Source organism: Haemaphysalis longicornis, unplaced genomic scaffold (genome assembly GCF_048455015.1).
Source record: "Haemaphysalis longicornis isolate Haplotype H1 unplaced genomic scaffold, Haemaphysalis longicornis Haplotype H1 scaffold_1, whole genome shotgun sequence".
Taxonomy (NCBI): domain Eukaryota; kingdom Metazoa; phylum Arthropoda; class Arachnida; order Ixodida; family Ixodidae; genus Haemaphysalis; species Haemaphysalis longicornis.
In genome coordinates, this window is record NW_027526203.1 from 298594752 (window position 1) to 298723293 (window position 128542).

Sequence of the window (128542 nt, forward strand, 5' to 3'; positions counted from 1 at the left end):
TTTCACTCAAAAACGTTAGTGCACTGCAAGCACAGAAGCCAACTTCATTAAGGCCACAGCCTTACATGGCCTGTTGTGTGAAAATCCAGCATCAGCATAGTTATGGCAGCACCAAAAGAAACTGACGAGTTCTCACGGCCATATATCAGGAAATGAACTGAGGGTGGCTAGCTCGCTCGCTTCTAATTTGAGCTATCTCGACCTAAAAAAACTAGATGCAGGTATTTAGCATAACTGTGTACACTTGTTTTGTAGCGCCAAAATATCAGCAAGTGCGTGTCTTATGGCGAAGTCCCTTATTCAGGTTTGCCATATGCCATATGCCTTGTTCAGGCTTTAGCGAAATGCACGTTTTGAACTGGACTATTCAAAACACTGAGGCAGTGGGAAAACAAGTTGATGTCCAGGCAGCAGAAAAGACGCAAGCAGTGCACACTTTTTGATGTGCCGCCTGCAACATAGTTTCGTACTAATATGTACTCGACGGAATCTTGTGCAAGTCTCTAGGCGAGCTGTGCTTCAGTGTACGTTACGTAATGTGCCGGGTAGGAGCCATAGAATTTCACGATAGGAACTACAGTGAATTAGAATGTTGGTTCACTACAGTAGGAATGTTCCACTTGTCCTTGGAATGGCTCATGCACAAGCTTAAAAGTTGCCTGTGATGGCAAAAAGTTGTTTAATTTATTAGAAAAATGGCGCTAAGCTTCATGCACGATGAACAAGAAAAAAAAAAATGCTGGTGATTTTGGCTTCAGGAGTGAAAAGAAGCCATGTGGCCAGCCATGCTAGGTAGGAGTGGAACACTGCTACGTGCTGTGGCCTCTTTTATAACAAACATCGGATGCAGAAGATAGTTGGTTATAAACGACAAGTTATCGTTGAATTGTTGTCAACAATCTCGCTCGTAATGGACATTTTAACTTTAGATGCAGTGCCACCAGTCACTAACTGCAGTTGCGTTCGGTGTGGAATCAAAGGGAATGACAGACGCCTGCAGTAGCTATAACTTCAGCAAACGCAGAGTGTGTTAGTCAGCTATGAAATGATGACAAAAAGCCCTGCCAATGGAAATTCAATACACAGAAGTGGTTACAGCTAACCACACAGGCTATCGTTGTGCACATATGTATTTGTAAAACTTTTCATATTGGTGCATGATGGTTTTTAAGCCCATGGCCCATGGGTCATGAAGTTGCAAGTCCCATAGGAATGTTTACAGGTGAGTCCCCCTTAAGGTGTCAAGGAGGTGCAGCAAGAATTCAGGATTGGTAAAATTTGGAACAACTGGAACCAGAAATGGCAAAAGTACATGCTGTTGCTAGGTGCATCTGGAGGCTCACCTGACAAAAGAGGTGCTCCCAGTGCATACCCACCCATGGACGTTCCCATGTAAGGGATTGGGCAAGGAATTCGCCACAGCCAATTGGTTGCTAGACATTTCAAAGGTCATCTGGTGTCAAGAACTGATTGAGTGCACATGGTGTGGGGAGAAAAAAAAAAGAGCTTTGAACCAACACATACCCATTTGTGAGATTGACGAGAGTAAAGACTCCTGGTGCCATGGTAGGAATGCTTGCTTGCTAGTGTGCTAGCTCAGTCAGACAGTTCATTTTTTTTTTATTTCGTACACTCGACAACTTTCTTGGGAAAAGGTCAGTTGTAATTTTTTTTTCATTTCCTGATGTTTTTTTTTTTTCACGATTGTGCCTTCCATTAAATGCAGACACTTCATTTTTTGCAAGCAGCTTAGTCTGCAACACGCACAGCTGTTGTCCCACAAGACCCAGGTTTTATTTTCACCCATCCTTATACTTTTACAGCAAAAATGTATACCTTAAGTGACCATATTCCAAACCCCAAAGCAGGATTGGGGGACTACACCTGCACCATGTGGCCTTCCTAATCCTCCAAGTTTTTTTTTTCCTTCTTGCTTGAACAAATTGCCCTAAACAGTTCTTCATTTTTTCTGATGTGTCAGCACTCGCACGTCGTGCGCAGATTCACCTTCATTGCTTTGAGTGCGGTCAAATGAAGGTGTGTCTTCTCTGCAGTCTACATCTTATTCATCAAAGAAAACACCCTTTCCACTGGAGCGTTTGTGCCTGGCAAGCAGATGGCATACTCGACGATTGTCTTGAAATTGTTGCAAGGCTCGAAGTGCTGAAGCACGTCCACCCACCGTTCCTAAGATGCAAAAGGGGTGCACTAAACGGATTGCTGGTGCACTGTAACTCCAAGAAAACCGCTCAAGCGGTGGGACTAAAGAAGAAACAAACAACATAGGTGCCGTGTTGTGTGTTTCTTGCTTAGTCCCGTTGTCTGCGCTGCTTTCTTTTAAGTTCCTCAAACAGTTTATTTTGGCTCTTTCATTCCTCCAGCTTTTCATTTGTGACACAGGGCTTGATACCCATCTTCATACTTTCGGCCAAAGGCGGGACAAAACATCATCCCACTAGCAGGTTGCTGAGACAGCGGGGCCACAGCCGCAAAACCAGGACATGTCCCGCCTAAATCAGGACGTCTGGTCAGTTTATGTGTATCTCTACCCTGCTACGGCTTCATCACCGTGGGCAAAAATGCCAAGGCGCCCAGGCCTAAGATGCCGAGCGCATGTGTCAAGCTAATCAGGAATCCAGCACACAGCGCAGAATTTGTCAACGGAAACCACAAAACACGCATCGAAACCGCATTAGGGATGATAAGGCGCCTGGAAACAATGGGACCCCCCGACCATGTGTTCCTGGTAAAGATTATGTTTACAGATTATCTTTGAAGGCTAGGCAGGACTAGGGTCACTAAATAGGGCAGTTCTTGCTGAAGACGCCGAGAGCATGCGCCAGGCTAGGCAGGACCCAGAATTTTCCACATCTTTGGACACACTTCTGCTGCTGAAATGCTGTTACTCACGTCATCTTTGATTCACATTCGAAACGACGCGAGTCGCACTCAGCTGCAGAGCAGGAAGGACAAACTAAGCCTACCAGAATTGACTGACTAAAACGCATAAACCGTCGCAGTGCAAACAAATGTCACATACTGTGAACTGATCAGTGATCATGTCGGCGGCATGGGACAAGAGGAGAAAAGAGTGCTGATACTCTGTACCCTTATCTAGTGACACTAACCGAGCGCAAACGAAAAGCCCGCCGAAACGACGAGAAACATTTCATACCCTCCTCCATCACCATTTGAAGTGGTTTACAGCAGCTTTGCTGGACATCCACTTTCACAGGGCGGGATGGCGACCAGTTTTTTTTCTTTCTGGATTCAATTAACATGCTGCAGGAAGATGAAGACCACCCTTAGATTTTTTTTTTTTCGTCTGGACATAAATACCGTGGGTACAGAACTCATTAGTTCCCCACACGTGTGTTTCCGCCACAGGCCCTAACTGACAAGTGTTCTTTTTTCTTTGTCTACATTGCATCGGCAAAGGCGACGTGGACCGATGGTTGGGCCCACAGCATAGGTGGCAGACTTCGCAAACGTCTCGCATGGGTACGTTCACGTCAATATGTAATCATATTCTTAATTAAGTGTGGCAACCAGAAAGCATGCATAGTTTGATTAGGGTACTTGTAACCAGAAACGGGGATAAAATAGAATGTCAGTTGACCTTTCCCTGAGAAAACTGTATAGTGCATGAAAAGCGAAGAAACATTGACTGTGCCAACCTGCAAACAAAGAAGCAAAACTGCTACCACACTTGTGAATGCAAGCAGCATTTTGCACTCTATTTAACGTGGTGTCTTGTGCACTAGTGAACTATAGTGCTGCACGGTCTCCACAAGCAGCATGCAATGCTTGAAGGGGCCATGCAGACAAAATACAAGTTTGTTTTATTTGAAAGATTTTGTTTTTAGTGTACTCTCCAGCCCCTGACAGGAAGCAAACTATGCTTTATTCACTGAGAAATTAATCAATTTAAGTTAAAATTTTGATTCTCCCACCAAATCGGGTGTTTTCGTGACGTCTGCAATGATGTCAGAAGAACAGGTCTTCAAGCAAAACCTAGTGTGCAATGAGGCTCTGCAGCCGACTGCGGAGCCTCGTTTACCGTCAGTCTCCCTAGATGGCGCTACCATACTGCACTGGGCTGTTTTCTGCCTTTGCTTTGTTTGTGACCATATTTTCACGTAGGCTTGTTTTTTGTTAAGGTAGAAAATAATCGTTTCGTGAAACATGGTGTTCACTCGACAAACCAATCAGCCAGTGTCATCTGAGACAGCCCCAAAGCGCCGCACTGCTGTGCAGCTAAAACAAGCATAGTGCACACAATACTAACAGCAGTATGCATTGGTACTTCTACGTTTATGTGTACTTTCATAACTCCCACTGTTTACCCCACCATTCTCACTGCTATAAAAAGAATGTGCCCTAAATTTGAGTGCAAACAGCTTGTTCAGCAAGCTTATAAGCCCTGCCTAAATTGCTTTGCTTTTGCCGGCCTCAGCCAGTCGCCCAGCTGGGCATATGACATGATAGGTGCTGTTGCGGGCAATAAGCTAGTGGGTCGCATGGCCATTCCCTTTTTTCCTAATTATAGAGCTTATTTCAGCAAAGTTTACAATAAAAGTGGTGTCAGTACGATTCTAACAAGGCAATCTATTGAATGAACCAAACTTGTGTTTTGTCTGCATGGCGCCCCAAAAAAACTGCCTGGTAATGCATCTCGCCGACCACAAGCAAGCACACGAGAAATTGGACACTGCAACGACATCACAAAAATTCACAAAGTTGATCAGATAATTGGCAAGTGTGGTGGGCTTCTCACAATGCTTGAAGCTTCAAGCAATTATACTAATAGGGAATCACTATGCACGTGCCTTTTAAATGCAGAGCATTTCTTTAACTCACGATGTCACCCGGCGTTGTCGGTGTGCCTCGGTGTCCGCAACAGCCGTTCCAGGTGCGCCCTCTCCCCCACTCCTCCTCTCCCGCATCACGCTACCCTCCTCGCTCTCAACAACAGGTCCGCACTCCTCCCCCTACACTATATAAAAAAATAATTCTTACCGGCACCTGGTTTCGATCCCACGACCCTGCGGGCGGAACGCAAGGTACATGGTGCTCTACCCACTGCGCCACAAAGCCGACACAGAATGGAAGGCTATGAACGCGCCTTATATCCTTGACTCATTCAAACTACGTCAAGAAGCTGCTGATACAACGCATTCACTACCTGTGGGCGGAACGCGAGGTACATGGTGCTCTTCCCACTGCGCCACAAAACCGACACAGAATGAAAGGCTACGAACGCACCTTATATCCTTGACTCATTCAAACTACGTCAAGAAGCTGCTGATACAACACATTCACTACCACCAACTCCCCAAACACTAAACGTTAACGCAATACACCCACCCCCTATGCGACGCATTTACTCGAGTCCCCCTCGCGGGGAGATGGGCCCTTTTTTTAATTCTATAACAATGCACTGCTGGGCATGCAGTGTTGCACATGCGTTCGTTTTTTTGCAAGACAAATTATTGTAGCAGAACTAAAGGCCCCACAAGGACACCTGCACTCAACAAACACACATTGCTCCACCAACCTTTTCACCATATGGCCAACCATTAACGACTATAGGGCTGGAAAGAATCAGTAAGTAGCATTTGCTGAAAGCACTGGCTGGCACAACAGTCTGTACATTTCAATCCCTTCTGTTTATGTGCATATTTTTTAATCGACGATTACATTTATAACCTAAACTGGAAGCAGTGTCAATCTTGGAATTGTTTGGCATGTTTTTTTAATCAGCAAATTTCAGTAAAAAGGTGGAAACTCTTACACCAAAAGTTGTTTTCTACAACGACCTCGACTTGTTCCGAGATCGCCTTTAGTTTATTTACACCCATGTCTGTAGTTAAAAAGGTGGAAACTCTTACACCAAAAGTTGTTTTCTACAACGACCTCGACTTGTTCCGAGATCGCCTTTAGTTTATTTACACCCATGTCTGTACACAATTTAGAAAAACCACAATCGCATTCAGTGACTGTGCCATTCAATTGTCCACATCTTCACTGTCTGTGTACAGAGACTGGTTTCTTCGTTTCATAGCTCTCCCAGAAGACGCCCTGGGCTTGGCCTCCTCCTCTTTTTTCTCCAGCAGTGCTGGGAAGAGCTCCTTGTCTCCCGTCGAGCTATCTGGGCCTCCGAATTCCTGAGTGTGCACCCTCTGCCTTTCCTCTGCGCTCATCTCGTGCAGGGGATCCTCGTCCACACCTAGATCCGTGCTTCTTTGGCTCTCACTCTGGTTCTGACTTTGGCTCTGACTCTCTGACTCACTGCAAGACGGTAGGGTTGAGCTAGTGACATCGTCCGTTCCCAGAAAGCTCGAAATATCCAATTTTGTCGAATCGTGTTGAGGGCAAAGTGCCTCGGCAAGCGGATCCCTAAGCCCAAACCGCTGGCAAAAGCTCCGAGTCTGAGGATTGATGTGGGGTCTAGCTCGGCCTGGGCTGCGCTCTGATCCTGGCACATACACGGGAGCTGTGCGCTGAAAATTGCAAGGCACAAGCAAATCACCCTTGAGGGTGTCTGCCAGCTTGTCCTTTTCTTCCTGCGTAGGTGTGAACTGCCACCTAGGAATAAAAAAATTATTTATAAATGGGTTGTCACAAAAAAGGTGAAAAACCGCTCAATAATGTTGTGTACAAAAAGCACTACCGTTCATTGCACCCGGGTCCTGGCATGTAGTGATTCTTGGAATCCAAGTGGAGCAAGTGATCCGTCAACTGTAGTACACATAGCCATTCGAGGTCATAGCTAAGCCTTGGAGGCCCTTCACTCGAGCTTGGAATGTCTAGTGTCTGTAATGGTGCCCACAAATATGAGATTTTAGCAAGTGTTGACCGACGCACTGGTTTCCAGAAGCCTTACTTGAAGAAAGTCCCGCCTGGGCAAACATTTGTCCAGTGCCAGAAACTTTGTACAAGTCCCGTCCTGGTGGAAGCGACACACAAAGCACGTTAACGCTGGAAGATGTAAAATGTGGGCCACTGTGAATGCTTGCCTGGTGGTCAACTTGTGCAGCAAACTTGCAATGCAGATGTGCAGCAAACCAGTACTTGGGCTTGAGTTGCTCTAGCAAGCTCTCTGTCGGACGACAACCAAGGGTATTATTGCGGACCTCCGTCACAAAGAACTTCTTCTGTTGCAACAGCTTCTCTGTGTTCCCGTAGTTATAGATCCCACGTGGCCAGTCATGGGAAATAACAATGTCAACAGGCTCTGCCAGCTGTAAAACAATTGCAAATAAACTTAATTGTATGTGCATACCACAAGAGAGTACAAGTGCTATGCCTGACAGTTGAGAAAGCTCAAGACACTCAGGCTAGATTACAAAACGCCTCCGTGCCAACACTGCAGACACTTTTTTTAAAGGAGTACTGACACAAAACTTCAAAGCTGAGATAACTATGTAAAAAGCTTCCTTCGTATGCGGGGATATCTCTTGGGAAGTTTCAACCATAACCATTCAGTATAACATATTTTAAATCAATTTTAGTGATTGCACACACGAGAAAGCTCAGAATGGATACCCTCTTGGCATCGGCGTGACGGGTTGAGCGCCGTGCCCCAAACTGCCGACGTCAGGGTTCCTGTGACGTAGCTAAGGTGTTAGCTGCTGTTGGCGTGTGTTCGCCTCGTGTGTCACATTGCAGTTTTGAAACTGACGTCATGCTGCCTAAGCACATGCAACCACTGCTCACTCTAGCACGCGTGCCCAGACTGGCTGTGGTGAACAAGAACAGTAACGTCAAATCATTTCGGTATCATTTCAGTATCATTTCAGTGCTGTGACATTCATACAATAAAGCATCGTCAATTCTGCCCCCGTTAATTTGGAAATTCGGATAATTCGGCGCTCCGACTCCCTCCCTTCAAAAATGTACATTGCCCTATGGCCACGAACCTTTGTTATTTTGGCACAAATTTACCCACCCACCGCTTAAATTCGGACCCCCACGCCTTCTTGAAACGCTCGCCACAATGTGCCATCCTTCGCACACCCAGTCTTTCCCTCTAGCTGTGGGGAGGATTTTGGCACAAATTTACCCACCCACCGCTTAAATTCGGACCCCCACGCCTTCTTGAAACGCTCGCCACAATGTGCCATCCTTCGCACACCCAGTCTTTCCCTCTAGCTGTGGGGAGGATGCGAGTGTACATCACGGCCAGTAAAGAGCTGGCGGCGCCCGGCCGTTTACTGGCTAGAACCTGCGGATGCTCTCGCTGTTTTGGAAGAATTCTGCTATGATGCCCCTTGCAATACTCTTTGTATACGGGGATTGCTGCACGTCCGAAAACTTGTTCTTTCCACCCAGCTGTCCACCAAAAGATGAACTAGCATCACTGAGTTCTTCACAAAGTATAGGTACTCATAAAAGAATTGTACATGTGCTGTTTTTCCATTCATTCGATAACTTGACATTCAGGTAATTTGTGTCTTTTTTACTCCCTTCAGATCCGAATTAACGAGCTTTCAGTGTATTTGGCGCCACTATGCCTTTACTCAACTTCGAACTACTTTGGTACGGCAGTGTGTATGTTACCCACTACTGTTCCTCGAAAAAAAAAAAAAAAAAAAAACTATGACACCCATGATTTCACCACACCAACCCCTGATTTCTGTGATAAGAACTCCACCTACAAAAAATAACACCTGGTCATCGGCTATCAGTTCAGATAAAGACAGCGCTATAGTGAACTAGAACGTATTCTAGTCCACTGTAACAGCACTTCAAATCAGTCTTACATGCCGTCAGCTGTTTGCTGTCCAGTTTCATTTTGGCAATAGGTGTTTTTAGAGGTACAGTGTGGTTCTGAGTAAAACTCAATTCTGACAATGTGTGCAACAGGTTTGGTATTGTTTCTTTTGGCTATTGTTTCTTGTATTTTTTATCCTTTTCACAGATGTCTGGGCAAAATTTTTTTACATTGCTAATGTTTTTGCTAGCATTACTTATGAAAACATTTTACAAACTGGTGCTGTTAGAAAGGCCATTCAATCATCTACATTTTACGCCACTGCAATATGTTTCGAATTAATATCTTGTGAAAAAAAAAAAAGCACACTCAAAATTGGTCAAAATAAACAGCTAAAGCACAGAAAAAAGTTGCTTTCTATCCATGGCATGAATACCAAGCGAGCTATATTCTGAAGCAAAAAATTTCAAAAAAAAAAAAAAAAAACTTGCGCAAAATTCATTCGCATACCATACACACAACGGATATTATCTGCGACCTGGATCGAACTTGTGATATGCATACAAACGTCCAGTAAGGGTGACGGAAACTACACACTCTTAACAAAAAAGCTCGTGGCTTGCACATGACACCGCACGCACGCATGCGAGATATTTCTGAAATTTCCCAACCAGCCACGCTAGAAAAAAAAGCTGTTCACCACCATCACTCTGTGAAGAGTTTACTGCAATAACTGCACTCCCTCTCACCTGCTTCAACCTAAAGATCTCGAGGCTTCGCAAATGGTAAGCGCTCCTTTTTGTAGAATCATTGTACGGCGGTACCTCAAAGTGACCTGAAATCAAAAAAGAAATCTATTATATGGAATTCAACAAACAAAATGAGTTGCAAATTTTTACCTTTGAGGTAATCATGACCTTTGTAGATTCCAGAGATCCCAGCTATCCTGATGCCGTTTACCTTGACTACACCTGCGTAGCCTAGACAATACCATGCAGCATATATTAGGGTGCTTTTCACAGGTCTTGTTGTCCCTGTGCCCATCCACCTGGACAGGCCTTTAGAGCAGGGGTCGGCAACCTTTTGAGGTGGAGGGCCAAGTTGCACGAAGCCGGCACGGCGGAGGGCCGGACGGCAAATCAGGTGGAGGGGGGGACTTTGCAGGCAAAGAGAACAAATTCAGCGAATTGACAATAATATCTGACAATAATTTACAATAATCTCGCTTCGCGTGAAGATGAGGACAATGCCAACTCGAAGCAATCAATTCGCTGCTCTTGTCTCCCGTCTAACCCCTTTTCAGGTCAAAACTGGCGTGCCAGCCTTCAGATAAGAAGTGACAGGGAAAGGGGTGGGGGTTCTGAAGACGCGCTGGGGGCCGCAGAATACTGCCCCGTGGGCTGCAGGTTGCCGACCCCTGCTCTAGAGCAAGTGTGGCGATGCCACTGCTTTAACACAATTGACACCGCGTCTTACGCTCGTCACGACACACATGACTGCATACTGCGAGTGTTTCACGCTGTTTTGCTGGTTCACATAAGAAGTAAAAAAGAAAGCAATTTTAAATGAGAGTGAGTTGCATGCTAGCGACTACTTTGTCTAACGCTTGGAAAAGATTTTGTACTTGCAAAGGGGTCCTCTCGCAACAACAAACAATATGTGACCCAAACGACAAGTGCAGACTTGAAACATGCATATGCATACTTAAAAAGAGGGGGGGGAAGGGGGTGGGGGGTGGGGGGCAAATCATGGAAAAAAAAAAAAAAGACAACAGGACGTAACATTGGTGTGTACATTTGTGCCTGTTCTCGCGCTTTTCCAAGCATGGACCAATTTCTTCAGCTGCCCGAATTTAGGAATGCACACTTGGCTCAGGCTGATCTCAGCAGACAGCATTTTGTTGTTAGATGCACACACGTAGCAAGAACCTCTGCTTTACTATTTCGATTGGCAGCGGACCAGGGCGTGTTGACACAGGGGTACATTTATCAATACGGATTCCTCCTCGCAAAGAAGCATCATGCGAAGCTGCAGCCACTCACCACAAAGCAAGCCCAAACCTACTCAGTGGTTGACAGGCAGTGCCACTTGCGCAGTTTGGAATGAACGCAAGGAGCAACTGAGACATGCTGCACTCATCAGGAGTAGAGTCTGATGCAAGCAAGTTGAACAATGCACACCTTGCATAGTAGGCCTGGTCATGAGCCTAGTGCATTTAGTGCAATTCTAGCAGTGAGAACTAAGCAGGGTCTGGGTACAGGGGTGGAATGGAAGTGGGCTTGAGCCTTTCAGAGCAGCTTAGGGAGTGTTTCAGAGCACTTTGGAGCATCAAACGACGAGTTCTGGAGCCGTGGAAGTCTGTTTGGCGGCAGATTTCTAGTCAAACATAATTTATTTGCATTTTTTATTTCTTATAAACACACACACACACACACACACACACACACACACACACACACACACACACACACACACACACACACACACACACACACACACACACACACACACACACACACACACACACACACACACACACACACACACACACACACACACACACACACACACACACACACACACACACACACACACACACACACACACACACACACACACACACACACACACACACACACACACACACACACACACACACACACACACACACACACACACACACACACACACACACACACACACACACACACACACACACACACACACACACACACACACACACACACACACACACACACACACACACACACACACACACACACACACACACACACACACACACACACACACACACACACACACACACACACACACACACACACACACACACACACACACACACACACACACACACACACACACACACACACACACACACACACACACACACACACACACACACACACACACACACACACACACACACACACACACACACACACACACACACACACACACACACACACACACACACACACACACACACACACACACACACACACACACACACACACACACACACACACACACACACACACACACACACACACACACACACACACACACACACACACACACACACACACACACACACACACGCACGCACGCACGCACGCACGCACGCACGCACGCACGCACGCACACACACACACACACACACGCACACACACAAATCAAATTGTTCTTACTCAACATTTGATCAATACTGAGCCAACCACTGTTCCAATGAGTTTTTCTTGGAAAATACATGTTCAGATAATTAAAACATGACACCTAACAGATCAACAACTAAGCCAAAACTACAGATAAGCAATGCTTTGAATAACATTTAACTATACTTCACACAAATAAAAAATAAATGTTTGTGATGTTACAACACCATCACAGTCATTAAAAACAAATCAGAAAAGGCCACAGATATGCAAAATGGACCCTTTAGCACCTAAGCTGTTAAGACTGCATTCTACACCAAACGTGACTCTAGACAAACAGGAGAAAAAGAAAAAACTGAGGGAAACTAAAAGAGAACGAAATTGAAAGAAAAAGAACCTAAGAAGAAACAAGATAATTTTATGCACCGAGTAACTAAACCTGACTAGACTCCAGAGAAATTAAAAACAGATGTTGATGTTCACAACACACAATAGAAAAAAAAAACCCGGTGTATTACACATCCTATTGACTACTTAATGCATGCTTCTATCTATGTAAAAAATACCGTGAAATTTGATTTGATTGATTGTGGGGTTTAACGTGCCGACGCAACGCAGGCGATGAGGCGCGCCGTAGTGGAGGGCTCCGGATTAATTTTGACCACCTGGGGATCTTTATCGTGCGCCGAAATCTCGTACACACGGGCGTTTTTGCTTTTCGCCTCCATCAGAAAAGCGGCCGCCGCGGCCGGGAATCGAACCCGCGACCTCGTGCTCAGCAGCGCAACGCCTTAGCCACTGAGCCACCGCGGCGGGTAATACCGTGAAATTTAGTTGTGTTTGTTCAAGTAACAGCCGTATCAGTGTTTATCAACTTTCTTTCTCGAGCATAAACAGCAGGCATACTGGAGAGACAGACAGGGGTGGAAGCGGACTTGAGCGATTCGGAGCAGCTCAGAAAGCAGGAAAAATGCTATTCTGGAGCAGCTTTGGAGCAGTAAAAGGTTAATTTTGGAGCAGCCTTAGATTACCAAAAGCCAAATTTCAGAGCAGTCCAAGTTGTTTGGGAGCAGGTTTATAGGGTCAAACATCATTTATATGTAATTTTTCATTTTTGGTAAACACAAAAAAAAATTCAAATGGCTTTTGCTCACCATTTGATCAATACTGAGACAACCATTTTATCATAAAGTTAGAAAAATATTAGTTCCGAGAATTAAACCATCACCGTTAACAGAGCAATAACTACGAAAAATCTAGAGATATAAGCGAACATGTGAAAAACAAAAAAATGTTCCCGTTATTACAACGCAATTACAGCCATGAGAAACAACCAAAAAATTACCACAGATAGGCAAAATGTCTCTTTTGAACCTAAGATTACCTTCATTCTACACGTAACAGGGCTCTAGACAAATAAAAAAACTAACAAACTAAAAAAGAAATTAAGAGGGAAAGAAATTACGAGGAAACTAGAGAAAATTGGAACTAAACTTGACTAGACTCCAGAGAAATTCAAAATAAATGCTCACGTTTACAAAACAAAAGAGGAAGAATATCTTAGTGTATACCCGCACTATTGACCCAAGTAATACATACTTCTATTGATGCAGAAAGTACCAGACAACTGTGGTCATGTTTATGCAAATAACGAACGTACCAGTGCTAAAATTGTAAAGCATAAACAGAAGGCTTACCGGAAGGAGAATGGGGAGGGGTACACTCATTTTCCTCCCTCCCCCCCCCTCCCCCCCCCCCCCCCCAAAAAAAAGCAGGGCGGTACGGCTAGACTATCGTGAACTAGGATGATCTAGTGGCGCTAACAGCAAGGAATGGGCGTGCTCTTTCGTGTAAAAAACACCAGCTGGCGCTACTGCGCCCTCTTCAAGAGGCACTGCCGTCGTTGCCGCCGTACTTTAGGCGGTTGGCAGTGGTTATCACTGTCGTTTCCATGTTGGGCAGTAATTAACCTTTATGAAAAGAAAGCTTCCCACCTCTGCCATCCTTGTACCTTGTTAGGTGCCTTTTGTCACTATTCCGGCCCGCTTGAGGTGTGCAGCAACGGCCATAAATCGGGTTGTTTAGTGTCGTCTGCTAAATGCACAGACGATACGAGCGTATAGGTACTTTCTATGTGTTGCCGGCAGCCAACTGCCATGTTTAATTGTTTACAAGTGGGTTTGCTTTTTTGTATTTACTGTGATTTAATAACCTGCGTGTGGCTTTGCCTTTATGGAAGTATTCAAGCATCAGTTAGCACCCGTGAGTGAACGATGGCCACAAGTTTTCGCATTTAGGATGCCTATTCTATTCACTATAGTACTTTGCACCCCAAATTTTCAACGACTCTCATTTGCAGTGCGTGCATTGCATTTCCAGGCCGATAAGTAATACAAGGAAGGTGAGCTTCTGTGTCAGTGGTATCAAGCTGTGCAATACACCACTAAACTCGCTAGCTGTAATAGGCCCTTTTCAGGCCGGACTGGCATCAGCCTCTTGCAGCACACTGTTTGATACAGCTATTGAATCTATAACAGAGCTCCAGCATAACACACAGCAAAAGAATATTTGCGCAGTCACTTTGTCTTAAGGGGGCACACTGGTCTTAAACCAAAAAAGTCTATTTCTGCAGTTATGATGATGAAAATTGGGGGAAGTATGTAGTTTCTCATTCTGACTATAGATATAAAATTTGTTTTTCTGTAAAACGACTATACTCAAATTTATAGCAATTTTTACATTTGATTTTTTGACAGCTTTTGTAAAAGAACTGCTGGAGGGATGCAGCTGAACAAGGTATCAGTGAACTGTGCACAAAACAAGGAGTGCAATAAGGCTAACATTATCATTCTATCTGGTCTTTAGCAAAAGCTTCAACCGTTTGAAGTTTGGGCCTGGAAGGTGGGAACCAGAAAAACCAGTTTTTCCTTCAAGGCCCAGATTTGAAACCGTCGTAACTTCTGCTACAGACCAGATAGAATGATGATGTTAGCCTTATTGCACTCCTTGATTTGTGCAGAGTTCAGTGGTACCTTGTTCAGCTGCATCCCTCCAGCAGTTTTTTTTTTACAAAAGCTGCCACAAAATCAAATCTAAAAATCCAAATAAATTCGAATATAGTCATTTTACACAAAAACATTTTATAGTATCTACAATCAAAATGAAAAACTACATATGTCCCCCAATCTTCATCATCATAACTGCAAAAATGAAGTTTTTGATCAAAGACCCACGTGCCCCTTTAATGTAGGCATAGCAGCACTGATATCTTGCAAAGAATTTTAAGCTTTGCCTCTCTTCGCATTGATCACGTGGTAGCGAAAAAACGCTTGAATCGTTGCCACTATTTATCCTGGCACTAGAGCTTCGAAGAAGGCTGTACTCATTGAAGGCTAATTTTGGAGAGTTCAAATTTCGTAGAACCTGCAACAATTCATTTGGCGAGTACTGCGGCAAGAAAGAAACCTATCGTAGTGTTGCTGGCGCGCCTCATATATCCTACTCGGCAGTTCTGCTTTGCCGTGGCTTCTTCCTTACTGCCGAAACTCTTGTTGTTGACATCCTTTTTTCTTTTCGGCTTCCGTATCTCCGGACAGAAGAGGCAAGTCTGGCAGGCTGCGCACGGAGCCAACGACAGCTTCCCACGTGCAAGTGGTACTTCAGAGCCAATTTATTACAAGGATGTAATCCCGCAATATGCATTCGGGCTCAAAGTGGCACTCGCAGACAACTGAGAATATGGCCAAAGGTCTGTCTTCCTCCAGATTTTGTTCCCGCTTCTTCCGGGAATAAGTGCGAAAAAAACGCATGTAGAAAAGAACACACCAGAACACCAGAGAACACCAGAAAATTAAGATGAGTGATGCAGAGCCTTTCGGAGTCCGCCAGAGCGCACCACGCCGTGAATAGCTCAACGAATAAGTCTTTACTGCTGCTCCCTGTGCAAAGTGGCTGGCATATCACTACTGCCTACTGCATCACATTTTCCAGCTCTGCTTGGGACCAGTTTCATCGCAATAATGCCTTTTGGAGGAAGATAGAGCATGAAAAGCAGATTGGCGCAGCATGGCGCAAATGGGGCAGCACTTCCACCCCTGTGGGCAAAAGCAGTTACTCACCCATGAAGTATATGTTTTCACAGAGCCAGCCACCGTATGCCAGCTCAGCCAGAAAGTTGGAGGCCTCGTGGTTTCCACCAATGACGATTGTCAGAAGTGGAGCCTTCTTCTGTCCAGAGTAGTACCTGGGTGACACATCAATTTATTGTCTGCTTGCATGACGAAGAAATGAAACAGGACAGGATGGCATATTAAGAACACGCATGCATGTAAGCATCAGCCATGCACTTAACTCGTTCGTTACTGTGGGAAATTGACGGGTTTTGAGGGGTCTAAGAAAACTTTTCTTCTGCTAAACATATTGGTTAGGCACATATTTGCAGTGACATCAAATGCAGATGATCCCACGCGCTTTCCAATGACACCAGTTTTAATAATGTCTTCATAAATAGTGATTGCGAATAAAATTTTCAAATTCAAAATTTTTGCCCAGGTGTCGCAGAAAATAATAAAAAGAAGTTGTGCATAACAAACCATAAGTAGTAGAAAAAATCTAGAATATATGTTTTATAGTTAACATTTTAAAAACCCGTGCTAGATACAAAAAATTGAGTTGAGCAGAACAGTTTGTCAGATATAAAAGAAAATGTTAGCATGTGTGGCGCCTGCACCTCGTGGTAAAGCCTAACCTTAATTTCAAATTTCGCAACTTTGGATTGTTCTCTGGTAAAAATCTGGTGGTTTGATACTATAAGACGCACGAATGAGTCCCCATGTGCTGACCGTAGTCATGACAAATACCTTGTCAATGACTACGGTCTGCACAAGATTCAGGGCAAGCAAGCGCTGTGAAGAAATCCGCTTGGAGTTGAAAACCAAACTAGTTGGTGGATGCTAGTTGACGCTCTGCTCATCACTTATCAGTCAGAACGTTCATTTGTGGTTTATAATCATCTTCTGGCTGGCTGTGGTAGCCCTGCTACCAAGAATAAGGTGCAATGCACTAGAATCGTGCCCACCAAGCTTTCACCAAGCAGCTGTCGCGCTATGAAGAGAGTTCAGCACTACAAGCCTTCTACACTGAGCCACCTAACATTTTCAAAAAGAAACAATATCAAGCCTGCTGGAGACTTTGTCAGAATAGATAAGAAGCTATGTTAAACCTCCGGAAATACCCTCGTACGGAAACAAAACTGGCCGGTAAACAGCTGGCGGTGTTAAGGCCGATTGGAAGCGCTGTCCTTGTCTGAACTGATATCCGACAACTGGATGGACTTTCAGCTCAAGCTGTTATCGCAAAAGTAAGGAATGCTTGAAGTGGGATCAGAGTGGCGTGCTTTTTTTCGAGGATTAGTAGCGGGCGACGGAGGCGCCATGGCAGATCGGCTTGCAGCTGGGTAACTGCGTAGTAGCACCAAATATTAATTTCCCAATGCAAAAATGAAACCAAAACTGTTGGAAACTGGCTGAAAATGCAATGTCCACTTGTTAGACATGCCGGAGACCTTCAAAAAATAAGCTTTGGCCGAATAAAGATACCCTTTCTCCAAACCAAAGGTCACTAGAGAATAGCTGGTGTCATCTTCAGGTAATTATCACCTCTCAACGCTGTCGGTACAAAGCTGACAACATAATTTTGTATTTGACTTGCCTGGAGCCTTACATAAAAAGAATTGGTGGTAATGCAACACAACCACAAGCGGCATGCTGTTTTGTCAAGTGCAGCAGCCACACCCCCTTTCACAAAAACACACACACCTCAGCTCGCAAAAGACGCTGTCAAAAATCTCAATGTTGCCGGAGCGGAAAAATTTAAACTGAAAGTGCAGTGCATTACGTGTACGAAATACGAGGTGCATTACGTGTACGAAAAACAATTACAACATGTAGATATCGACAATATAAAGCATCAATCACCGGTGATCGATTTGAATAGGCATGGTAACAAAAGAGTTAATGTAGCCTGAACAAACACATATATTTATGAATAACTAAACAAATGAAATAGGGCTCAAAAGTGAAAAGAAAAGAAAGTTTCAAAGCCAATTACTGACTGCTTTCACTGTGGCCGTAACACGATGCATTTTTTTTTCTTGCGTCCAAAACCTTCCCAACACAATGCCACAAATTCACTCTTCAAAAAAATTTTTTTTCTTTGTGGGGGGAAGAATTCTTAGCTTTGTCGATTTAATGTCCGTTTCAAAGTGGCCATTTCGAACAAGCCCTGATTGGCTGAGAGCAGACAGCACAGATGTCACGCAACAAAAGGAAAGCGGGGCGTGGGTTTCTTTTGTGCAATGGTGCAGACATGGGTGCAGGTTATGAAAAGGGCCATGAAGACGAAATACAACTTTCACCCACCACGGTGGCTCAGTGGCTAAGGCGCTGTGCTGTTGAGCACGAGGACGCGGGTTCAATTCCCGGGATTTGAACTCTGTTTAGACAAAAACTACAGACTGCTACCTTGCACCTGTTTTGCAACCCGCAGCAAGAGCAGTCTCCCTTGATTTTTTCCCAACCAGCCAAACAGCTTCTGCAAACTGACTAGCCAAAATCACTGTTATTTATTAAATACCATTAATAATTACAGACAATTGGACATAATGCTAGCGATAGCTATGCCGGCGGTGGCTTTGGGCCGGTTCGGTAAAAACTGCTAGCTGTCTCCATGTGAATTGCAAAGCTGGCATTAAAAATAGCTATCACAAATTGGTCACCATGGCCACACACGTGCACAAAAAGGCCGTGCATCTGCTCGCGTTGCTGCAAATGTCACCGAAAGATGATGGCCTTCTTTCTGCTGCTGCTGCCATCACTGCCTCTCTTGTCTCATCCGCTCACCTCTCATGTTGTTCCCCTCCGGTCTCGGTCTCCCTATCGGAGGTTTGCGGAGTTCAATTTCGCCGAATTCGCACCGATGCACCATCTGTTAGGTCTTTGTGCTCGAGCCACGAGCGTGAGGCTCAGGTGCCAGCCTCGTTTGTATTTCGTGGTTAAAGGGACACTGAAGTGAATTTGTCAAGCTCCCGTTTTTGCTTGCACTGCGTAGACTGGCTCAAATTAACACACTTTTTATCGTTTATCCGGTTGACAAATCCGTAATTATTTTACAAAGCGCGAAAGAAGAAAAACTACCATGCGCGGTTTGCGGCGGCCGCACCAACTAAGGCTGTGACGTTGGGAGGAGGGAGCACCGTGATTGGACGATGCCCAAGGTTAGCAATCAAACAAATTTCAGTTTCGGTTTCGGTTCTGTAAAACACAACCAATGGCGTTGTTGGATGGGCATTCTCAATATCTCAGTAATCATCGTACCGCGCTTCTGCCATGTTGTCGGCTGTAAAATGCATAAGATAAGCCTCCCAGGACGGCTTGGAATCGTAGCATTCACTAGCCGAGGCCTACGCAGTGCATGAACGCCCTCCGCGTACCCGCAGACGGCCAAATGTCATGCGCTTTTCCCCCATATTTGGAGCTTGCCTCCCTCATGCCTGTATCGTTTAAAGCGTGTTCGCACCAGGCCAAGGGTCTGTTCATTCTGGCCTGTGCCCACTGCCTGCAAGCAGTCGGTGCTTATGGCAACAGCACGCCAACGAAAACTCACTAGCGCGCCAGTGCCAGCCTGCGCGCGTTCTGTGAACTAGTTCGTGGAGCAATGAACGTTGCGCCCCCCCCCCCCCCCCCCCCCCCCCCCACCCAAAAAAGGTGAACTCAGTATAGAAAACATCGGCGGAAAACGAAAAAGTTAACTTATCAAAAAAAAAAAAAAAAAAAAACCACGTACCCACGGGGATTTGAACTTGCGACTTGCAAAACATTTGCGCTGACATACCTAGCGCTCCAAACGACTCGGCCACAGGCCAACGCGGCCGAGCTTGGAAATATAGAGTATATAATGTATAACCAGTTCACACTTTTATTTAGTTTTAGCATTCCAAGCAGCTTAGGTGACTATTTGTTGTTTTGCGCTCGTGCAGTAAGCATCCCCCAAGTTTCCACAATATCTCACGTCTAGCAATTGCCTTTCTTAGACGGAAAAGCGTTCGCAGATGCGTAGTCGTGCTGCTGGCCGCTGTGCTTGTTTGCCCAGCGCAAAAAAGTGCCTCCCGCACCCTAGTTTTACGCTGTACGGTAAAAGTATCAGTTGATTTTATTTCCTTAGTACCTATATTGACTTCGCTGACTCTTCTCCCGCCTTCAAGAGGCCTTATATTTTCCTACTGGCGTACCAGTCAGCGAAGCGTCGCATGTGCGCTTGTGCAGCGCTTGTGTGAAGCGACCTTGACTTGGAGCTAGATACAGTGTACAAACTAACCAAGCAAAGAAAGGCACATTCTTCCATTCACAAACGTGTCCTGGCTTCGTTTCAACCATGGTTTCAACTGAGCGAACGAATTGTGACGACCCGTCGGCAGCCGGCGGACGAAACGCTGGGCCGACTGACTCTGTCTGAAGGCCGGGGAGCCGTGCAGTAGCGCAGCCAATTGCGAGCTCGGCTCCTCCCGACGTCACACGAAAACGCCACAGAAAATGGGCGAGCGTAAAGAGAGGAGGACAGCATTTTCGAATTAATTTTTCTACTAAATAAAATCGCGTAAACGCGCCCAGAGTGGTTGAAACATGACCTGGGGACTCCGGACTACAATTTGCGCTAGTAATCCCGCAATGTTTACATATCACTTCAGTGTCCCTTTAAAACATTGTTTCACTGCATTTTTTTTATTTGCTCTTGCAAAAATCGAGCAAACATTTACATTCAATTAACAGAACACTGCAAACACCAGTTATGTGCTGACTTTATTCCTCAGATAAACCTAGTATCATTTTTCTTGCTGAACAATGTTTCATTATTCGCATATCAAACCGGCAACCCACATCTCCCCCCGTACCGATCACCCCCTTGAAAGTATTGCTACCGTTTGCACGTACCAACATGTAAAATATTCACCACTTGTATTGGCAATAAAGCTGTGGAATGACCTGCCTTGTAACACTGCTGTAATAAGTAACTACGACGCGTTTTGCAATGCCTCATCACAGCTGTAAACATCTTTTCCTCAATGCTGTCAGTATATCAGTAGTATTGTTTTTATGCTGTCTGTATATCTGTATATTTTTCTTTTTTCCTTTTGTATTGCCTGACCACTTCAGTCTTATTTGCATTTGTGAACTTAAACTATATGTGTAAATATTCGTACCATTTTGCACTAAGTATTCTGCATGTTCGCTTTTTTTCTCGTGATGTGTATCCCCCCCCCCTGTAATACCCATGTTTAGGGCCTTTAAGGGTACTCTCAATAAAAAAAAAGCATATATCTATATTTATTGGATCAAAGAAGTTTTGCCTGTACAGTCGAACACGGATATATCGAACTCCAAGGGGATCACGAAATAGTTCGATATATCGATAATTCGAAATATGAAGTATGCCTATCAGAAACGTAAAGTTGCTACAAGTGGTACCTCACCGATTTGTTCCTCACAGCACGGTAAATTCAAAGCCACACCGCTACGATAACGACACTTCAACATAAAAATAATCTGTAAGATTCGCTTGCTTCTTGTGCATCATAAGTTCACAAGGCTGTTCTAAACCCAAAGTCTTCCGTTTTTCCGTGACCATGGCTCCGAAACGTGGGGTGTGGACAAAAATACGTAACCCAGTACATGGGTCCCCCTGCGCCATCAACCACTGAAAAACGCTCAAGCATGCAGAAAAAATGCCAGAAACCGAGCGCGGCAGGAGAAGTTGCCATCATCATCACATCCACCCCGTAAGGAGAAGCGCACTTGCAGGGGCACTTGGGGCGCAGCGTTCGATATACCGAATGTGCCCGTGACCGAGAGTTTGATACACGCATATAACAGCGCTATACTTTTGCAAGGGATTTTCAAGGGGATGTTCAGACAGTTCGATATAGACAATAATTCGATATATCTGTGTCTGACTGTATAAACGTCTCACTCAAGCATTCCTTATAACTTTTGAAAGCATGGCTGAATCAGGGACGGACAGACAGACAGACAGACAGGCATGCAAACAGACAGACCAAAATTTTCACATCTGAGTAGCCCAAGAAAAACTATCGTATTGAAAATTCGGGGAGATTTGAACCCATGACCACCACATCCAGCATGGAAGGCGTAACCTCTACAACAAAGGCCACAATGGCAATGACATGCCATACACAGAGTAGCTTTTTTTTTCCACAGTGTTTAGAGTTATGTCCAACGAAACCCAAAAAGAAAATTAAAGTTACATTTGAGGGAACTTTAACCCAATGTCTTGAGTTACGTCCGATGTAACCTAAATAAGAGTTAAGAGTCAAAGTTAGGTCCAATGTTACACCGTCAAACATTAACGTTACGTCCAACGTAACTTTTACCCAACTCTTCAAGTTACGTCTGACATAACACAAAAAGGAAAGAAAGTTACATCTGATGGAACCAAAGTACAGTGTTGGCCAATGTAATCTACGCAACCTTATTGCAATGGTCCATTTTATGCTACACGACATTATTTACGAGTCGATACAACCCAGTGCAGCGTTGTTAAATTGAAGTAGTTGAAACCACAACCTTCAGCATTCTTCCAGTTTGGTCGATTGGCCTGCAGCGTGCGACTCGCCTGCGGGACTGCTGGTGCGAGGTCAGTTCGAATCACGGTCAAGTGATATTTTTTTAATCACACACAGTGTATATCGAAGTTATGTTATACGAATGTTCACGCACTACATCTCATATGCGACACACAAAACAAAAGGTAAGGACGGGCATTAATAAAATAGAATCTCTTGCCACATGCACTAGGTGAGTTTGTAGCGTAGCTCGTGCCGAGAGCGAAGTTGGCATGGCTCAGGGCCAAGAGCCTTTTAACAAATACCATTAATAATTGATTAGGGGTAGCAAAAGAACTGCCCTGGTACTCTATTTTTTTCCTATGAAACAATCTCAAGAAATTTATTGTGGAATGTGGTGTTCCTGCTGGCAAAACATCCTCGAAACTTCCGTTTGAAAAACTCGCAAAATATGAAGCCCACAAAATCGTTCGGAGGAGTTTCGACGTGTATAAAAGGTGAAGTTTAGGCAAGTTGGTTTAACATGACAAGGAGTGAGTCATGAAACATATTTATTCATGAAATTTGGTGGGGCTTGCGGCACCTGTCCCCTTTCACCATTTGAGCCATGTCAACTTTATGAAGTCTTGGAACGAGTTACACTACGAACTGGCATAGCGCACCAGCAAGAGGTTCTATTTTGTTAGCTCCAGTCTTTTCCTTTCCTTTTGTGTGTCAGACACGGGAAGTGCACATACATTCATATAACAGAACATCAATACACACTGTGCATGATTAAAAAAAAGAACTACAGTGAACGTGATTCCAACCAACCTTGAACCAACAGTCCCCATGTGAGTCCCACGATCCAGACCGCTTGACTAAATCGGAAGAATGCTCAAGGTCGCGGTTTCGACTACTTCAATTTAACAATGCTGCACTGGGTCTGATGTAATGCAGCAACGTGTTGTTTTTGAATAGTTGTCACGTATCGTAAAATGAACCATTGCAATAAGGTTGTGTAGATTACACGGGGTGAGGCTGTACTTTGGTTCCGTCAGACGTAACTTTTTTCACTAGACGTTACGTCGGACATCACTTATGCTGGATGTAACTTGAAGCGCTGGGGTAAAGTTACTTTGGACATAACTCAAGGCAATGGGTTAAAGTTCCATCGGAGGCAACTTCAACCTCCGACTTTGGGTTACATCAGACGTAACTCAAGACATTGGGTTAAAATCCTGTCTTACGTAACTCTAGACACTTCGATCTTTTTTTAATTGCACAGGCTGCGCTGGTACAAGCAGTGCAGCATATGCGTATATCTCTTTTTCTAGAATATAGCTCTTATGGCACTCTGCACTGGTCTGCACGACAATGCACTCATCTGCACCAGTTCAGGCAAAAAAAAATGAGTAGTGTTTGCCTGTTTTCGTTTTGTCTGGACGGAACGCTAGACACAGCCATCAGAAAAATGGTCGCCCAGGCAGGGATCGAACCCGCGTCTTTTGGGCTCAGCAGCGCACCTACTTCGCCCCAGATCTACAGCGGCGGGCCCAATTACCCTTTCAGTAATACAGTACACGGCATCAGCATCAGTACACGGTTTTTCAAAGGCACGAAGGAATGCGTCTGCCGATCATGTGCCTACACGTGCAACGGGTTCAGACGCCACTTTTAATAAAGTGTTAGCACAGTACAATGCCTGTATGTACAGATGTGCTCAGTGGCACTACCCTCACACGTATAAATGCTTCACAGTTTCACAATGCTTCACAAAATAGAAATAAGCGAAGTCATCACAACCTAAGATTTCTGACTGCGCTGCTTTTCTCGCATTGGTTGGAGCATAAACCGCAAAACGTCATTAAGCATCCACTAGTTTTGACGCCAAGTAAATAAAGTAGGTAACAACGTACTTGTGGAAATCTTTCATCTCTTGGTATTTCTTGGGTACAGCCATGCAGTCCATGTCCGAGGCATTTCTAACAGCCTGGAAATCCCCGCAAATGATGAGCAAGTCCACCTAAAAGGACCACAAGATCTTGTCACTCACCGCTACACACATGTCCACGTATACTTACTTTGAATTGGTACTGTTTCTCTAATTCACTTATTGTCTCATAAATTTTGTCAAGTTCTCCATGAGCACAACCTTCAACTGCTACTTTCATTGCTGCAAATACAATCCTATCCTTCCTTGGATTACTACCGAATCTTACCGAACACCGCGCTACAGGCCTAGCGGTACCAGCGGGACAGGCATTCGCCAACGTCCAAATTTAGCAGGAAAAAATTGTGAATTTAATGACAACCTATAAACGCCTTCCCATGTAAATAAGGCGAATACTACCACTTTTTTTCGCAAAAAATTGACTTTTTAAAAAGCAGTTTAGTGCTTGTTGCTTGTGTCCGAATATAATTTTGTAGGAACGTTTGCATAGACTTTCATTTACGTCAGCGTGTAGCAACATTGAGTTCTGAAAATTTTGATTGGTTGATACGCGTCCACGTGACCTAGTAAAATAGGGAAGTAGTGGATTCGGTGTTGTTGATGCCTTCGTAAAAATTTAGGGCTAAGGAACGTTCGAAGGCAGTGACTTGTCTCGCAGGTGCCCCTTTCTGATACCAGAGTGACATCTCCAAACGGTGCAGTCTCATGATTTAGCTGTCGGCCAGGTAAGAAACATTTGGAGTGTCTACAGTCGCGGTTTGTCGGCGCGTATTACGTTTTAGTATCCTGTTGCGAAAAATCTCACTGCAGTCGGCGTTGATCAGACAACCGCTGCCGGAGGTTTTTCGTTGTGTTTGGAGCGCTGCTGGTGCCTTGTGTGTCCTATTAGGCGCATTGCGGCGAAAATCGGCCTCATTTTTCATCACCCTGTGTACGCCCTAGCTGCAGGCAACGCTTAATGCTATTCTGCCGGTTTTGTGTCTTTATATGGAACGCATTCATCGTGCTCACTCGTGTGAGTCAGTCTTGTGCCCTGACGAGGGAGACCGTCAGACGCTTCGCACGTGCCCAATATTGTTAATCAGGATGTGTTGAGCCGTTCTCAAAACGACTGAGCGACGGGATAGTCTCGTGAAACCTAATTTGCGTGCTTTTTTATTTATTTTCCCCGGTTCCTTCCTCCGTCAGGAGTCGGTGCCACGGTGTTTTTGAGCTAATTGGTGCGGCAAGCAGGTCAGGTTTGATTGTGCCGTAGACTTGTACGGGCAGCATCGTTGACAGTCGCGCAGGAACGAGTGAAGCGGTCGCATGTCGAGTTTAGGCCGCCGTGTCGGATCACGTAACTGCACGGATCACTTGCTTCACTAACGCCTCTCCCGCCGCCACCAGTATGCATGCAGCATCTCTACAACCTGTGCGTTTGTATGCGGCTTGCGTTATCTCGCTTTGGAAATTCTCCCACCCTGACTTCGGTTTGAGCCGCCTGCGCCTGTATTTTTACTCTCAGTTCCGCTGACAAGAGATGAGACATTTCCGCGACAACTTCGTGGTGGGCACGCGAGGCAAAGTACTGCGTCTCTTCCTTTTCTCCTTTTTTCATTCCGCATTTCGCGGAATGCGGAGCTTATTCTCGGGCCGGTCTTCGGAAGCGGCGGCACAGGAAGATGCGCCTACTTGCCTCGCTTTCTGACGAGCCTTCACGCGGGTGAGACGCGCCTCTTTCAACTGTCTTGCCGAGCCGCCTGTTAATCGCTTTCCGATTCTGCGTGTTTAACGTAACCACCTTACTCAACAGCCGGCACCTGGCGACGTTAGAATGTTACGTGCAGGAGATCGCGCTTCCCGTGTAGGGTGCTTACTCGTTTGGAGGAAGCTGCTTGGCTGCATACAGTTCAAATAATACGAACATCGGGCGCGATTCCGCCACTCGCATAACGGCATACTTTCATGGTTGCTTGGCTGTTTTTTGCGTAAACTCTGTCATTAGAGAGTTTTAGTATAGCGGAAAGCACCACTTTAGCGCGCCCATAGCGTTAGCGGGCACGCTAACCGTAGCATAACGAGGCGCTATCCGTTCGCGATTGCGGCCCGCAAAACGTTAACGCTACAGCTAAAACGCTATACTAAAACTCCCTATTGTGAACCGCGTTAAAACCCCTTATCTAGGAACTTTTCATGTTTTGCCCGCTCCTAGGGACATCTGCATTCGGACCGACTCAGTTCCGACAAAATTATGTGGCATCTACATGTCTGGGACGTCCTACTCTTTTTCTTGGGTTTCGTTACAGTTCTTAATAATAGGAAAAACTTAGTTTTCGTGCAGTTGGCCAGTGTGTTTGGTGAAGAAATGGAACATTTGCTTTTCCTAGCAACTACTGTCCTTGAGTCATGCTGCAACTGTTGCATTCATTGTCAGTAGCTCCTTCCTGCATTGCATGTCTTCCAGTATTGTATGTCTCAATGTTGGCATGATTATAATAATTTGGTGTGCATTACTTTAATGCATCATCATGGCATGGTTGCTGGCTAGAAATAAATATAAGTAAGCCAGAACGATGGGGTGAGTTTTGCAACGCTGCACGTTACATGGCACATTCTTTATAAAAAACTGTCGAGGTGGTTTGCGAAAATGGCTGGACCCGTAAGTTGAAGGAACAGCTGTCGCAATGCTGCTTTCAGCATTGACCCATCCACCTTTTTGCCCCCCCCCCTTTTTTTTTTTTCGTCTCCCTTTATTTTTTAAACCATGCACCAGCTAGTCCGCGTGTCCACAATTTCCAGAGGTTGAGTGGGGATGGTTATGTGATGTGCAATCATGTGCGCGCACAATTTCTGTCATTCTCTTCTGTGCTTCTGAAAAGCACCAACCTATTCAGCACAAATTATTCAGAAAAATTCAAATTTGGGGGGTTTAGCATGCCGAAGCTACACCAGGGCTCTCAGGCGCGCCGTAGTGGAGGGCTCCACATTGTTTTTGACCAACTGGGGTTAACTTGCACCGAACTCACACGAGTGTTTTTATTTTTGGCTCCATCTGAAAAGCTTCCACTACGGCCTCAAGACAAATTATGATATCTGGAGTCAACCTTCCTTTGTAAGGATAATTTATTTTTATCAGGTTCTGCTTTGGAGCAGATGTCACTGTTTTCAGATGCTTGCAGTGTCGCAGGTGCAATACCCGGGCTGTTCAATGCCAGGCAATGTTTAAGAGCAAAACTAGACAGTCTACTTGTCCACTTTTGCTCTTCATTGGATTATATTTGTCTCTTGTTTCTAAATGAACACAGAGATCGGACAGGTTGTGTAGCTTCAGCCATGCAATCTAACCCAGTGCAGTTCTTGATGCATTGAATGATGTTGAGCATAGCAATTGCTGTGTGACATTTAACATTGAGGCTGTACAATATAGCACTTTGATTTTGGCATTCTGTATAAAGTGCTCCAGGTAGCAGTGTTTAAAATTAAGCATACTGTTGAGTTTACTTCATTTGCTTATTTCCAGAGGTGATGTGACTTCATAAATGCTTCGACTTTAACGTTCCTGTGAACTTAAAGCATTCGAATTTATGCCATTGCGTGCCAATTTTTTAAACTTAATGCTTGCTTTGAGTATTTCTGAATGGTCATATCCGTTTTTGTTGCAACAAATTGATGTCGGGCTGCTTGGTATAAATGAGGTGCAGCCAGTAAATTGTCAATGTGCCAATAGGAAAGTAAGTGCAGGAAAGGGGTAGCCTTGGTTGTCTAAGAATTACACAACAGTTAAACAAAACTAGCTTATTTCTTTCCTAGTTTAGTTTTGTTGCATGTATGACTGATGAAAGTTCTGTTTACTACATTCTGTCCGAAATTGGCTTGTGTTTGCACACTTATCTGGGAGGTGGTGGGGAAAAAGGGAGGCTCTGGAGATGTCACCTCACCGTTCAGTCGTTACAAATAAAGCCTTGGCTAAGCAATGAGAATATGCGCATGATTGGTCAAAACTTGATATTTATCGTGTGCTTATACTCTGCATGGCATTTGTAAAATTGGTTATGCAAGTTTCTCCCTGATAAACCGTAGCACTATGGGCTGTACTTGGGACAAAGAATGAACTTTGCAGGCCTTTCACACCCTTCAGAGCAGTATTGAATTGGGGGGTTTGGCAGGGAAGAAATGTAGTCTTTTGATGGGAATGGGAGGGAGTACGGATTATATGAGGAGTTGTAAAAAGCTGCACGAAGGAGTGGGATCCACTCCTTGGCCCTGCTGTGAGTGTGTATTTGTATTACGCATGATGATATCACGATCACGCTTTTTGTGCAGGATGGGAACACATGGCAGAATCGATGGATTGTGGGGGTTTAACGCGCCGACGCAACGCAGGCGATGAGGCGCGCCGTAGTGGAGGGCTCCGGATTAATTTTGACCACCTGGGGATCTTTAACGTGCGCCGAAATCTCGTACACACGGGCGTTTTTGCTTTTCGCCTCCATCAGAAAAGCGGCCGCCGCGGCCGGGAATCGAACCCGCGACCTCGTGCACATGGCAGAATCAGTTATTAGTAGCCCAGCAATGTTTCCAGCCTTTGCACATGAACAGAATAAGTAAAACTTGACGGTGGTCTTGTGTTGATACCAGCTACATGGTAGGAAACGTTCTCTCAAATGCTCTTATTAAATCATGTCGGGAGCGCAAGTATGGTCCTCATGTAGGATGCCTTCTTACCAGTATATTGCTAATGTTTTTCCTTGTTGCTTATGGCATATTGCAGCCACTATCAGTTGAGATATTGCCAAGGATCAGACATGCGCAGAGTGCTTGCAGAGCTGTGGCATGATCGAAAATGATGTTTATGCGCTGATTCTGGCACTTCTCCGAGTGTCCTTTATGTGTGTCTAAATAAGAAATAATGCGCCCCCCCCCCCCCTCCCGTCGTATTGAAGAAAGAGTTCTGGAGTGATGTCTCAGAAAGATCAATTTCTCCTTTATTGACAACTAAATCAATGTGCACAGATTTTAAAACTTACTAAATTCGAAAGCAAAGGTTCCTAAAATCATGATATAATGTAGTCAAATCCAAACACAAAGGCTCTTGGTCGTCATAAAATGTACAATTTATCAATACTTTACAAGTTTATGAAATATTGCCTTTTTAATTAAAGTAGTGTTTGCTGCTGTCATTATGATTGTGCAGATCCTGTCAGCCACTCGGCCTTTGTAGTTACCGCTTTAATCCAAGGAGTCTAAAACATACGATCCCCAGTCCCTGAACACCACAAATGATTGTCCGTTAGCCTTCATTTAATACGTCGCCCACTGCACAGATAAAAAGGGAACACAAATTCCCCAGGAGACAGTACTGACCCTACTCTGAATCGCATCAGTTCCAGACACATCTCAAAACAACCCGGTGCACATTGTGCACAAGCCTTCATGTATGCTACAGCACCTCTTTCCTGGCCTCAAAACTGTTTGACAAAGGACAGCCAGTCTCGTATACAAGGATGTTCTAGTGGGGACGGCGTAACGTATGATAATGATGCGGTGGTTGCAGTTATCATACTGCAGCAAGGAAGGATGATAGGGGGGCGAACAAAATCGGGATGGAATGAGAGGAGGGACGAGTGGAATCAACCGTGTACCTCATATGAGACGAGATGCGCATCAGTCGCACAGTGGACACTTCTGATATGTAAACCAGTAATTCCTTTGAGAGAATTTAGTATCATTCTTGGCAAATTCATACAAAATGATACCCAGCAACGAATAACTGAACATACAAAGCAGTTTCGTCGCTTGAAACTTGTACTTAGCCCTCACAGTGGTTGTTAGCATGTATTTAGTGGCGGATCCCAGCAGCACACTGATGCCTGTTTGACTCTCATTGGGCATTACTCGGCTTCACTGATTGCTCATTTCCCCCCAAGGGTTAAGCACTTAGCTCAGGGTCGTTTGAAAAGAAGCTACATATTAGCACAAAGATTGTTTCGGATTAGTGCAATAATGTCAGCATAAAATTTGGCCGGACGACAGTAAGAAAATACTTTGGGGTGACCTCAAATATTTTAAAGTGATGCTTTCAGCCTTTTACTGATGTCGTCCGTAGTCCACCCAAAATGCACTGCAGGAAAGCCAACTTTTTGTCTGATGATGAAGATCGTGGGTGAAGTGAAGAAAAGTTAAAACACTGCCCTGCAAAGCTCGGCGACAGCTCCGTCAGGCTCCCTCCATTAAGAGTTGATGTGCAGCAGAGGGAGCAGGTGTGCGATGGGGCGACATATATAGGCCTAACGTCATGTTCTGAGGTGAACGTCGATAGCTGTTACCCACCGCTCGGCATATGATGCCGTTGCTGTGCATGCTGTAAGGCTATTAGCCACAGGACATTAGGCGTACCGTCGCATTTCGAGGTTTAGGGCATAAGGCCTTATGTCACATTTTGAGGTTTTGCACATTGAACCAGCACCCGCTCGAAAAAGTACTCGCTGTGTCAAGCAGCAGGTACCGATTCAAGCTGTAGGCCCCAAACCCAAACGTTAGGCCTACGGAGTGCTTACCCGACAGTTGCTGTGGTTATTCTAGAAAAGTGGTGCGTACCTTTGGAGTAGTACATACTCGCAGTGCGGGATTGGCCAACCAAGGAATCCATCACGAGAAAGCTTCGTGTTCAATCGCGTTACATGGAAGGGTGCATGATTTTTGTTACCTATTATACTATGGGTTGCTTTGCCAGTGGGCTAGTTGGACCTTACACGTCAGGTTTGTAGAAGCTTTAAAGTGTGCCCCAGTTTGTTTTTAGTTATGTCAGGCTTACAGCATGCAGTGCAATTGTAAAAAGTGAGAAAATTTTCATTAACGTACTGATGCCACCAATAAAAAGAATCTGCACCAGGTGAGAGCAGGATCATTATTTTTAACTCTCTACTTAAGATTGGCTGGCATTGCTGTAACCACATCAACTCCTAAAGGTGTATAATGCTTGTCCCAAGATATGCTGCCCTGTCTGCACTTATTTTTTTGGAACAGGTGTTTATTGTTTTTGCGGGGCAAGTGACTAAGAAATTAGCACGTTATGTCCGAAAAAACACGTTAATTCTCATTTATAGGAATATTCCCAAACAGCTAAACTAAAAAAATGTGCATGCGCTTTTAAACTCACGAAAGCAACATGCAACCTTGGTTCAATTACGTTATTGCCTGGCAGGAAAAGATATGTGGCTGCAAAGGAGTGTATGGTTAAAGGGGTGCATTTCAAATTGCCCACTTCCTTCGCTGTGATTCATTACACATTTGGGATAGCAGCCAAAAATTATCAGTCAGGAGGCTGATTTCATCTCAGAAGGCAAGGTTGCATTCCACCAGGAATCAATTGTACGGCTACTGCACACAATAAAAGTTGCATCTAATCTCTTTGCTTAATTAATTGAAACTATGAGGAAGGGTGACATGTTTAATAAAGATTTATTTGTCAGGATGTCGAAAGGCTGAGTGGGAGTCAGCCAGTGTTAGTTTAATCAGCAGGGTCTCTTGTCAGCATCGGTGAGGACAAGCAACTACCATCCCTTTACTTGATCATGTCGACTAATCGTGCGTGATTCTTAAACAAGTTTAGCGCAAAAGCCAAAGCCAAACACGAGAAAGGATACAAGACTAGTGCTTGTCCTGTCTCCTTTTTTGTGTTCAGCTTTGGTTTTTGCGCTAAACTTGTTTAAGAATTATGAACCTAGCCCCCCAACAAGCTTTGTTAAAATAATCGTGCATAGATTTGATAGTTTTGCGTATGTAGATCGAAAAATAAGACTCCTGGTGGGCTTGAAGCAGTGGATCTTCGGTATGTTGAGCAAAGTGCAAAAAAGATTGCCGGAAGCAGGTTTCAGTGGTAGTGCTGCTCCCCTCCCTTCTTTTTCAAGGTAGTTGCTGTTCTCACTTTTTCTGCTATCTTTCGTGACCCTTTTCTCGTTGACAGAATACACTTTGTGGCAAAGCCAACTTTCTCATGAATGCTCTGAGCTCGTGCTCTAATGTAGATGGCGTAGAAAAAAGTCCTAGTCATTTGACCGCAATGTGACACTGCACCAAGTTGCACTTTTTTAATTAGCCAGTTCACTGTGAAGTTGTGAACAGATGGGATTTCCCATTTGCTCTTCTCAATATGTAAGCTTTTCTGGAGGGGGTATGTTTTCGCAAAAGGTCTGCGAGTCACGTTTTACAACCACCACCTCAATGAAAGTTACACGACATTTGGCTGCTCAGACCATTTCATAATCGCGGGAAATATTTTCTTTGTCAGTGTAATTGATATTGATATCGAATTTATTGTGCATGTGTACAGCATATTTTCTTTGCCTTCCCATAGAAGCACTCAAAGTGGCTTTTATGCAGACGGGTCAGCCCCGTAGATAACACAGTCAACTTATATCAATAGACAAAACGCAATTAACAGTGCAGTTGAGTGGAAACTTAGACTCGGGAAACGGTAACAAGAACTGTAAAGCACATACATAACGAAGTAGAAATAACTAAGCATAAGGGAGAAGTGGATAACACTAACATGGTTTTCTTGATTGTCAAACGAAAAGAGACACACACAAAGAGTACAGACAATGCAATACACAGCAGTCGAAATAGCATTACAGAATGACAATACACACTACTCTGATTATGTACGCAATCCTTTGCTAGTTTTTTCAGTTTATTAACTGAAGTTGCTTTAAAATTTGTCGGAAATTTATCAAAATAAAAAGGTATGTAATAGGCTTGTGTTCTTTTACCATATCTCGTGTAAGCTCTAGCTCTGATCAAAGGTTCTATGTGATGAGGATCTCAGGTTTTTTTGTTCTTTACTTTGTATTTGAAAAAGTTTTGCAAGCAATGTAGCCACCAAAGTTTTTGAACCGTCATCGTGGTGACTACTCCTGTCTATTGCCTATGACTATGACCATTTCCTATGGCTGCTTTTCCGCATGTGGAGCCATGAGCAATGTTTCTTGCTATTTTATGAATAATTTTATTTAAAATATTTAATTTCTCCTTTAAAGCCCATCCATAAATTGCTGCCCATACCTTAGTATCGATTCACCTAGAGGTTTGTACAGTATCTTTTGTAGGCTGACGTCACAAACCATTCCTATTTTTAATACCACAGACCGCTCTGTCTTTGCACGACATGCTTATATGATGAGTAAACGAAAGTTTATCGTCGAGGAAAAGACCCAAATGTTTGACTTGTAAAGTAATTGAGGGATTGGCATGTACAATTGTTGCAAGGGTATCCATGTAGTAAAAGTTCAAATGAGGAGTCAAATTTTCTGTATGGGCTGTGAAAACAAGTGAATTGCGTTTTTTCACGATTAATAAAATATAGGGCCCGTGAAACTACGCAGTTAATTCATGGATATCCTCATGCATTAATTGAATTCCATTCATGTAACTCTCTCTTCCCAATAAAAGTACCGCATCATCTGCTCACTGGAATGTTTTAGAATATGATGATAACTGTGCCAAATCATTTATGTAAAAAATTTAACAATAAAGGTCCTAAAATTGACCCTTGTGGAACTGAATACTTCAAGGGTAACAAGTTACTATTAGAGTCATTTATCCTTAAAACCTGGTATTGTTCCTGTAAGTAGTGTGAAAAAGCTCCGAATATACTCAGCAGAATCCTAAACGAGATAATGTATTAACATTAACGAGATATTGAGATATTGTAACATTAACGAGATATTGTATCGAATGCCTTTTGTAGATCTAGAAAAGGCAGACTACTACTTTGTTAATTGATTCCCTCGTCTGCATAGTCTGAAATGTCTTCTAGTAGTGTGGTTGTACAGTGAAATCCGTATTGAGTATTTGATAGAATCTTGTACTTCTCTCTAAAGGAACTCGTCCATTCACGAATATTTTTTTCCAGTAAACACGATACGGCTGGTAATATTGCAATAGGCCTATAATTATCGTACTGTTGCTTCGGCCCTCCTTTGTAGATAGGTCTTATTAAAAATACCTTTATTTGTGAAAGATACCTTCATTTGTGATGGTATCAACCTGTACTTAATGTTTGACACAGTGTAATGAAGTAACTTCTTCAATTTCTGAAAACTGATGAAAACATCCCTAACACAGATCCATTCATGACCTGAAGATCTTGTCGAGGGCAATTTTTTCAGCGCTGATAGTATTTCCGCTAAGTTAATTCGTACATGTGCGCGGAGTGCAGGTTTGACTCCGGGGTAGAATTCGAAATCCAGGGAATTTTTCTTTCTTTGGTCTTTTTCTGGTTGCCGGCTAATGCAAAGCTCTGAGGGCGACGACGTTCAGAAGACGAAGTTCATTGAAACAGCAATGAAAGGCAGAATGTCATGTTACTCATTGATATTGGCGATATCAGTGAGCATCACCATCCGAACTTTATCAATGTGCCGCTATTTTGAATATTTCGTATTTGGCTACAGCTGGCAGGTGAAGGCAGCTCCTGAAGTCATTTTTAGAAATGGTTTAAACCATCTGTTAAAAATCACTATTTCCCATAATGTTTGCTTTCACAAAAAATGTTTTTGACCCTTCTAAAACATTTTTCTCCGTGTTAAAAATCTTCTAAAATAGGAGTGCATTTCTCTTTTTGGTCATTATCACCTTCATGCCTAACACCTTTAAAGGGGCCACGCAGACAAAACACAAGTTTGGTTCATTCGAAGGATTGCCTCGTTAGAATCATACTGACACCACTTTCAACATAAACTTTGCTCAAATAAGCTATATAATTGGGAAAAAATGGAGTGGCCATGCGACCCACTAGCTCATTTCCCGCAGCAGAACCTACGATGTCATATGTGCCAGCTTTGGGATTAGCTGAGGCCGGCAAAAGCAAACACAAATTAGGCAAGACTTATAAGCTTGCCGAACGAGCTATTTTCGCTTAAATTTAGGGCACGTGGTTTTTATAGCTGTAAGAATGGTGGGGTAAACAGTGAAGTTACGAAATACACGAAGTACCGATGCGTACTGCTTTTGGTACTGCGTGCAGTATGCTTGTTTTAGCTGCACAGCACTGTGACACTTTGGGGTTGTCTCAGGTGACACTGGCCGATTGACGCAAGCAACGGTGTCTTTCGTGACCATATTTGTCAAGGGAACACCATGTTTCACGAAACGATTATTTCCTACCTCAACAAAAACAAGCAGGTACAAACATGGTCAAAAACAAAGCAAAGGCGAAAAATGGCCCTTCGCGGCATGGTGGTGCCATCTAGGTTGACTAACGGTAAACAAGGCTCCGTAATCGGCTGCAGAGCAGTTCCTGCGATGTCATTGCAGACGTCACAAAAACACACTATTTGGCAGGAGAATCAAAGTTTTAACTTAAATCGATTAATTTCTCAGTGAATAAAGCATCGTTTGCTACCGTACAAGTGCTAGGGGCACTATAAAATATGAAATCTTTTGAATAAAACAAACTTGTATTTTGTCTGCATGGCCCCTTTAATGTCTTTGAATTTTGACGTATAGCACAGCCCGCCCTAAAATGTTATTCAGTTTCTTAAGGCCTTAAGTACTTAATGTCGTTTTTCGTGCACGTGTGGCACGGATAGTAGTCTCGTCGATGCCACTTCTTCTGTTCTGCTTAAGTCAAAAGTTGATTTTTTATCTGAATTTTTTTGTTAGGAGCATCTCCAAACTTACAAACATTATAAAATATTGCGTTCCTATCATGATTATTTATGGATTAACAAAACTTGTTGCTGAGCTAGTTGGTACATACTTAAAGAAAGAAGAAAAAACAAGGTACGACATATACAGGCACCTGTATATGTCTTACCTTGTTTTGGCGCCTGTGTATGTCTTGCTTTGTTTTCTTCGTCCACGTCTAGTTTGAGCCACGTTTTCTTCTTTATTTATGGAGTTACAGCGAGTTTTCTAGTTAAATTGTATTGGTTCTTGACTCAATCATTTTTTCTTTTATACATTACTATTTTTAATATTTTAGATTGTCTTGTGTGTATCGTTATTGACAGGTATTTTTATTTTGTCTGTGCAATCATTATTATTCTAAAATCTAACAGCCACAAGCTCAATAAATGTTGTTTGTGTTGATTTGGCATCGCTTTTCAACTTCGGCAGGAGAAACCGAAACTAAATTGTATTGGTTCTTGAATCAATCATTTTTCTTTTATACATTACTATTTTTAATATTTTAATTGTCTTGTGTGTATCGTTATTGACAAGTATTTTTATTTTGTCTGTGCAATCATTATTCTTCTGAAATCTAAATCAGCCACAAGCTCAATAAATTTGTTTGTGTTGAGTTGGCATCGCTTTTCAACTTCGGCAGGGGCTGAAGTCAGCATTTATTTTACTTGTACATTTTTAAAAGATGTAAGCATTCAGAAATTAGTTAGAATAAACTTTGGGTTCTTATTGTAATTAGTTTGTTAGTTACAGCAAGTTTTCCAACCTTTGCCCTCGTTTCAAGAAACTGAAAAGAAATTAATTTCCAAAATCTATCCTATTTCAGTGACTCATTGCCTGTTTTCGAGGTTTCGTGTCGTATTTTGTCTGGAATGTTTATTAACTTGTATTCCTGTTGTTTGTGCATTTTTATTTCCTATAAAACCTCGAAGATCCACGACAAGGATGTCCGGTGCTGAATGACCGTTGTTCACAGTGATCAGACTGGTTTGCAATTCTTGCAAGGAGTAAACTACAACATTTATTGTTTTGTAGTTATAGCTAAACATTCACGAACAAGTGTCCAAAAAATTACATTCCTATTACGATTATCTTGTTCTAGCTGGTTTTCTAGCCTTTGACCTGGTATTGCAAATCCGAATCAAGGCCACATCGATTCTGTAAATCACTAACATTTGTATATAAACAAATTTCTCTACAATTTTTATTCCCACAGAAGCCCAAGCAGAGGTAAAGGTAATCTCCGTAAATTTTAGGCCTCTATCAATTGTTTCTTTTTTTTTTTTTTTTTCACGGGGTTTCAAATCTTTATTTACATTTGTCTCAAAACAAAACTTAGCGAAACTCATGTTATGCGAACATTCATAACTTTTTCTTTTTTTCAAATAAGTTATATGAAATAAAACTTTGTACTCGTTTTCCACATACAAATCTGTGCAATGAATTGCGATAAAAGAAATATGTGCAACATATATGGTAACAGCTCTATAATTTCAAAGGACCTTTTTCTTTCGTATACTGGCATGATTTGGTCATGTGAGCAGTGATGGTGCCCACAAGTGAGGCTGCCATGGTGCACTGATTGAAATTTGCTACATGCTATGCAAAATGACTTCTTGGGCATAGCTGTGCCACAGCTGCCCCATAATCATAGTTGAGAAAGTCAGACCAAAAAATATGGTCCTTTGAAGAAGACTGTTGTGCTCAGTAAGCCAAATAAAAGCAACATAAGCAAAGCGAGCTATCAAATTAAAAAAAAAACATTAGAGAAAAATGTCAATGCAATAAATTTAAGTTCAGACAATTTGATTAGCTACATGCATTGTGATGTTATATATGGTAAGCCCCAGGCTTTCCATATAAATATTGCCCTGCAAAGTTCATCTCAGCCCGTCACGCATAGTGTATGTACTATCGGCGTCAAATGAAACGCGACCACGAAAATATGAACGTGAACACACAAATAGCACAATTTCTTTCTATGCAAGCCAAAATTGCACGTGGCTTATACCCCTGTCACACGGGCACTTTCAATCGCGATTGAAGTGAATCGCGATCGAGTTTTCGAGCGCGCTCGACGTACTGCAGCTGCTACACGGCCCGTTTCAATCGCGATCGAGAAGTTGCACCGGTTGCACTTGTGTACGCCAGATGGCGCTAACAATGTACTTGCGGCCGGCGTCTGGTAACTTCGCGCGGTCGTAGGTATACGTAACTATGTAAATATTACCTCGCGCTTATTTGGGTCAAGTTATTTGACACAATTTGTGGCGTTAGTTGAAGTTGTCACATTCTGTGCCATTACTCAGCGGGGACGAGAGTATCACCGCTTTCGTTCGATCGCGCTTGGAAGCCTCGATCGCGCTTGAGAAACCAGGATTGAGTTCGAGCGGGATCGAGCTCGATCGCGATTGAAACTGCCGTGTAGCAGAGGCCCGATCCGGATTGAGCTCGATCCGGATCGACTCAATCGCGATTGAAGGTGCCCGTGTGACAGGGGTATTAGTTACAGAAACAAAGTTGGGAAATATGGATTTCCAAATATACCAATAGCGTTCCGTTATATGAACTCTACGAACAGTATGTTTCAATTTTGCACGTTCTGGTTCAAATTTTTGTGTTCGCGTTTCATTTGACGCCGATAGTACGTGGGACATGTTCTTACACATAACCTTCTAATGTTGCCTGTGGGCAAGCCAAGTGTTGGCAAAAACCCTTATATGTTTCCGGGATTTTTTATTTTTTTTGAACTGTTACTACAAATTTATGGCTTGCATTATCTGTGCACACAAGATTTTTGGTCCAATTTTGTTTGGTCTATTGCGCGTTTGCCACCCTTATGAAATGTTAGAGAAATAGTTTAAAAAAATTATGCACAAAAGGCAGCTTAGGAAAGAACTCTTGCTTAGCTACTAGAGCAAAGGACAGAGCTTAAAAAAATGCACAAGTTGCGACCATTTAGGGCCAGAATTAGGGCTGCTATCTGGGGACCTGCTGCTTCGCTTCCAAGATGAGTCCAGCTTTCTTTGGAGAGCTAAGACCACAGATAAGGAAGCATGTGTGGGGTGCCGATGGCTTGATATCTTTTTGTTCGCAGTTGAAGAACATAATTTGATCTTTAAGGTGAGAGTGGCAGCGTTGGTGTTTGCTCTCTCTCTCTCTCTCTCTCTTTGCCGTTTGCAAATGCGGAATGATCTATGCTGTTAAAAAGTTTGATGCTTGATTAAAACCTGCGTCCAGATTATTTAGAGTTAGCTTGCAATAATTTGACAGTGGTTGCTTCTATCTTGCTCAGCGGTGGTTGCCTGTGATTGCATTAATGATGTTTGTGTACCCATAGGAAGTGGTGGTTAGTGTCTGGCTTGTCTCTCCTTAACAATATTGGGCTGTGTTTAACACTGGTACAAATAAACGAAGGCGTTAAAGGGACACAAAGTGATTTATAAACATTGCAAGATTACTAGTGCAAATTATAGTCTGGAGTCTCTAGGCCATGTTTCGACCGCTCTCGTTGCATTTATGAGACTTTATTCAGTAGAAAAATAAATTCGAAAGTGCTGTCCTCTCTGCATCCTCCTTGCCGATTGTTTCGTATGATATTCAAATGAGACGGCTTGGCTTGACTGCGCTACCGCATGACTCGCTGACCCTTCAACAGAAATCAGTCGGCCCAGTGTTTAGTCGGCCAAACGCCAGCAGGTCGTCACAATTCGTTCACTCAGTTGAAACTAAGCCACGACACGTTTGTGCCTGGAAGAATGTGCATTTAGTTTGTTAGTTGTAGACTGTATCGAGCTTGTTTCACAGAACCAAAATCGGAACTGGTTTGAATTCTAATCTTGGACATCGTCCAATCACAGTAGTACGTTGTATGGACATCACCGCTTTAGTTTGCGTGGCCTCCACAGACCGCACATGGTAGTTTTTCTTCTTTCAGGTTTTATAAAATATGTATCGCCTTATCGACCGGATAAATGATGTGCGTTTGAACCAGTCTACGCAGTGCAAGCAAAAACAGAAGCCTGACACATTCACTTCATTGTCCCTTTCAAGGGGTCATGCAGACAAACTACAAGCTTGTTTTATTTTAAAGATTTTTTACCCGCCACAATGGCTCAGTGGCTAAGGCGTTGTGCTACTGAGCCCCAGGACGCGGGTCCGATAGCCGGTCGTGGCAGCTGCTTTTCTGATGGAGGCGAAGAGCAAAAACGCCTGTGTGTTGGAGATTTTGGTGCATGTTATAGATCCCCAGGTGGTCAAAATTAATCCGGAGCCCTCCACTACGGTGCAGCTCATCGGCTTTGTAGCATCGGCATATGAAACGTCATAACCAATCAGTCATCAAAAGATTGGGTGTTTCATAGTGCCCCCAGTGCTTGTCCAGTGGCAAACGATGCTTCATTCACTAAGAAATTAATCAATTTAAATTAAAATTTTGATTCCCCCACCAAATTGTGAGTTTCGTGACGTTTGAGATGACGTAACAAGGCCAGTTAGTTCTTCAAGCGAACATTAGTAGGCTGTTTACTCTGCAGCAAACTGGGAACGTCTTGTTTACCGTCAGTCCGCCTAGATGGTGCCATTTTACTGCTTAAGACCGCTGTCTGCCCTTGCTTTGTTTCTGACCGTATTGGCACCTGGCTTGTTTTTGTTACGGTATGTAGTAATCGTTTTGTCAAACATTGGGTATGCTCGTCAAACCGGGTCACGGAAGACAATGTTGCTTACGCTAAACGGCCAGTGTCGTGTGAGACAACCCGAAAGCGCCGGACTGCTTTGCAGCTATAACAAGCATAGTGCATGCAGTACCAACAGCAGTACACATGGTACTTTTATGTTTACATGTACTTTCGTAACTTCCATTGTTTACCCCACCATTATTAGTGCTATAAAATGAATGTGCATTACATTTAAGTGCAAATAACTCTTTCTGCAAGCTTATAAGCCCTGCCTAACTTGCATTTGCTTTTGCCGGCCTCAGCCAATCGCACAGGATTGCATATTACATCATAGGTTCTAGTGCAGGAAATGAGCTAGTGAGTCGCATGGCCAATTCCTTTTTTCTTAATTATGTAACTTATTTGAGCGTAGTTTACGTTATAAGTGGTGTCAGTGTGATTCTAACGAGGCAATCTTTCGAATGAACTCAACTTGTGTTTTGTCTGCATGGCCCCTTTGAGCATATTGTTGCGTGTGCAACTGTGGGATAACGCCATGATAAAGTAGGATGCACATGCTAATCCCCCGCGTGGATCCGTGTCGGGTGATGCAGCGTAGCAGATAACAACGCAGGAGCGCGTTGGCTAGTGGCTCATGTTTTGGTTTGTTCGCCATATTGCTAGCTACCACCTGGTGCTCTCTCTGTTTCACCTCGCTAGTTAAGCACTTTGCCTAATAAATACTTTGACCCCTGCGTCTTCGTGACAACAACTTGCATGCGTCCCTGTTGACAGGATGCAACAGGAAGGCTGAGTTTCCGGCGGCTACACCGATGAACCGGAGTGTGGACGGGCGTAGGTCTTTCAGGGCCAACGTCTGGGGGCATCCTGGGCATCGGAAGCACCCTCACCAGTGTTGTGTTATTAGCTTGTTGCTCGTTATTCGTTGTTGCTCGTTATTTTGTGAGGGTGTTGTTTTGGATGCTTTGGTACATGCTATTATCCTCTACTTGATGCAGATGCTGTTTTTACACTGCTGTGCTACAGCAAGACAGGCAGTGCTAATTTTTTTTGCTTTCTCAGTTTACCGGGACATTCATATATATTTTTTTTGACAGGTTACATTTAGAGTCGCGTGTAAGAATTATTAGAATTATTGCCTTTATACATGTGTGTGTGCATGCACACAGACACACACACTTACATAATTGGCGGCAAATGATTTAGGATTCCGGCTTGCCAAAGCAGCAAGAAACAACCCAGCATTACTAGATGGGACAGTCTTGCCCTTGGCCCAGAAAGGGCTAATATTTGCCAAAATATTCATTTCCCAATTAGTGGCACTCCAAATAGTAATTGTGTTCCTAAGCGGTTGTGGCTAGCTACTGATCCCGAAGTCACGTTTTCACCTCCTGAGTACACTGGCCATTTTGTGATAAAGGTGAACAAAAATGCCTTTGTGGGCTTAGATTTCTGTGCCTTTCAAGGAATCTCAGGTTATTATCTAGTTTCCCACAGCAGTGTACCTCGTACGACAGGTAACTTGGTGCCCCTGAGTACTATGCACAGGAGGCCAGGTTTGAAATGTCATTGAGGCGTCCCAAGTGTGGCCCACGCAGCAGGCAGGATCGAGCATTTCAGTGCCCATTGGGAGCCGCCGCGTTGTGCCCATGGAGAGGCAATCTCCGGCCTGTCGAAGGCCCGCCACTTCCTCCCACAGCTTGACGGAGGCTTTCATAGGGTCCTTTGTTTTTGTTCCCGTTCACTCTGCTTGGCATTTGTGGCGTCTCAAACGAAGCGTTTCAGACAAGCCGCAGTACACAGCGTAGTTGTACGACATGACAGGTTGGCACTTGTGTAGCTCTTTTAAACACGATAGCCACTGGGAGGGCAGTGTTGAGCCTGCTGCTCAATAAAAAGGAAAATTTTACCAAAAAATGTGAATCAGGGCAACCTTATGATTGTGTGTCTGAGGGGGTTCTTGCATCATCATTTAATTCAATTTTTTTGTGCATATTGTTTGTATACTTTTATTTCTGCAAAGGTGTTGACGTTATGAGACTAAAAGTTTTGTTGAGGGGTTTGAGTTTCACATAGCAGTAATGGGCCACTAACAGGTCTAGGGCCCATTTAGGGAACTAGTGTTCGATAAGGAAAGTGTACATTTGTTTTTGTACTTTTCCAAATCGCCACATGGTGCTCCCTCAAAACTTCGCCGCAGCAGCTCATGTTTACTTCCCAATTAATAAGAAAAGAGCATTGAGGTCTTCAGCCCTGTAGTGCATCATCTGCCCACATTGAAAGGCTAACCTAGTTGGGCAAGGTAATTTATGGTCACTAAATCACTCGAGCAGAACATAAAGCAGTTAGGACGTCTAGCAGTTTTGAGTGTACATGAGTGGGAAACCACAGCTCTGGTTAGGATCAACATTTGGGGGATTTGGTACTTGTTAAGCATCTGGGATGGCACTGTAGTAGACACAGACACGGGGGGGAAAGAAGACAACAGGAGGACACTGCGCTGCCATTCAAAATGCACTGGTCAGACCAGTTACTACTTTCATCGAGCTCATCAAGTGTTACTTTTTCTTTTTGATGCAGGCGGCATTCGCTACCAAATTCAGTTTATCTGCTACTGTGTTCTACAAGTTTCTGTGTGCACGCTTGCATGTTTTGGGATAACCCCAAAGGGGCTTTGAGGCCTAGTGTGGATGGCCTGTTCCGCACAAAGGGCATTCCCCCCTGCGCCTCTTTTTTCATTTACAATGGAAAATGAGAGAACAGGAGCTTCCTTGGTGGGCACCAGGAATAAATCGCGACCTGGGTGGTCGAGGTGTAGGCATGACCGGTGTGTCCTTACCCCTCAGGGAAACTTGCAAGGGAACTCTAAAAGCGCAGCTTGCGTAAAAGGTTGGGCAGCAGAGAGAGAGCTGTGGCGGTTGTGGTTGGCTGAGCCCTCCCTTCGGTCTCTTTGCAGTCTGGGCGCCAGACATGAGCAGGGTGGCCTCTCAAGAGATAGCCGGCAAGTATGGCCTGTGCGGGGCATCTCGGTCTGGCAGTGGCGATGGCGGGGCCAGTGAGCCCAGTCTGCAACGGCAGCTGGAGGAGCTCAAGCGCAAGCTCAAGGAGGACATGCGCAAAGAGCTCAAGATCAAAGAAGGGGCGGAGAATCTGCGCAAGGCCACCACAGACCGCAAGAGCCTGGCTCATGTCAACTCCATCGTCAAGAAGGCCAACTCCCGTCTCAACGACCTGCAGCGCCAGCTGAGTGACCTCACCGCCGACATTCTGGTCACTCAGGGGCACACCCCGGCACCCCAAGGTGAGGATTGAGGTGCTGCGCAATGCGAGGGAAATTGTTTTGCATTGTCTGCCACCACAGAACGGCTGTAGAAGTTGGTCATACCCTTCGTTTAATTAGGTTTCCTAAATTAGTTCGTTATACTGTTCATTTTCATTAGGTTCCTTAAATGAGTTCCCCCCCCCTTTTTTTTTGCTTGATCTGTTCATATAATTGCAGGCAGCTTTTTTCTCTAAAAGTAAATATGCGAAGTTTTACCATTCGCCTAAAAGATATGCTTCATTGAACACATTTTCTGCTACTGCCTTGAAAGACTTGGCTTGCATAACCTTTAGTTACAACACATGCCCGATGGTTGGTACCTGGGGAGGAAAGACCGGAAAAGAGAGGCAAGAATAGATAAGACAGCTGGGCAGGCAGGTAGTTGGCGCCTTATTTCTCGAGGCTGCAGGTTTGTATGCCTTTCAGCCAAAACAACAAAGGAGAGGGGAAAAAACACAGGTTTGAACGATATGTGCGCAAAGGCAACGCAGACTTTTTTCCTTGGGAACAGGCTGGGAACAACTGACCTTCAAAGTAACAAGCAGCCTGTTTTCTTTCCCGACTATCAGATAGCAAATTCAACTCCGCTGGGCAGCAGCACGGATAGCATTTTTTGTACAATTTTCTTTTCTTCTGCTTCAGTGCTGTCCAAAAATCAATGCATGGTACCCTACAATGCATTGAGTACCTCAAACACTACTCTTAGTTTTTTTTTTTTTTTTTTTCCTTCTTAACAGCATACCTGGTAACCCCTTTCTGGGCTGCTTCTCCTAGCATTCTTAAATAGTTATGCATTAAAGGGCATGACTGCAAACTGCGCATGTTGCGTACAGAGCCAAGGGGTTCTGCTGTGGTTAACAGTGGGCTATTCATTTTTTCTCCAGCCATGCAGCAAGTTGCGACAGACTCCTTCTACGGCGACAAGTGTGACACACCGCTTTCCACCACGGACCAGCGGCTGCAGTCCCTGGAGAAGCAGCTGAACATAGAGCTGAAGGTAAAGCAGGGGGCGGAGAACATGCTGCAGATGTACAGCTCGGGCCCTTCCAAAGACCGCAAGATGCTGGCCGAGGCTCAGCAGATGCTGGCGGACTCCAAGGCCAAGATCGACTACATCCGCATGATGATGGCTCGGCTGCGGCAGAACCAGGACAGTCACACCAAGGATGCCGGCGAGGGCTGCTCCAACAACCACCTGGACAGCTCCACCACCGGTGCAGGTATGGCCGGGCCCTCGTTACACTTGGGAGATGCGAAGGCGTGGGCAGAGTTTCGAGGGCGAAAGGTATGGTGCTAAGCAGGGGGACAAAATGAGAGACCAGTCGACATGTACGGGCGCCCGTATATGTCAGATGGTGTCTCACTTGGTTCACATCTGCTTAGCGCAGTACCTTCCATCCACTAGCCCAGCAACAAGTCAAGGGCAAAGAAAAATTCAAATGATCCTGATCTGATGTAGTTCCATAAGAGCCCATCTAGTTATTTTTCAGTTGTGCTGTACAAATCCACTGTGGCATGCAGCACAAACGGGGTTGTGGCGGAACACAGAATTTTGTGGAAGGTGAATTCTTCAGGGTGGAGGCTTTTTGAGGACAGCAAGGGAAAAAGGGGGGGGGGGGGTCTTTTGTTACCGCGGGAAATTGACCAATTTTGAGGGGCTTAACAAAACATTTTTTCTGTTCTATACTTATTGGTTAGCACACATTGCAGTGACGTAAAATGCAGATGATTCCACGTGCTTTCCAACGACACCAGTTTTAATAGTGTTTTCATAAATAATGATTGCGAAAAAAATTATCGAATTCGAAATTTTTGTCCAGGCGTCGAAGAAAATAAAAAAAAGTTGTGCATAACACACCACCAGTAGTAGAAAAAATTTAGAATATACATTTTGTAGGTAAACATTTCAAAAACCCGTCCTAGAAAAAAAAATTGAGTTGCGCGCTACAATTTGTCAGATATACAGTCGAACCCCGCTACAACGAACGCCGCTTCAACGAAATTTCCGCTTCAACGAAATATTTCCAATTCCCCGTCAGCTAGCCATAGAAGTCAATGCAACAAAGTCCTCGCCACAACGAACCATTTGTCAGGCTTGCTTTCGCTTCAACGAAATTTTCGATGATTTGGGCTGGGTTTGAACAATTATTTGACAATAAAATAAGCATAGCGCCACCTATCTGTAACTTTTTATACATTCAGGACGCTTAGTTTCACCGAAAATGCGCGTTGCGACCACACCGCCACCCAAAACAAAACAAAAAATAACTCATAGGCGCACGCCATTGCTTGATGGTGATAACGATGTGGCTGGCCGTCTTTACACGAGGCGCAGGCCCGCTTCGCCAAGGCGGAGCCCCAGAGCTACAGCCAATCCGTATCCAGTTGAAATTGCATGAATGTGCTCCGCTGCTGGCGCGGTGCCGTCATGTATGCGTTGTGAGCAGCTGTCCTTGCCGTTTTCCTTCTACCATTCTTCATAGCCAAGAGCGAAAATCATGTTTGCGCGTTTGGTCTTGAAGCCTAGTCATCCTATCTTAGTCGCGAGCGCGCGGTCCTGTTAAATGCAAGCGCGCGCGTCTTGCCTGCCAAGGTCAGTAGCTGCCGTGCCCTGTCAGAGGATAAGATAATGGCACTGCTCCTGCCACAAGCGAGAGGGGGGCTTCCCACGGCCTAGCAGCTATCTGCAAGTAATCAGCTCGGTGGACACGCCTTGTTGTACAGCGATAGTTTTGCGCCTGCATATCTTCACCCCCCTCCGTAACGCGTTCTTTGGGTGGTGAAAAAACAGATAACCATTGGTATGTTTGTTATCCGAATAAACATGAGTTATTGCGCGTCACTCCTTTTTCTAAACATTGTATTATGCTGCCAATGTTGCGGAAACGTACGGGGCTATTTTTCTGGCCTTTCCGTGGTGTGTTGGGGTAGATTTCGCCTCAACGAATTTTCGCTTCAACGAAATTTTTCGCACGTCCCGTCAATTTCGTTGTAGCGGGATTCGACTGTATAATAAAATGTTAGCTCGCGTGGTGCCCGTGCCTTGTGGGGAAGCCCAACCACTATTTCAAATTTTGCTATTTTGGATGGTTCTCTAGAAGAAATCTGGTGGTTTGACATTATTAAAGGCCCCAATTAGCCTCCACGTGATGTAAAAACACTTTGTCAATGATTATGAGCAGCACAATATTGAAGGCAAGCAAGCGATGCGAAAAAATTTGCTTGGAGTTGAAAACCACACTGTTTGCGGATGCTTCTTGACGTTGCGTTCTGATGATCACTTATCAGTCAGAACTTTCATTTGCGGTTTATTATCATGTTCTGACTCGCTATGGTAGCCCTGCTTGCATGAATAAGGTACGATGCGCTAGAATCGTGCCCAGCAAGCTTTCACCTAGCCACTGTCGTGCTATGAAGCGAGTTCAGCACTACGAGCCTACTACATTGCAGCGCCACCTAACAATTTTGAAAAGAAACGAATACAAGGCTGTTGGGAGACTTTGTCAGAATAGACAGTTCTACTAAGCAGTGTCACTAGACCTCCGGAAATACCCTCGTATGAAACCGAAACTGGCCGGTGAACAGCTGGTGGTGTTCAAGGCCAATTGGAAGCGTTCTCCTCGTCTGAACTGATATACGCTGACTCGGTGTTATCTTTTGACTTTCAGCAGAAGCTGTTATCGCAGAAGTAAGGCGTAGATAAAGTGGATGCACGAGCGGCAGGCTTGTTTCGAGGAGCAGTAACGGGCAACAGAGGCGCCATGGCAAATGAGTTTGTAGTTAGGTAACTGCGTAGTAGCGCCAAATATGAATTTCGCAACGCAAAAACAAAACCAAAACTGCTCATCTCAACGCTGTTGGGTTACAAAGCTGACAACATTATTTGGTACTTGACTTGCGAGGAGCCTTTTGACAAAAAATATTATGGTAATGCAGCCTAACCACGATCTGCATCCTCTTTTGTCAAGTGCAGCAGCCACGCCCCCTTCCTCAAAAACACACGCACCTCAGCTCGCAAAAAATGCCGTCCAAAATCTCAGTGCCGCCGGAGCGGGAAAATTTAAACTGATTCTAAAAGTGCACTGCCTAGACTAACCACTGACCGCATTAGGTGTACGAGAAGCAACTACAAAATGTCAAAATAGGCAATATAAATCATCGATCACCGGTGATTGATTTGAATAGGCGTGGTAACGAAAGAGTTAATTCATATTTGTGCACACTACAGAAGGGTCTGGGAGGTTTAAATCAAGCCAGGACTTCATACCCTGGGCTCCATACCTCTGTGCCCAAATTGTATTGGTGTGCTTGAAGTGAGGTCGCCTTTGGATGTTATTTTTACCTAGAGGGAGAGAAATGCATTATTATTGTTCATTTTAACTGTGACCTAATGCGTTATGTTTTTATGTTTTTGTAAAATTTTGTTGATGTGCTGTGCTGAGAAATTTTTTTGCGAACTTTTTCCATTTTGAATGCATAGTTTAAAGTTAATGTGTGTTTAAAGTGTTTTTTTCTATCTAAATAGCCAGGTTGCTTATCTTATGGGATCCTTATGTTGTTGTTATATCTAGCTGGAACATAGTCTGTTTTTGGGCCTGCTTGGAAAATTACTGATCCCTGACCTGGCTTGCAGGCAAGGTGTCTGAGGTCATGTCACCGGTAGAGCTTCAAGTGGAAGATCTTAGGCATCGACTCCGGGTGGAGTGTGCGGTTGTCGAAGGTGCCAAGAATGTGCTCAAGCTTTGCCAAGCGGCTGGGAAAGTCACGGACCGGAAAGTGTTTCAAGAGGTGAGTCTCTTCGTATTTGCACCCCAGGCTAATTGTTTGTTTATAGAGTGTTCTCGCCATAACAAAACTTTTGGAAACTGCTAAAAACTACAACATTCTGCAGGTCAAGGCTGCAGTCAGCCAGTTGATTTCAAGCTGAATTAAGCGTATTCATGTCCATGTTTGGGGAGCATTATCCAAGGTCAAAGGATTCCATGAGATTCTGTGGTTGGCGTCCCAGGTCTGAGAGCTAAAACTTCCATTAAGATTTTGCAGGTTCTGTGGGCATTGGTTGAAAGGGAAGGGTGAAACAGCTGTGCATGTTGTGCAGTTTTGATACAAATCTGTTTTCCTGCGCCAAGCTGCTCCTAAAGCATAAAAATTGCGGAAATTACTCCAAACTGCTTCAGAACAGCTTAATAAGCAAGGATTTTGACGCTCACGTCAGTTTCATTGGGGTAGCTGGGACTTGACAGCATGGTTTTCCATGAAGCCCCAAGATGATGCTGTTCTTGATCAATCAATCAGTCAGTCAATCAGACTTGGCAGTGATATAATTACAGTAATTAAATTGCAGCAATTAAATTACTTTTTGTTGTAATTAGTAATGTAATGAATTACTTTTGAGTGTTGGTAATTCAGTAATGTAATAAATTACATCAGGCCAGTAATTTCATGAAAATTACGCATTACTTTCCCACTTACTTTGGACATGACATGGCACGCTCCCATGGACTCTCCAAAGGGCTAACACTCGGAGTCACTCGTCAATTTCCTGGTCTCCAAGGGGCGGCATGCTCAGATTCATGGTGAAAAAACAGCGCAAGAAACATGGGGACAAAAAGAAGATGGGACGACGCACAGCGCTGACAGAATGGTTTCACGACAGAATGGCGGCATGGTTTCACGAGACTTGGGAATAAACAGGGAATGTGGGCAATGCGCAAACTTTGCCCCTAAATGCAGCTTCACCGCACAGCACGCTGCACCGTGAAGCTTGTGTCATCACCAGCAGTCGTTGAAGTCTTCCTGCTTATTGCCAAAAGCAGAGAGTAAAATTGTGTTACTGTGACCCTCAGACCCTTGCCATTTTATATTATTGCGCGTGCGCTTGCCATTTCAAAGATTAGATGCCATTGTGTTGAAAAGGATGAGATAACTGGCATGTCCCTGGCACAAGCTAGAGGGGAAATTCTTTTAAGCTAGCAGCACAAGCTAAAGGGGAGATAAGCTAGCAGCTATCTGCAAGTAATCAGCTCAGTAGGTATGTCTTTCAGTACCGCACTGCTTTTTTTTTCTTCTTTTTTTCCTCTCTCTCTCTGGAGTGGGCTTGTCCCTCTCCGCATTCTCCTTCCATCCCGTAAGCCCGCTGTTTACGCTAGAAAAAAAGTTGATAGACACTGGTACATTTGTTATTTAGATTGTTTTGTGAACATCATTTATTAATTTCTCTGGAGTCTAGTCAGGTTTAGTTATGCAGTGCATCAGATTATTCCTTTCTTCTTAGTTTCTTTTTCTTCCAATTTATTTCCTTCTTGTTTCCCTTGGTTTTCTTTTTATTTTTTATTTGTCTAAAGTCTCATTTGGTGTAGAATGGAGTTAAATTTATAACAGCTTAGGGGCAAAAGGGACCATTTTGCCTATCTCTGATCGTCTTTGTTGTTTCTCATGACTATGATGGTGTTGCGATATCATGAACATTTATTTTAGATGCGAAGCATCTCATGGTCGGGGCTATGTCCCGCGTGCGCCGTCCACACTCCACTGCGCATGCGTGTCTCTCCTCCATTCTCCTCTCCTCCAGCTGCATAACACTGCGCATTCACGCCTCTCCTCCATTCACCTCTCCCCAGCTGTATAAAAGCAGGTGCGACGCGCTGCGCGGCGTTCAGTCTGCTCCGAGGCACCGCCTGCTCCGGTGCTGTAGGATGAGTTCGGATCGAACCAACAGCCCCGAACCAACGGCTATGTCCCGCGTGCACCGTCCGCACTCCCCTGCGCATGCACGTCTCTCCTCCGTTCTCTCCTCCAGCTGCATAACACTGCGCATGCGCGCCTCTCCTCCATTCACCTCTCCCCAGCTGTATAAAAGCAGGTGCGGCGCGCTGCGCGGCGTTCAGTCTGCTCCGAGGCACCGCCTGCGCCGGTTCTGCTCCGGTGCTGTAGGATGAGTTCGGATCGAACCAACAGCCCCGAACCAACGGCTATGTCCCGCGTGCACCGTCCGCACTCCCCTGCGCATGCACGTCTCTCCTCCGTTCTCTCCTCCAGCTGCATAACACTGCGCATGCGCGCCTCTCCTCCATTCACCTCTCCCCAGCTGTATAAAAGCAGGTGCGGCGCGCTGCGCGGCGTTCAGTCTGCTCCGAGGCACCGCCTGCGCCGGTTCTGCTCCGGTGCTGTAGGATGAGTTCGGATCGAACCAACAGCCCCGAACCAACGGCTATGTCCCGCGTGCACCGTCCGCACTCCCCTGCGCATGCACGTCTCTCCTCCGTTCTCTCCTCCAGCTGCATAACACTGCGCATGCGCGCCTCTCCTCCATTCACCTCTCCCCAGCTGTATAAAAGCAGGTGCGGCGCGCTGCGCGGCGTTCAGTCTGCTCCGAGGCACCGCCTGCGCCGGTTCTGCTCCGGTGCTGTAGGATGAGTTCGGATCGAACCAACGGCACCCACAAATGGGAAATTGAGTGAACCCCCATGCTGCTTCGCATACTAATCATGGTTCCCCTATGGGAAGATGGTGTAATTTTTTTCATTTGTCTGAAGTCTAGTTAAATGTAGCTATTCAAAGCATCACTTATTCCTAGTGCTTCCTTAGTTATTGCTCTGTCAGCTGTTTGTTATGTTTTAATTGTGGAAACAGATATTTTCTAACTCGTTGGAAAAGTGGCGGGCTTAGTATTGATCAAATTGATCAAGAGCTATTTGAATGAGTTTTGTGTGGGTGTTTACAACCCTGGAAAAACTCAGCAGTGAAAGGGTTAACTGCACTTCACGCTAGATTTCAGTCATCAGGCTCGCGCTAGATTTCGGTCATGATGCTGTCCTTACTGTGCCCAACAGTTTTTTTTTCTACCAAAACGTTGTCCTGTCTTGGGTCTCCAATGGAGTTGGCTGTTGGCACATGCACCTGTTTCTTGGTGGGGGCCCCTAGGCACAGAACAGCCTGGTGGAGTCGAGTGAAAAGCTGGACCTGATCCGCCGCTCGCTGGAGCTGAGGCGCACAGAGCTGTCGCCTGACAGTGCCAAGTGGCAGGTGCTGAAGCGCGAGCTGGAGTCCAGCCAGCTCGTGAGCCCCTACTCGCACTCCATTGGGCCCCGAGCGGAGCAGACGGGCAGCGGCACTCCCACGTCAACGCTCACCCCACTGACGGCCAGCCACACCATCTCCCTCTCCAAGCCGGCCTCTGTCACCGGCCAGCTACAAGTCAGGTGGGGTCTTTTTGCTGGACAGCTCATCAGCCGTTCAACGTTGCTGTTTGTAAGCACCTTTTAAAGGAGCCATGAAGACAAAATAATACGGCTTTGCTTAATTTCAAAGAACTAGCCTTTGGTAACTCACTTAGCCACAAAAGAGCCATTCCAGCCACGAAAGAGGGCTTTTTTTAAACAAAAAACAAGCGCAAAAATAGTGAAAAACTTCCAAATTCCCGCCACAGTGACTCAGTATAGGCGTGAGTGACATATGTGGCAGCACTAAAAACATACAAGTGTGTCAACTGCACGTTAGCATTCAACTGACACGATCAAACGGAACTAGAGGCCCTGCTACAATCGCCCAGTCATGTTTCTTGGTGGGGTCTTAAATCCTTAAATCGGCGGCTGCCAATCGCACAAACAAGATTCTATGACATTATAGAGAAAGCGCCAGAAAGTGGCCAGGGAGTCGCCGCTCCCACATTTGTTTTCTTTAATATCTTCATTATTTGTTCGAAGTTTGCGAAAAAATTGCTAGCATTGTTATTTAGACAAAGCAGACTTTTTTTAATGATGCAGACTTGCACTTTGTCTTTATGGTTCCTTTAATTATTCCCCGTAATCACTTCTGTCAGGAGGCTATTGGCATCACCATGCCTTTTGAGAATTACAAATGTTGTAGGAGCCTGTCAGGGGTAGTACTATTGCTCTGGCATGCAGGCTGCTCAGAATGGCTGTCACCATGGTGACTGTTGAAGGGCCAAAGGCACAACATATTGTATGCTGTTTTGCTGCAGAAATAACAGGTTTATACAATTAAGGGTTTTATTTAGAAAAATAGTTTTCAATTTTTTTAGTGCAAAAGGCACATATGATTATTCTTGTGGCGCAGATTGTATTCTAAGATTGCCTGCCGTAGCCACATAGATGCATACACACGCGGTTTTTTGCCGATTTTTCCTAGTTAAGAGTAATTGCAAGGGTTTTGTATGGTTACTGCTTCTCTTGCAGGCTGTATTTTGTGTCCTGATTGAACACCACACTTCGCTCACTGCAGTGGCTCTATGAGTAAAGCCTTAACACTTTTGTGACCGTCGAAAAATTGGCTGTTTTGGGGTGTTCCAGGAAATATTTTTTTCTTGCCACAGACAAGGCTGAAGTGTAAGATACGAAATGATAGAGAAATAGGGCTTTCTAACAGTAATAATTTCAAACAACAGATTTAGTACAAATTTTATTTAAAAATTAATAAAACCGAAAAAGCAACAAAGAAAAACAAAATAATGAAAACATCAATGCCACTTTACACAGGGTACACACAAAAAATTTTGAAATATACAATTTGAACATAAGGGCATTATAAAGTAATACTGCAAAACTGAGCTCTGGAAGTGCAAAAGTTTTTTACATACATATAATTATATAAACACTAGTGCCTACCGGCTATTTTTGGGTGGTCCAGGAAATATTTTTCTTGCAATAGAAAATGATTGATGCTAAAGTCTAAGTCATGAAATGATAGAGGAAGAATGGGGCTTTCCAACAGTAATAATTTCAAACAGCAGATTTATTACATATTGTATAAAAAATTAACAGCAAAAAAAGTAACAAAAAAAACTGATGAAAACATCAATGCCACTTTGCACAGGGTACACAAAAAAAAATTTGAAATATACAATTTCAACATAAGGGCCTTATAAAATAATACTGCACAAATGAACTCTGTAAGTAAAAAAGTTGTTTACATACATACAATTATATATACACTAGTGCCTACAAATTGTTTTTGGGTAGTCCAGGATTTTTTTTTTTTTTTGCCGCAGGAAATGATGGATGCTAAAGTGTAGGTTATGATATGATAGAGGAAGAATGGGCCGTTCCAACAGTAATAATTTCAAACGTAAAAACACAAAAAGTAACAAAAAAAATTGATAACCTCAATGCTACTTTGCACATGGTAGACATAAAAACAATTTGAAATATACACTTTGAACATAAAATGCTTATAGAATAATACTGCAAAGATGAGCAGTGTAGGTACAAAAGTTATTTATATACAAAAATATATATATAAACACGAACAGCCGCGCGCTGCTCCGTAGTGGAGCGCTACGCCTAGGTTAACTCTGGGCCGTCTTTGTGGAGAAAACTCGACTCTGTGCAGTCGGCGCGAAATGGTCTCTCCCGAATGAATTCGTCACCCTGCAGATAAGAGCTGTGGCCTTTAGAACAGGGCCGGATCTGTTTACAACAACGCGCGCCCGCGATAGAGCGACTGGAGAAGAAATCGAAACTCAAGGGCGCACACCTGTTGATGGTCCGGGGCGATTTGATGCACTTTCGCTAACCGTAGAAAAGTCTGCCGAATCGAAGTCATCTTCCGTGTCTCTGCTGCTACCATCGTGTATAGATTCAAGCTCAGTTACATATCAGAATCCGTAGAAATTCGCCGTTCATGCGAAGCATCAGCGAGCGGCGGCAACGCCATAACTGAAGCCACGTGAACTCGTCTCCCCCGGCCGCGAAGGACAAATAAAAATCCCCCACGCGGCAGAAAAACGAAACTCGAAAGCGAAACTGATAAAATACTTCCTCCTTTACCATTTGGATGGTGTGAGTGGTCCAGTAGCGCTCGGAGAAAGCCAAAATTTGAACTTGTATTCATCAATAGCTTACTATCGATGGGAATAGGCGCGGTCACGAAAATGTTAACATTGTATTTTTTAGATTTGGGCCATGTACACAAAAAAGGCTGTGTTTTGTACAAATAGTGTACGGGGACCCTGGCTTGTTGATATTAATCTGAACCTTTGAATGGGATATGCACATTTTTATAGCACGAAAAGGTTGTGGAAATCGGGAAGCCACACGTGCGTAGCCATACGTGTCATTTTGCATAGGAGCTCTTGAAATCATAGAATGGGAAAACAAGTTATTCGTGTGCGTAGCTTGCCACCTGTAGTGCTTAAAGATGTGACGAAATCTGGGGCACACAGGCATTTTTGTGTCTCAAAGGCCAACTGCACTCAGATTTCACCTCGACCAGATTTACTTTGAACGTACAGTACGTACCACCAAACCAACTGGGACATGAGTGGTAGTGCCGCGAAATGCGTTGTTAATTAGTAATAAGCGTTTAAAATAGCTCCGCCGCGAGCGACGCTGCACCTGCCGGCGGGTCGCGCAAACAGCCATGAAGCGGAAGTGACATTGCGGCCGACCCTGCGCTTATTCCTACGGCCAGCCAGGAAAACTGGTAGGGCTCCGCTGGGCGCGTTTCTCCTAGGGCTGCAGCAAGGGTGAAGCGTTGCGCGCAGGTTGGCTCTGGCCGGCCGGCCGCGTGCCCTCACTCGATCGCCTGACGTCACTTCAGTCGGGCCATAATGGCCACATTGTCCGCAATTTCGCTTTCAAAATCTCCAGTTTTTGATGGTCGTTTGTGCTGCGGATACGCGTATTTCAGCTGTCATATTTTGTATCTCGCAGTCTTTTTAGGCAGACTATACAAAAATAAGGTTTTCAAGTGGTTGAAATTTTAAGTGCTGTTGGCATTTAACTCCGGTCGCACTTGCACCCGTCACAGCCTCACTATGACCAGTAATTGAGCTCACAACCTTTTGAGAAAGTTCATTTGAAGTCGCAGTCGTCGTGCAAAGTACGTCCAAACAGATTTTAGCTTCAGGCATTTATCGCGTTCTCTAAACAAGACCAGCTTGATATTGTTACAATTAGAGCTCGCCATGCTCTGGAGTGTACTACCCTTGATGTCCTAGCAACCTTGGTTTGCTGTCATTACCGAAGAAAGGCTGTACACGGATGCTGTGCAAAGGGTTTCCCTCCAATGCCTCCTGGAACATGCTGGCTTGCAGGCTGATGGGTTGCCAGGGCCTGTTGGAAGATGTGCCGGGCCGGTTGCCTCGAGCCCAAGTGGCCGGGCTGGGGGCTGACTTGCGCAGCAGCCTGGTCCGGGCCACCGGCCGGGGTTTCTCTGGGCGCAACTCCTCGCGCTCCTACAGCATCAAGGAGGAGACGTCTAGTGAGTCCATGTTTCTTGCTTTCTCCAGGGTAGCGGGCCATAATTAGCCGAGGCCTGTTCTTGTCCTACTGGGGGAAAGTTCCGCATTATAAAACACACATCTAACAAGGAACCGTTTTGTGTCTGGTCTTGCTTTTCAAGCTAGTTCTGGCTTTTCTTAAATTTTCTCTACATTTGACAGGCTGGTGGTTATAAGGTTTATCCTCAGGTATTTTTATCCTCAGCTATAATTGGGGCAGATTTGGGCATCTGGCTGTGTTTGGCACTGTTAAGTTTTAGGGAACTTCGCAAACATCACCCAAGAAAGTCTGAAGTCTTCGTAGCCATTATATCGAAGCAGGTTTTCGTGTGATTCATGACTAGCTACTCTAGAATCATAGTTTGCCGGAACGGTCACCCATGAATTGACCTCTTGGCATTTTTCCCTTTCCTGTGCCTGCCACCAAATGGTGCCTACAATTTGTACAGCGTATGTGCATGTGTATCTTGCAGATGAAATCATGGCGGTTTTGAAGCTAGACAACGTAAATGTGGGTCAAACTACTTATAAGCCATGCAGTCAACAAGCGTGGGACCAAAGGTTCAGCATTGCCCTTGATCGGGTGAGTTCTTTGGTACTGTGAAATCTCGTATTGAGGGATTGGGTAGTGGTCATTCCAAATAAATGGGCGATTCAGCGAACCAGCTTTCACATGCGGCAAAACTTTACCGAGATTGAAAGCCGGAAACATGTTTTACCAAGCCAGGGGTCAGATTCTGGAAGATATTTTTCCTCCCTCCGTTTATTCCATTCAGTTCCCACCCATTAGTGGTAGCATTATGGATGGAACCACTGCTTGCTTTTGGACGGCCTTGTTGGGTTCCGCCACAACCTTGGTGACATCCAGTTCCCAGGGAGCAAGTGCAGTGGAACGGATTGAGGAAAGCATTTCTCCAGAGTATCACTAGAAGACAGCATTCCATGTACCAGCAAAATGGCTGATGGCCTAGCAGCTTCAAAATATCCATGGCATATGGCTGCTGGCAGTCCAAACAACCTGTTCGTCAGATATCCTTTGAAGCAGGTGCAATTGCAGTAGTGTTTTATAGCCGGGAGCGCTAACAGGCTAACAGCTGTTGGCTCTCGGAGTGTGCAAGGCCGCAATTTGACCTTGAAACTGAGAAGCAGTGGGGGGAGTGGATCATCTAAGTCAGTAAGGCAATTTGACCTTCAAACCGTGCAGAACAAATCTGTTGCACAATGGGAAGAACGCTCTCCACATCAGGTGAGCAGTTGTTGGTTCTGCCAGAATTTTTGTGATGAATGAAAAACAAAACCAGTAGTGTATACAAGATTTCTGTGCGCAGTGAAGAACCACAGGTGGTCTTTATTCATCCACAGCCCTCCACTGCAGTTCAGCCCAGGGGGACCACCATGTAAAGCCCCCATGGAACTTGGTTATCTATTGCTGTGATTCCGATACTGCTGAGGGATCTGCATGCAACTCGCTTTTTGAAATGTGACAGTACAGAAACTAGGTGGAATAGGGAACTGGCACAAAATTGCACAAAAAATATCAGCCGGAATGCACAAACTGCACGATTCCTTTCAGTGAGGTCCAGTAACTGCATAGTTAACTGAAACAACACTTCCTAATTATCTTCCAAACCCTGTTGCGGTTTTGCAAGTTTTATTCCTGGATTCTGCTTGTGCTGGTTCACATTTTCTTGTTTGCTTTACGTTTGACCATGACCGTACATTTAGTACTCGTTTGAAGTCTTGATTTGTGCTTATATCATTTGTTTTGGTGCACTGTGATGTATGGTTTGTTACACGCACACCTGTAATTATTCTGTATTGGATCTGCAAAAAATAATGTATAGAAAACTTGTCAGGATTGACTGTCTGTGGAGTGGGGGCCACAGTTTTGGCACCTGAATGCAATCCTTGTTCTCTATATGGGTGCGCAGTCTCGAGAACTTGAGATCCAGATCTATTGGAAGGATTGGCGCGGCATGTGTGCTGTGAAGTTTCTTCGTCTGGAAGAGTTCATCGATGACGACAGACATGGCATGGCCCTTCATCTGGAGCCAAAGGGGCTTCTCTTTGCCGAGGTCTGTGCAAGTTCATTTATGGGAGAGGGCATCTTTTGCCCTACAGTCCCACATTTTTTTATAGTTTTGCATCCCACATTTTTTGTTGACCATTACTGTTGAGAGGTTTTCTATCTCACCTTGAAGAAAATTATGTAAATGTTGCCCTGTCACCTTTTTTAGTATTTATTTTCTGTGTGGGCTAATGTAGCATAGGTTTAGGTTACGAGGGACAGAGTTAAGGTGATGTCACACTTCTTTCTGTTAGCAATGTGATTTAGAGTACAACTCTTGTCCCCCCCTCCCCCGCCTTTCTTTTCGGTGTACTTATGGTTGATGCCAGTCACCATTTGAGACAAGACCCATTTGCCATTGGCATGGCGGTTATCTTACAGGAGCACTGTAGGCTGAAGAACCTTTATTTTGACAGATCAGGCCCTTCATAGCCGAATCGCATTTGTTCAACGTTTGATTTGTTGAAAAATAAAGTCTGGTAATCTTTTTTTTTTTTTTTTTTTTCGGTTCTCTTGCCCCCCTCCCTTTTTTTGTTTGTGTGCACACCTGATGTCGAGGAAAATGTTATGAGTATCGAGCAAGACAGCCTTGTGGTGGTGCCATTGCACAGAAAACGTAGAAACAAACTACAATGTTATTGGCTTGCAGGGCAAGAGTAAAGCCGATGTCTGGTTTGTTGATCCCTAGTCACCTAAGAGTAATCTCGCATTCTTGCCTCTGGTTGTTCTATACATTGCTAGCAGGAAGAAGTAACCATAGCTCACGGGTTCACCCTTGTAAATATTTCATTGTGCACTTGTATGCCAAGACAGTGAACTGTCTTTGGTCTTTAGGTGAGGCTGCCAGTTTGGTAATGTTTACATGCCTATGGCTGCTGTCTGGGTGTGTAAACTGATTTGTGCAGCACCGGTTGCCAGATACTTTCATTTTGCAATTACCCATCTTAGGGTTATACCCAGAAAAATGTTTTTGCATTAAAACCCAGTCCTAACATCCTGGGAGTTCCGTTTCAAGATCAGCAACATGCGTGTGAATGTTAAAAACCAGGTATTCTTTCAGCATAGACACCCAGAGGTCATTGCTATGGGAAACACAGTATCATTAGCTCTAAAAGTGTTATAGTGGTTGCCTTGTTTTATTCAAATTTGCTTTCAAGAAATCTAAAAGCTGCTCAGTGCACCTTTAACCATGCAAAAAAAAAAAGTGAGCAAGGCACATTGCTATAGTAATCAACTGCTCCAGGATGAGGCAAAAAAAATGGATGCATGCAAAAGGCAAAGAAATTACACCATCCTACTCGTTCGTGTAAATAAAGGTTGAGCTGCTTGGATTGTGAATAAACTATGCAAGGGCTGTCATATTTTCTCACCTGTTGGCCAAGTCTCTCTCTCTCTCTCTCTCTCTCTCTCTCTCTCTCTCTCTCTCTCTCTCTCTCTCTCTCTCTCTCTCTCTCTCTCTCTCTCTCTCTCTCTCTCTCTCTCTCTCACACACACACACACACACACACACACACACACACACACACACACACACACACACACACACACACAGCCGTGGCAAGAAATTGCCTTTCTATTTTATTTGCATATGCATGCTTGTGCATAATTTTAAGTGCCTGTCAGTGCAAGTGTGTACATGTATCTTGACGCATTTTCTCTCCTAATACAGATTAAGTTCCTGAACCCCATGATCTCTCGAAAGCCACGTCTTCAGCGCCAGCGAAAGCTCTTCGTTCACAAAGGTTAGCTATGCTTTATCGGTTCTGCACTGCTTAAAGTCTGCATTTGAGATTTTCTTTGGCTTAAATGGCACAACGGTGCCACTACAGTTGAACCTGGATATAACGAAGTTGACAAAAATTCGCATTTTCTCGTTACATTCATGTTTTCGTTACATGCAGGTTTCGAGTTAAAGCTCGCGGGAATGAAGCAGAAACAAAACCAAAATGCTAGGCATCAGTAATTCTGAACGCGCACTTGTTCAAGGATATATTTCACACTGAAAAACTGCGTGATTTGGGCTTGCTGCTACTACACGACCCCCGAATTCACAAACGTAACTAAGTATCACTTTTGCTTTTTGATACTTTTCGGTGCCTTAATGCGTTTCGAGAAGCAAACTTATGCTAAAAGGGCACCTTTTCGCAAACTTCATGCTCTTTTCTGCAGTCAAAATTGTTGAGGGGATGCTAGCTGGGACCCTGTGCTGGGCGGTGACGTTCTTCTTTCTCACCGGCGGAGACGGCATTTAAAATTGCGAGCTTGTTTTGAAAAGACAAATCTTTTTGTATTCAGGCAGCAGAAATCATCCACGAATCCATACCACAGATATCAGGGGACACACGCAACTACACGCCGACAGGCAGGCCTAACACCTAACCGACACCGCACTCACGCGTGGAAACGCACGAGAGGTTGCGGTATGGGCGAAATTCGTTAAATTAGTGCATTTAGCCAGCCGATTTTTCAGAAAAAGGGCAAGAAACCTTGACTCATCAGTGTAGCGAATTTGTTACATCAAGGTTAACCGTCGCAACTCCTTCGTTACATAGAGGCCACACACACGTGGGCCTCAATGAAGGTGGAAATGGGGAATTGAAAAACTTCGTTAAGTCCAGGATTCGTTACATAGAGGTTTGTTAAATCCAGGTTTAACTGTACTGGCAAACTGCCAAAAGGCAAAAAAAAAATTGAAGCTCAGCTACAAAAGCTTTATCTGCGCCAGGGGGCAGTAAGTGCTTTGAAGAGAAGCCACCGTTTTCTGCCAACTCTGTTTGTTTCCACAGTACCAGACATGCACCAGCCATGTAAACCCGGTGCTGTAACTGCTAAAATGTTGTGTTACATTGCCGGAATATGAACGCGGTTTTGTGGAAAATCCGAGTTGTAGTAAAATGTCTTTAAAGTTCCACATTAATTGCCCTATTGGAATGGAGTTTTCTCATGTTCTTGTGTGCGGTTACAATGACACCATCACTAGGCTTTGTGTAGCGCAAAAAAACTGACCAGAACACAGGGAAACGACGGCCTCCCTGTGTCCTTGGCCGGATTTTTTTTTTTTTTTTGTGCTTTACACGAAGCCATGGATTACGAATACCAACTAGCCCAAACCCAAACTCGTTACTATGCTGCTTTCTTAGTTCAAGCATCTCTGTAGCCTGACATGAAAGAAGTAGAACTCTCAGAAGGCATGGTAGGAAGAAAATATTTTCCTCCTTTCGTGGTGACAGACGATAGCAGGTGCCATTTTGGTGTGGTGTCTTGTTCTACACCTGGCATTTGCAATAAGGAATTTTTTTATAAAAATATTGGTTGAATATATTACCCGACTTTCTAGTGTTCAGCTGTCTGAATGAAAGTTTTGTTTATCTGCTTCTTTAGATTGAGGCTCGGAAATGCGTGTGAATGCTAATGTTAGCCTTGTCATTGCTATGACTAATGGCACGTGTTCATTTGTTTTTGCTAAATTCTGGTGTGAGTAAAGCCATACCAGACGCGGTAATGACCCTCAAAAGCTCACACATTTGATAATTAAATGTTAGCTTTATCCAGTATATTTCAGAAAACTGCTATTCAGTCAAGATTACTTAGTTATAAATGTCCTTCAAGTGACGCTCATAAATCGCTCAAAAAGCCAGCCCGCTTTTATTCATGAGAATGTGACAAAGTGGGATGCTAGCAAGATCTGTACATGTAAATTGTCAGTTGGGATACTTGTGGACAAGAAACCGGGAAAACTTAAATGGAGGTGAATGAAAGTGAGGTGTTGAGCTGGGGTCTCAAATTAGGATTTGATAAATTCACTGCAATTCTTGGACTAATTTTAATTTTGGTTATTCACTTTAGTGCATGTGCGTACATCAGTTAAGTGCGATGTGCATCGCTCTATTTTTGATGTACCCTTACAGTGCCCACACAGCCGTGCGGGTATTTTCAGTGCATAAAGCCACAGCAACTTTTGCAATATTTCATTCCAGTTGAGTGACTGGCTAACTTTTAGGTGGTCCTGCCGCATTCTTGTTCTGCAGGTTTCATCAAGAAAGTTCTCAGTAAGCCTGCATGACCCGTTTCCTTCACAGCCACATTGTTATTTTTTGTTTCCCTCATACAAGTGTGAGCTGTAACGGCCTCTTTTGTTTGGAACACTGTCTTGTTGTCCCGGTAGAGCTGTGCCTGACTGGGCGGTGCTTTGCAGGGAAGAACTTTCTGAGGCCAACACAAATGAACATCAACGTGGCTACCTGGGGTCGCTTGATGAAGCGTGCTATGCCCCCTGGGTGCGCTGACCAGGTGACGACAGTCAGCCCACCTGAAGCACTTCTGGCTGCAGGTGAGAAGCTCAACGCGTGGAGTGGAGGACGGACTGGGAATACGGCCAGTGATCTCTCTCTCTCTCTCTCTCTCTCTCTCTCTCTCTCTCTCTCTCTCTCTCTCTCTCTCTCTCTCTCTCTCTCTCTCTCTCTCTCTCTCTCTCTCTCTCTCTCGCTCTCGCTCTTGCTCTTGCTCTTGCTCTTGCTCTTTTTGAAAGCATGAGGAATTTTGGAGTTATCCATTGTTCACTTCGCCTTGTGGGGCACATCATGCTTTCACATTAATGACGAGGAGCACATTGAGGTTGTAATATAAGTACTGCTTTAGCGTTTTTTTTTAGATTTAATTTAAGAATTACACGGTATGCTAACTCGTCTATTTGCTAAGCCCGAGGATGTGGGTTCGATTCCCTGCCGCAGCAGCCACTTTTCTGATGGAGGCGAAAAGCCAAATCGTCCGTGTGTTTGAGCTTTCGGCGCATGTTAAAGATCCCCGGGTGGTCAAAATTAATCCGGAGCCCTCCACTATGGCGCGCCTCATCACCTGTGTACCGTCGGCGCGGTAAACCTCGTAATCAATCAATCATTCATTCAATCAATCTAACTCATCTGTTCACCCACATGCTTTCAGGAAAGCAAGACAACATAGAACTGAGTGAGCATTGGGGACAGCCATGCATGCTGGTAGCAGGTCTGTTAATTAACCCTTTCAGGGTCAAATTTTTTTTGCCAAATGCAACAAACCCCCAGGATCAATTTTTTTTTAATTGCTGATTTAAATTCTTTGGGCAACTATATTTCAAGAAAAAATTGTCAACTCTATTTCGAGAAAAAATTGTCATAATTTTTTTTAGGGTGACCATAAAGTGGCAAAAAAATTGTGTTGTTACATAAACTTGGTTTATTCATCAGTAACACAAAAAAAGCGGGAAATGCCCAGAGGACGAAACTAAAACTAGCCGCTGTGTGCTCTTAGTGACGGGATGCGCAAGCGATAGCCCGCACACCGCTGTAGTGAAGCATAAAAAAAAGAAAAGAGCCATCGGCGCGAGAAAGAAATTTCTTGTATTTCCGCAGTGTGGCAGCACATGCCAAGCGAGAGAAATGATCGAAAAAGGCACACCTTTAAAACATACAAGCAATGACGTACATGTACGTCATTGACCCTGAAAGGGTTAGCATACCATACCCATGTGAGTGGTAAATTTCCGTACTTACCTTAGAGAACCGACGTATTGAGCACTCGAAAAACGTGATTTGTCTGCCTGAAGACTAGAATCTTGGGAAACATGCATGGGCTTTTACTTTTTTAATGTGTTCTTTCTATAGGTGGTATTCAGTGAAAACCGCCATGACCGTGGCCACTGTGCCTGCAGATGCACTTTGTGCTTGCGTCTCTCAGAAAATAAAAACACCAGCGTGCATCGTCTGCCATATTTAAACCTGGATTCTCGTCGGTGGCGTCAGTAGATATATTCTTAATTTCACTCATAATGTGGTGGTGCTCTACTTGCCCCCGAGCACTTCGCATCCGTTGTCTCAGCCGTGGTCGCTGGTAACCACAATCCACATGTTGCCAGACAGATAACAGAAAAGGACCCAATAAGTACAAGCCAGCCCAAAAGAGTGGCTCAAATGCAGTGTCTCATTGCTGGAATTGGCCTGGTGAAGGCAGTAGAGTGTTTGCCAATGTAGGCACAGGGTTTTCTCAATTCTCAGCACCTCCCTCTTTTTCAGTGTTAGATTTGAAAGATTCAAAGCACATTCATGTTGGAACGCCGACTGTAATCTGTAGTGAAGTGAGGGAGGGTGCTTATAATGTATAAAATGCGGCATGTGTATATATTTGTTGTCGTTGCAGCACCTGTTGCCACATCCCCTGAGTTGGACAGTCTGGTGGTCACCAAGCTCACCTTTGAAGATGAAAGCAATGAAGCTGATGCCTTGGATCAGCTGTCACCACTTCAAACCTCACTGGAGGTGGAAGTTCAGGTAACCCTGAGTGTAAAAACCCATACGTTGTGTGGAAATATGGAAGGTGCTTTTGCGCCTTGCAACAGCTCTACCTGTCCTCTGATACCCTGTTAAAGGAGTACTGACACCAATTTTAGGCGTTAATATTATTGCACAGTTCACTTCCTTTGCTCAACAGAATACCCTGGCTGAAATATGAGTGGCCTGCGATGCAAAGAACATACTTTAATTGGATCTCATTTATCGTGCTGACGGAACAGCACGCAGAGCAGCGCTGAGCAAATGGACATTAGCGGTGTGACATCATCCCGTGGTAGCCAAAAGATGTGACGCGGACACCGCTCGTCAAAAACTCGTGATGTCACTTCACACACGCGGCCCCGTGAGCGGCGACTGGGCGCTGGAGCATTCACAAACGGGTGCACGTAGCCAGAGCTACAGGCATAACCGCTGCCCAGAAAGGCACTGTTGGCAAAAATAAAGTTCCACACACACTGGAAAGGAAGCGATAATATAGCCCGGAATCGCAGTAGAAGTCACCATTAGGACTTTTATTGAAGGCGGTCATCGAATTTCCGCCGCGATGGTAGACCTAGCACCTTCAGGTAGCTCAGCAGTTCAGCTCCGGCGGCGGCGCGCTTGAAACAACGCCTTCACCGGCCTCCGCTGTGTTTTGACGTCTGCACAAAGCGGTGAAGTCATGCCGGGATTCTGTCATATGCGCCTTTCGGGCTGAACGTGCGGGAAATTGAAACGATTTTCAGGCCGCTTGATGTAATTATCGTGCGCTGAAGTATTTAAAGTGCTGTGTAGGGTTCGCCAGACCATTAAGCATCGATAAAAGCAATAAAAAGGGATCATAAAATTTTCGTGTCAGTACTCCTTTAAATTCTACATGGCACCGAACAAAGAAAGGCACTGAGGGCGTGGTGCACCCATTCCATTGTGTGCATGTATTCAGATCTATCTTCACCACTTTTAACAACCATCTTCTAGTTGGTCTTGTTGAAGCTACTATTGTGAAAACGAATTCCTATTTAGATGATCGGGTATGTAGACCTGCTTATACAAAAGTTTATCAGCTGACCTACTTTCAAAATTTGTATTACAGCCAAAGAAATCCCAAAGAAAACTAAGAACTCTTTGATGCCACATACTTCAAGAATCTGGTCAATGAATTTATCCATGATAATCTCGGTTTCATCTGCTGGTTTTCCTGCTACAGTGGAATCTCGGTGATACGAATTCGGTTGATACGAATTTCGTTGTGATACGAATTTTCAAAATTCCCCGGCCAAAATGCATTGTATGCAATGTAAAAAAATTCGGATGATCCGTACGCATTTATCACTCCGTTGCGGGTGATAGTACGAACACGCGAGCCGCGAGCAGACGACCGCGGTGTGGACGGGAGTGTGGGTGCGGCCGTGCGGCCTTGGTTGCGCACGGGCACAAAAGCATTAGTCTCCCCCGCTGACGGTAATCCTCATTGTGCGGTGTTTACAATAGCGGCAGGAGAGGTGCTGCTCCGAACGAACAGAACGTTTCGCCCTCTCGACGCCTGTTCTTTCTCCCTCCCTTCTTTTATCTCCTGCTACAATCTCTTCTCTCTGTACCTTACGTTTCCGCTGGCTGCAGTTCAGGTGCCTTTAGCTTCCTTTTTTGTATTATACTTTTTGAATGAACCACGGCAATCAAGCGTTCCCTCTCATTTCTGACGGTGAATACGCTCGCCATTTTGCCTTCTCCGCATTCCTCGCTTCCCTCTATGCTCTGCGCTCTAGCTACCCTGTTGTCGCCTTGCCATGTTGCCTGCGCCACTTGTGCGTCGATTATGTTGAAAGCGTAAACCGCATGGAGCGTTTTCTGCTCACAAAAACGAGCCGCGCACGCTACAGGCACGCTGACGCCGCCGCAAATACCACCCGCATGGTGCGCGCAGCGTGGCAGGCAGCGGCAACATGGCGGCGTCACCGGCCGCCAAATGGTGCGGGTAGCTCGACTGACTGCTTCTGACCGCTCTTTAAGATGCCACTTAAGGAACAAATTAAGTTGCTTGTACAGTAATGGATCTGATGATGTGTACGAAAACGGCGCTATAAAGCATTGTCCGCACGGCTAGGGAAAGTGCCAATCAAATATCCGCCACCGTGGTAAGCCTAAACATCTCCAGCGGGGCCAGCGGGCTGTCCGGAGCGCTTTCAAACTACGATCGGCTTTCTGCCATGAAGAGCGCGCCTTCGCATTGGCGCAAGTCAGCAGGCTTGCCGGCAGGCTAACTTTCAAACCAAGACCGGAGTGCTTTCAAACTACGACCGGCTTTCCGCCATGAAGAGCGCGCCTTCCTATTGGCGCAAGTGGCAGGCTTTCTCGGCAGGCTTGCCACTGCCGCGCGCGTCGCGCGTCATTTTCTGAGCGAGGTAGAATCTGACGCGGGGACGAAATCACGTGCAAAACGCTCCATGTGGTTCACGCTTAAGTTCATCGAGTTCGTGTGCGCGCGTGGCGTCCGCGATGAGCGTGCATTCTTTTGACGCCCGCGTTGACGATCAGCCCGGCACCCCAGCGCCAGCCTCTGCCTCGGTTGCCGCGAACGGCAGTGGAATGAGCCTCACGACTTGCGCCAATGGGGAGACGTGTGCCTCATGGTGGCAATTTCGAAGCGCTCGCCGCAGCTCGCTGGGCCACCTCCGCGGCGGATATTTGGCACAGATGATATTTTATGGTGCAGTTTTCTCCCAAATTGTCAGCTCCTTTCCCGCATGAGCAGTTTGGCTTGCACCTTCAGCTGGGTTTTAACAAAAGGTTAGAAGCGGCCGCTGAAGCTACTTGCACCTCTGCACGGCAAGAGCCGACGCCATGTTGCCGCCGCCTCTCACATGCGCGGCACTATTCCATTTTTTCTTGTTTTCTGATGATACGAATTTTCGGGTGATACCGAATATTTTTGCCGCCCCTTGAGATTCTACTGTATATAATTGTAGCTATATTACTTGCACAATGAGATGTTTCTGGTAGCACAGGCAAGAGAAACTCATTGTGTACATAGCTGCAGCAAATGGAAAATTTTGTTTGCAGTCCGCACTTGGGGAATTCGACTTCTTACAGCAAGAGGCATCACCTGCGGCCGTAGAGCAAAAGGCACAGCCCGCTTCTAACACGGTTACCATTCGCCACTCCCCAAGCCCTGAGCCAATAGTGGAACTGGCTCCTGATGAAGAGGAGGAAGCTAGCAAGCCAGGAGAGATACCGCTGATAACACCTGTAACCACAGTACCTGCCGTTGAAAGGTGAGCCACTGCTTCCTGCTCAAAATGAGCCCTCTCTCTCAAGCCCTGAGGCGTTAAGGGCAGACCGTGAAGGTAACATCCATCCTCATTTTATTTGAGGGAACTAGCCTAGGATGAGGATGAGGAGGATCTTTATTTTTTGGGGAAAGTTTCAACGGAGTCTTCAGGAGGTGGAGTCCTCAGTCCAGGACCATATGCCTTGCGAGCCGCTACAGCCCACTCCACCAGCCGAAGCTCCTCGGACAGGCATGAGCTGGACAAAGCACACCTCCAGAGCTCGGGAGAGTTGAAAGGATTCGGTTGGGGGAGAGGGTGGGAGGCGCATCGACCAACCATGTGCAACAGGGGGCCGAAGGGACAGCTAGGAGAGTTTAAAGGAGGAGGAGGAGGGGGGGGAAAGGTGTTCGTTTGCAAGGCACGGTAGTGTTGTGCATGCTCGATAGATAGGTGTGGGTGGAGTGGAGTAGAGGCGCATCGAGCCAGACGTAGATGTTGGGTCATTTCTGTGTGTCATGAGGCGAGTCTATCTGTGCGATGCGGCATTTCCTTCGCTCCTTGTGCGGCGTGTCATTTCTCGCGCAAGATCATGCACCGCCTCGTTCCAAATCACATGGGCTGTAGTCCATACAATCTGGGTTTGTCACTGCGGGGGGTGGCGGAGTAACATTGCGTGGGCTGCAGGATAAACCGTTTTGCCTGGAAGTGCCGGCAGGCCTATTCACCACAGTAGTAGCCTGGGTAGGGAAGATGGCAAGGGCGATTGCCGCCTCTTCAGCTTAAAGCTGGCGAGAGAGTTTTGATAGAGATAGAGGTAGTGATAGTCTGTCCTCCTTGGGCGGGGCTTACTGCCAAGGCGAATGCTGGACAGGAGAGGTATGTCGCTGCATCTGTAAAGACCACATCAACACCATGACTACACTGTCACAAAACGGCCTCCGTGCGAGCCTTACGCCGCCCGCTTTGGTGTTCAGGGTGCATCTTACACACCACGTGTTGCACTTGAATGAGCTCTTGAATGGGTCGGAGGAGGGGCTCTATAAGTGGATCTATGTAGCCTGCCGTCATCATCATCATCATCACCACCACCAGCCTATCTACGCCCACTGCAGGGCAAAGGCCTCTCCCATTATTCTCCAATTACCTCGGTCCTGTGCCAACTGTGACCAATTTATCCCCGCAAACTTCTTGATCTCATCTGCCCATCTAACTTTCTGCCGCCCCCTGCAACGCTTGCCTTCTCTAGGGATCCACTCTGTTACCCTTAATGACCAGCGTTTATCTTGCCTTCGCATTACATGCCCTGCCCACGTCCATTTCTTCTTCTTAATTTCTACTAATATGTCCTTAACACCAGTTTGCTCCCTGACCCACTCCACTCTCTTCTTGTCCCTTAATGTTACACCTATGATTTTCCGCTCCATTGCCCGCTGAGTCGTTCTCAATTTAAGTTGAACCCTCTTAGTGAGCCTCCAAGTTTCTGCCCCGTAGGTGAGTACCGGTAAGATGCAGCTGTCATACACTTTCTTCTTCGGCGACAATGGTAGTCTGCTATTCATTATCTGAGAATGTCTGCCATATGCACCCCACCCCATTCTGATCCTTCTAATTATCTCTGCCTCATGGTTGGGATCTGGGGTCACAACTTGGCCTAAGTAGATATATTTGCTTACCACTTCCACTGCCTCGCCACCTATCTCAAACCGCTGTGCTGTCCCGAAGTTATTGATCATTACTTTAGTTTTCTGCATATTAATTTTCAGGCCCACGGTTCTACTCTGTTCGCCCAGTGCGGAAAGCATGCTTTGCAATTCGTCCCCCGAGTTACTTAGCAAGGCAACGTCATCAGCAAATCTGAGGTTACTGAAGTATTCTCCATTAACCCTTACTCCCACCTGTTCCCAATCCAATGTTCTGAATACTTCTTGTAAACATGCTGTGAATAACATTGGAGAGATTGTGTCTCCTTGTCTGACACCCTTCCTTATAGGTATTTTACTGCTCTCCCTGTGGAGGATGATGGTAGCTGTAGACCCATTGTAGATATCTTCTAGTATTCTTACATAATGCTCATCTACCCCCTGGTTCCGTAATGCCTGAATGACTGCTAGGGTTTCGACCGAGTCAAATGCTTTCTCATAATCTATGAAGGCTATATATAGGGGTTCAGTATACTCAGCGCACTTCTCTATCACCTGATTGATCGTGTGAATATGGTCCATTGTTGAATAACCTTTACGGAACCCGGCTTGTTCTTTAGGTTGACTGAAATCTAAGGTTCCAGAAATTCGGTTGGCGATTACCTTGGTAAATACCTTGTAGACGACTGACAGTAAGCTGATCGGCCTGTAATTTTTCAAGTCCTTCATGTCGCCTTTCTTATGGATTAGGATGATGTTCGCGTTCTTCCAAGGTTCCGGTACCATTGCGGTCATTAGGCATTGCGTATACAGGTTTGCCAGTTTTTCAAGTACAATTTCTCCGCCATCCTTCAAGAGGTCTGCTGTTATCTGATCCGCACCAGGTGCTTTGCCCCCTTTCATTTCTTTCAAAGCCTTCCTTACTTCTTCGGTCGTTACTGGTGGGATGTCTATCTCCTCTGAACTACTGTCTCTTTCGGCATTATCCTGGATGTCCCGGCTACTGTACAGATCCCTATAGAACTCCTCGACCACTGTGGTTATTTTATCCCTATTTGTGATGACATTGCCTTGCTTATCCTTAAGGGGGGACACTGCTCTTAAAAAAACTTTTTTAATTTTTGAGTAAACTCTGTGAAACTTGTCAGTCTTGCTGCTTATCCTCCACTGATTTCAAATATGGAATTATTTTTTTGTTGGTCAATTAGGTCCCGAGATAATTAGAGGTAATTAACCATTTTTGGAGGAACAATAGACAAAACTGTTTTTGGTCAGAAAACTGTCATCTTTACATTTTCCAACACTATGAACCTTAGTGAGTGCAATAAGACAATCAGTTTTTTGATGCATCGCTTGGAACTAATTTTACAGCTCATTAAACCTTGCTGGCAACACTGGCAAGGAGCCATTTTGAGTGCCAACTTCAAACACTGAAGTTTAATGAGCTGTAAAATTAGTTCTAAGCGACGCATCAAAAAACTGATTGTCTCATTGCACTCACCAGTGTTCATAGTGTTGGAAAATGTAAAAATGACAGTTTTCTGACCAACACAGTTTTGTCTATTTTTCCTCCAAAAATGGTTAATTACCTCTAATTATCTCAGCACCTAATTGACCAACAAAAAAAATAATTCCATATTTGAAATAAGTGGAGGAAAAGCAGCAAGACTGACAAGTTTCACATAGTTTACATAAAAATTAAAAGAAACAGTTTTAAGAGGAGTGTCCCCCCTTAAGTGCATACATCTGATTTTTCCCCACGCCAAGATGTCTCTTCAGTGCTTTCAGGCTACCTCCGTTCTTTACAGCGTATTCGATCCTATCCATATTATACTTTCGTATGTCAGCTGTCTTACGCTTATTGATTAACTTCGAGAGCTCCGCTAGTTCTATTCTGTCAGCTGCGGTAGAGATTGTCATGGTTTGCTGTTTCCTGATTAGATCTTTCGTCTCCTGTGAAAGTTTACCAGTATCCTCAGGAGTCTAGCCATAGTGCCCCCGACTTCTACTGCACACTCCGTGATAATGCGTGTAAGGTTGTCGCTGGCTTCCTGTGTCGTAAGCTCGGCTTCCTCGTGAAGAGCGGAATATCGGTTCTGCAGCGCGATCCTGAATTCTTCTACTTTACGTCTTACTGTTAGCTCATTTATCGGCTTCTTTCGTACTAGCTTGTTGCGGTCCCTCCTCAAATCTAGCCTAATTCGAGATCTTACCATACGGTGGTCACTACACCTTACCCTTCCGAGCACTTCCACATCCTGCACGACGCCAGGGTTATCGCATAATATGAAGTCTATTTCATTTTTGTGCTCCCCATTCAGGCTCCTCCAGGTCCACTTCCAACTCTCCCGTTTACAGAAGAAGGTATTCATTATGCGTAGGTTATTCCGTTCTGCAAACTCAACTAGTAGGTCCCCCCTGCTATTTCTACAGCCAAGACCATAGTTCCCAACTGCTTTGTCTCCAGCCTGACTCTTGCCTACTTTAGCATTGAAGTCCCCCATAACTACGGTATACTGTGTTTTTACTTTGGCCATTGCCGATTCCACATCTTCATAGAAGCGTTCCACTACTTGGTCGTCGTGGCTGGATGTGGGCGCGTAGCCCTGCACCACCTTGAGCTTGAACCTCTTATTGAGCCTAATTACAAGACCTGCTGCCCTTTCGTTAATGCTATAGTATTCGTCTATGTTGCCAGCTATGCTTTTATTGACTAGAAATCCCACTCCCAGCTCTCTTCTGTCCTCTAGACCACGGTAACATAGGACGTGTACATTTTTCAGGACCGTAAAGGCTTCGCCTGCCCTCCTAACCTCGCTAAGCCCTATTACATCCCATTTAATGCCCTCTAATTCCTCGAACAACACCTCGAGACTTGCTTCGCTAGATAAGGTTCGCGCGTTAAACGTTGCCAGGTTCAGATTCCATTGGCGGCCTGTCCGGATCCAGGGATTTTTAGCACCCTCTGCTGCGTCACAGGTCTGACCGCCGCCGTGGTCAGTTGCTTCGCAGCCGCTGGGGACTGAGGGCCGAGGGTTAATTGGCGTATTCATGGGAGGTTGTGGCCGTTACTACACCAGGGTGGCCAATCCTGCTCTGGTGAGGGAGTGCATTACCGCCGTATTTATTCCCAATTCTGAGCGGACCCAGCGGCCAGCCTTGGTGGGAGAGCTATTGGTATTGGTGTAGGAGATTTCCTTCAACTAGTTGAGACAATGTATTATGAATACCGAGTTAAAGCAGCAGCAACCTGGATGTATTTGTGGGAAGGCAGAGTGTGCGCTTCTATGATCTCTGGATTATTGTTTTGACCACGGCCAGCTTTATAGATAGCGATCTGCCTATTGCAGCCGGCGACAATGGGAGCTGACGTGTCAAAAAATGGCCATGTTGGGACGGCACGCTTTACCAGGTGGGGCTAAGTTTAATCCCTGAACACACCAGCTTCACTTCACTCACAGTGGGGCCTGCCAATGCTTGTATAAAAAGTAATGGTCGTACAAAAAAAAAAATGCCGATTCTACCAATCACAAACTATAATACTGGCCAGCAACAAGAATTCGCGGTTGAGTCTGGAACCGTTTCTTAGTCATGCAAACGTCAACTACACAAGTAAACCACACTTCTACCATATTCGCCTGCTCAGCTGGAATACTTTATTTTCGTTCATTTAAACATGCAGAAACTTTGTGGACTTTTGCCTAATATCGAGGAGCTTTCTTTTAACCTGAAGCTTGTCTATGCACGGGCAACTTTCACAGGGAAGGCTCAAATCTGTATAAACACCCCAACAGGGCCATTCTGCCCATGGAAGCGCCGTCATTCTTGCGGAAAAACAATGTTTTTCCGGCAAAAGGAGCACTTATCAACAGCAACCTTTTCAGCGACTGTGGCATTTTCACCATAACTGAAGCATGATGTTTGTAGAAGCTCCGGCAGGGTGGCTTACAAGCCCAAGAAATGGCAAACTTTGGTATGGCAGCCATTCCCGGTCAGTGCTTGTGGTGAGAACCACCGTTACCTTTGGGGTAACTCTTTGGGCCACTGTCCCCTTACCAAAGCAATTGGGACCTAGTAAAAACAAATTGCCTTTACCGTGCGCCTTTCGGGCTTGCTCAGCTGTATGCAACAAATACTATCGTGTACGATACGTTCACTGAAAACGTGATGCAAACGTATTGGTGGATATTTTGGCATGTTCTTTTGTGAAAGTCTTCTTTGTGATAACTGGGTTTGTTGCCGAGCCTCCTGCCCAAGTCGACTATAACCTACAATTCGGCATCAGACTCACTGCAGCCACTTTTTCAAGAATGACTATTCAGTCTGCTGTTATACTGTCTCCACATAAGCTGAAGGCCAACCAAGGCTGCACAAGAAATTCCTGACGCACTGTCTTTTTTTTTTTTTTTAATTATATATACTCGTGCTATGCGTCGTAAGCCAATGGGAATCGACCACGTGCTGAGTGTTCCTTCTTATTCTGATGCACTATATGAAACAGTGCATGCAAAGTGCTTCTTTTTGTTTATTTTTTCTGTTCCATATTATAGCAAAATGCACTGAATCTGATTTACGGACGATATCTGGGTGGGTGCGCGTTGGTAGATGGCGGCCGGGTGCGTGCTTTCACTATCCTAGCCAAGTAACAGTTTTAGACTCTTAATTGAGCACGCCGTCGAGCCAAGAGAAGGTGTTTACCTCCCCCAGTGTGAATCGGCAAAGACGGACCACAACACACCAAGAGAAAGACAAAATAACAACCATGGCAGGCCGAGCAAACGCGTATACAGCAGAGAAATGGGGATTAATTAAGTGCAGCGCCAGCCGGTGCAGTGGTATCATAAAAAACTTTAAAAAAATCAAACAAGCAATAACAAATTCGGCATGCGGAATCGGTGCGCATGGGCAGGTCTCTATCTATAAAGACGGTCGTGGTGTTGACGCTTTGAGCATATGGGACTGCATAGGTGAGGCTGGAAATAATGAAGGCTTGCACGAGACGTAGCGCCGCATTCTCTCCAAAGCTGTGCCTCTTCATGATGATTCTGTGCAGTGTATGCGACACCTGGCCCGTAATATGCTTTAGCCAAGTTATGAGGGTGGAGTTTGCTTATCTTGCTGGAAGACCATCCCAGGAATCTTGATTTGAGGAGTCGGGCGAATAGTGTAGCCTCGAGGTGTATTTCAACCGGTGGGGGTGGGCCCTGCTTGGGTCTTCCTGTTTGTGGACCACCAGGAGCAAGGGAGTTAGCAGTATGTGGCGTTCTCAGTGACCACTTCCGCTGCTTCTTGAAGGCGAGCTTCTATGTCCCCCCACGAACGAACCTGTGCCCGCCCAGACTGCCACATCGTCAGCATAGAGTGCATGCTTGATGCTTGGAAGATCCGCAAGGCATTGTGGCAGTTTGATTAGAGCAGTATTGAATAGTATTGGGGAGAGTACTGCTCCTTGTAGAGTGCCTCTGATCGCCAGGTTAATGGGGTGTGAGTTGGAGCTCTTGCAGGTGGGCCAAAATGACTTGGTGGGCACATTGTCAAAAGTACCCTTGAAGTCCAATGCCAGCATCGCCGTGGGGGAGTGTCGGGTGGCTGAGGTCATGACTTGTTCTTTAATCTGCAGGAGGATGTCTTGGGTGATGAGGTGGAGTCTGAAGCCAAACATAGAGCCTGGTATGAGGTCCTGATCGTCTAAGTAACGCTGGAGGCAAACAAGGATGATATGCTCCACGATTTTTCCTACGCAGGACGTTAACAAGATAGGCTCACGCACTGCTGCTACACCGTCAGCTCATTTTCCGTGTACTCAGCAAGCTCCATTCAAATCGCGCTGTAGAGGCCGTAAATTTTATTATGCAGCACGGAATAATTTGCGATTGCATTGATAAGATCTTTATTCCATGCCGTCGACTCTGGCTGCCATTCTGAATTCTACGACCGGATGTTTAGATGTTATGGAGCTTCTGGTAAAGTAGTTGCTGCCGTTTTTGTTGTTTTTCACAGTGCCTTAATTTAAAAACAAGAAGTTCTGGATTTTGGTGTATGCTTATTGTTGTTGTTTCGTTGTTTTTGTTTTGTTTTGTTTTACTACTCCTTTGTTAAACCGATAGGCAGTCAGCACGCAAATTGATCAGCGGTCAGTGGAAGCAATCCCTCTGCAGCATATCCTGTCGCATTGTGTTCCCTGATTATCATGGTACCGTAGCAAATTCCTTACACGGAATAGCGCAGGCTCGTGCATGGCGAATGCAGTGCGAGGATTTTTTCCTGCAACGTATCGTTCACGCATCACGGTTGCCATGTGCTTCCGAATAAGGGCCTTATCGTGGTTCGTGATTTTAGTTGGGCTGTGTTTTTGTACCATTATTATTCGTGCCTGGAAAGTGCTCGCTTAGGAGTTCAGAGGCACCATCTAGTCGTTGCCTATTGTTGCAGTACAGCCATTCTAGTGCCGGTTGTGCTATGTGTAAGTTGTTCTTCAATTTCATATCGTGCCCGCTCCGTATACCTGAAGTACAGTCTCATAGTGGTTCGGTGACTGGACTGCAACAAATGAAAGTTTCAAGTTTGTTCTTTGAGTCGTAAAGAGAACATCTGACTCCCAAACACGCGACGTAGCTTCTGTTTCTGCACAAAAACCTGGGAAAATCGAGGCCTGTAAGAAATAATAATAATAATAATAATAATCGATATTCAGTTTTTATTTTGAGAGCCACTATTCGGTATTCGCACACCCCTAGTTATACCGGTGTGCAGCCAACCAAGAGGATGCTTCAAATGGTGCGTGCAATAAACGCGCGGTGGAAGGAAGAGCTGGAGAGGACGAGAAAAGAATGAGCCGACACACTGAGGAATGAACAGAAAAGGAAACGTGTCGCCGCCAGTTTGAAGGAGCTTGAGCTCAAAAAGTGTTGGCTAGTGCTGAGATGCAGGTGTCCCTCATCCAAACCAAAATAAACTCTTTGAAGCAGTGAAATACAGCACTGAGGCATTGCGCGTGAGCTGAGAACATGGCAGCACAGTTTTACCTTTTTTTTTCAATATTTTATTCGCTGTTAATTTTACTAACCACTCCGTTGTTTTCTTTTTAAATAAAAAAAAGTTACTCGTTAACTTTCAAACTACGTTGTCATTTTTTATTTTATAACATTTTGAGAGCGCAGCATCTGGTGACCTAGTGTCAGCCCATTTTGACCTAAAACAAATTTCTGTGTCGCTCGGGGAATTCTCGGTAGACACCCTGCAATCTAAAAACTACGTTTACTGCCTCTGTTTGGATCCATGTCATGCCGCAAAAGGCACAAAATAAATTTTAATTTGTCGCTCCCCCCGTCAAAGCACCGCACTGCTGAATGTTCCTGAATATTGCGGTATAAGCCCTCAGCTGGTTTGTCCTGATCACAGCTGATTCAGTCCTCCTTGCAGGACATGTTCACGAAGCCTTTTTAAAAAATTTCAGCATTTAGGAGCATATGAGAGCATCAACTTCCTAACTTACAGTGGTGCGTGTTCTTTAAACTTGTTTTATATGGCTGGCTTTTTCTTTTTTGCAGCACACAAGGATCTCTGACAATTGACCACTTCGAATTTATTAGTGTGCTGGGACGAGGACACTTTGGAAAGGTAACACTACCTCTTCAACATCCCTGTAGATCTGTCACAACCTTGGGCTGGGGCTTTTCATTCTTATGGATCAGGGTTTTTGTGTCACCTTCAGCGCACCGATTGCAGTTCAGTGTGAATAATCATCATGCGCAGCATGGAACCTTGTACAACGTATCTTGTTGGTATTGCAAAAACTTTGTGAGACGTGTTGCATGACACTACTATAGCCGATACGTTTTCAAGCCAAACGGGCCACCTATCTTTTGAGGTGCTTCATTTTGCATTTACTATGACAGCACCGTTATTTAAAGGGGCACTGACACAAAATTTTGAAGGCGAGATAACTGCGGAGATAGATTGGTGGGAACACATATACATCATCTGCAAAATATCAGCGGCGAATACAGCCTAGAACATATTTAAAATCAATTACCGTATTTACTCGCATAATCCTCGCACTTTTTTTTTTTCGGAAAAGTCAATGCTAAGTTAGGGGTGCGAGAATTATGCGGGGAAAAAAAAAAAATCTGGTGCACAGTGTTGCCAATCTGCCTCCTGCCAATCCCGCTAAATGTAGCAGTCGTTTTTTGTACATGTAAGCTCAGTGTTGCCAACAGCAGCTATTTCTTTTTATTTTATTATTTGCAACGTAAACAGTCTCCCGTCGATCAGCGATCATGAAATTGCCGCCTTTGCTTTCTGGCGCACGCCCTATCTCGTCGTCGTCATGTGCGTGCCCTACCCCAGTAACGCAGGTTGAAGTCGGTGACGCCGAAGTGCCTGCCTGCGGCGCGGTTGCCGTGTTCGATCGCGTACTCGATCGCGGGTGCCGCTTTCAATTTGAAAGCGGCACCAAGCACAAAACAAAAAGATCAAAAAGTTCTCAAAAGGGCAGCGAGCTATCCACCGTTGACGCGAGTGACTCACTGACTGCTGCTGCTGAACGACGGGACCACGACGACGACACGACAGCGGGCTGCGCGAACGCCGTCTAGTTGCGCGCACACGACACCGGCTCAAGAACAGTGTGAGCAGCGTGTTAGGGCGCCTGTTAGGGAGTAGCTAGTGTCACTAAATAAGGTTTTTTTTTTACCTTATTTAGTGACACTAGGAGTAGCCATGCAGGTTATTAGGGCGCCTGGATGGCCTTGGATACACAGCGCTCTCCGCCGAACGGAGAGGCGGCGGGGGAGGGCGCGCGTTGGAGAGCGCGTGCACCATGCGGGTTTCGTGAGCAGGCAACTTTCGCCGCTGCAAAGTTGGGGGTGCGAGGATTATGCGAGGAACCAAAAAATCCAAGTTTTGGTGGCTCACATTAGGGGTGCGAGGATTACGCGAGTGCGAGGATTACGCGAGTAAATACGGTATAAAGTGTGCGAAACGCAACCGAGCAACCAGCAGAGGACCACGCGCAATCGACATCCCGAGGATATCGTGTAAATAAACAACATCCAAACACGTCACGAGTTTGTGTTTGCCGCTTCCGCACTGCCAGCGTTTTTCGCTGGCTCGCCCGGCTCGCCGCTCCAATCGGAGGGCCGGAGGGCGGAGCTTCTGCTCTCGAGAACGAACGACCCGATCATTGGCGGCGGAGGCGCCGTGATTTCGTCAGCTCATGGTGCAGCTGACCGTTACCAAAGTTCTACAGCGATTCCAGGCACTCTGTTTCTATTACTGTTTATTACCATTGGTTGCGAAAACGCGCCGGAGGCACGAAAAGCCCACTGAGCTAGCCGCACGGTCGCTGTGCTGGCGGCGGCCACGGCCGCGAAGTGGCCCAGGCCGGTGCAGGTAGCTCGAGTGATAGCTTGTTACCGTTGCACAAAATTGTCCCCAAGTCCCGACCATGGTGGCTTACATGAGAAAGGAGTTAATGATGCGATGGCGGGTTGCATTAAAAATTGTCATCTGCACCGCTTACGAGAGCGGCACTCATCTGCACCGCTTACGAGAGCGGCATCAGCTTGGCATTTAATGAAGACTGTGTGTTCAAAGTTTTATTCACTTGTGTGCCTGAAAACAGAAAAAATTAGTTCATCGGTTTATTTCACAACCACCGTTTAGAGAATTTTAATTTTTTTTATCATATCAGATTTTGTTTGAATGGGCTGAAGATTATTGTGTGTGTTGGTACATTTAAGGGGTTCCAATATATAACACAGGATAAAGCTTCCTCTTGAACTTGGGTATTCCTGTAAATAGAGTGGGGAAAGATTCAGTACTCTTTGTATGATAGGCAAATTAGCTTATAACCTCAAAATTTAAAACCTCAAAACTTAAAAATTCTTTGGTTATAAAAGGGAGTTCATAATCCTTATCGCAAATTTTCTGCAAAAGGAAACTGGAAACCTGTGGCGAGTTGTCCAAGATAACTCTGTAAGCTTGGAGAATTGAGGGTCTCTGACAAGATTGTGCTCTGAAATTATAACACCCCAGATGGGCTCTCCAACAGTGTTGAGTGTAAAACAGTATCCTCGGGCTGAACGAGTGCGGTGCGTGCATTTGTGTTAGCGTCGCTTATCACTGTCCTGTTTGTGTGTACAGGTGATCCTGAGCAAGCACAAGAGCACTGGCAACTACTATGCCATAAAGGCTCTGAAGAAAGGAGACATTGTGGCACGGGATGAGCTGGAAAGCCTCATGGCGGAGAAGCGTATCTTTGAAGTGGCCAACTCTGTGCAGCATCCTTTCCTTGTCAACCTCTTCGCCTGCTTCCAAACCACGGTATGCCCGGGGGCCTGTGATAAGATGTTAAACCCTGCCGTGGTCGCTGCTGTTAAACTTACAAATCATCTGCCGCAATGCGGTCATTCGGCTGCAAAGGAATGCGCCGCCATTGAATTAGGCGATGGAAACTGAACCCTCACTACAAGTTGTTGATTCACTCGTGTCACAAACAGCCTTCCTAGAGCAACTGCCCTGGGAAAGCCACCGTGGTACTGAGTTCAAACCTTGCATTATGGCTTTTCTTCCCTTTCTTTGTTTCTGTTTCTCTTTTTCATACTTTGTAGCCGTATGGTTTCATTTGGGTGGACAGTAAATTTTTATTTTGCGGGAAGCAGACTTTCTTGGGAGATTTTCTTGATGTTATTCTTCTAGCTGTGTTCAGCCTGTTCTACACGGTGTGAATTTGCCTGCGTTTTCGCAGCTGCGGCGCTGCTCGTGCAGCAAAACCACCCATTACCGTACCTGCGGCAGCAACAAAAATACGTGGTTCTGCTGCACGAGCGCGGCGCAGCTGCGAATTCGCAGGCAAATTCACATTGTGTAGAACGGGCTTCAGTTGACCACTTTAAAAGAAACCCTCAAGATGGAGAAGTTCCTTTGAAGGAAAAAATCCACATCCATTTTGACGTGCAGCTGTGCTGCTACAAAGAAAAGCTACACATCTTAAAACCTTTGCAGTTGAAGAAATGTTTGTCCCAGTCCAGGATTTGAACTCTGGACCACCGCCTAACTAGGGCAGTCGCTCTGCCAGTTGAGCTAACCAGGAGGCTAGTCATTCGTAACACAAGAGCGAATTGATTTACAAGAATTAGCAACTCAAAGTGCTGTGGGGTAAGTTTTCTTGCAATAACGGTGGGGTAAGTTTCCTTGCAAGAAACTTTGAAACTTTTTATTTGTCTATTTCGTTCTTATCTTATCTGCTTATTTAATATCTAAACATTTATCTATCAAGAAACTATCGTTCCCACATGATGTAAAAACCTTGTGAATTACTAATTTTGTATTTAGAGCTAGCGCAAGATTCCCGGACGTGCTCACGAGGGCGAGAACTTGACTCGGGTTGAAAACAAAACTTTTTGGTGTTAATGTCAGTGTACCGTATTTACCCGCATAATGACCACACTTTTTTTCCAAAAAAATTGATGCAAATTTAGGGGTGCGTTCATTACGCGGGATAAATTTTTCACGAAAAACTTTTGAGCATAGAAAAAGGCAAGCAAGTTGCGGGTCAAAATTTTTACGGTAGGTCTCATGAACATAATCAAAATAATAAATAAAAACATAGTAAACTTCCGCACACCACCGCCAGCCGCTTTGCAAAGTGGCGCAAAATGCAGTGTTTTCATGAATTACGGAACGCGGCGGAACGAGTTTGCTGCGAGGTGACAACAGGGCGACCTATAAGTGGCTGCCGCTGTCACAGTGAGGGACATCAAAACAGACATGGGGGCCGACGGAGCAAGCTGAGCGCATTTTTTTTCTTTGTCTTGCGAGTACATTATGTGCATTTATGAGAGTTTCTTCCTCATCATTATTGAACACATGCATGCCGATACCGCTAAAATCGGCAATTCTGCGGCAATAATGTAGCCATGTATGCTTTGAAAGGGAAGGAAACAGAGGTAAGCATGATCATCATCAGCTAGACTTGGCACACATACCACATACTGCTGCGGCAAGTTAGGGTGCGTTCATTGTGCGGGAAATTTAAAAAAAAAAATCTAATTTTGACGACAAACTTCAGGGGTGCGATCATTACGCGAGTGCGATCATTATGCGAGTAAATATGGTATTATGTTTTAACCGCTAGAATTTGTACTGGCAGTTTAGTGTGATCTTCTAACACACAATTAGAGCCGGGATTGCAAGAATCAGGTATGGACATACTATAACTGAGGCCTTCAGGCCTTTGCCGAGGAGCTGTCGCACAATGAACATACTATTGTGGAATCTCGATGATACGAATCTCGCGGGACCGCGAAAAATATTCGTATGAACCAACACAGACCAAAAAATTGAGCACAACAAAGAAAATTTTGTTCATTTCTTTTCTTACTTTTGCATGAAGGATTCTGTGATGTTTTTCTGCTTGTTTTTGTAACCTCCATGTCGCCGAGCAGTCCTTTCTGGAGCGCGCAAAACTTCGCACTCGTCTCCTAACTCGCGGTGCCCAAGCTCACTGCATGCTGCAACAGTCAAGGGCATGCACGGTTTTGCTCCCCACCTCATCCGCGTTAAATACGTCCCGTGATTCGTACTCCGATAGAAGCACTGGCGGAGTGTAGGCCATCCAGTCGCTCACCACTGAGTCGTCCACCTTCTTTCCTTCACTGCACATGGTTTTGTATACAAGACCATCGGTGAACCCACCCGCCGGAAGCCTGAAAGATTTTAATTCCAAGTGAAAGGGCGACGTTGTCGGCTTCATCCCAGAGCAGTTTTCTGTCGATGTTCACTCCAGCCGCAGGTACATCCTTGAACCATGTCACGAAGATGTTTTCAAGCTTGACATGCTGGGCTGTCTTGGCCTGCTTGACGCCCACGCCAAAGGGCTGCACATTTTGCAAAATCACGTTCTGTTGCCCAGCAATGGTGCAAAACGTCAACGGCTGCTCTTTTGCAAAGTCTCTGCACCTCCTTTTTGGTTCGCTGTTGACTTTATTCAGAATTTCCAGCTTCTCCTTGAAGGAAAGGGCCTTTCTTTTGTGGGAGACATAGCTCACAGCAGCCTGTTTGATTTGGTTGGGAGAAGCCCATTAGCAGTAAAAAGCTCGCACCTGCATCTCAGCAACCGAACATCCACCGTGAGCAGATGGTGGCAACGACGAGGAGCTTCGCATTCCGAAGGCGCGGCCCCCCACCCAAAACTACTGAGACGCCAGCAACTGAGTGACGTCACTGCCTGCCCAAGGCCATCAAGGCGTTCTTCTCTCCGGCGGCACGACCACGGTAGACTCTGTGCGCCGCGCGCGCTCACACAACAGCAGCCTAGCCATTACCGAACAAAGAGGGGGGAGAGAGAGCCTGTACGTCGCCATCGCTTGCTCACTCGGCAGTCGGGCGCTTGCCGATGCGTTCATATCATCCGCCCGGTCGTGCTGGCCCGAACAGCCGAAATTTCGCCCATTGCAACCAGTGCCCTTTCACCAGGACTTCTCAGAAATTCGTATCATCCCGAAATTCGTATCACCCAGAATCGTATCATCGAGATTCCACTGTAGTTCACCACCACCATCATCATCATCGTCTATTTTTCTCTCAAAGCCCTTGTTGGGTATTGCATACGGGGAGGGGCAAGGTGAACGAGGAAGATAATAAAACATAGTTATATAATAAAACATGATTTGCAAACAGAAGCACAAAATGCTCATTTGCACATTTGTAAGTAGTATTTGGTGCACAGATGGCTTGAAAGTCAACTCACAAGACAAAAAAAAAACACGATGTCTATAAACAGTCTCATAAAAAAGCGAATTATTTGTACAAACTAGCTAATAATTGCTGCCAGAATTTTGGTGAATTGTGCTTATTTTTATGCTGCAGTGACAACTCATTCTCTGGCATCTAAGGAATTAGTCGAATCTCGCCACAACAAAATTGATGGGGTGTGCAAAAAATTATGTTAAAGTGGAAATTCATTGTGGCAAAATCTGCCACAGCAAACCGCAAAAGGGCAAGAAAAATACCCCCGTATATTATCCGCATCATTTACTGCATAATGCAATCTTTGGAAAAAGGAGTGAAACGCAATTACGTGGTGTTTATTCGGGTAACAAACATACAGCAGTTATCAAACTTTTTACTCACACGTAAGAATTGCCTTAGCTTGGAAAAAACTGTCGCAAAAAATTGCTGTACAACAAGGCACATCTACACAGCTGATTACTTGCAGATAGCAGCTAGGTTCCTGGAAGCCCCCCCCTCTGGCTTGTTGTAGGAGCCAGGCCTGTTATCTTATCCGCTGGCTGGGCCCCCCTGGCATCTGACCATGGAAGGCAAGGGGCACTCGCAATAAAGATAGGATGCACCACTTCAAGAAAAACATGAAAACATTATTTTTGCTTTTGACTTTGAAGAATGGTAGAGGGAAAACTGCAATGCCAGCTGCTCACAACACATACATTGCAGCGCAGCGCCAGAAGCGCACATTCCCGTGATGTTCACTGAATATGGATTGGCTGTAGCTCCAGCTTGGCAAACCAAGCCTGCGCCTCATGGAAAGATGGCCAGCCACGTCATTATCACCACTACACAATGGCGTCAATTTACGAGTTTGTCTGTGGGTGCTGGTGCAGGCGCATGTTTTCGGTGAAGCTATGTTCTGTGGATGTATAAAATATTACAGTTGGCCAGCATTATGCTTATTTGATCGTGAATAAACTTTCAAGCCCAGTTCCTCTTGGTGAAAATTTTGAAGCGAAAATGAGTCTGACAAGAGGTTCACTGTGTTGAGGACTTCGTTGCATTGACTTCTATGGCTGTCTGACGGGGAATTGTAAATATTTCGTTGTAGCAGGGTTCGACTGTATCTTATGTACACACCATTTTGCCCATATATCAGTTTGTTTAGCGACTGCAAAGTTAAAACTAATGCATGCTGCAATGCTTATACTCGGTCATTTTGGTGCTTGCAAAGCCCGCCCTGAAGGTGCCAAGACACCTGCCTGCTCTTCACTCTTGAGTGCACAATTATTGGAAAGCTTGTTTTTAAACACGAGGGCGACTGCGAAATTCTGATTTGCTGCATTTGTAGTGTGCTTTGTAACCCTGCACTGATATGTATGAATACGAAATGGGCAGCTTGGGAAGAGAGAGGGCCTCTACCGGGGTGCTCGGGGAACCTGTGCTCAAAACCCATGCTACGCTCTTTGTGCCTGGGCAAAATGGTGAAGCTCAAGCCTGACAAGCTTGTTCAAACTAACATGCTCCGCTCCCTTAATGAAAGTTACTTCATACTTCCTACTTTTGTTTCGTTTTTAGAGGATGTTGTGGATAGTTCTTTGGGCCCATTGAAATTGCCAAAATTTAAGGAAACTACATAAAGAATTTGTCACATATCTCTTGAATCTCAATTCATGTAATGCGGACGACTGCCTCCAAGAGTACTTTTTGTGTTGCGTGTTAGGTGTGTAGCGCATGGACTTATAAAAATAAATTTCATATGCAGAACCACGTGTGCTTTGTGATGGAATATGCCTGCGGCGGGGATCTCATGATGCACATTCACACGGATATCTTCCCGGAGCCACGAGCCGCCTTCTATGCTGCCTGTGTCGTCCTTGGATTACAGTTTCTTCACGAAAACCGCATCATATACAGGTGAGATTATTCCTTTTAACCTTGTTTGATTATTAACAAGGTACTTGACGTTCTTTGTTAGCTTTACCCTATTGTGTTTCTTGGAGCCCAACAGCTGTGTGCAACCCACATATGATCTCCCACCAATCAGTGCTGCAACACCAGTATTGCGCATTATAGACGCCGCTTGTGTGTGGAAGACATTTTTGCCAATATTTCTTCCCCCCCTTTCCCCATCCAAGTGTTAAAATTGACCTTTGTGGCTGCTTGTTCATGAAGCATTTTCCTCAGCTCCTGGCTCTTGTATACAGAAAAAAAAAATATATATATAAGGTTTTTTTTTGTCTTTGCAGATTTTGTTTTATTCATCTTTCTTTGCACTGCATAACTTTCCCACCGTCTAACACTGGGCTACCATCTACCAGATCATGGCTGAAAGTAGTTTTGTACTCCTACTATCAGCCAATGTTTTACTGCCACTGTACTACTACTACTACTACTACTGTAGTAGTAGTGGTGGTTATACTGAACAGTTGTTACATGTAGAAGCACTGTTGGCCGCTTCTGGTCTGAAAGTCAAGGGGGTTCCCTGTACCGGCTCGTCTTGCTGCCTTCCAGGGATCTCAAGCTGGACAACCTGCTGCTCGATGCGGAGGGCTACGTGAAGCTGGCCGACTTTGGCCTCTGCAAGGAAGGCATGGGCTACGGCGACCGCACGGGCACCTTCTGTGGCACGCCCGAGTTCCTGGCCCCCGAGGTGCTCACGGAAACCTCGTACACCCGGGCCGTCGACTGGTGGGGCCTGGGCGTGCTGGTCTTCGAGATGCTGGTGGGAGAGGTAGGGGCCCGTGCCGGTTGTGCTCGCAGCGCTCTCTGCTGCTGCTCGTACCTGGGAGCTTCTAATTGGGAATCAGAAATGCCTCCCTTTTTGCACACCTGCATGGCCCAGTAGAAAAGCCTGCTTGCCAGTAGCACCTGCCATACTATAGCATTAGTACACATATAATGCGAGCGAGGATACATATCAGCTGTGTTCCAATTCATGGACAGCATGTTTGAGCTTGTGAAGCAGTCCAGTTAGATGTCTAATGCAACAAGATTGGAACGGTGCAGTAGCCACCATCGCAGACAAAAACATGGTCGCAGACATGTTAGTGAATGCAAGTCACATTTTCGTAAAAGACAAACACATCATGATAATAAATAATAGGCAATTAAAAAGTAAGCAAATTAATATTTGTATTTATACGGATACCCACATGGCCCTTGTGGGAAATACAATACACTTGGCATATTGGTGAAAAGTGTTGCATATAGGACACTGCAAATGGAGCAACAAATTGTCTGAAATAAGGCATTACATCATAGTAGAAAAAGTGTTGGGGAAGAGACTACTGGTTACACAGAGCAGCAGCAAAAAAAACCACTAAATATGGTACACGCTTAAAATGTATACGCCTCGAGCGCGGCCTGTAGGGGCGCCACTGAAATCCCCCTAGCGGCCCGTTTCGAAAGCAGGAGCGGGAGTCCCCGGCCCGCTCCCCCCTGTCGCCGTTGCTTTTGGGGCTCGTTCAAGACAGCGATTTACCGTTTGTCCCCGTTCGAAATACCGAATAACGTGGAGCAGGCACTCTGCAAGCCTGGTGGGTTCACGAGAGTATAAACGTTTATGACGCGATCTTAGAAAGATCTATATGAGCGCCGGGCGTGTGTCACAGGCCAGCGTCCCGAAGCGAGCATTTGCATGCAGCTGATTGCAATTCCGCTGCCCTGAAATTTAGTGGCAGTGTCTCTGTAAGCAGTGTTTCCTCCGATGGTCATGTTGCGGCCATACACACTATGATGTAAATCGACTTTGTGCACTACAAAATCTAGCGGAGCACTCATACCTGACAGCACGCAAGTTACGCCTGCCAATATCACATATCAGATATTACTCAGTACCCTGAACAAGCCAATGCGGCATAAATTTCGCAAACGTTGTACCAAAGAAGTACGATGGATAATGCAAAATTACACTCCGGAGTCAGCACACAACGACAAATTTAATGCTGGGTCGTCTTGTCCCGAGGTGAGCGCTCGCAAAGATTCATCTGTTACATTTATCCTCCACGAGAAGCGCGAAGATGGGCTTATAGAGTAATTCGCGACCGCGACCAAACGCTTCTTCGAAACATCGTCGTATGACACAGGGAGACTGCAGAATCTAGCATAAACCGAAATCAGAAACCCTTGTCATATACGACACTCTTCAAACGAGCCCGTGTGTACGAGATTTCGGCGCACGTTAAGGATCTTCAGGTGGTCAAAATTAATCCGGAGCCCTCCACTACGGCGTGCCTCATCGTCTCCGTTGCGTCGGCGTGTTAAACCCTGCAATCAATCAATCAACTCTTTCAACGACACCTCGTATTTCTTGTGAACTGCCTACCCTGTATTCTTCGAAAAATGCGTCCGCCGAGTGATCAGCCGATCGTTGAAGGCGAAAAACAAACGAAAAGTGAACACGCAGCTTGTGTGTGTGATTACTAAAACGTTCATTCGTTGATTTCGCTCCGCATTTGTAAACAAACGATAGTTGAGCGCCCTCCTCCTCACCCCCCCCCCCCCCCCCCACCCCCATGTCTAGCGAAATATCAGTGCATTTCGCATCTAGTTGGTCTGGTAAATACTACCTTGCTCAAACAAACGTCTTTAGCATTTCAGAAGCTGCTCTCGGTTTTTTTTTTATTCCCGTACGACTATTCTATATATTACTGACTTGCAGACCATTCATTTTCCCGTGGTTTCATTAACATATACCTTGGTTCTTACTATACGGCATGAGTGGGCACATATCTGACAATGCACAGCCTGTGAGTGTACTTAACATTTTCGCGTGGCTTATATTCCCATAAAAGGCACAAGTTTTTGTCAGCTATTGGGTTATCACATCCCCGAAATATATTTTTCTACGACGTACATATTCGAAGCAAAGCCGCATTTGTTGTTTGCGCTGCAAAACGAACCAACCTCCTACAGTGCCAATGTCAGGTCTAAGCGAGGTGGTGACAATAAATAGAATTCACTTGTTCTGACGTGTTCGAAGGCGACAGCGGTGATATGCTGCTGCCGTCGCCGACGACCGCAAGAGCGGCCAAGAAGCGCGCAGAACCGCCTCCCCGGGTAGCTCTTGTTGGCGTTCGAGCGCTCTACCAAGACGCAGCTGTTTTTTTAAGCGCCCTAAACGTTCAGTTAGCTTACAGACGTCACCATAACAAGTTATTTAGTGCGCGGAAAGGCAAAGAGAAGCGAAAGAGAACCAAAACACTGCATGACCACCTATCAGCCACGCAGCGCTAATCCCACAAACGCCGCGGAGAAGCGGCGGCAGGCGGCGCAGCGATCGCGAATCTCGAGGCGTATAGTAAGCATTAAAAAGTTGTTCAAATTTCTAACAAAAGGTGAGGAAGGTGCAGAGGCACTTTCTTCAGCCAAGCTATTCACTCATGCATGGTCCTTCGAAAAAAGGCATATTTGAATATGGTGATTCTAGCTGCGTATACATGAAGTTCTTTAAAGAATGCTTTGTACGGGGGGCACAGATAGGCAGGTTGCTTTGTATATTGTTCCTTGTTCGTGCCCGTTCTGTTGGTCAATATTCTATAAAATAGGACAGTTTGAAGTTACGCCAGCCAGCGAGCAGAGACCATTGCAATCCTGAACGAAGGTCGGCTGTTCTCGCGGTGCTTGTCAAAAAACATGATGCCCGTGCCTGTGTATGTTCCAGTGCTTATATATTGAATTTTGTTGAGGTATCCCAGGCACAGCAAGCATATTCCAATATGGGATGCTCATTGGACGTGTACAGTAGAACCCCGTTGATACGTTCTGGGTTCAAAAGATTTCCCGGTTACTATACTTTTGCTTTACGGTGTTTCTTTCCTGGTTACTACGTTCCTGGATGACACGATTTCTTGGCAAGTACGTTCAAAATTTTAAAAATCTTATCCAACTAAAACTGGATGATACGTTCTATGGTGAGTAAAAACGTGCCGACGTGTGTGCGGACTGAGCGGCGGTTGGGCCGCCTAGGTCACCGTGGCAGCTTTCCCGCAGTGCTGGGCTGGCCATAGTCACTTGGTAATGTGCCTGTTTTCAGCCAACGTTGTCTGTATAATGGCGTCTCAACGTGCAAAATGCTAACCTTGGAAGAGATCGAGGCGAAATCGCCATGAAGCAGTGCTGGAGCTGGAGCCTCAGAAAGATGGCGGCTGCAACGGGGAGGAAGAGGGGGGGGAGGCGTCTACGGCGGCCTAAATGCTCAGGCCGTGTCGGCTTAGAAGCGGTGCAGAGTTACTTTCACGCGAAGGGCAATCTCAGTGTGGACGAAAGTCTGCAATGTTTAGAAAAGGCGCTCTTGCTCTCAAAGGGCCGCAGCGTGCGCCAGCAGTTGTTGACAGGCATGTACAAGTGAAAAAGGCCATTAAATGCTCATGTTTGTCTCTCGATTGCTTTCTTTTATACTGCAGCAGATGATACATTTTTGCGGATACCGTATAAACCAAAATATAGGTCGACCCAGTATATAGGTCGACCCCCCTACCTTGAGGTGGGAAAAGTTGACAAAAAAAATAATTCGGCATGGGAGCGCACACACAATGTCTATATTTATTGTCGACGCCCGTCCATCACTGCCACCCACTATGCCTGCCAAAGTCACTCGTCCGAGCTGTCAGAGTCGTCCGAGGATGACTGCTTCTCACTGTCATCTTCAGTGCCATCGAGCGCGTTGCTGATGGAGCACTTCCTATAAACGCTCGTGCAACCATGTCGTCGGGCAGTGACTGCCAAGAGGAAGACACCCAGCTTGACACGGTCGCGAGGGATGGTCTTTACAGCCGGCCCGTAGATGTCTTTTCGTTGTCGTCGGCTATCCACTCGTACTGTTCGCGGAGCCGGTCCGCGAATGGCCTCCGCTGTAACCGGCAGCGATTGTGAATGAAGTTCCCGAACGAAGTCGCCACTCTGTTCTCCAACACAGGGTGCACCGCTTGACGTCCACAGAACGATCTGTTCCGGGGGTTGCACGCGCACAGCTTAGCTTTCTGGCTCCACCAGTACCGCACACTTTTCTCCGAAACTCCAAACTGGCGTTGCGCCGCCATGTTCCCATTCTGCTCGGCGACTCAATCGCCTTCAGCTTAAACGCAGCGGTGAACTGGCATCGACTTCCGCCGCTCATCTCTGAGCAGACACGTACAGAAATGCACGCGCACACACACACAGACGAGTAAAAGACTAAAAACAAGAAAAAAGAGAAAAGCAAATTTAATTTATCAACAAGGTTCTACTGTGTAGTGGTTCTTTCAGCTTCATTAATGCCTGTCTAAAATTGCACCACAAAGTTTAGCAAGTAACTAACCTTCAGTGTTAAGTAGCTCACATGTGCATTCCAAGACAAGTTTCCTGAAAAAATGATCCCTAGATATTTATATTCTGTTGCCACATTATATTACACAAAACATTTCAATCAAAGCTTTTGTTTGTCTGTTGCAGCATTAGCATGCATAAAGGTGGCGCCAGAGCCACTAATTAAGCGACACTTAAGAGTAACGACACTGATGCGCGCCGACAGCCATTTTGGTGCCTATCGCCAGGGTGGCCAGCTTTATGCGCCCAATTGCGGCCCACCTTGGCAGGCGGAATTGGTCCGGGCACCTCCTGGCAACCATGATAGCTGTGTTTATTTTTTATTTTTCGAGGCTTTCGAGACAGCGCTCCGGTGCGACAGGGTCAGGCTCGGTTACGCTAGCGTAGCTTACTTAGTGGCTCTAGGTATTGCTAGAGCCACTAAATAGGCTATGCTTTTCTAGTGGCTGTAGATTACGCTAGGCCACTGTCGTTCTTTCCCAGCGGGAAGCGAAGCAGGCGTTTTCCACCTTCCGGCCAATTGAAACAGCCCAGTACAGAGCAGCACGGCATCGCTGCTCAGTCTGGGGCTTACAAACTCACTCTCAACGTCTCATACAGCCACACTGCGCCCTGAAAATCACAATTTATCGAAGAACGCGCACGCAACAATACAGGGGCACTAAAATGTCAGCGCCCATGGGTCTTCTGAGGTAAACAAATGTCACGTGACACGGTTCGACTAATGGCCGCTGTCGGCGGCATCCAACAATGAGAGAAAAGAGTGCCGATACTCTGAAACCTGATCTAGTGGCTCTAGGTGGTGCTAGCATCATGTTTTTTTTTTGGTTTGGACAGCTAAGTAGCCTCTGTCGCTGTTTGTTGACTTCAATGCTGTCTTTGTGAAGCAGTAGTCTTTTCCAGCTTCATTAAGATTGGAACAGGGCTTAACGTAGCAAATGATCAGTTTCTCTAGCAAATGATCAATGGAGAGAGCTGCAGTTTCTCCTTTAACACCTCATTTTACCTTCCCTTAAGGGGCGCTGCGAAACGTTCGTGCATGCACGTCGCGACTCAAGTGTGTGGTAACGCTCAAGTTTGTACCCGTGGGTACTGCACTTGCAAGCACAAGTACTCTCTCATCATCGTACTCGTGAGTTTGAGTAAAAGTGAGTGTACTCACGAGCGAGTACACCGATCTCTGCTTCCAGTTCACTGGGTTTTACTGTTTTTTTTTTTTTTTTAACTACTCTATTTACACTGTGAGTCGACTCAAATGTAGGTCGACCCCCTCCCCCCATTCCAAAATTGCATCTCTTTCAAAAAAAAAAAGCAAGCGCATAAAGCAGCCCATTTGAACGCTGCTGGAAATGAGTGGTGAGAGAGTTCTTCGGGCCCAGGGCACTCGTGACAGACGGGACAATTAAGCACAACACAGAAGTGACACAAGCACGCGGCAACGCAGCCGCCTACAAAATCATATCACAAAGAGAAGCTCTTCCGTCAACTACCAATACCCCCTATATGGCGGTTCTTCCATCAATGATCAATGCTCCTACAATAACCGTACACTTGTGGTGCGCGCAGTAGATGTTAAAAAAGAAAAGCGGGAAACTTTATTCCCAATCATGAGAACACATTCGCTGCGAGCTGACAACCATTGAAGCTACCGGCAGCGGCCACCGCTGCGCGATGTCAAAAACAAACAACATGGCGGCTGACCGAAGCGGCCGCCCGCGATTTCCTTTGATTTGCAAGTACGTTACTCGCATTCAAGAAGCGTTGCTGTTCGTCTCTAATAAACAAAATGAGTATTACCGAATCCCTTAAATCAATGCACGGCGCTGACGTAGGCACAATCATATCACATTCTGTGCACTTCCGAACACGCGGGTGGAAGGTTAAGCCGCTATAGGCACGGTGGACAAACGGCGCAGATCGGGAACGCCAACTTTCAAAGTCGGCATCACCTTTATTGACGCCAGAATGTATGCAATGGTAAACGCTACGCTTCGACCATAATCATAGAAACGGATGTGTTACACTTTCCCCAGCTCGTAGCACTCCTGATTTCTCAGTTCTCTTGCTGTTACTAGCGGCACAAGGTTCGATGTCGATTCTAAGTCGACCCCCCAACATTGGATTGTCAAACTTGAAAAAAAAGGGTCGACCTACAATCGTGTAAATACAGTGCACGCTGTCCGTATGCTACCTTGTTACTTGTGCACATCGATTTGTGGACATGCGTTGGGACGCATCTCACCTGATTGCATGTGGAACTGTCCCTTCAGAGCCCATTTCCTGGTGATGACGAGGAGGAGGTGTTCGACAGCATTGTGCACGACGAGGTCAGGTACCCACGCTTCCTCTCCATTGAGGCTGTCGCCATAATGCGGAGGGTGAGTACACTCTTCTCAGCACTGCCAACCTACAAATTTTTATGGCTCTAAATATTCTCAATGCATTCGACACTCTATCCTTATTTATCATTATAATTATTCTAATTGTGGTTGGGTTTTAATTATTGGGAGATTTTTTGAACCAGCCTAAAACAAATTGTTACAAATTTGCTTAGGCGGGAAGATTTCCAAGTCGAAATAGGTTAAAAGCGTTTATTCTAAAATTTTGCATTAAAACTAGCCCTGCAACGCGTTTTTTTTAGAGATACTTTTCGGGCCTTACGTCTGTGCTTCGTGTCATTTCGATACATGTAGGGGCGGAAATAAGAAAGTTGAATAACTTCAATTTAAGTTTTAAGTTTTCACTATAAAAACTTTGCTCTCTCTGTCGAAAACCGGGGGACTGCTGCTCGCTTCCCACTCTCCTTGATGTCGTCCCATCGCAGGACCAATCAGGGCAGCTAAAACTGTCATGTTCCGGAAATTTTAAGACCATCGTTGTCTTACCTGGAAGCTCCTTTTCGCATTTCGTGATGGCGTCATTTGGCAACACCGTGCCAACCGCGCCAATACATGCCGACAAGTAGGAGAACGCGCAGTCGTGCGCCGAAATCACCTGCCTGTTGCTGCGTGATGTGTGTGGCTAGGCTTATTTTTCTGAACTATACCGTACTCTTCTGGCTATTTTTGGTTAGCAGGGCGGCTGTACATAACAAAACCTAGCTTGAAGTTACGCCTCGAGTGATTCAAAGTGTGAAGTGTGTGCACTGCCTTGCTACTGAAGCTTTAGGCTAACTCTACCTGTGGGTTCACAGAAAGGTGAGAAACAGTCTCGTATCCTGGGTTTAAAATGGGGGGGGGGGGGCTCGTGAGGTGTTCACAAAAAAGGAAAAGAAGACCCCACGGGGTCGAACCACTGACCTTCAGTAGAAGTGCGAGGTGCGTTAACCACTTGGCCATTATAGCGGCGGGTCATAGTACAGGAATTTGGCATACAATGCCTTGGCGTCACCGAATAACTTTGTGTGTGTAGTTTTGGTCGTTTTTTCAGAAATTCTCACTGTGATAATGTTTCTTTATCCTGAACCGATCTTGCAGATTAGTTGCTAATTAGTCCCGTCATTTAGACAAGACGGGACTTTTTGTGATCATTTAGATCACAAGAAATTTAGCCAGAGCTCCCTCGTTTAAAGGGACACTGAAGTGAATTTGTCAAGCTCCCGTTCTTGCTTGCACTGTGTAGACTGGCTCAAATTAACACACTATTCATTGTTTATCCGGTTGACAAATCGGTAATTATTTTACAAAGCGCGAAAGAAAAAAAACTACTATGCGCGGTTTGCGGCGGCCGCACCAACTGAAGGCTGTGACGTCAGGAGGGGGGGGCACCGTGATTGGACTATGCCCAAGGTTAGCAATCAAAAGTTTCGGTTTCGGTTTCGGTTCTGTAAAACAACATGCTTGACATCTGATGGCGTTGTTGGATGGGCATTCTCGATTTCTCAATTATCGCCGTACCGCGCTTCTGCCATGTTGTCGGCTGTCAAATGTCTAAGATAAACCTCCCAGGGCGGCTTGGAATCGTAGAAATCACTAGACGAGGCCTACACAGTGGATGAACGCCCTCCGCGTCACCGCAGACTCTCAAATGCCATGCGCTTTTCCCGCATATTCGGAGCTTGCCTCACTCATGTCTGTTTGTAAAAAGCTAGTTCGCACCAGGCCAAGGGTGTGCTGATTCAGGCCTGGGCCCACTGGCCGCAAGCAGTCGGTGCTTGTGGCAACAGCACGCCAACGAGAACTCGCTAGCGCGTCATTGTCAGTATGCGCGCATTCTGCGATCTCGCTCGTGGAGCAGTGAACGTTACGGCCCAAAAATGGTGAACTCAGTTCAGAAAACATCGGCCGCATACGAAAAAATCAACTTATAAAAAAAATACATGTACCCTCGGGGATTCGAACTTGCGACTTTTCAAAACAAATTCCAGTGCCTCAGACCGCTAGGCCACGAGCCGGCGCTGGCCGGTTTGGATATATAAGGTTTATAATGTATGACCAGTTTACACTTTTATTTATTTTAAGCCTTTTAAGTACTTCATGCGACTATTTGTTGTATATCACTCCTGCAGTAAGTGTCCCCCAAACTTCCACAATATCTCACGTCTAGCAATTGCATTTCTTTGACGGAAAAGCGTTCGCAGATGTGCGGTCGTGCTGCTGACCGCTGTGCTTGTTTACCCAGCGCAAAAAGTGCTTCCTGCTCCTTAGTTTTGCGCTGTACAGTAAACGTTTCAGGCGATTTTATTTTCTTAGTACCTATATTGACTTCGCTGACTCTTCTCCCGCCTTCAATTGGCCTTAGATTTTCCTACTAGCATAAAGTCAGCGAAGCGTCGCATGTGCACTTGTGCAGCGCTTGTGTAGAGCGACCCGGACTCTGAGTTTGACACAGTGTACAAACTAACAAAGTAAGGAAAGGCACATTCTTTCATTCACAAAGGTGTTGTGGCTTAGTTTCAATTGAGCGAGCGAATAGCAACGACCCGTCGGCGGCCGGCGGACGAAACGCTGGGCCGACTGACTCGATCGGTAGGTCGGCTGGTCGGCGAACCGTGCAGTAGCGCAGCCATTTTCCAGCTCATCTCCTGCTGACGTCACACGAAAACGCGACAGAAAATGGGCGAGCGTAAAGAGAGGAGGGCAGCATTTTCGAATTGATTTTTCTACTAAATAAATTCGCGTAAACGCGGCCAGAGTGGTCGAAACAATGCCTACGGACTCTGAACTACAATTTGCGCTAGTAATCCCGCAATGTTTACAAATCACTTCAGTGTCCCTTTAACTCGCAAAAAGCTATCGCACAGTCGCGATCTCCTACGCAAGCCAAGTTTGTCTCGAAAGGAATGCACCACTAGAATTCAGTTGCCCTTTGTAATAGTTTTTGAACAAGAACAGCTTGGTTGAATTTGTCTGTTGGCAGCCGATTGCTGCTAGAGAAAAAAGGTGTGACTGTTTTTTCGGTGAAGGAAATGGCGCTTCCCAGTGCAAAAGCATGTCCCCAAACGTCGAGATGCTCGGGGCAGACTGAAAACCATGACTGCGATGCTTGCTGGCAACACAACTTCTGGCGTCGACGCTGATATCTGCCAAGGATAGACATCATTGTATGAGACGCAGACAGACGATTTGGCATGCATTTTAGTGAAGCGCACAGGCGCCGGGCGGTGCTGAGAGCGGTTCATCCACGACTTGAAAGGGGGCACACAAGGGCTCGAAACAAACAGTAGGGTCGGCCCTCAGTTACTATCTGTGGTTAAGTTTTTATGCTTTCTTTAAAGGAGTACTGACACGAAATTTCAAAGTTGAGATAACTATGTGAAACGCTTCCTTTTTATCAGGAGATATCTCCCAGCAAGTTTCAGCAGCAACCGTTCAGCGAAACATATTTAAAATCCATTTTAATCTTCGCCCGCACGAGAAAGCCCAGAGCGGGCCGACGTGACATCATCTGCTACGTGCCCCAAACTGCCGACGACGGGGCTCCCGTGACGAAGCCGACGCGCTGGCTGTGGTTGGCGCGCGCTGCTCGGGCGTGTGTACACGTCATGGTTTTGGGACTGACGTCATGCTGCCCGGGCCTGTGGGGACGGCGAAGACCTCGGCCGGTCTGGGCGCGCGCGTGCGCTCGCTCGCGCGCGCTTCTAGAGAGGCAGCGATACGGCAAGAATGGTGACGCCATGTCATACATGCTGTCATGGCGGCCGCTCGGCGTTTTTTTGTCGAAACCGAAACTGGCACGAATAAACGACGCCGTAAATGAATGTTTACGCTGCGCTCGACCGTCTAATCTGTCATTCTATGATTAGTGGGCTGGTAGGCACGCATAGCAGCGAAAAAAACATCACATAAAAATTTTGTGTCAGTACTCCTTTAAGGAGAACGTACGACTTAGAGCATTGTTTAGGCGCGTTTGTCCCATACAATGACTTAAAGCTCAGACAATCACAGGGTGCGTGGGGTTTCGTCGTCATATCTGGAGGCTTCGGGTGTGACATAGATAGTGCTCATTTAATTTAGAAATTGAATAACTTTCTTATTTCCACACCAATGCTGATAATTCTTTTTGTGTCTGTATCTGAATGACACGAAGAAAAGACGTAGGGCCCGAAAAATGCCTGCAAGAAGAGTGTTGCAGCGGTCCTTTAAGAACTAAAGCTGCACTCACAACTGAAGTTTATTAAAGTATTAAATTTTATTTAAGCGCAGTAATTAAAGGTGTGGGCAGAGCACGGGCGGTTGCTGTCTGCATACTTTCTCTCTTTGTGCACAGAAAGCACTTGTACCCGCCCCCACGGAGCCCTTCAGACAGGCTGCATGCGACCGTTACATGTTGCAGATAACACATCCACATCCAGAGGGAGAGTATTCTAGTTTTAGAACGAACGATTTAACTGTTTACGGGTGGGTTTCTTTTTTTTTTTTTTTTTTTAACTTTCTCAGATGGTCAAATTACTTTATTGCGGACGGATTTTGAATGTACAAAATGTGTAAAGTCGGGAATAAATAATTTTAAAAAAATCAGGAAAAGTACACAAGGAGAGCGGGAATACCTCGTGAGCATCGGTGATAAACAAGCTAAGAGCAGCGCCAATATAGATAAAAATAACTTCCGCCGCCCTTGCAGGGGGGTGCCGCCGATAAAGATAAAAATCAAGTTTCGCACGCCTCCGTTGCAATCACGCAGCAAAACTGAAACCATGAAAGGGCGGTGACCCAGACTGCGTGACGCGCTGAAGATAGAGAGTTCTGTTTATCTCTGCAAGAAGGTAGCACAATCAAATTTCAGATGCTTTTTGCTAGTCCTAGGAGGTGGCAGCACCTCCCAGTGAGCATGCATCGTCATTATGGCGCAAAATTTTAAACAGACCGTCGAAACTTTGCCCATACAGCAAAAACCCTCAAAAGGGGCAGGTACAACTGGGCACCCTCAGAGTTGCATATTACTCGGAAGCTAGGGTTTGGCCACTCGTAGACAGCAGCTGTTCAACGTCGTCATTTTAGGTGATGAGTTTTGACCGAGTGCTAGTTAGTCTTGGAGGACCACTGATTCACATTTAAATCTGACTGCCACTGATGTTATAGCAACATGGTGTTTTTTTTTGCAGTTGCTTCGAAAAAATCCAGAAAGGCGCCTGGGTACAAGTGAGAAAGATGCTGAGGATGTCAAGAAGCAGGCTTTTTTCAGGGTAAGTTACTCTCCTACCTCTGTACGTGCTCATTTCGCCCTGATATGCATTAATTTGCTTTTGTGACATACAGTGCAGACAGCTTGTAGCGTATGTCATGGGAGGTGCAAAAATTCGTCCTATAAGCTGTACCGCACCATATAAACAAAGCATGCACGAACCGAGGCTACATACAGAATGTACCTTCCAAACATTTATTTATCATCACTCAAAAGCACGCTGCTTATAAGCACATTGCTTACTTAAAGTCTCTCTTCACATCAGCTGCTGCTGATTGTTCCCAAATTACATACACCGTTTTAATTTTGTTTTTGAGAGAGAGCACTGGTCATTTCTTGGCATTTGGTAGTAAAGATGCATAGTGGTGTAGCTCGATCGATGCTGTCGGTGCAGGGCAATCCGAACCGCCAGTGCTTTGTTGGTGCATGCTACCACTCTCGCTAGCAATTGGAAGGGCGGTTGCTTATCGGCATGCGTTCTAATAGAAGCACCTCGCATCGCTGTGACTTACTATCTTCAGGGGTGCATCAAGGGAAAGGACACATCTGGTTATCATGGGACTTCGAGGTCAAACACGATAAGGACAAATAAAAGGGCACTTTTTCTTTCTTTCTTTTGTTCTGGCAAGTTACGGGGGAAGGGGGAGCATGCGCGACATCCAAATAATGATTTTTCTCTCTCCTTTGTGTGTGAGCGTGTGCATGCGTGTGTTGTTCGGCTGATTTTCTCTCTCTCTCCCTCTATCCCCCCCCCCCCTCTTGCAGAACATTAACTGGGAGCACCTGCTGATGAAAAAGCTCAAGCCCCCATTTGTGCCTACTGTGGTAAGTAGATGGCAGATGGCATAGTTACTTTTCCTGGTTCCAGCTTCTTGATTATGTCTGCCTATATACTGCTGTGGTGTAATGGCTAAGGTACTGACAAATATTAGTGTTGTTTGTTGTGTCCCAATTAAGGGCCAATGACATAGTTGCCAGGACAACCTGGCAACTATGTCATTGAGCTCTAGTGTCGATACATATGGCTTGCTTGCAACTGCAGCAGAGATGTAAGGCTAAAGCATGACAGGAAGACATCGTAGCATTGGCATTGTTCGCCACTATGTAAAGCAAAGTTAGCTGAGTTGGTGGAGCCATGCTCCTCTGCTACTTGCCCTCTGTTCTTGCTCATCACAGCACGCCTTCAGCTGGCACTACCGAGTGGTGCAGTTGTGTAAGTGCAGGAGAACGGCACTGGCGAGCTTTAAAGGGGCCATGAAGCTGCATGTAACTCCATGTCGCGAAAGAAATGAAAGGGAAGCAAGAGAGCAATGCTGCAGCTTCATTTATTGCTAAGCGAATAAGGCGTGGTTTGTTAACGTGTCATACAAGGCTGGAAAGCCTGCAAAAAGGTGTGATCTTTCAGTTGTGTGGTTCAGTAAATGAATTAGTTTAAACAAAAAGTTGTCACATGGCTTTTATTATCTTTTAAAGCTCAAGGAGGTAGTGCCTCCTGCAGAGCTGGCGAGGACTTTTGTGTTGACGCATACAAATGAACGGCAAGCTGATGCTCCATGTTCTGTATTCCTCAGAAAAACCTGGAGGATGTGAGCAACTTTGACGAAGAGTTCACGTGCGAGCAGGCAGTCCTGACAGCACCCAAGGACCCCCGCCCCCTCACCCAAGAGGAGCAGGCCCACTTCAAGGACTTCACTTACACTAGCGGCTGGTGCTGAGGAGTTGTTCTACACGCCTCTACCTGGAAGTCTTTCCCCTCGTGTGTCCCTGTAGTCGTGAAAAACGGAACGAGTGCTGAGCATTTTCAGAACAGAGAAACTGGGTTCAGTGAGAGCAATGCAATAGCTGTGAAGACATGCAGGGGAACCGTTGAACGTGGACATCTCTGTCAAGTGTGGGTTGGGGTGGTAGCGTATGGTATTATGGCTTTGCACTATGCCAGTCTTTACTGCCTGTTGGGGACGGAGTGTGTATCACGCTGAATGGCATTCACCTTTGTTTTGCAGGAGCGGTGTACTGAGTATTTGTGAAAAGTAGCGCAGCTGGGTTGAGTGTCGCGAGGCAACGTGAATAAAAGGACGCAATGAGCCACGCGGTTGTTCTTAAAGTGTTTCGTTGAGGTGTCAACAAACTGCTGTGAAGGCAGACTTCTGCTGCTAGGCAGCAGTGCGAGAGAGAAGCTGCTATTGCCCTGCTCTCAGTAGAGCCCCTCTTGGGTAGGAGTGATAGGATTTGTTCTGTCACCTTTGAGGGGCAGTTCCTGGTCATTGTGCTTAACTTGAAACGCGAGTCCCTTGCTTGCACGACTGCACTCGATGGTTTGTTGCGACAGTACTTGACTCTACTTCAACACATGTAGCACCTTCATGATCTCGCGTGTCATGCCTCAAGTCTAAGTGTAATAATTGTCACTTCACTGTAGTGTCACTGGTCTTGTTTCTGTTTGTCTGCTGTGCATTACCCTACAGGTCACACATGTGTGTCCACAGAACAACCACGTTTGTGCTGCTCTCAGAAAAGTTTCGTGCAGTCCTCAGGGACCCTTCACGCGTTGTGTAAACGTGAGCATATTTAAGCTGAATCGTGCAGTGCCGTCTCTCTACAGTGCTGGCATTTGTGAAGCCTGGGGGATGTCTGTATTGGCCATCGGCGAATTCTGCTGCCAAGGAAGGTGGCTTTTCCGCCTTGCCGCGTGCCCTGCCATTTGCAAAGCGAACCACGGTTTCTCCTTGCCTGCTACATCAACGGGCAAGTGAGGCTTGATGGTACAGTAGTGGGCTAATGGGCCAAGTTGTGTATCATCAAGGTTGTACTTGTATTCTCCTGTCCTGTGCTCCCCGAGTGGTTGCACTGATGGAATCTCAAAAATTTGCTGCCTATCGTGCTCGAAGAAATGTGTTCCGAATGGGTACTGCACTCCTGCGTGGTACTAACGTTGTACTAAATACAGGAATGCAAATTTTTGTGCCTTTCTTTTTTTTTTCTTTGCACATTCAGTACAAACTGGTTGCCTGTCACAGAGAGTGACCTTCCTGTTTGCTCATGGCAATGAAACAATGTATGGGGCCAGGCTTGCGACGATAGCCAAACACCTTTGCTGTGTGCCTTTGAAAGAAGTGCTTTGAAAATGCGTATGCTCAAGCGGAGAAATGGATGTTGTTTTTTTGTGTAAAGAAGAGGGCATTTAAGGCGTGTTGCAAGAGCCTAAAGCGCAGGCTTCAATTAACTTAATAATGCTGCTTTGGTACTGCCAGTAGCTTTGCAATATAAGAGGCCCGTGGCTCTGCACTGGAGCTAGGCTTTTCTATTCCTGTTACTTCTGTTCGGACTTGTGAGGGCTGCAGAAACAAGGGGTGTTGAATGTCGCGTCGCAAGAGCACCTCTGTTTTCTGCTCAAACTTTGGCACTGCTGCAAGTCGTTTCTGCAAAATATGCACCTCAAATACTCATGATAGGCGGCACGTCAGTCGGCACAAGCTGGTAGTGTGTGCCCGCTGCCTCGGTGTGCAGAGCACATTTTGCTGTCTCTTCTTCTTGTTCTCTGTGGCAACCGTGTCTCGTCTCAGGATCACTAACTGGTGTGTTGTGTGTGGGCACAGGGCGTCGATTCTGCCTGCTTTCTTGCTCTGGCACCGGTATTTATGATGCTTCTGTCCCAGTCGGCAAACAGTGTTCTTATCTGGCTGTCTGTAGTCTCGTGTTGTGTATGTCCGCATTTCTTTTGTTGCGTGCACATTCATAATTGCAGTAATCCTCGTGCATATTAGAAATGTGTGCCTGTGCATTAAGGCTGAGATTGGCAGTTCTCATGTGCTAAGTTGCTTCGGGGGTGCACATTTCTGCTTGTTTAATTTTTGTTCAGCGTTTCGACGTAATCTGCCGAGTAATTTAAAACTTATGCCAATATTTCCCGGTAGCATTAAGCAGCTTTCTTTTCTTTTCTGTCAGGCTCATAGTTTGCTCATTTGACTGTGTGTGCGTATCTGTAAAGTTTGACCTCTTGTGTTTTCATAATTTTATTCTAACTTCTAGTTCATTTTGACGTGATTTTCTTTTTTCTTTTTGATCGTAACACTGCACTTTTTTTGATGTTGTAAAATGCTTATGTGGTTTCGTACAGCTGTCTGTAGGAGGAAGGTGCAGCAGCAAAAGCCTTCGTGGCACTTTTAGTCGCTTCTAACGTCTGGCCCTCCGTGTGTGTGTCAGAAGTGAGCAGCTTTTGCACACAGCTTTCGTCGTGGTTGCTAAAGGAAATGTTGCGCAAAAGATTGAGACTTGAGGCTCGAGTTTTGGCCAACTGTGACAATGCCCAAAGCATGAGACTTGGTGCGACTCTCTTCTGGCACTGGTTCTAAAACTAATGTTCCCTGCAGTTACAAATTATGCTTATACGAACAGTTCAAATCAGTCTTGACAGAAGCTATCAGTTTGTCGCCAAAGAGTATGGAAATTGACCAGGAAGGTTGTTAAGCTGTTGCACCCTCCTTAGAGCCCAAGTTTTAATGTGTTTGCAAGCTGTCTTGAGGTACGACACCTACTCGTTGCTGCAGTGTTTTTCCTGTGGCAGGGTAAGAAGGCTACCCACTGTTCAATCAAGTCAAATTTCGGATCTTGTTAGGAGGTTTTGTACCAGGAAGCTCCTTGCCTCCTTTTCGCATTTTGGAAACCCAGTGATGCACATTTTGCATGAACAGGACTTCATGAGTGCCAACTGTTTTTACATCGTGTATGAGCAGCATTCGAGTTGGCCAGTTTTTTATTGCTGTGCTTTTAGGACGTGTGTTTTTCTCCTTCACTTTGTGAAGCCTTGTGATTTTTTTTTTTTTTTTTTCTTGAGGCGAGGATGCTTGTACAGATGTTTCAAGAGCATTGCAGCGAGTGTTAGCCAAGACAACAAAGTTGTTCTTGACTGTGTTGATTACTGGTCTTCCGTTTTATTACAGGATGGGTAGGTGTATTTGTATATATGTTTGAGTGTACTGTTACTAAATAAATTAATTGGACTGATTTTTTTGACTAATTATTTCTAATGGAGGTAGGTCTATGAAAGTGCTCACACGTTCACGCGTTGTATAGGCAAGTGCGAGGCCCACTACGCGGCTGGTATCCGATGGTTGATAAGGAAAGACAACAAGAGCAGAGAGTAGTGGCACAGCTGTCGAGGGAAGTGGGAGGTGGCCCTCGTGGTGCTTCACAAAACGGGCAGTCATGGCTTCCCTCTAGCTTTTCATCTCTACATGCTTCGGCGCGATAGGCGCAAAAAGTATGAACTCTTTGCTGCTGCCGTAAAAACTTTAGAAATTCTGTGACCTAAACAGCTTGGTTGGCTCAACTTGCACACCCAAGTCTCGTAATGCGAAACCCATCCACAGTAATTGCTTAGTGTAATCAGATTGTCTCATTTCATCAACTTGTCACACTGCTCTGGTTGGGGTCTAATGTTGGCTATACCCATATCTCCTGGTTCGATGATGTAATGTAGTGGGTGCTTTTTAGAGCCTGGGTAATATAGTCTGTGCTTCATGCTTCATTGCGGGAGTTGCCTGTGCCCTAAAACAGATGCAGCACAAAGGCTGCCTGGCGGAGTGCGCAAAACATGACCTCTTCTCCATTCATGTCCTGTGTGGAGACATCACTCCTTATGCCGTTTCGTGCAATGGTACCCAGAGAATATGGAAACTACTACTACTTCTCTCCAACACCCCTCTTCCCCCCTATTAGGCCAAAGAGCCATTCCACAATAAGTAAAGACATTTCATTCATTCATTCCTGCGAATTAATTCGGCTTTATTACGAAAGTCCCCCAGCGCAGTGGAGCTTTTGTTACCAGCGCTAGCCCTTATATCAGGGACCTGGCCACAAATTTTCCGCATTTCGTTTAACTCGAAACTCCGCTTATCTCGAAATTCTCTGTGGATTTTACGACTTCGAGTTAACGAGGGATTACTGTATTTATTTATTTATTTATTTTATTTATTAGTACCTCACAGGCCTCCGGGGGGGGTATTACATGAGGGGTGGGCAAACACATCAGCAGCATGGCAACAAATACAAAGAAGACGATTAGTCAAGATAAGCATTTTCAATGGCACTCTTGAATTTGGCGTTACTGGTAATAGCGGCAATGTTGGCGGAAAGGTTGTTCATTCGTGCGCAGTGAAGATAAATGAACGTTGAAAAGTTGTGGTCCGGGTGCGTGGGACATACACAGCGTTGGGTGAGAATGGCGAGAGATACGATGCGCTGGAACTATGATGTGGTTATTGCGGGGGAGCGAGTAAAAAAACCGGTGATAAAGGCAGAGACGAAATATTTGGTGGCGGCATTCCAATGATGGCAGGTGGAGCTGACGTTTCAATGCTGAGATGCTAGAACGGAAAGAGTATACTGTTAGAATGAAGCACGGCACGACTGTACTTTGATTCGTACTCGGGGCGGGCACAGCCAGGCATACAGGGCCGCAATAGGCAGAACTGCCCATACCAATGAGGCTTGCGTACCCAACCATGGACCCAGTTACAGTGCGCAAAAGAGAAAGGAGAGTGGGTAGGGGAAGAAAGTGGGGAGGAAAAAAGGTGGTGGGGGAGGGGGAGGAGGAGGAAAAGGGGCGGAAGGACGTAGCGCTGGGCAAGGAGAATGAAGACCAGGTAGTGGAGGGTGCGGGGGGCAGGTTTATGATCGCGAATAAGGGTTAGCCTTTGAGATTAGTCCGATGTGATTTTCATGGGGGGGAGGGGGGGAGGGGATAATGTTCTGGTGAGGCCTGCTAGAAGCTGTGGCCACAACACAACAGCACGGGGGAGCCATGAGGAACCGTGTCTCTCCGTTCAGGTCAGAAGGGGCTAAAGTAAAGTGACCATATTCCTCAGAAGCGGGACATGGGGGGGGGATAGCTTAAATTACAAATTGCACTTTGTATTACTACACCTGTGCCATGCAGCCCTCCTGGTCCTCCAGGTTTTTTTTCTGGCCAGTAACTGATACTTCTTGAATGAATTGCCTTAAACGTTAATTTTTGCCGTGTCTGTAGTACCCCTCGCATGTCATGTGCAGATTCACCTTCATTTTTGAGCCTAGTCAAATAAACATGCGTCTTCTCTGCGGTCCACATATTACTCATCAAGAAAAACACCCTTTCCACTGGTGCGTTTGTGCTTTGAAAGCACATGGCATACTAGACGATTGTCAAGGGTCGAAGTAGTGAAGCACGTCCACCCATAGTTCCTCAAATGCAAAAGGGTGGGCTGAATGGCTTGTTGGTACACTAACTTCAAGAAAACAGCTCCGACATTGGGACTAAATAAGAAACACACAACACAGGCACCATGTTGTGTGTTTCTTGCTTAGTCCCGTTGTATGCGCTGTTTTCTTGAATTCTCTCAAGTGGTTTCCTTTGGTTTTTCCATTCCTCCAGCTTTTCATTCGTGATACCCGTCTTCATACTTTCGGCCGAAGGCGGGACAAAAGACCGTCCCACAAGCAGGCTGCCGGGACAGTGGGACCACAGCCGCAAAACCAGGCCGTATCCCTCCTAAATCTGGACGTCTGGTCACTTCAGGCGAGAGGCGCTCGGTGCGGTGGTAGGCGTGGTGCCTACTGTCTGGTGGCCGGGAACAGAGGGCCGGGACCAAGGAGACGACATAAGAGGCAGGCAGGGGCAGCCTGATTTCGTGATATGAGGGTCTACCAAGATGCAAATTGCAGCAGGGCAGCGGTCTTTACATGTTTAGAACAGAGCCTTGTTTAGAAGACAGGCGCTGGGTTTTTGGCGTGCTTCGAGAGTCGAGTGTATACGCATGTGGCAAGGTGGACGGACCACTGAGACTTACAGGAACTCTTTTATTCTAGAACCTTCAATCTGTTGCAAAAGTGCATGGCCCTTGACGAAGCAAGAGGAAGAAATAAGGTACAGCCCTAAAGAAGTACTGACACGAAAATTTTATGATCCATTTTTATTGCTTTTATCAATGCTTAATGGTCTGGCGAACCCTACACAGCACTTTAAATACTTAAGCGCGCAATAATGAATTACATTGAACGGCCTGGAAATTGTTTGTTTCAATTTCTGGCGCTTTCAGCCCGAAAGACGCATGTGACAGAATCCCGGCATGACCTCACCGCTTTGTGCGGAGGGCGTTATTTCGACCGTGCCGCCGCCGAAGCTGAACGGCTGAGCTGCCTGTAGGTGCTAGCGGAAATTCGATCGCTTTCAATAAAAGTCCTGATGGCGACTAATATTGCAATTCCAAGCTATATTATCGCTTGCTTTCCCGTGTGTGGAACTTTATTTTTGCCAACAGCGCCTTTCTGGGCAGTGGTTATGCCTGTAGCTCTGGCTACGTGCCCCCGTCTGTGAATGCGCCGGCGCGCAGTCGCCACTCGCGGGGCCGCGCGTGTGAAGTGACGTCACAAGTTTTTGACGAGCCGTATCTGCGTCACTTCTTTTGACTACCATGGGATGTCACGCTGATGTCCATTTGCTGAGTGCCGCTCTGCGTGCTGTTTCGTCAGCGCGATAAATGAGATCCAATTAAAGTATGTTCTTCGCTTCGCAGGCTGCTCATATTTCAGCCAGGGCATTCTGTTGAGCAAAGGAAGCGAGCTGTGCAATAATATTAACGCCGAAAATTGGTGTGAGTACTCCTGGGCCCTAGAGGCGCTAGAGGCTCCCCGAAGCGAGTGGAAAGGGCTAAAATATATATATTTAAAATTTTCGATGATCTCACAGGCCTGTTCAGGTATCAAACTGGTTCTACTCAATTATGTAACGGTTAGCAAGGTCTACAAAGTAATTTCAGGGTTTAAACTACTGGGGGCGAACACGATTAATATATCACCCGTATGCCCGTACATCGCAGAGTGCTTCCATTCGATAATGAAAGGAAGAGAGTTTCACCCTGATCTCGTAATGCAGGTGTATGCATGGAGGGTGTATGGTTCACTTTGTCTCGCAAGCGTCTGAATGGCGGCGGTCAGACCAGCACTGTAATCAAAAACGGTCAGAAGTCGCCAAAATGTCGAGCCGAAAGGACGTTTTTGGCCTCGGGAGCCTCAGCACAGACATTTCGTAGCATTTCTGAAAATTTTAATGCGTGTGTTACGAGCATGTGAAAAAAAAAACATATGCAAGGCCGAGCAGATGGGTAGTGAGCGCTGGCGAGCGTTGGCAGGCTTGGCACTGGCAGGCCTTCAGTTACAGCCATGGTTACAGTGGTTACAGCCTTCTTAGTGTTAGTTTTTATTTTTGTTAAAGTTGCAATGCACAATATTTTATAATCAATTATTTTTATGAGACACAACTTAATTTGTGAAATTGGACACGACATATTGGTGGCCTCAATCCTCCCTCCTCCCCGTTCTCCCTGTTCTGTGGTGGCCTCCGTAAGTGGACGGTAAGTCTGATGGCAACTTTGTGCGAAAGTAAAAAAAAAAAAAAAGCGGTCAGCGTGGTTGCGAGCGGTGAGCGGCGTATGTAAGCACGAAGTAGGCGGCTGGCGGCTATCACCTTGTGGTCATCGTGGGAAAGTTGCCCAAGTTTGAAGAAGCAAGCATTGTCGTTTAGGTAGCAAGAGGTAAGACCCATCAACAACGCATAAGTTATATAATCAACTATTAAGCTTGTTTGCTAATCTATTCAAAGCAGTAAACCGGCAATACCGGCGTCAGCAACGCTAAGCCTAACAATGGTAATGCGCGCGTGTACAAGTTCACGTAGATCACTGCTACTTTTGAAAATAGATTTTCTTACTAATGAAAAGTTGTTATTTGCTGTTACAAATTGCTTTATTTTATCTGTCTGCCCTGGACCTAAATGCTAGTAATTTATACTCACAGAAATACTTGTAAATGAATTTGAATGTGTTGGGGGGACAGTTTAGTGATGGTGCCCCCTTCTCCCATTGTTTTCTCATAATCCTACGCACGTTGTTGAAGCTTCGGTTGCTCGAACTCTTCCGACACAAATAAACCCCGTGCGACGCGTTTCAGCTTAACGAATTCCTGAATAGCACATCCCTGAACTCAATGGCCATTGAGTTTATCGTTGCCGAACTTCTCGAGGTTGAACCACTATGAAGTGCTATGTCGGTCACCTCAACAAAGTTTTAACGGTGGCTTCGTCGTGCTGCCGAGCACGAGGATGCGGGTTCGCTCGTCTACAAACTCACGGAGACCACTGCACATCTTCGTGTGAGATTTTCTTGCTGCCCGTTTTTTCTGTCTGCTTTTAGCTTGAAGGCTAATAATGCTATTTGAAAAACGTGGAAAGCACTTGGATTGAATGCATGAGCAAACAATCCAAGTACGTTACATGTTTCAACATTCTGTTAAACCTTCTGCATGGCGTGCTAGTGTAGCAAGGCGTCACTTGATCAATCAAAAGTTTCACTTGAACAAACTCTCAATGCAAACAGCATTCATTTCAACGAAAACTAGAATGGCACATGTTTGTGTCCCTGTCACAGGACGAATTCAGTCACTGCAGTTTGAGTGGCAAACCACCACTGAAAGGTTTAATTGATGCTAGGCCATCTAAGGGCATCAAGTTAAGTTTAAGACCCATATAGTGTACAAATTGACGATTCCTTCTTGGTGTATTACGTTGTTTCTGGCACCTTAACACTGGTTTCAAAGTAACTATAGCACAAAGTGGTACTTGCACTACTAGCGTAGTTGCTTGCAATAGCATGTGTGCATTTCAGTCAGAATCCCCAGCCATTTTGTTTGTTTTCACCCTTATGTTTTCCACACAATGATTTGGGTTCTGCTAACCAGTTCTCATGCGTGAGTCGCTGCAGTTTTTTTTAAAACCAGTCACCTTGCTCTTAAAAAGTGAGGTGTTCTGAAGCATTTGAACTGAGGGCTAAAATTATGGCCATGGTATAACAGCCGTGCCGCTAGGTCAGAGATTAAATTCCTAGCTGCAGCGGCTGTTTTTCTGAGATTAAAAAACAAATGCATGTGTGCACAGGACTTCAGTGTATGTTAAACGTGAGCCCAGGTGGTTTAAACTGGTCTGTAGCATTGCTCTGCCTCTTTCTGTCTCATGCCCTTGTGTAGTTCGAATTTCTGTGTTCCTTGGTGTTGCCTTCAAATCCTTGGATAGCACTTGAAATTTTGTGTCACTATTCTGTGAACATGATTTTACTGAAAATGTGGTGGTGCTGCTGAGTGAGCCGTAGCAAGGCCACAGGATTGATAGCAAGATAACCTCCACTTCCACCCAGATGTTTCTCCATCTACTGCTTCCCAGTGTGTCTGCATAGGGCATCAGAAAATTGCAATGGTAGCCAGATAGTGATCTATAGTCAACATGCTGGGCAACTTGTTTTCCCAGAGCTGTCAGTCATGACTAGCGTATGCCAGCCCTTTTTGTTTGCGTTTTGCATGGAGCCATGTGGAAGTTGATTGATTGTGGGGGTTTAACGCGCCGACGCAACGCAGGCGATGAGGCGCGCCGTAGTGGAGGGCTCCGGATTAATTTTGACCACCTGGGGATCTTTAACGTGCGCCGAAATCTTGCACACACGGGCGTTTTTGCTTTTCGCCTCCATCAGAAAAGCGGCCGCCGCGGCCGGGAATCGAACCCGCGACTTCGTGCTCAGCATCGCAACGCATGTGGAAGTAGTGTTAGTCTGGGTGGGACAGGTGAATCGAAGGGACACCAAAGTTTAAAAGCAAGTGTGCCTATATTGATAGATTAGTGTGTTTTAATACAAATGTAGCACTCAGGCAGCAGCTAACCCAGAAAATGCAGAAGTGTGAGAACAGGTATCACTGCCCCATACATTTTTCTGCGCTACAATTTGTGACATCACAAATTGCAAGTTGTAAAACAGGTTGCTGGAACTTGTCGAAGCGTTCTTCTGAAACATAATGCAGGGACATGTAAGTCTAAAATAAATGTACATTGGGTATTTCACTAGTCATGCGGCAGAAACCTCTGCTTCACGCATTCCTCAGCCAAGGAGGTAGGCTTTGTTTGTTTTCGATTTCGTTGAAACATTTTTAAAAAAGGTGCATGCATGCAGCTGAGTGCATGAGCTTACTACACCTACTGACCACTAGCACATATACATAGAACTGCCATTGGTAGAAGCGTATTAGCCTAGTGGACTTGGAATGAGCCGGCTATGAACTCCTTTGATGAATGGTGCGTGTATTTTCAGTACCTGCTCCTAGGTGGTACCACCTCCTGGACAGTCCTGGGAAAGCTTTGGCGGGGTTATGACCGCCAATTAAGAGCAGGGGCTTGGTAGCTGATTTTGCTATACGTCACCACACCTGGACAGTGCTAAAAAGACCATTTTTGATTGGCTGTGATGAAAGTGAAAGCCAATGAGGAGAAGCTTTTGAAAAATGGCAGCAATCGAGCAAAGTTTGACTTGGATTGCTGTGGGCACTGTGCAATGCACTCTGAAGTGTCACAAAAAATAGAAAGGAGAGAGAGCAGAGAGAAATGCATGCTATAATTGTTTATTTTTGAGCAAACAAGGCATCATTGGCCATCAATAACCAAGAGAGCTACGAAACTCATGATCTTTCATTTGAAGCAAAAAGTTATTCAGCCTTTAGTGTTTCTTTGGGCTTAGAAGAGTACTGGCAGGAAATTTCAAAGCTGAGATAACTATGTAAACATCTTCCTTTGTAAATCGAGGTAACTTCCCAGGAAGTTTTAGCTGTAACCGTTCTGTATCATCATCATCATTATCACCAGCCTATCTACGCCCACTGCAGGGCAAAGGCCTCTCCCATTATTCTCCAATTACCTCGGTCCTGTGCCAACTGTGACCAATTTATCCCCGCAAACTTCTTGATCTCATCTGCCCATCTAACTTTCTGCCGCCCCCTGCAACGCTTGCCTTCTCTAGGGATCCACTCTGTTACCCTTAATGACCAGCGGTTATCTTGCCTTCGCATTACATGCCCTGCCCACGTCCATTTCTTCTTCTTAATTTCTACTAATATGTCATTAACACCAGTTTGCTCTCTGACCCACTCCGCTCTCTTCTTGTCCCTTAATGTTACACCTATCATTTTCCGCTCCATTGCCCGCTGAGTCGTTCTCAATTTAAGTTGCACCCTCTTAGTGAGCCTCCAAGTTTCTGCCCCGTAGGTGAGTACCGGTAAGATGCAGCTGTCATACACTTTCTTCTTCAGCGACAATGGTAGGCTGCTATTCATTATCTGAGAATGTCTGCCATATGCACCCCACCCCATTCTGATCCTTCTAATTATCTCTGCCTCGTGGTTGGGATCTGGGGTCACAACTTGGCCTAAGTAGATATATTCGCTTACCACTTCCACTGCCTCGCCACCTATCTCAAACTGCTGTGCTGTCCCGAGGTTATTGATCATTACTTTAGTTTTCTGCATATTAATTTTCAGGCCCACGGTTCTACTCTGTTCGCCCAGTGCGGAAAGCATGCTTTGCAATTCGTCCCCCGAGTTACTTAGCAAGGCAACGTCATCAGCAAATCTGAGGTTACTGAGGTATTCTCCATTAACCCTTACTTACACCTGTTCCCAATCCAACGTTCTGAATACTTCTTGTAAGCATGCTGTGAATAACATTGGAGAGATTGTGTCTCCTTGTCTGACACCCTTCCTTATAGGTATTTTACTGCTCTCCCTATGGAGGATGATGGTAGCTGTAGACCCACTGTAGATATCCTCTAGTATTCTTACATAATGCTCATCTACCCCCTGGTTCCGTAATGCCTGAATGACTGCTAGGGTTTCGACCGAGTCAAATGCTTTCTCATAATCTATGAAGGCTATATATAGGGGTTCAGTATACTCAGCGCACTTCTCTATCACCTGATTGATCGTGTGAATATGGTCCATTGTTGAATAACCTTTACGGAACCCTGCTTGTTCTTTAGGTTGACTGATATCTAAGGTTGCAGAGATTCGGTTAGCGATTACCTTGGTAAATACCTTGTAGACGACTGACAGTAAGCTGATCGGCCTGTAATTTTTCAAGTCCTTCATGTCGCCTTTCTTATGGATTAGGATGATGTTCGCGTTCTTCCAAGATTCCGGTACCATTGCGGTCATTAGGCATTGCGTATACAGGTTTGCCAGTTTTTCAAGTACAATTTCTCCGCCATCCTTCAAGAGGTCTGCTGTTATCTGATCCTCACCAGGTGCTTTGCCCCCTTTCATTTCTTTCAAAGCCTTCCTTACTTCTTCGGTCGTTACTGGTGGGATGTCAATCTCCTCTGAACTACTGTCTCGTTCGGCATTATCCTGTATGTCCCGGCTACTGTACAGATCCCTATAGAACTCCTCGGCCACTGTGACTATTTTATCCCTATTTGTGATGACATTGCCTTGCTTATCCTTAAGTGCATACATCCGATTTTTCCCCACGCCCAGACGTCTCTTCACTGCTTTCAGGCTACCTCCGTTCTTTACAGCGTATTCGATCCTCTCCATATTATACTTCCGTATGTCAGCTGACTTCCGTATGTCAGCTGACATACCGTTCTGTATAACATCTTTTAAATAATTTTTGATCTTTGCATGCATGAGATAGCTCAGAACGGATACTCTTTTGAAATCAGCATGACGCGTTGAGCGCCTCGCCCCGAATTGCCGACGTCGGGGCTCCTGTGACATAGCTAAGGCACTGGCTGCTGTTGGTGCATGTTGCTCCACATGTGTATCACGTCACAGTTTTAGGACTGATGTCATGCTGCCTGGGTGGTGCATGTGACCACGGCCGGTCCGGATGTGCTCACTCGCTGTAGCGCGCGCATCCGACCGGCTCTGGTGCAACGAAAACAGTGATGTCAAGAGCGTGGTCCTGTCATGGTGGCCGCCTCGGTGTTCGTCTCGTGGAAACAGAAATTTATAAATGAGGCTTTACATAATTATTTGTGCTGCGATCGACTGTCTAATGAGCCATTCTCTGAATACCGGGCTTGTAGGCACGCACCCATAGCATTTTAAAAACACGTAACATGAAGATTTCGTGTTAGTACTCCTGCTGATTCCATGAGAGGACGAGCATGCGTGTACACGCGCATCTTTTTTTTTTTTCTCATGTTTTTGTAAGTTATGCGCAAAACAGAGAATAGCTTAAAACTACAATCTGTTTTCCTCTAGCTTATACTATATATTTCGCGAGAAAAAAATTTACACTACCCATTCTACAAAAATACAGCATGTGCATTGTTGGCATCACAAAGATGTACCAAATATTTCATTAGCTGAGATGTAAACATACCCTCCCACAAATTCTCATCCCTTTGACTGCGATTGCCAGTATATGCCAGCCTAACATCCACATTGGCTGTGATGTGTCATGGGATCACGGACTGAAAATGCAGGAATGAGACAGCCCAACATTAGTCCTAATGTCTGCTTCAATCAAACATAAAGGCTGAATGTAGGCTGAACATACCCAGTAAGGTGGATTGGCCAGCAGCAATGAGCTGCAGTCACAAGCTCACAAATGATTCCCCCATTTGGCTGTGACGTTAGCATACCCACCCAAGACTCTCGCGTGTCCACTTAATTAGGGGATTGGACAAAGGCGAGGACAGCTGTGGTCAGAATCTCGCAGTTGATTCACTGATTCCCATTTGGTGTTGACAGCATACCCACCCCTAGGTCTCGTATTAACTCAAGCCAATTTGTAGTGTGATAGCAGCTGCGAAGCTCATGACCGATTCACCAATTTCCGTCCACTGCAGCATTATACCTACTCGCATGCCCACTGAAGGGGATTGGTCAATAAGGCTGTTGCCTATTACGTAAGGAGTCCTGAAGTGTGCGCCTGAATTTTTTTCATTACAGCTGTCACTGCAAACGTTCTGGTTTGTAAATCTGGTCTGCACTTGCTGTGGCAATTTTTCTAGTCATAGCTTGCTGAAGGGCCCCAATTCCTTTGTCCTTTACTTGGTCGGCACTGCTCTTTTTTATTTTTTTTTTTTTTTTTTTTTTTTTTTTTTTTTTTTTTTTGCCCAGGTTGATTTGAGTACTTTGATTACATTATTTAAATCAATCAAATTTTCCTTTTCCGCCTAAGATTGAATTCAGCAAGAGCTGAGCCTTTCGCTACAATGTGCCCTAATCTTTTGCTTTTAATTGAGCTTGTGTGAGGAACTAGAAAATGTGCATTTCAAATCAGTGCTGGCAATATGAAAAAGTTTGATAGGGAAGTTTGCAACCACTGTTATACAGATGCACCTATAAAAGATAATTCAAGCTTGTTTTTGAAACCTCTTTATTTTGTATCTAAATATTCATGTGCTTCATTCCTTGTTAACTAATAGTGAACAATGCAATGCACAAGTCTAATCAAGATAACAGTTTAGTTTTAAGCTTGTCTCCCCTTGCTGCCAGCAATCAAACAGATGTGCTTAAAGAGACACTGAAGTGAATTTGTCAAGCTCCCGTTTTTGCTTGCACTGCGTAGATTGGCTCAAATTAGCACACTTTTCATCGTTTATCCGGTTGACAAATCGGTAATTATTTTACAAAGCGCGAAAGAAGAAAAACTACCATGCACGGTTTGTGGCGGCCGCACCAACTAAAGCTGTGACGTTGGGAGGAGCGGGCACCGTGATTGGACGATGCCCCAGGTGAGCAACCAAACAAGTTTCGGTTTCGGTTTCGGTTCTGTAAAACACAACCGGTGGCGTTGTTGGATGGGCATTCTCAATAACTCAGTAATCATCGTACCGCGCTTCTGCCATGTTGTCAGCTGTAAAAATGCATAAAGATAAGCCTCCCAGGACGGCTTGGAATCGTAGCATTCACTAGCCAAGACCTACGCAGTGCATGAACGCCCTCCGCGTACCCGCAGACGCCCAAATGTCATGCGCTTTTCCCCCATATTTGGAGCTTGCCTCCCTCATGCCTGTATCGTTTAAAGCGTGTTCGCACCAGGCCAAGGGTCTGTTCATTCTGGCCTGTGCCCACTGCCTGCAAGCAGCCAGTGCCAGCTTGCGCGCGTTTTGTGAACTAGTTCGTGAAGCCATGAACGTTGCGGCCCCAAAAAAAGGTGAACTCAATATAGAAAACATCGGCGGAAAACCAAAAAGTTAACTTACAAAAAAAAAAAAAAGCACGTACCCGCGGGGATTCGAACTCGTGACTTGCAAAATACTTGCAGTGACATACCTAGCGCCCCAGACTACTCGGCCACGGGGCGGGCTCCGCTAACCGTGCTAATATAGGGTATATATTGTACAACCAGTTTACACTTTTATTTAGTTATGGCATTTCAAGCAGCTTACGTGACTATTTGTTGTATTGCGCTCGTGCAGTAAGCGTCGTCCGAGTTTCCACAATAGCTCACGTCTAGCAATTGCATTTCGTAGACGGAAAAGCGTTCGCAGATGCGTAGTCGTGCTGTTGACCGCTGTGCTTGTTCGCCCAGCGCAAAAAAGTGCTTCCCGCACCCTAGTTTTACGCTGTACGGTAAAAATATCAGTTGATTTTATTTCCTTAGTACCTATATTGACTTCGCTGACTCTTCTCCCGCCTTCAAGAGGCCTTATATTTTCCTACTGGCGTACCAGTCAGCGAAGCGTCGCATGTGCTCTTGTGCAGCGCTTGTGTGAAGCGACCTGCTAGATACAGTGTACAAACTAACCAAGTAAAGAAAGGCAGATTCTTCCATTCACAAACGTGTCCTGGCTTCGTTTCAACTGAGCGAACGAATTGCGACGACCCGTCGGCAGCCGGCGGACGAAACACTGGGCCGACTGACTCTGTCTGAAGGCCGGGGAGCCGTGCAGTAGCGTAGCCAATTGCGAGCTCGGCTCCTCGCGACGTCACATGAAAACGCCGCAGAAAATGGGCGAGCGTAAAGAGAGGAGGACAGCATTTTCGAATTAAGTTTTCTACTAAATAAAATCGCGTAAACGCGCCCAGGGTGGTCGAAACATGGCCTGGGGACTCCGGACTACAATTTGCTCAAGTAATCCCGCAATGTTTACATATCACTTCAGTGTCCCTTTAAGGTCTGAGCAGGTTGTTATATCACTTTGCTACATGTAGTGCATGCTTAAAAAATTCTGTTGCTGCTGGCGCTTTCAGATTTGGCTTTTGATGCGCTGAGTATACTTGCAAGGCCTAAGGGTGTCCAAATAATAGTAAGCCAAGTAAAAGTTGCATTCTTGCACCCGCGCTGCGCCAAAGCACAAAATAAGGGCAGGTCCACACTTTCCCGGCAGAAGTACCGGCCAGGGTTGCCACTGGTGTCTACGTTTCGCCAAATTGTCAAATTTGAGAGGCTTGTGGAGGCCTGAAATCATGAATGGGGACATGGCGAATTTCTTGCGATTTCCGGCTAAGAACTCTCTCGGTCAAGTTGTGGGTTTCAGTCGCTGTTATCTTTGTTCGCTTCCGTCACTGGCTTCTCTTTCTGTGTCCGTCTCTTAGGCAGTGCAAAGCTGTTTGCGTGATGCGGCGTTGAGGGGTTGCTTGCCTTGTTTCACCCGAGGCACGCGCATGTCTAGGCGGGGCTTTGGGTGTAGGCTTCGGAAAGCGGGACGCAACTGGCACGGTTCACATGAAGTCGTCCGCCGTGGCGGCATGTTTGCAAAATAACGAACAGACATGCTGTGTGTCGCTGGTAGCGAGAACAGCTTTGCTGGTTTGCAGCCTAGCGGGCGCCTCAATTACCACGGCGTTTAGAGGGAGGGCAGAAGGCACACAGCTGAAAACTTCGTGCCCAAGGGCAAAGGGTCTGTTGTGTCCTCGCAGTCAATGATGAGCTGATGCGGGGGAACACTCAAAAAGGTTGTTTATTCCGGAAAGAGAAACAAGCGCCGCTTTTGGGGGGGTGGCGTTGGCGAGGGAAAGTGTATGTATGCCCTCGTAGGGAGCAATAATTGGCACGGGTTACGGGAGCCCAAACTTTCACTCGCAAGTTGCATTCCTGCACAGCATACACAACATATCCCCCCTCTTGTAAGATCGCCTTGTGGTGGTCAGGAGGTGGTTGCTGTCGTGTGGCCCTGCGTTGGTCAGGTGCCTTGGGGGGCCAAAGCGGGCTGGAGCAGGCTATCTGCAGGTGCAGCTGGACGCATCGCTTTCCCCGCCTGTGCTGGGTCAGCTAATCCAATTGTGAGATATTAGGCTGTTGAAAAGTGGTGACACACTTTCTCTGGAGTGGCCTGTTTTGCCCGAAAACGACTGGAAGGTTGAGGTGCAGGTGTTGTGTCATGCTGTCAGTTTGAACTGAAAGCGTCAACTTGTGCCTTCACCCAAGACATATCTCGCCCTCTAAAACAAGTTTTGTTTATGGTACTTTGCTCCTGCACTGCTCCAAAATTATATTTCTTACCCATGCGAGCTGCTCCAAAAGTGGGCTTTTATGCCCCAAAGTGCAGTTCTTTTGTGCTCCAAAAATTGCTACAAAAGCTGTTCTAGCTGTCCCACCCCTGATACAGGCCAACTTGTTTTTTTACCCTTTAGTGTCCCTTTAATACTGAGGTGGCTCAGAAGAGAAGATTCGTTTATTTAACTAAGGTGATGTTGAAATAGTTGCTGAATTCAATTCAGTCGCAATGATGTTTTAAGCGGTAACCACGCACGCGCTTGCGCGCTCGATTCCACGCGCTCAGGCGCCCATGCGCCATCTCGCAACGACCGGAGACCTGGCGCGAGGCGAAGTGCGTCGTGTTCTCAAAGGTCTGGCATGGCCAGATATTTGGCATGCGAGGCGAAGCGCGTACCGGCCGGGATCAATCAGCGGCCGCTCGACGCGCTTCCATTTCCCGGGCCGGGCAGATGGCGGCGGCGGCGGGTGAATCCGCCGGTGGCCGCACCTAACAACGTCGCTGCTGCTGCTCATCTCCTCGTTGTGGTAAATCGGTGTAGTTGCTTCGTTAGCCGCGAAAGTTTCCCGAGGGTGCAAAAGTTTTTTGGATGCATGTGCTTCCTCTGTGTCACACAAGCAAAATACGCTATCGGCGAATAACAACGCACGCGATCAAACTTCGTCAGCCGGAGTCAAACACGGCTGTCCGCTGTCGTGTGTGCCTAGCGAAGCGGCCATGCAGCTGTGTTTTAGTTTGAAGCAGGCATTAAAGCTAGTGTTGCCCTGCTGTAAGATGAAAAGCTGATGTTTGTCTGTTGCGATGACAGTTTAACAGTGTTGGGCGCTGTATGGTTGGGCCGTGTCGACAAGGCAGTCCCGTCAAGCGCAGGGCAGCGCACGCTCGCATGCCTCCGTCGCCTCCGTGTGGGTGCTTGCCCACACCCTCGTGACACGCTTGGGCGCGTAGACACGAGAGCGCGCGTGGAACCGAGCATGCAGGCGCGTGCGTGTGGTTACTGCTTTAGTACTTCCACTTGGCAGTGGCAGTGCACATTTTTGGCATCCCCAAACATGGAAGTGCTGCCAAAAAGACTTCAGGGATCAATTTAGTCAACAGTAGCATTACTTTCTTTTTTTCATTGATGAGAAAAACTGATGTGCTAATCATGCTTACCCAGAGTGGGTTAGGTTTCGGCCACACAAGTATTTGCGAACATTTCTTGTAGGACTGTCGCGCCTCCTTTGTATCTTTTTGGGAAGTGTTGTGAAGGCGATAATGTTGCAACTTGGGGGAGTTTTTTTGTTGCCCAATGTTTGCCAGGGCATCATGGTTGTGCTTGTGGCTGGTGGTTGCAGGCTTGACCGGAGCGGCCAGCGGCCATGTCGTTCTGCTGCGCTTTGAGCAACGAGACGCCGGAGCAGCCGGTGGTGTCACCGGTGTCCGGCAACGTATTTGAGCACCGGCTGATCACCAAGTACATCCGTGAAAATGGCACAGACCCCATCAACGGGCAGCCCCTGACGGAGGAGATGCTGATCGAGCTCAAGGTGGCCCCCATCGCCAAGCCGCGGCCGCCCTCGGCCACCAGTGTGCCCGCCCTGCTCAAGGCCCTGCAGGACGAGTGGGACGCCGTGATGTTGCACAGCTTCTCGCTGCGCCAGCAGCTGCAGACGGCGCGCCAGGAGCTCTCTCACACCTTGTACCAGCACGACGCCGCGTGCCGTGTGATCGCCCGCCTCACCAAGGAGGTGACGGCCGCCCGAGAGGCCCTGGCCACGCTCAAGCCCCAGGCACCCACTGCGGGCGGCGAGGTCGTGCCCATGGAGACGACGGAGGACGCAGGCGGCATGACGGCCGAGGTGGTGCGCCGGCTGCAGGAGAAGGCAGCCCTGCTCACAGCACAGCGCAAGAAGCGGGGCAAGGCCATCCCCGAGGACCTGGCCAAACCTGAGGAGCTGCGTTCCTACCAGACACTGGCCTCGCACCCAGGCCTGCACAGCGCTGGACTGCCAGGCATCCTGGCCCTGGACGTGAGCCCCAGCGACCGCATCCTCACGGGCGGCAATGACCGCAATGCAGCTGTCTTCAACAAGGACACTGAGCAGGTGGTGGCCGTGCTCAAGGGACACACCAAAAAGGTGAGGCTGGCAGGGTCGCTTTACCTGGTCTTGTACCGTGCTATGTGTCGTCACAAATAGGGATAAAATAGTTTTAGTAGCCGAGGAGTTCTGCAGAGATCTGTTCGGTAACCGCGACATCCAGGATAATACCGAACGAGAATGTAGTTTAGAGGAGATAGACATCCCACCAGTAATGACAGAAGAAGTAAAGAAGGCTTTGAAAGAAATGCAAGGGGGCAAAGTGCCTGGTGAGGATTAGATAACAGCAGATCTCTTGAAGGATGGCGGGCAGATTGTGCTAGAAAAACTGGCAAACATGTATGCCCAATGCTTAATGACCGTGAGGTACCAGGAATCTTGAAAGAAAGCAATCATCATCCTAATCCATAAGAAAGGTGACATGAAGGACTTGAAAAATTACAGGCCGATCAGTTTACTGTCACTTGTCTACAAGGTAGTTACCAAGGTAATCGCTGACAGAACTTCTGGGGTTTCGTAAAGGATATTCAACGATGAACCATATTCACATGATCAATCAGGTGATAGAGAAATGTGTGGAGTATACACAACCTCTATATATAGGCTTCATAATCTATGAGAATGCATTTGACTCCGCATTTGACACTCCGGCACCGGCGGCAGGCGTATCTGAGTAGGGGCAAATGTTGATCATCACCAGCCGTCACACAAGCCTAGCTGAGTTTGTGGATATAGCACGTCGTTTGCAAGGTATGATTAACGCTGAAAAACACTTGGCATTTCTGCAGGCATAAATGCCGTTACACGTGCGACTGCAGCAAGCATCTGCCTGCGCAGTCGACAAGGAGCCCACTGTGCAGTGTATGCATAATACGGCATACACAGCAGCAGCTAAAACATGTCACTGCCCGGTAAAGCGCGACTTGCTGAAAATCAGTTGATAAATTCGTGAAAGGGGGTGATGGTGCAGGGAAAGATTGCGACGTACTGCCGAGCGGAGCTAATGGCTGCGCGCATCTAGAATCACCAAGGGCCTTGCCCTGTTTCTGTAGGTGTTCGTGCAGCTGGTCGGTATTGTCACAGCTTCCACAGTGCTTTGGAGGTGCGATGAGAGGGTAATAGTAGCTCCAGGCCTTATTGCTGGCCCTTTCTAATGAACGATAACTCGGCTAATACTTAACGCTTTTAAACCATTTTTGAGGCAGGACATTCCTTGGATAGTACTACAGCGATTTCGCACATAAAATCGCAACCTTAGAAACCCTGTGTAGGGCCCCTTTAATAACAACGGTGGAAGCCTGCTGACCAAAGTACCTGTCTGGTGGGAAGCCCGTCGTCATTGGTGCAACCTGCTTTGTTAAAAGGCACTTCTGGCACGTGGTTGGGCAAGACTCTTATCACTACATCACAAATGGAACTCAGCTATTTTTCTTTCGCAAATAGTCTGTCTTTTCAGCACTTCTGAAGCTTGTCATGTGCAGTAGTGTTTTTGGTGCCAGAATTTTTTCAGAGGGGGAAGACAACACACAACATTGCTCCAGTTGAAAGATTGCCTTGTAGGAATAATACCCATGCTGGTATCCTAATGTGGACTTCAAACAAGTATGCTAAATAATGGGTGAAACAAGGGGGAGATGGACTCACCACCTACTTCCCTGCATTCAACTTGTCATGCCACAGATCTAATTAGCATGGTTGGCTGGTGCTTACAAAAGCAGCTGAAAATTGATTTGTTGGCTTGCAACCAGAACTCGTGGTACTTCAAATTAAACATTGAAATATTTTGAGGTAATAAGACGATTAATGAGGCTGGAGTGTAGAAACCTAGGGGAAAGTGACACGAATTGGTGGACAACACTACCAGCAAGATCTTCGGAAATTGAAAGACTTGGGAGCAATTTGTGCCCGCTGTTTTGCCAGAAGGGTCCTGAGGGTTCAGCTGGGCTCAGGTGGTCGGATTCTAATTAGTTTCATTGCCTGAAGCACATGTGAGCCCATGGCTTCACGGTTATGGGGCTTTGAGGTTATCCAACACCCTGCTAGGCTGGGTCAGTGGTCCCCAACTTTTGACTTCCTCGTGACAGTGTGGGGTCGGTGTTGAATGCCAGCTCTTTGCGGAGCCCTTGCACCATCACATTGTGCAGTAAGTGGGCAACATGAAATCTTCCTCTATAACTAATTCCTCAGTGGTGGCAGTAATGTTTTCCACCATGAGAAATTGTGATAGGTATAAGATGCTCAATCTTTTCAATAAAAGCTAAGTTGGCCTGGGTTTGACGGAAGTTCATCTGGTCAGGTTGTTATTTATAACAAAGTTGCGGTCACTGACCAAGTCAAATGCACAGTTTTGATGTTTTGGATCCAAAAAGTCAAAATTGTGCACTTGATTTGGTCAGTGGCCGCAACTATATTGTAAAGCAAATTTGTATGTTACCTTCGGGGCACCTTCAAAGGAACAGCAAAGGCAAATGCAGTACAGTGGGCTCCCATTAATACGAAGTCACGGGGAACACAAAACACTTCGTATTAACTGAAATTCCAATTAACACGCACGAAAACAGCATTGCTACGAGCCCACAAGTCTCCCTTTACATTGTTCCGAATATTGACTTTTGTCACCAAGTCTAGCGTATGTCACGGTTGCCGTGATAGTTGAGACATTGCCAAAATCTAAGCCTGAGCTTGAGCTGTCCACCACACAAACTGCTCACACGGTGCTGCGCGCGGCAGAGAGGCTGAGGAGCCCAAAACAGAGATGCCTACGCTGGCGTGAGTCTCAACTGGCCTGCCGCTTTATCAGCTGAGGCGCTGCCTCAGTTGCGATAACGCCGACGTCTGTAGAGTACATCACAGTGCTTTTGAGTGTGAAATTTTGAATTTTATCGAGAAATGGCAATCACCTCAATACTTTGTGGTGAAATAAATTCCACTTGACTAATTTAATGAGTTTTAAGGTCAAATTATTGAGCAATCTTTTTTATCGGATTGCATGTGAAATTGCCGAGACCGGCTCATCGCTTCCAATTTTTTGAAAATTCCAATTAAGCGATTTCGAATTCTCACAATTTCACTGTATGTGCTTTAATGAATCATTTTTGTGCCATAGAATAAGATGTCACCAATTCAGAGAATAAGCATCTGTGCATTCAACTAGAAAAAGTAAAAGTTATGAGAACACATTTTCCACAGTTAGCAAGCTCGCATGTTATGTCAGCGCTCTTTGTCGTTGGCTTTTTTAAAGGCTCTACCATTCTTCGTTTAGGGTATACAAATTAGTCTGGAAAGGGTGCAGAACTGGGCTCGTTTGCCCGTACGTACAAGTTTCCGGTTAAGTTCCCGCTTACGAATAAGACGCCAATAAGCCGAAGTCGGTCACGGCAAATAAGCCGCTTGCCAGAAAACCCAACGGAAACGCCATCTTACCCCAGCGCTTGTATCAGTTTCGGGCAAACGACTTATTACCTAGATAGCGCCAAAGTCATAGTTGAGAACTTATTCCCACACTTATCGCGTTCGGGAAAACGGGCCCTGGTGTCACCTGTTTTTGCATTGGATTATGAAAGGGCTATTTGAATTAAAGCAAGATATCGTTGAAGCCTAGGTCAGCCTATCACTATAGGCTGACCTGTTTCTTGCCTTTAGTGTTTCTTTAAGCCAGATGTGCCTGGTTTAAAAAGACTGCAAAGGGTAAAAGCAAGCCAGTCACCCTACATCGGTAGATTAGAGTGTCATGATTTGCGCAAGATATACCACTCGCAGCAGCGTTTGCTTAAGGGGGGCCATGCAGACAAAATACAAGTTTGTTTTATTCAAAAGATTTCTTGTCTGCAGCACTTGTTCGGCCGCAAACGATGGTGTATTCACTGGCAAATTAATTAATGTTAAAATTTTGTGTTTTTGGGGCGTCAGCAATGAAATCATAAGTGCGTGTTTTCAAACGAAATTCCACTGCGTCACAGCTGTGCAGCCTTGCTTACGGGCTGTTGTCTGCCGTTGCTTTGTTTTAGACCGTACTTGCTCCTGGCTTGTTTTTGTTATGGTAGAAAGTAATCGTTTCGTGAAACGTGGGGTTTGCTCGACAAACAGGCTCACGTAAGACAACGTCGCTTACACCAATCACCCGGTGTCATGAAAGACAACTCCAAAGGGGCGGCCTGCTGTGCAGCTAGCTAAAAAAAGTATACTGTGCCTAGTACCAACAGCAGTGAGCGTCGGTACTTCTATGTTTACTTGTATTTTCATAACTTTCATTGTTTACCCCACCATTCTTACTGCTGTAAGATGAATATGCATTACATTTAAGCGCAAATAGCTCGTTCGGCACAAGCTTATAAGCCCTGCCTAATTTGTGTTTGCTTTTGCCGGCGTCAGCCAATCGCACAGCTGGGCATATGACATCATAGGTTCTGTTGCGGAAAATGAGATAGTGGGTCACATGGCCGTTCCCTTTTTTCCTAATCATATAGCTTACTTGAGTGAAGTGTGCGTTAAAAGTGGTGTCAGTATGATTCTCAAGTGGCAATCTTTCGAATTAACCAAACTTGTGTTTTGTCTGCATGGCCCCTTTAAACAAAGCTTGTTGATCATCAAACAAAAACTGAGGGAGCTATGAAACATATCTTTCAGTTACAACCAAAATTTATTCAACTTTTGATGTCCCTTTAGAGTGATCACTTGTAGCAGTAGCCAGTGCATAATAATGTATAAGGCAACGTTACACCAGTGCCAAAATCAAATGTGTTGTAAATTTGGGAATATTTTTGGGTGCATAAAGCTAAGACAGAAGCCCTCAGTGGAGAAAGAGTGAGCAAATGTTGCTTTATTCTATTTGAGATGCTTCCAAGGCAGGCCTCAGCTTTAGCAGTGTTCCAAACAGAAGGGTGATGGGAAATCCTTAGAAAAGATTGGCACAATTCCTTTTTTTTTTTTTTTTTCTTTTTTTTTTTTTTTTTTTCTTCACTCGGTGAAAATGAAGTTTAAAATGAAAATTAAACGTATGAGAAATGAATGCCTTTGTAGTAGTTTCTTAGGAGCGCAGGCTTCAAGTGTAGTCTTATGTGCTAAAAAGGGGGAAAAGAATAATGGTACTCAGTAACAGTCTTCCAGAGTATTCAATAAATGCTGCAGCTGCACAGATGTAACTGCATGACACAGCGTCACTTCTGGACATGATGCCTGCTTTGGGCACAAATCATGGCTCTGCTGGGCAGTAGGGGCAAAGCTGTGTTCCCAGGCCCATAACTGAATTTGCCTATGTGACCAACGTGACCAATGTGATAAGCCAGCTAAAAGTTGGCTGCTGTTGCTCAAATAGGCAAGTGAAGCTGTTAGTGTGACTAGGACCACTCGAAAGCATCATAGGCATGTTTTTTGGCATCCTTCGAGAAAGAAAAATGCACTGAGTTCAAATTTGAAGTGGGTATGTCCAGAGTGATATGCAGTGAAAAGTGTCAGATTGGATAAGATACAACTTTACGCACTTCAAAGTGTTGTAGGCAATACTTCTGTTGTCCTGGAAGGAATAAATGCCACCAAGTTCAAATTTTGAGGCAACAGGCAGTTTGTCGGGGTTGATGGGTGGATTGGTCAAGCCTTTTTTATTATTTATTTATAGCATGAAAGAAAGAAGAAAGTCCTGAAAGAATGAGATGGTGGCACACAGTTTAATATTTGTAAGGGATTTGGGGCATATTATCACTGGTATGTGCACAAAGTTTGAAATATGTTGCTTAGTTATAGCTTTTGGAAAAAATACTAATGCACGGGCTTTAAGGTGTTACAATTCATATTTTATGAAGCACACATCAGTTGTTTGATGAGTGTCATGGAAGAACTGTATGTGGCACCGAGTTAGACTTTGTAGGGGCTGGTGGACATAATTAGTGGTTATGTTAAGAACACCAGAGGTGCTTTGAAGTGTTTGGGATGTTTTTGCTGGAGATCGGGGAGGCTAAACAAAGAAATTAGGTTGTAATTCTGCAAGGCCGCTAAGTCTACTGTGATGTGGCCCCGCTCTCTCTCTCTCTCTCTATCTCTCTCTCTCTCTCTCTCTCTCTCTCTCTTCGGTTGGGGTGTGTGCAGTTAAGTTGTCTGTACTAAGGACCCTGAAATTACTAAGGTAGCGCTAACCGCTCCCTCCTCCTCTGCCGCTCTCCTCTTTTTCTTTGCCCTCACCCGCGGCGCCGCACGCCCTTGAACTCGGCTAGCGGTGCCGCCATTTTTGTTGGCTGCTTCAGAGCAGACGCCCTTGCAACGCTACGGGCCGCTGGCTGGAGTTTTTCTTGCAGTTGGCTCTGGTTTTTGCACCAAATTGCTGTTTGGTGGCATTTATAGGTTTTCTAAATTCTTATTTTACCAACATGCACTAAGTGAGGTGGTTTTGTTTAATATTTTTGTCTACAAGGGGATATTTGTGCGGGGTGGATGCCGCTCACGCTAACGCACAGCGCGGGGTTTGCTTACGTCGGCGGCATGCTTGTAACATCTCAAGATGGTTTGTGAACACGAAAGGATGGAACGTGAACATTTCGAACTGCCCTGTTACGGTAATTCCTTTCTTGCATTCATGTGACTGTGGTTGTGCAATCACTGCACACGAGGGCTTGCGCACGATTCGCGGCAGTATACAGAGCGCTTCATTCGCCAGTGCCGTCGTTCGAGCGGTGCACTGGCGTCCTTGCATTCGCCTTACGATGGTTGTGAATCATTAGCGGCGTTCAGTCTGCGCCCGGTTTTACTACCGACATACATCCTACGTTAATTTCGCGCAGTTTAGAGTGCTTTGCCGTTTTTGTAGAAATGTTTCTTTCACCTTCATGTCGTTATAGGCTGCTGCGAATAGATTTTTAAAAAATAGACACATGCTGTTGTGCGTGTGTGCACGTACGGCTACGTGAAAAATTTCTGCCTCCCCGACTTCGCAGCTGGATACACTAAACTGCACTTGCGGCCAGGTTCATGTGCGAACCGAGTGGAAAACGTAGGCTTGTAATTCTGGGAATAGGCGCCAGAGAAGGCTGCAATCAATCGATCGGGTAAACTGAAATTACAGATTTGTGGCATCTCATTTCTCATACGAACCAGAGATCGAGTCCCTCTAAGTGCAAATTATGTAATTAATCACTACAGATAATTATGCAATACGTTTTTTACCAGGTGCGGTCGTTTACGACCGAGGCGTCTGGACAGAATTGTGCTGGAATATATTCTGGCATATTTGTACATGGCACTAACACAGGAATAACGCGAAAGAAATTCGAAAGAGAACCAATATCACGGTAATAATCAAGAGAAAACAAAAAGGTATATAACAAAAATGAATTGGTGCCACCAAATGAATATTTAGTGAAGCCTAGCTTTCTCTGTTTCTTTGGACTGAGTTAGTTTTATTTTATTTCTAGGTGACATCGGTGGTGTTCCACCCGGATGAAGACACAGCCGTGACAGCTTCCCCCGACGCCACGGTGCGCGTCTGGCACATACCGTCTTCACAGACAACGCAGGTTATTCGTGCCCACGAGGGGCCCGTGACTGGCCTGAGCCTGCACGCTACTGGCGACTACTTGCTGTCCACGTCCACCGACCAGCACTGGGCCTTCTCTGACCTGCACACCGGCCGAGTGCTGGCTCGGGTGCCTGACAGCTGTGCCCTGACAGCTGCCGAGTTTCACCCCGACGGCCTCATTCTGGGTACGGGCACGTCCGATGCCCTGGTCAAGATTTGGGACCTGAAGGAGCGCACCAATGTGGCCAACTTCCCCGGTCACAATGGTGCCATCACTGCTCTGGCTTTCTCCGAGAATGGTTACTACCTGGCCACAGCAGCTTCAGACGCTGCAGTCAAGCTGTGGGATTTGCGCAAGCTGAAGAACTTCCGCACCATCAACTTGGACGATGGCTACGAGGTGCAGGATCTGTTCTTTGACCAGAGCGGCACCTACCTGGCGGTGGCGGGCACAGACGTGCGTCTCTACCTCTGCAAGCAGTGGGACACACTCAAGGTGTTCACAGACCACACAGCGCTGGCGACGGGGGTGCGCTTCACTCGCCATGCTCGCAATGTGGCCTCGGTCTCGATGGACCGCACCCTCAAGATTTACGGCCTGTAGGCCTCGGCCAGCTGGGTGTCATCTCTCCTAAGCAGGAGTCGTTCGTCATTGCATGGTCTTGTGATGCGGATTTGGCGAGCTTCATTAGCCCATCTGGAGCAGCCTCGATGCTGGTGGCCTGTAAAAACACGAGTTCATGACTAGATGTCATCTACCGCTTGCAGGCGGCTTTCATCATTGCATTCTCTTCTAACAGTTTTATAAAAGTGGCACTTTATTTGGCCCTTTGGGGCAGCCTCAAGACACGGCCTGGGGGAGGACATGGGCTCCATGATTTTCCTCACCTACTCAGGAGGCGTTTATCATTGCATCCTCTTCCAGTTGAGTTTTAAAATGCGAGGCTTTGTTTACTGTTCCAAGAGTAGCCTCAAGACACAAGGCTAGTAAGAAACACAAGCCGTGTGACCTGGTGTTTGTCATCTCTGCCATGCAGAAGTCGTTCACTGCATTCACTTCTGACAAAGTTTGAAGGACTTGAGGCTTCATTTAGTGTTCTGGGGTAGCCAAGGCCCAGGAGAAGCATGGGCCGCATGCCATGGCATTCATTTCTACATCTAGTGTTCTGGAGTAGCCTCAAAACGAAAGGCCCAGGAGAAACATGGGCCACGTGACGTGGTGTTCGTCCTATACATAAGGGCAGGGAGCGTTTGCAAATTGCATTATCTTTCAATAAAGTTGTTTTGGTTTCACTTTTGGTTGCTGTTATGTGATTTCTCCTGGTTTCATTAACTCCTTAGCTCTGAC

General features: G+C 45.7%; 3 protein-coding genes across 5 annotated transcripts; 2 read left to right on the top strand and 1 right to left on the bottom strand.

Moving 5' to 3' along the window:
- Positions 1–5899: 5899 nt before the first annotated feature.
- Positions 5900–24841, bottom strand: Ldbr (lariat debranching enzyme). Of its 3 annotated transcripts, none has more exons than XM_077680446.1 (9): positions 24589–24841; positions 24424–24497; positions 16008–16132; positions 9616–9696; positions 9466–9551; positions 7020–7244; positions 6887–6949; positions 6674–6816; positions 5900–6588 (listed from the first exon to the last, which is right to left on the bottom strand). In XM_077680446.1, the coding sequence occupies exons 1-9, from the start codon at positions 24676–24678 to the stop codon at positions 6009–6011; spliced, it is 1467 nt and encodes a 488-aa protein (XP_077536572.1). In that variant the 5' UTR covers positions 24679–24841; the 3' UTR covers positions 5900–6008. The 3 variants fall into 3 exon arrangements, with proteins under 3 accessions (XP_077536572.1, XP_077536564.1, XP_077536578.1); XM_077680438.1 differs by having other exon boundaries at positions 24424–24530; positions 24589–24798; XM_077680452.1 differs by lacking the exon at positions 24589–24841 and adding an exon at positions 24561–24587.
- A 177-nt stretch (positions 24842–25018) lies between these two features.
- On the top strand, positions 25019–103316 carry Pkn (serine/threonine-protein kinase N). Its single transcript, XM_077680426.1, has 20 exons — positions 25019–25183; positions 43764–44108; positions 45014–45349; positions 48763–48917; positions 52053–52330; positions 56185–56351; positions 56844–56953; positions 58302–58445; positions 60108–60180; positions 62634–62768; positions 64610–64740; positions 67801–68012; positions 77200–77269; positions 79796–79975; positions 85146–85297; positions 85895–86114; positions 92959–93066; positions 98232–98312; positions 99077–99136; positions 99883–103316. The coding sequence occupies exons 2-20, from the start codon at positions 43778–43780 to the stop codon at positions 100024–100026; spliced, it is 3087 nt and encodes a 1028-aa protein (XP_077536552.1). The 5' UTR covers positions 25019–25183; positions 43764–43777; the 3' UTR covers positions 100027–103316.
- A 4359-nt stretch (positions 103317–107675) lies between these two features.
- On the top strand, positions 107676–128487 carry Prp19 (pre-mRNA processing factor 19). Its single transcript, XM_077680472.1, has 3 exons — positions 107676–107880; positions 118947–119729; positions 127091–128487. Exons 2-3 carry the CDS (start codon positions 118971–118973, stop codon positions 127796–127798), a joined length of 1467 nt encoding a protein of 488 aa, XP_077536598.1. The 5' UTR covers positions 107676–107880; positions 118947–118970; the 3' UTR covers positions 127799–128487.
- Positions 128488–128542: the final 55 nt, after the last annotated feature.

Bases quoted from the DNA above. Each gene is read 5' to 3' on its own strand.
- Pkn (XM_077680426.1), top strand. From the start codon at position 43,778: ATGAGCAGGGTGGCCTCTCAAGAGATAGCCGGCAAGTATGGCCTGTGC. The intron at 68,013-77,199 runs GTGAGCCACTGC...TCTTTTTTGCAG, and splicing joins ACAGTACCTGCCGTTGAAAG to CACACAAGGATCTCTGACAA. The intron at 98,313-99,076 runs GTAAGTTACTCT...CCCCTCTTGCAG, and splicing joins AGAAGCAGGCTTTTTTCAGG to AACATTAACTGGGAGCACCT.
- Prp19 (XM_077680472.1), top strand. From the start codon at position 118,971: ATGTCGTTCTGCTGCGCTTTGAGCAACGAGACGCCGGAGCAGCCGGTG. The intron at 119,730-127,090 runs GTGAGGCTGGCA...TTTTATTTCTAG, and splicing joins TCAAGGGACACACCAAAAAG to GTGACATCGGTGGTGTTCCA.
- Ldbr (XM_077680438.1), bottom strand. From the start codon at position 24,678: ATGAAAGTAGCAGTTGAAGGTTGTGCTCATGGAGAACTTGACAAAATT. The intron at 7,245-9,465 runs GTGAGAGGGAGT...ATTGTTTTACAG, and splicing joins AGATCTTTAGGTTGAAGCAG to CTGGCAGAGCCTGTTGACAT. The intron at 6,950-7,019 runs GCAAGCATTCAC...CGCTTCCACCAG, and splicing joins CTGCACAAGTTGACCACCAG to GACGGGACTTGTACAAAGTT.